Source organism: Bos taurus, chromosome 8 (assembly GCF_002263795.3).
Source record: "Bos taurus isolate L1 Dominette 01449 registration number 42190680 breed Hereford chromosome 8, ARS-UCD2.0, whole genome shotgun sequence".
Lineage (NCBI taxonomy): Eukaryota > Metazoa > Chordata > Mammalia > Artiodactyla > Bovidae > Bos > Bos taurus.
The window spans coordinates 31991674-32135852 of NC_037335.1; the positions used below are offsets into that span (position 1 = coordinate 31991674).

The 144179-nt window shown below is 36.5% G+C and overlaps 1 non-coding gene and 2 pseudogenes across 1 annotated transcript; 1 reads left to right on the forward strand and 2 right to left on the reverse strand.

Moving 5' to 3' along the window:
• Positions 1-1313: 1313 nt before the first annotated feature.
• LOC782372 (large ribosomal subunit protein eL32-like) lies at positions 1314-93931 on the reverse strand (annotated as a pseudogene).
• A 2021-nt stretch (positions 93932-95952) lies between these two features.
• LOC782336 (lys-63-specific deubiquitinase BRCC36-like) lies at positions 95953-96824 on the reverse strand (annotated as a pseudogene).
• A 14308-nt stretch (positions 96825-111132) lies between these two features.
• On the forward strand, positions 111133-111239 carry LOC112447953 (U6 spliceosomal RNA). Its single transcript, XR_003036206.1, has one exon. It is a non-coding gene; the product is annotated as a U6 spliceosomal RNA (small nuclear RNA).
• Positions 111240-144179: the final 32940 nt, after the last annotated feature.

A 144179-nucleotide genomic window follows, 5' to 3' on the forward strand; every position in this document is an offset into this window, starting at 1 on the left:
TATTGGGTCTTTTCCAATGAGTTGTACTCAATGAACATGAATCTGAGCAAATTCCTTGAGATAGTGGAGGACAGGGGAGCCTGGGGTGCTGCAGTCCATGGGATCACAGAGTTGGACATGACTTAGTGAGTGAACAACAATATTCAATTGATTTTGTCTTTAAAGTTCAAGAATTTAGCATTTTCATAAGTTATAGAAATTTAGAGGAATTACATCTTCAGACAAGATAGCATTAGCAACCTTTCTTTATACATTTTTTGTTAAGTATATAGTCAGGTAGGCTACTAGGAAGATAGTGTAGTATTATGAAAATACTTTGGTTGTTCTTGCCTTCTCTTACATTGTATGTTAGTAACTATTGTTTGATTTCTGTAGATGATGAAAGCATGCATTACACAAAATCTCATTATTTTTCTGTGTGAATAGTTCTCATTTTAAATACATTAGATACTTGATGTCATAATTTCTACAACAGGGAGACATTTGCTAGTAGTCATAATATTTTACATTAGTAATCATTATTAACACTGAGGCTCAGGGAATATCTGTTACATATTTTGCAAATTTGGATAATCTCCATCTCACCCCCAACTGAATAATCATGTGTTCTCTGATACATATTTAAAAGTCAACATGTAATATATTAAATGATAGCCATGCTTCTAAAGGGTCAGAAAACCAGCGCTGTACCAGTGACAGTGGAAAGGGGTTAACACAAAATAGAAATCAATCAGAAGAGTTGATTAATGAAGACTAAAAAAAAAAGAGAGAGAGATGCTAACAAATAAATGCTCATGCAAATATATGTATGTATGTATGTATATATATAAAACAAGAAAGCTGCATCTACAGACATGAGATATTACTACTTGTTTAATGATTCCATCCTAATTGTACAAGGTAGGTTTATGCATTTATCCATAGCATTTGAATTTTATGGACTCAATATCAAGAGACACCCAATTACGAATATGTATTTATGCTTTTATGTACATTAGGTACTTTAACCCTGTTGCTAGTAAATATCTGTTTATGTTATGACTCTTATACTGATTCTCATCAAACCATCTGCTAATTATGTACTTGCCTTTCCTTGTCACAGTGCATGCAGGAAGAGAATGCACTGGTTCTATAAATGCAAATATTTTGATTCACATGATAGTTCTCTTGCCCACATAAATCTATGCATTTTCATGATGTTTTTAGTTATCAGTGTTGGAAACATCATAGTTGACCTTTGAAGGAATCACTGAAATGTGTTTACCAGTCAAGTTTGTGAGCATGGAAAGGTGAGGCTAGCATTTGGGCTACACTTAATCTATCAAAATTAATCCTTTTGGTTTGTATTTGGAAAGTTTTCTGCTGGTAGTTCCACAGCCTTGCTGATTGTTGTCTACCAAGTATCTATATTAAAAATGAAAAACAAAACAAACACGTAGACTCAGTAGAGTAAGATAATTTGTCATTGGCCAAAAATTATTTTAATAAAAAACAAATCTATGATGCCTGTGAGAACAGTACCCCCATAGATATGCCATCAATGTGCAGAATACAACTTTAAAATCTTTGTAGTGGTCATGTGATTCTCTCCTGCCCTCCCTACTTGATGGACTTAATTCCTAGATATAAGAAACTTACACTGATCTGTTGTATGCTTGCAGCAATTAAGAGTGCTTTCACATAGAATTACTTAATATATAAATAAATTCATTAAGGCAAATTAAAAGTGAAAAGCACTATGGGTATGTGAATTCAAGAAGAAAATCTAACTTCAAAGGTGAATATTTCTTTTGCATACTTTGATCCTCACTAAAAGAACATCTAAAATGAATAACACTGTTTTTAACTTACTAGTATCTCTCTTAAACTACAAGATAGGTTTGTTTCAATGAAGGTTATTCTTTATTTCTTTCATGTTATACCTGCAGAACTTGGATTTTTTTTTCCATATCTGTACTTCTTTCTTCTTTCCTATAACTTCAAACCGGGAGTGATGGAGAAACTTTATTAATTAATTCCCTTTAGACACAGCAATAAACTGGCAAACTTCTGTTGCTTTTGAAAGGTAGAGATTTGTTTTGCGTTTTTCTCTTCTTGCACTTAAAGTGATCCTCTGTTTGCTAAGGTACAACTGAAGAGTACTGTTTGAAAATCGTTTAGGGGTACTTGTATAATTGGATCATAGCCAATTCTATCTTTTGTGCTTATTAATAGATTTTTTCAAGTTGTTTTCCTTTGAAATTTCTATGAAAATCTTTTTTCTTCTTAATCTTACATTTTAAAAGTTTTCTTTATGTATCATGATACTTAACTGAACCCTTGAAATAAAATAGTGTTTTTAAATCTGGTTTGAAAAGAAAGCTTGGGTTGTGATGCCTTAATGAGGGTGCTTAGTAACGCTTTAGCTTTAGCTGTTACAAAAGGCTTTGTTCAGTGTCCTTGTGCTGACGTTTCTTCATATTTTACTGATGATTCAAAATAATGCATTATTTCTGTGCTGTAGTTTTACAAGAGCAAGATTTTACTGCATCATTCAAATGCAGTGTTCAGCCTCATTCAGGTGCAGAAAAACTGCTCTGAGTACCACTGCTGTCTCAACAATGTAGTCACAACCCACTCAAATACTGCATGATCTGTAGTTCTCTTTTATGTTTGGCCTAGTGTGATATATCATTCTTATAAGGTTTCCCTTATCAAGAAAAGTTTTAATTTAAGTTTTATCTATTTAAAATTCATTTTTATTTAAAATTCTGAATTAATCCCTTATTTACATTACATTTGCATTATAGTTTCATGTATTTGAAAGTGCCTTGATGAGAATTTTATGGCATGTTAGATGCAAGTCATGCTACTAGAGAGAGGGAAGAATTTGAAACTTCAGAATATGAAAATCAGATGTAAGGTTAGTCATCCAGGAGAAGGAGGAACTAAACTGTCTGATATGAAGTATGCAAAATCCTGTCTTTGGCTTTAGTTCAGCCCATCTTGACATCGAGGAGTCTTGCTAGTGAAAGATGAAAACGGAATTTGTTTGATATAATGAAAATGATAAAAATTGGATGGATACCAGTGTCATGTTTCCAAACAATTAACCTAAATAATTTTTCCCTACAGAAATACTCTTGAGGCAAAGGAGAAAAGAACAAAATAAATGTAAATAATTCTTTAAATGTTTTCTTTTTGCATTTACAGAGAGAATCTTGCCCTCTTTCTAGGGACTTTGCATGGGTGTTAAATGTTGCTATGTATGGCTGTTGAAATAGTAGCACCAAGAAATTTGGTTAAGCTCATGAATGACTGTTTAGAGATATCCTTTCAGAACTGCACATTTTGTGCCAGACTGTGTTCCAATCTATGACACTAGTCAAAACAAAAATTGAAGTCATGATAAAAATACTCTTGAAGGGCTTATGTCTAGCCCAAACAACAGTTTCTTGCTTTAGCTCCTATAATAAAGATGTCTTACCACACCACCACAACAGCTTTGCAATGCACAGCTATGATTCCCAAGTAGATATTTCTTCAAGACTTCTTGCATGAATAGACTTTCAATTCTTTACTCATGTTATAAGGTTTGAATGGATGGAATTCCCTTCAGATCCTTCCACCCACATATGGCAAAACCATAGTCATTCTTCAAGATATGTGTTAAAATAAACTAATGAGATGTAAATTTGAACCTATACTTTCCAAGACTGAATACGTTATACAATCTTGAATTTATCCATCTTGTGTGTCTATACATTTTAATATAAATACATAATGACTTAAAAACCATTTAGTTAACTTGGGGTACTTTCACAGCCTGAATTCAAAGGCAACTGGATATAAGGAAAGCTCCTGCCAATAGAAATCTTAAAAACACATAAATTGGATAGGGCGTGGGATCAAGATGGTGAACTAAGAAGACCTTCAACTCATTTCCTCCTATAAATAACATCAGATCTTCAACTACACAGAGCCACTGTCATTGAGAAGGCCTGTACACTAGCAGAACAGCTCTTCTATAACCAAGACTTTAAGGAAAGAACAACAAGGAACCTGGCAGAAAGAGAGGTGATCTAATTGGGAACTACATCCCTAATGGGTGACCCAGAAGAGCAGGGGAATATCATTGGCTTGGGCAACCTCACTAAGGAGTGAGGGGTACAAGCCCCATATAAGTCACCCCATCTCTGGGGTCTGACACTAGAAAGATAAGTCCTCTTAGATGGTTTGAAAACCAGTAGGGCTTACAGAGGGCTGTAAGAAACAGACTTCACTGTTGAACAGCACACACACAGACTTGATTGCTCCCAGTTCCAGCGCCAAGACACCAAATTGAAAACTACTGATGTTTTGACCACCCTGCCAGGACCACCCCGGCATGCATCCCATTTCACACTGGACTCCTGTTCCAGCCTTTTCTGTTTCAGAATTACTCCCAGCTAAGGTGAAAACCACTATTGCCAATGCACAAAGAAAATGAAAATGTCAATTTGAAAACATATATGCACCTCAGTGTTTATAGGGGCATCATTTACAATTGCCAAAATATAAAAATAACCTGTCTCCATCAACAAATTAATGGGTAAAGAAGGTGTGGTATATATAAATACACAATAGAATATGATAAAACCATAAAATAATGAAATATTGTCATTTTTGACGTGATGGAAGAATCTAGTGTGTATTATGCTTAGTGAAATAAGTCGGAAAAAGACAAATGCTGGTATATTTTCAATTATATGTGGAATATAGAAAATAAATGAATGAATATAACAAAAAAGAAACATATGCAGAGAACAAACTGGTGATAACTAATGAGGAGTGGGCAAGAAAGGTTAAGGGCATTAAGGCATACAGACAACTAAGTATAAAATAAACAATATTCAAGGATGTAACGGAGAGCTGAGAGAATGTAGACAATATTTTATAGTAACTTTATATGGAGTATAATCCATAAAATGTCGATACTATGTTGTACAGCAGACACAATAGAATAATGTACATTACAATACAACATTACAAACATAAAAAACCCACATAATTTCAAATTAACTAATTTAACTCTATAGAGTAAAATCTACTCTGGTATGCCCTAACAGCGCTTAAAAGTAAGCATCAAAAATCAAGCTTAACTGCAAAGAAATCAACTTACTGTTGTAGGGAAAAAAATGTCTATTAAGAAAACATCAGAAAAATTTAGGTGCTCAAGAACTTAGCATCACAAGTACAAGAATACAATGAAAACATTATTAAATATGTGAAGAATCCAGAAAATGTCACCAATAACTAGGAATAGAGTGAGTCAACAGAAACGGATTGAGAAATGACAAAGACAATAGAGTCAGCAGAAAAGAATGTCAACCAATTATTAGAATCTTGTTCATTAAAAACTCTAAACCTCACTGGAAGGCAATTCTTAGAAATATCTCAGTGCCTAGCTTAATCGTGGTTGTTAGGGACTTCCTGTTCTTTTTCTGTGTTTATACCCTGCAAGCATGAATTGTGGGAAAACTGGAGTATGTCTGTAAATACTGTGCGTAGTAGACGTCAGGATAAAGAATATTTATATATACCAGGGATAGAGAGACATTTGGTAATGATAATGGAGTCAGCTCATAGTTGGAGATGTGAACACTTCTCATTCTGCAATTGACAAAACAATTAGACAATCAGAAGAAGACTTGAAAATATTATACCAACAGCTTGTGAACCTAATCAACAGAAATAAATCACTATTAAGCAACAAACTGATAATACACATATTTTTCAAGTTCACAAAAAGGTACCATATATTATTTCATAAAATGAGATAATACATTTAAAAGAGTTAAATCATCCACAATACATTCTCTGGCCATAACAGAATTAAATTAGTCATCAATTTTAAAGCAGACACTTGAAAAATCCCCAATTATCTGAGGATTAAGTAACATACTTCCTAATAACTGAGAGGAGAAATCAAATAATATTTCGAGATTAATTATAATGAAAACATAACATTAAAATACCTATAAAAATGTTAGCAAGTTAAATCTTAAGTAATAAGTATACGGATGAAAATATTAAGGAGCAGAAATCAATGGAATAGAAAATGGAAAAACAGAGATGAACAATAAAACCAAAGGACATGTCTTTTAAAATATTTAAAGTTGATAACCCTGTATTGTCAAAATACAGACCAAGAAAAAAAAAAAAAAGAAAACATGAAATACCAATATAAGGAAATACAGAGGAACACGATAGTAAAACCATCAAACAATAAGCCACATACACAACAGAACTAGGTAGTAAGTCCTAATGCACTCTAACATATAAGCAGATGGAGACAAACCAGTAAGAATTAAAGTTCCACATTGTATTAATTCTGTGTGGGGAGAAGAAGGAATGAACTGAAAGAATATCTGAGATCCAAGAACAGAAGAACCATGATAGTCAGGAAGTATTTCCCAGAGAGTAGGTTTCTCCAACCTGAGTAAAACAGCTGAAACCTGGAGGGGTTTTGCCCTTTTTAATACTGGGTAATTGTAAGTGACCTCATGTTAGAAAGACTGAGTAAGCCCTCCTGCCAAAAAATTTCATGTGTTGAAGTCTTAATCCTTAATATCTGAGGATGTGACTGTATCAGGAGAGAAGAGCTTTAGAGGGGTAATTAAGTTAGAATAAAGTTATATGAGTGAGCCCTAATACAGTCTGATTGTTGTCCTCATAAGAAGAGAAGAAACCAAACCTACTGAAATGTTGATCTTGGACTTGTAGCCTTCAAACTGAGAAATAAACTTCTGTTATTTAAGCCACTTGTATTCATGGTATTTTGTTATAAGTAACAGATAAGAATGCTCAGGGATGTTAAGAAGCCTTCCTGAAACTCATGTGATTCCAAAAGTTCAGGAAAACAAATTTTACCTAAGAATCAGCAATAGAAATAGGTCAAAATTAAGTCCTATACAAAATCATAAAGGAAAAGAGAACAAGTTGCAGAGTAACATTCTTATTGATGGTGAAAACAGGCCAGAAACATGTCCTTAGAAAACTGGCCCATAACAATTAAACTACAAAGAACACAAGAGCAAATGAAGATAACAGGTGATACCTCAAGATAAACAGAAGATTAAAAATGTGGAGGACAGAAACTTAAAAATCAGAAGTAAAGTGTAAAATATATAGCAATCCTGGAAGAAGAACCAAAGTAAGGACACAGAATAAAAGTGAAAGGGATAGTCGCTCAGTCATGTTTGAACCTATGGACTATAGCCCTCCAGGTTCCTCTGTCCATGGACTTCTCCAGGCAAGAATACTGAAATGGGTTATTATTTCCTTCTCCTGGGGATCTTCCCAACCCAAGGATTGAACCTGGGTCTCCCACATTGCAGGCAGATTCTTTACCATCTAAGCCATCAGGGAAGCCTCATGGAAACAGAATAAATATATTAAAATTCTGCAATTCAAGAAAATTTTCCTAAAATTAAAATTATACAGTCACACACATACACACAGGACTATCTATTGAAATGTCATTTGCCTGAGAAATTGATCAAGAGGTACCACAATCAGGACATATTCTAGAAAAGTTACTGTATTATATTTAAGGATGCTGCTCTGGGAATATATACCTACTTTTTCCTATTCCTGTTCAAAAGAAAACACCATACAAGTTCAAATTGAGAGACATTTTATAAAATACCTGACTAATATTTTTCAAATGTGTTAAGGATATGAAAAAGAAAACCAGGGATCTCTCATAGATTGGAAGAGACTAAAAAGACATGATGACTAACTGTAATGTATTGTCTTGTAATACATTCTAGAATAGTAAGAATATTAGTGGAAAAAGGTAAAATCTACGTAAAACCTATAGTTTAGTTACTAGTATTGAAGCAGTGTTTATGTCTTAGTCTTCATGGATGTGCCATGGCTAAGTAAGACATCAATAGGGAAAACTGGTTGGAATTTATATGAGAATGTTCTGTCCTGTATTTGCTACTCTTCTGTATATCTAAAATTATTTCAAAATAAATACTTAAAAAACTTAAGATAAATTTTTAATAGTGAAAGTCTAAATTCTTCCCAACATGAGGAAATAACCACTTATATTTAACTTTGTGCTATAGATTCTATCACAAGCAAAGAAACAGAAATACAAGGTATCCAAATTCGGTAGGAAAAAGTAAAACTCACTTTATTCACCAGCACATCTACAACATTTAGAAAATATAAAGGAAGCTAAAAACCAAAACCAACAAAAGAAAATCCCAACCCTGCTGGAACTTTAAAGATCTCAAAAGGTCAGATATAGTCAAGGATCACAAAATTCCACAGAGTTTCTTCCTGTTAGGCTTTTACTAAAATGCAAATATTTTAGGGCAGAGAAAGTGTGTAAGCAAGTACAAGAAACACCCAGGGGCAAGCCTCCCTAGGTCTTTATTCACACACAGATAGGCTTTGTCTCCGATTGACCCGTCTACAGCTGTTTGAAGTTGAGGCAGATGATCTCAGTGGTGATTTTTATGCATCTCTGTTGTGGAGATCAGCTGTCTAGCCAGCTATGTCCATTTAAAACTGTTGATAAACAAAGTGATATCCTACCAGTGTGCTGGTGGTGTTATTCAGTTGCCCAGTTGGGTCCAACTCTTTGTAACTCCATGGACTGCAGCACACCAGGCCTCCCTGTCTTTTACCCTGGTGGCTCAGATGGTAAAGAATCCTACCAGTAGACAGAGACAATTAAAAATTTATAATATGAAACTTAGAGATGTATTTGACAAAAGATGTATGAAATGATTCCAAACATGTTTTAGTGTAAGCATATCTAATCTATGAATAAGTAGAGCAGTTATTGCCTCTATGAGTATGGGTAGTCATTGACTGGGAAGAAGCACAAGGGATCTTTCTGGGTTGATGAAAATACTCTGTTTCTTGATTTGGGTGTGGGTTACCTGAGTCTTAACATTTGGTGAAAATCATCCAACCTTACAGTTTGGATCTGTGTGTTTCACTGTGTGAATTATACCTCAACCAAAAGAGAAGGCAAAAAATATTGTGAACAGAGATGCTAAGGCAATGATTTAAAGTTTTTTTTAACTACAATGAACCTAGTTTTGTGCTTAGTTTTGTTGTTTCAAATTTCAGATCAGTGAAAACAAAAACAATTCATTATTAAAAATTGCAGGACTTCATCCAGCTAGGTGAACTGCTCAGAGGTAGAAAATACAGTGTGAAAGGATACTTGGGACATGTGTTGTAGGCAGAATTCTAAGATGCTCTTAAAAATCCTTGTTACCTGTTGTATACACTCCATAGAAGTCCCTCCCCTTGAGTGGAGTGGGACTTAAGAACATATTCACATTGTATGATGAAAGTGAGGAAATTTGGCAAGTTTAATTCAGGTCTCTGTCAGTTCCTTCTAAGTTAAATAAAAGGAAGTGATTAATCTGGTATGTCTGATCTAATTATGTGATTTTTCTAAAAGACGGTCAGGCAATCTTTGAAGTTAGAGACGTGAAGAGACAAAGATTCCCTTTGTTGTTGACTTTCAAGGAGCAAGTTGCCTGAATCACAGCTACTAGGAAATTATTCTTAACAGCCTGGAAGAGTTTAGGGGGAATACTTCTCTAGTCCAGCTTCCATATTAGAATGCAGTCTAACACTTTGATTTCTTCCTTGTGGGACCCTGAATGGAGAATCCAGTTAAGACATGCCTAGATCTCTGACATCTAGAAACTGTAATATAAATCATTTACTTCTAGCCACTAAAATTGTAGTAATCTGTGACACAGCAATAGAAAACAAATAGAACAAAAATTGGAAAAGATCCTGACGCTGGGCAAGATTGAAGGCAGGAGGAGAATGGGACGACAGAGGATGAGATGGTTGGGTGGCATCACCGACTTGATAGACATGAGTTTGAGCAAGCTCTGGGAATTGGTATTGGACTGGGAAGCCTGACATGCTGCAGTCTATGGGGTCGAAAAGAGTCAGACACGACTGCACAACTGAACTGAAAACCACTTGGTACATTTGTGGAAAACATGATCAGTTATTCAAAATTCACTTCCAAATTTTTAAATAATTTATACAGTAATAATAATTTTGTTCTCCTATTTTCTTATTTTTTGGTTAAATACTTTTCTTAATATTTAAACTGATGTCATGAAGCAGTGATATTTTGGGAAAAGTAGAGCAATATATGTCATTTGACAGTTAGTTCTGGACACTTCAGCAATCTGTTCTTAGAATGATATGCACATTTTAGTTGACCATTTATCTAAACTATAGCCTTACCATATGACAAGGATACTTCAGAATATAGACACAAGACTGACTAAAGTCCTCCCAGAGTTTTATGAAGTATTATTTAGATGGGTCAACATTTCATATATGATTTTCACGTCTCTATTGCCGCATATAGTGATAAAGTTTGTAATTATACATTTTAAAACAGTCCCCATGTGGTATGATGCCTTAATAATCGATTTTGAAAAAATATTTTTTCTCAATCCTTGCTAATTTTTCACCATTGATTTTATTTAGCTATGATGTATTTTACTTTTATGATTTTTATGAAGAATTATATATTTAGAATTACAAGTATAAAATTTCAGATATTAGGAGTGTCATCTACAATGAAAATTTTGCTCTTAAGTATCCACTAGATACTGATACACAAGAATCAGACAACATTATTTTTTTCTTTCTGTGCTAAATAGTTATTAATATATTTAAAGTCCCAGTTTTAATTTTCACTCTATACCATGTGTCTAGCTCATAGATCTTAGAAGTCAAGCAAGGAAACTTTATTTATGGAAGGGAATCCAAACTACACTAAGCCTTTCCCTGTGATTACAGAGGAAAATTTAGAGCAGTAAAAGTCCCACACCATTTCCTTAACACAATTGGCTAATTTATTGGTTGGCCTCCTGTATTAATTACCTCTTTTTTCATTTATGCCAGAACTGTATTGATCTAATCTTCGATACTCTTTCAGGGGCTGCTGAACTCATCCTTGATTCTGTCAAGCTATTCCTCAATCTGTATAATTGGTCCCCGTGTGGTTGTAGGTAGGGAAACCGACTGCAGGGTGTTACAGGTATTTTTCACCCTTCTTCAGGGACCTGTAGTCATGTAAGCCTATATTACATTCTGTCATTTTCATGCTGCATGAAATAGCTCATATTTTTTCAGGTCAGTTTTGAAATGAGACACTTTATAATGAAGCAAATGAAAATATTCACCTGCATTATTGTTATCACTTTACAGAGAAAGGGAGAAATCAGGAGAATGAATGAATATACTAGTAATATTTGAAATATGTTGTGAAAACACAATAATAAAAAATCTCTAAGAAATCTATGTAAAATATAACAAATCAGTTATGTAGTTCACTAAATGTGGTACTAGAAGCGTAATCCATATGACTATATAATAGTCATGTTACTGATATTTGTTTGAGAAGCTATATTAGAAAATGACTCTTGCTCCTGACTCCAAATGACTAATATTTTGGGCAAATTAATTTTTCTCACTGAGAATGTCTGAACTTACAGGCCAAATCATCTGTTTACACAAAGGAAAATTAAATTTGATTGTCAGAATGAGGAACACACTTTAGTGATTTGACCAGTGGCTTTATTCACAAAAGTACCAAATTAGCTAAATGATATTCATTGGCTAATAAATAATCACCTCCAACAAAGAAGGGTTTTGTTCCTGCCACTGTTGCTGTGCCGAATCTTATTCAAGTTCAATTTTGTCCTTGAGCTTCAGAGCCAAAAATCATGTAATAAGGTGCAATGAATTTAAACATAGTTAGAACCTTTGGGGGGAAAAATGTCAGTACAGAATGTGCAAATAGTATATACATAGTCAATACAGAAATAGTTTAAAGATTAACCTAAATAAACAACTTTTGGTGGAAAATTATAACTTTACTTCAGTGTATTGTACCTCACCCTTTGGCAGTACAGAACAAAACAGAAAGAAAATCAGACCCTCACTTTACTCACACGAGTTCACATTTAAAACTTATCCTTTGACTTTACTAAATCCTGTCTTGAGGCATAAACTTAACGGATACACAGTGAGCCCCTATAGCCAAGAATATTTTTAAACCTATTTCCTGAGAAACTTCAAGTATTGCATTTTCTATTATTTTCTAGAGAGAGGTATTTATGAAATGTTCCATCTAAAAATATTAATTCATATATACATAAAGTACATGAGTCAATAAGAATAAAAATATAGGGGCAATGGGCCAATGGACAGAGGTTGAATGTTTCACTGACTACCATCCAGTGTCCCTCGCCTCCATGCCTGCAGCTGATCCTACACATACTCGCATGATACAGAGGTACCAACCAGAGCTTGTCATAATGGCTTTTTTTTATTTTGTGCACTAATCACTTGCTAACATAGTTAAAGACATAATTTTCATCCTCTTGATTGTGTCTGGCTAAAAGACCATTTAGTGAATTGAGTGAAAAATCAGTTCATTAAAGCAAACCTGAATATTCTACTTTACTCAGAAGTGACCCATTCCGAGGTTAGTGAAGCTGGAGACTTATGTTTGGAAACAGTCCACAAATTTGATTTTCAGAATTCTGAAATAAAAAGCCCAAGCATCTTATTTTAGATTTTTTGCTGACTTGAGTACTCTCAATTATAGACCTCCAGGGACCAGCCAGGTGCTGGTCAGCAAAAGTGCTAATCTGTGTGAGAATGTACATGTATGGAGACGAGCTATGTGTATGTAAATTATTTTGGTTTGGTTCTGTTTGATGAGGGTGGTAGTGGTATTGCAGTGAAAAGACGGTAAACAATCCATTCTTTCTCTTCATTTCCTTTCTTGTATACCAAAAAAATGCTGTTTTTGTTTTTTCACATGTTGTCTTTCTGAAAACAGTATTGTTTTCTAATACAGTGTTTCTTTCTCGCTTTGGAAAACTTAAAAATGATTGTTGTGGAATAGATCGATTTGTATCTCAATGTTGAGGACAGTAGTATTCTTATTGACATTCCTATCTGTTACCTAAAATATCTAATTGTAAATTACTTATTAGGCCTATTTTTATTATATTTTATAAAGTAAAATGGTCACTGTACATAAACGAATAAAAATACCCCTACTGTAGTAGCTGGTCTCAGATTGGTGGGTGCTCAACAAGGGAAATAGCTTACGATTTGCAGTGAGCCAAATTTGAGTTGAATGTATGTTCATACAAACACTATAACATAACTTTGGGAAAGTTATTTATTCTGTGATCCTGAGGGTTTTCATCTGAAAAATTGAGATAATAATAGTAATACCACATTAATCTTCACAATATTTTAAACATAGCAAGGAAACGGAAGGTATTCCTTTAAAATAAGATATGCAAATGCATTGCCTAAAACATGATCAGATTAACTATGTACTTGCCATGTGTTGATATAACCTACTTGAAAAAAATGGAGAAATGTTCTTAATACCAACACCCTTTTAAGACAAAAAGGTATCAAAATGTAGAAAGGAGGTCTTTCAGCAATATTATCTATAGTACAACTTTCATGTTTTCAAATTGTTAACCGAATTAAATCAGACTGTTTCAAATGCAAGCACTCTGAAATTCTTATAGTCATTGTGCTAACTTAGGTTACTTTCATTAGCATTATTATTTGCAAAATTGTGTGACCACATCTTCTGTGATTTATATATAAAACTAATTAATTTTTTACCTCAAAATTAAAAAAAATAATTTGTATCCTCCAATTATTATAAAGCAGTGAAAGTTTCACACAATCCTCTCTAGTTTAACTCATTGCAGTTATTTATCTGAACCCCAAGAATCCTGAAATGCTAAATTTATTCGTAATCGAACTAGAAATTATTTAGCACTTGATACTGGACAAGAAGCCTTGACCTTTGCTTCAGTTTTACTGAAAACTAGATAGGCTGCTTCTTGCCTGTGGGCTCCTAACTTCCCTCTCACCCTGACCCTTAAGGAGTCAAGATGGTCTAGTCAGACAGATTCCCTCCCCTCCATTTTGCTAGAACATTTGCTTTAGAAACCTTGTAATTGTGAATTCTTTCTCTGTCCCTTTGAGAATTTAAATATTTCGAGAAGCTTCTTGTATGAGCTAGCAACTTCACTTCTGGGATTTACCTGAAGGAAACAAAAACACTCATTCAAAAAGATCCTTGCACCCTCATGTTGATTGTAACATTACTTAGAATAGCCAAGACATGGAAACAATCTAAATATCCATTAATGGATAAATGGATAATAAATGTGATATATAAATATATATACATATATACACACACAAAATAAAATTCAGCCTATAAAAATATAATGAAATCTTGCCATTTGAGACAACACGGATGGACCTTGAAGGCATTACCTAAGTAGAATGTCAGACCGAAAAAGATAACTGCCATGTGAACTCACTTATATTTAGAATCTTAAACAAATAAACAAAGCCAACCTCATGCACAGAGAGGACAGACTGGTGATTGCCTGAGGCAGAGGGTTGTGTGTAGATAAAATGAGGGAAGGGGGTCAAAAGATGCCTATTTCCACTTATAAAATGAGTAAATAATATAATGTACAGCATAGTGACTGTGACTATAGTTAATAATAATGTATTTGATACTTAATAGTAACTGTGAGAATGGATCTTAAAAATTCTCATCACAATAAAAAAAGTATGGTGATAGATGTTAAGTGGATGTAGGGTATACAACATACACAAATATAAAACCATTTCATCATACACCTGGAATAAATATACTGTTATGTCCTTTATATCTGAAATACACACATACATACATGAATTCCTCTTGCTAGTTTGACCACCAGAGGCTGTCTTTCTCAAGGACCTGGGAGCCATTTCTTTGCAATGTATTAATAAGCATCAAGGAAGAGACTGTTGCCCAGTCTCTGTGGGAGGGTAGGAGCCTGACTGCGATGGGAGACTTGCTCTAAGTTGTAAAACTACCACCTGTCATGAAGATACAAAAAATGTTTACTCTTCCTTTGGCTAAAGCCTGTAGGCAAACACTGAAGAACTACAGTGCCCATCACACAGCCCTTACAAACTCTTCTCTTTTGTTTCCGTGGAGCTAAACAAACTTTGTTCTGGTCTCTTGGCCTTGTTGCCCCGAATGAATTTGATGTTGTCTGTTCAATACTGCCCAGTGTAATTTTTGCTTTGAGAATACTCAAATAATCTGGCTTAAAATTTTTTATTATAAAATATGTGCATAGTAACACATGCCCAGAGTGAAAATCACTTGGATAAACTTTTGCATAAATAATTATACTTGTATTGCCATACTTATAAGGAAAAACAAAAGAAAAAGCATGGTGAGTATAAAATAGCAAGGATTTTCCAAGAAAGGTTGGAAATAATAAAATAACAAGCATATAAAAGTTAAAAAATATTCACAAAAATAAATTTTGTATGTGTGTTCATAAGACTTTTTTTTCTAATAATTAAAATCTAGAAACCATTTAAAGATCTGGTATTGAGCATTCGGGTCTTCCCTGATAGCTCAGTTGGTAAAGAATCTGCCTGCAATGTAGGAGACCCAGTTTGATTCCTGGGTCGGGAAGATCCCCTGGAGAAGGGATAGGCTACCCACTCCAGTCTTCTTGGGCTTCCCTTGTGGCTCAGCTGGTAAAGAATCTGCCTGCAATGAGGGAGACCTGGGTTCGATTCCTGAGTTGGGAAGATCCCATGCAGAAGGGAACGGCTACCCATTCCAGTACTCTGGCCTAGAGGATTCCATGGACAGCCCATGGAATTGCAAAGAGGTTTATTTTGGTTTGTTTTCAAACCAAAAGTGGGGCTTACAACTAAAATTAGGATCTAATAATGCTATGAGGGAGAATGTGGAACTTTCTCTTTTATCTCCCAGAAGCTGACTCTGAGGTCCAAAATTTAGACCACTTAGAATAAGTAACTATATCATGTATCTACATTATTCTCCACTTATTTTAGATATAGTAGTTTTAACACTAGGCCCCTTTGCTTGTATTTCCTGGGTATAAGCTGGGATACATTAGAATATAATTTGTACAAAAATTACACAAATAAGCAACGCTAGAGTTGACACAACAAAATAGGATAATTGTTATCTAATGCAAATTTTCATTCTGTACTTGGTGCCTATAGTATTAAACAAAATTTCATTCCCATGAATTTGATGGAATAAAAAATCTTTATATAATTGTTATTTATTCTGTTTTTTTCCCAGCTTTGTTGAGATATAATTGACATATAATCTTGTGTAAGTTTAAGGTGTACAAATTGTTGATTTGATACATTTATATATTGCAAAATGATTACCAACATAGTAATCATAGTGTTAGCACTTTAATACCCCCATCCTGTCACATAACTACCATTTCCTTTTTGGGTGAGAACATTTAAGATTTACTCTTACCAGTTTTCAAGTACACAGTTGACCCTTTGGAGAAACACAGGTTTGAACTACATGGGTCTACTTGTATGTGGTTTTTTTTTTTTTTTTTTCAGTAGTGATTATTGTAGCACTATAGCATCCGAGATTGATTAAATCTGAGGAAGTGGATTTGTGAATATGGAGGAAACACCTATATGAAGGAACCGAGTATATGGAGGGCCACCTATAAATTACATGCAGTTTTTGGATGCATGGAGGGCTTATGATCCTAATCTCTGTGTTGTTTGAAGGTCAACTGTGTAATACAGTGTTATTAGCTACCATCACCATGCTGAACTATAGCTCCCAGAACTTGTTCATCTTATAACTGGAAGTTTGTACTGTTTGACCAATATTTTCCCATTTCCCCTCTGTCCTGGTTGTTAATACACTATATGATTTTATATCTATTTACATTTTATTGAGTTGTTTATAATCCTGCATGTTGTATATCTAATTGACTGTAGCATATAAACTTAAAAATAATGTGTATTCTTCATTTGTAGTTTGTAGTGTCCTATAACGGAGAAGGCAATGGCGCCCCACTCCAGTACTCTTGCCTGGAAAATCCCATGGACGGAGGAGCGTGGTAGGCTGCAGTCCATGGGGTCGCTAATAGTCGGACACGACTAAGCGACTTCCCTTTAACTTTTCACTTTCATGCACTGGAGAAGGCAATGGCAACCCACTCCAGTGTTCTTGCCTGGAGAATCCCAGGGATGGGGGGGAGCCTGGTGGGCTTCCGTCTATGGGGTCACACAGAGTCAGACACGACTGAAGTGACTTATCAGTAGCAGTAGTGTCCTGTAAATGCAAATTAGATTCAGCTGGTGGATTCAAAGCATCTGTGTCTTTACTGATATTTTATCTAGGTGTTAAACCAGCTACTGAGACACAGGTCTTAATAACTTACATTGTATTTGTGGAATCGTCTATTTCTTCCCTTAATGTTTTCAGTTTTCCTCATGTATTTTTGAGGCACTGTTTCTAGATGTGTATATATTTATGATTGTTATGTCTTCCTAATGAATTGTCCCTTTAATACTTATGTAAGATCGGTATTTATCCCTGGTAATAAGCTTTGTCATGAACTCATCTGATACTGAAACTGTTAGCTCAGTCTCCTTATCCTGTTTTCATGGCATTTATTTGTCCATCCATTTACTTTCATCCTGCTTGTGCCTTATTAAATTTTTTCTTCTAAGGGCAGCATTTGATTGGTCATGATTTTTATCCATTCTTTCAATTATCTCTTTATAATTGTATTATTCAGGCTATTAACATTTAACGTAATGTTCCATATGGTTGGATTGGTCTACCAATTTATTATTTGTTTTATGCTTGTTACTTTTCCTTTTATTCTTCTGTTCCCTCCTTGGATGCCCTCTTATGCATTATCTGTTGTTAACCCATTTAAATTTATCTTCACTTTTGGCTGTTTGTAACATGTTTCTGTGGGAGCATTGCACATCAGTGTGTATGTATTTGCTCTAGGAAGTATACTATAACAAATAAACTTTCATGATTAGAATTAATACTGTTACACTGGATATAAAATATAGAAATCTTTCAAGTTAAATGTACCTTTAACAACTTCTCCAATGATCTTTATGCTACAGGAGTGATATACATTACATTCCTATATATTCAAGAATCATACCAGACACTGTTATGATATTTGATTTAAGCAGTCACATGTATTTTACAGAACTTAAGAGGAAAATAGTTTTTTAATGGGTTTACTCAGGTATTTACCAGTGTTATTAGTATTATTACTGCATCCTTAAAGATCCATATTTCATCTGTTGTCATCTCTCTTCAGAGTGAAGGAATTTCTTTAGCAATGCCTATGGAGCAGTTAGGCTATTGCTGAATTCTTTATTTTCCTTCATTTGGAAATGTTTTTATTCTTGAAGGGTATTTTCACTGGTTATTTTTTATGTCTTAATCTCTTTCTTCTTTTGTTCTAGTATTCCAGTACATTCTTTTGGTAACATTTTACTCCACTAGCTGTGTTCATTTTATGGAAATTGTATCTCTGTTTTATTCAGATTGTGTAATTTCTATTGACCTATTTTCGAGGTCACTAGTTATTTTTTTGTGATACCTATATTCTACTATTGATATCATCTTGTATTTTATTTAAATTTTAGAAACTATAGTTTTCAGTTATAGAATTTCCATTTGGTTCATTTCTATAGTTTCTATTTCTCTCCTGAATATTACAGTAATTTTAAGCGCTTCATGTAATTCCCTTTGGTTTATATTAGTGAGTTATAATAACTGATTTAAATGTTTATCTGATAATTCCAACATTTAGATGATCTTGGAGATCACATCGTAGTTCAAGATGCTATATAACAAATATCATAGATTGGATTGTTTAAGCAATAAAAATTTCTTGTAATTCTGGAAGCTAAGAGTTCAAAGATCAAGGCACTAGAATACTTGGTGTCTGGTGAGAGCCCACTTCCTTGTTTGTAGAAGCCCATCTTACACTGCAGCTTCACATGGTGAAGAAAGAGAGGAAACAAACTCACCTGTGACTCTTATAAGGGCACTAATCCCATTCATGGGGGCTCCATCCTCAAACTCTCATCTAAGTCTAATTACCTCCCAAAGAGCTGACTTTACAACCATCACATTGGGAATAGGGTTTCAACATGTGAATTTTGAAGGAACACATTAGCAATATATCTTAATTTTCTTTCTACTTGAGAAATGGCCACATTTTTTGTGGATTATTGTACATTGTGTAATTTGGGGTTGTATCCTGGAAATTTTGAACCCTTTCTTGTGTAAACTCTGGTTCCAGTTATAATCTTCTGGAGAATCTTGTTTTTGTTTTAGCAGTTTATCAATCCAGGTAGTTTTGGACTATAAGTTTTGTCTCACCTCTTGTAGGCAGCAGTTCAAATAGTACATCAACTCTCTAAGTCTTTAGTACATTGGTTGAAATATGGCAAAACATTCTATCTGAGCATACATGGTTCACAGGCTAGTCTGAAGTTTGAGCAGTGCTTCAAGTTGCTGTATAGCAGTCATTGCCTTTACGCTGCTGACTTGGATTTATTCCGTCTATATGTAGTTGAAGGGTGAATAAAGCTGCTATAAACATCTGTTTGTAGGTTTTTGTGTGGACAAAACCTCATTTTAAACTCATTTAGGTAAATACTAAGGACTGTGATTATTGGATCATATGGTAAGAGTATTTTTATTTATCTAAGAAACTGCCAAACTATCTTCCAAAATGGCTAAGGGTGGTGCATTCTCACCATCTGTGAATGAGAATTCCTTTTGCTCCACAGCTTTGTCAGCATTTGGTGTTGTCAGTGCCCTGGATTTTGGCCATTTTAATACTTGTGTTGTGGTTTCATGTTGTTTCAATTAACAATTCCTTAATGGAGAAGGCAATGGCACCCCACTCCAGTACTCTTGCCTGGAAAATCCCATGGACGGAGGAGCCTGGTGGGCTGCAGTCCATGGGGTCGCTAAGAGTCCGACATGACTGAGCAACTTCACTTTCACTTTTCACTTTCATGCATTGGAGAAGGAAATGGCAACTCACTCCAGTGTTCTTGCCTGGAGAATCCCAGGGACGGGGGAGCCTGGTGGGCTGCTGTCTATAGGATCTCACAGAGTGGGACACGACTGAAGCGACTTAGCAGCAGCAGCAGCAATGACATATGAAATTGAATATCTTTTCATACATTCATTTGCAGGTTGTGTATCTTTTCTGGTGAGGTATATGTCCAGGACTTTTGTTTATGTTTAAATTGGGTTTGTCATTCTCCTATTGTTGGATTTATGTGTTTTTTTTTTTAATATTTTCTTCCTGAATTCCTTCTTACTCTCCTTAAAAATGAAACACAATATTTCATTTTATAATAATTTCTGAAAACTATTTACAGACTAAAGTTAGAAGTATGAGTAATTAAAACCAAAAGAAAAATAGTCTTCAAATCATTGTATATAATGCAACTATTCTGTTTATGCAATTCTGAAATGAGTGAAAAATAACATTTCATTTGCTTTAGATGCCTGCCAGCCCCAGAATAGTCATTGTTTTAAAAGTTAAAGGCAAGCATAATGCATTCTTATTGGTAACAGAAATGTTTTCCTTTTTTATTCTCTGTTCTAACCCAATAGATTGTTGAGTGACACAGTAAAGCAATAAGAGAGAAAATAATTCATTTATTTTTATTTATACATTTGGGATTAATGAGATAATGTGGTTATGGAGATTGAAAAACAAAATCACCACCATTAAAATCACAGGAATGTATGGGAAAGAAAATCTAGGTACAATATGTCATGAATACCCAGTGAGTCCCATGAGAGACTGGGAGAGTCAAGAAAGATTTAATAAAAAGAGGATCATCGAACCATTTATTAAAAGCAGGCATAGGCAAAAAGGTAAAGAGGAACAGAAGAATATTGTTCTGGTAAGAATGAAAAAATAATAAAACAGAGGTACAAAAATCCAGGGATGTTTAAGAACCTGTCAAATTAGGGGATGTTAGGAATGAGCTACCATGTAAAGTAGTGAGAATGAAAAAGTTGTGAACTGTGGAAGGTCTAAAAATGAGAGGTCTGAGTCTCCTGTTAAAACATAACTTCACATATATACACAACATTAGAGTTATCAAAGGCTTTCTGAAAATGGCAAAGTATCTAAGAGTTTAATTGGATAATTTTTTACTTAATTTTTATCTCTGTTGCTTAAAATCTATAAGCTTCAGTTTGTTCTTTTCTAACAACGGAGAAAATAAGAACTACCATTCCTCTAAATTCTTGTGTAAGTTAAAATGGAGTAATTTTTTTTATTTCTCATTTTTTTAAATTGAGGTAGAATTGATATAAAACATTGTACTAGTTTTAGGTATAAAACATAATGATTTGATATTTGTATATATGGCAAATAATAGAGGAAAATGATAGAATGGGAAAGACTAGAGATCTCTTAAAGAAAAGAGAGATACCAAGGAAACATTTCATGCAAAGTTGGGCACAATAGAGGACAGAAATGGTATGGACCTAACAGAAGCAGAAAATATTAAGAAGAGGTGGCAAGAATACACAGAACTATACAGAAAAGACAATGACCCAGATAACCATGATGGTATGATCACTTAACTACAGCCAGATAGCCTGGAATGCGAAGTCAAGTGGGCCTTAGGATGCATCACTGCGAACAAAGCTAATGGAGGTGATGGAATTCCAGTTGAGCTATTTCAAATCCTAAAAGATGATGTGGTGATAGTGCTTCACTCAGTATGCCAGCAAATTTGGAACACTCAGCAGTGGCCACAGGACTGAAAAGGTCAGTTTTCATTCCAATCCCAAAGAAGGGCAATGCCAAAGAATGCTCAAACTACTACACAAGTGTGCTCGTCTCACATGATAGAAAAGTAATGCTCAAAATCCTCTGAGCAAGGCTTCAATAGTACATGAACTATGAACTTTCAGATGTTCAAGCTGGATTTAGAAAAGGCAGAGGAACCAGAGATCAAATTGGTAACATCTGATGGATCATTGAAAAAAGCAGAGAGTTCCAGAAAAACATCTACTCTGCTTTATTGACTACACCAAAGCCTTTGACTGTGTACGTCACAACAAACTGTGGAAAATTCTGAAAGAGATGGGAATACCAGGCCACCTTACCTGCTTCCTGAGAAATCTATATGTAGGTCAAGAAGCAACAATTAGAATCAGACATGGAACACCAGACTGGTTTCAAATCAGGAAAGAAGTACATCAAGGCTGTATATTGTCACCCTGCTTATTTAACTTCTATGCAGAGTACATCATGCGAAATGCCGAGCTGGATGAAGCATAAGCTGGAACCAAGATTGCTGGGAGAAATATCAATAACCTCAGATATGCAGATGACACCACCCTTATGGCAGAAAGCGAAGAACTAAAGAGCCTCTTGATGAAAGTGAAAGAGGAGAGCTTAAGACTCAACATTCAGAAAACTAAGATATTGGCATTCAGTCCCATCACTTCATGCAAATAGATGGATAAACAATGGAAACGCTGACAGACTTCATTTTTTTGTGCTCCAAAGGCACTTCAGATGATTTCTGCAGCCATGAAATTAAAAGATGCTTGCTCCTTGGAAGAAAAGCTATGACCAACTTAGATGGAATATTAAAAAGCAGAGACTTTGTTGATAATGGTCCGTCTAGTCAAAGCTGTGGTTTTTCCAGTAGTCATGTATGGATGTGAGAGTTGGATCATAAAGAAAGCTGAACACTGAATAATTGATGGTTTTGAATTGTTGTTGGAGAAAGACTCTTGAGAGTCCCTTGAACTGCAAGGTGATCCAACCAGTTAATCGTAAAGGAAATCAGTCCTGTACATTCATTGGAAGGGCTGATGGTGAAGCTAAAACTCCAATACCTTGGCCTCCTGATGCGAAGAACTGACTCATTGGAAAAGACCCTGATGCTGGGCAAAATTGAAGGTGGGAGGAGATGGGGACAGCAGAAGATGAGATGGTTGGATGGCATCACCGACTTGATGGACATGAGTTTGAATAGGATCTGGGAGTTGGTGATGGACAGAGAAGTCTGGCATGCTGCAGTCCATGGGGACACAAAGAGCTGGACATGACTGAGCGGCTGAACAAAGCTGAACTGGTATATGGCAAAGTGATCGCTTCAATAATTTATCCTAACATCTGTCACTATACATAGTTATAATTTTTTTTTCTTATTTGTGTTAAGATGAGGCCCTTTACAATCTACTGTCTTAGCAACTTTCAAATATGCAATATGGCATTATTAACTATAGTCACCATGCTGTAGATTGCATCACAATGGGGTAACATTTCTAATGTTATTCCTGCCATTTGGCAAACATAAAAAATGATAATTGTTATCATAACCATTACAGCAATTATAAATGTTATTTGAATAAAAACTTTGAAAACAATTTTACCATGGTTCATTCACATCCAGATGCTTAAACATATTTTGTTTTCCTTTAGAACACTAAAAAGACTCTCTTGTGTATCTCTGAAACATTTATTTCTAAAAATCTTTTCCTCAGGTGAAAGTGACATTTATTTGATGTGTTCAGAGAATCTCTGAATATATTTGAGGCTTCAACTACTTTTACATTTTCCTTCCCTTTATTTCTCTTTGGGAGGAGATAAATTGATCATCTTCCCTTGAACAAATTGGACCGGGGACACTTTCATTTGGTTCAGAGATTACATTATATTTTGGAATTGGAGAGGACCCAGAGGTTTTTCTGATTGTTGTTTTTGGAGTTCATTACATTATGCTCATCAGACCTCTCTTAGCACATGTGCACATTGATTAAAACAGCAAAATGATTAAAGCAATGTATCAAGTGACAATCTCCAAACAACTTGAAAACCCCAAAGAGCTTCCTTCCCCAAGCAAGACAGGCACAGATGATTAGTATTCATTTTATACCATTGGCAAGACTAAAACATCTAGGAAACATAGTTTCAAATGGCCAAGGCTGATGTACAATGGGCTATTTGAAAAATAGCTAACTTGTCCCTTTACCTCAAGGAGGATGTTGATGCAAACTGGGTACAAGTCCCAGTATGATTTGTAAAATTTAAACGCTCTACTTGTTCCCCCATCATATTTGGTGGTGACTGCAGTGTGTAGTTAGGGGCTCATAGGCTAAAATATATATATATATATACACACAAAATATTTAATTGTTATAACAATATATATGAATTTCATTCATTATTATTATTATAGATATATAAAATATACTAAATAAAATTTTAAAATATAGTTAGTGTTTAATGAGTATTGAGTTTCAGTATGGGATGATGAAAAAGTTCTGGAGATGGATGGTGATAATGGTTGCACAAAATGTGAATGTGAATTCACAAAAAATGTGAATGTACTTAATGTCACTGAACTGTACACTTAAAAATGGTTAAAATGGCAAACTTTATGTTTATCATAATAAAAATATCTGTCAATTCAAAAAAAAATAAAAGAAAATATAGTTTTATGTTGATATTATTATATAGTATGTATTCTAAAAATATTTAATGCCCCAGGATAAAAGGAAAAGAAGTAAAAATGAGTGCATGCATCAAGGTATTGATAAATATCAGTAGCAATCAAACTGAGATAAAATCATATTGAAGACAGCAAATCCAATTTTTGACACAGAATAAAAGGTGGATTTTGATGGCAAATCTGATTTAATAGTCATTTTTCAAGGAAAAACTAATCCTGAAAACAAACTCTATCTGGTCTTGATGTATCGTGTTTGAGTGTAATACTTCCAGAATTCTTGAACCCTTCAGTTCAGTTCAGTTCAGTCGCTCGGTTGTGTCTGACTCTTTGCGACCCCATGAATCGCAGCACGCCAGGCCTCCCTGTCCATCACAAACTCCCGGAGTTCACTCAGACTCACGTCCATCGAGTCAGTGATGCCATCCAGCCATCTCATCCTCTGTCGTCCCCTTCTCCTCTTGCCCTCAATCCCTCCCAGCATCAGAGTCTTTTCCAATGAGTCAACTCTTCGCGTGAGGTTTACATTGCCTTAATAAGGCAGAGCTGGGGTGTGAGGCTAGATTGGAAAGGCAGAATGAAGAGAGACAATAGTTTTTGATTAGTGGGTATCTCTGGATAGGATGGAGAAGGAAATGGCAACCCACTCCAGTATTCTTGCCTAGAAAATCCTTTGGACAGAGGAGTCTGGTGGGCTGCTGTCCATAGGGTCACATATAGTCGGACACGACTGAAGTGACTTAGCATGCATGCATGCATTGGAGAAGGAAATGGCAACCCACCCCAATATTCTTGCCTGGAGAATCCCAGGGACAGAGGAGCCTGGTGGGCTGCCCGTCTATGGGGTCGCACAGAGTCGGACACGACTGAAGCGACTAAGCAGCAGCAGCTGGATAAGAAAGATGATATTTAAAGATTGGGAAAGAATTCTAGTAACTCCTTAGAGTATGTGAATAAAAAATGAAATGATACTTTTTTTCTATTTGCTTACACACTCCCTGAGCAAACCAAAACTAAAAATGAATGAAGAGGTATCAAATAATCATGCAAAAGAGGTTAATGGTGAGGCTAATTTAGACTAATAGTCTAAAGGTAGCAATGATCACTGTCAAAATACCTAGCCTTCTCCTTTGGTGACAATTACCTCCTGACCACAGATTCTTTCTAATCTTTTTGCAATATGCTACCCAGATCTTTGCCTGGCTGATTGCCTCTTACCTATCTCAACTTCTGGTTTTATTATTTAACTCTTGCTACTAATATGTTTCTTTTCACTTTCATGCATTGGAGAAGGAAATGGCACCCCACTCCAGTGTTCTTGCCTGGAGAATCCCAGGGATGGGGGGCCTTGTGGGCTACTGCCTCTGGGGTCACACAGAGTCAGACACGACTGAAGTGACTTAGCAGCAGCAGCAGCAGCAGCAGCAGCTGCAATATGTTTGACACATATGCTTTTTTTTTTTTTCCTCTCTCACCCCTGGAATAAGCCTCCTGAAAGAGGGGTCTGAAGGTCACCCTTTTGCCAGTGTGTAGCACAGGAGAAGGCAATGGCACCCCACTCCAGTACTCTTGCCTGGAAAATCCCATGGGCGGAGGAGCCTGGTAGGCTGCAGCCCATGGGGTCTCAAAGAGTTGGACATGACTGAGCGGCTTGACTTTCACTTTTCACTTTCATGCATGGGAGAAGGAAATGGCAACCCACTCCAGTGTTCTTGCCTGGAGAATCCCAGGGACAGAGGAGCCTGGTTGGCTGCTGTCTATGGGGTTGCACAGAGTCGGACACGACTGAAGCGACTTAGCAGCAGCAGCAGCAGCAGCAGCAGCACAGTGGTGAGCACAAAGAAAGTAATTAATATACTTTCTTTTTAAAGACTGACTTTTTTTTGAGTTTGTGAAACAAATTAATTAGTGGAAACACCTGGTCCTCTTGGGGGCAGTGTTGATTAGAAAGCTGATAAAACACTTTATTTACATAAATAGATGATACAATATGTATTTATAGCTGGAAAAATCAAGTCCACCTCCCACTAAATGCCCTCAGTTCATAATGTAAAACAGAAAACCGTATCCAGTTTTATTTTTCTGTGACTTGCTTCATCATGTTCGCTGGCTCAGGTATGTCCTTCAGACTTCTGTACATCTACCCTAGTGTTCTGTCTCATTAGGTCTCAACTCTAAAGGTAACTCTACAGTGAAGGCTTCTGGACCACTTCAATGAGAGCTAATGGCATATTTTTATCCACCCCTCTGTACAAAAAACTCAGCTTGTATTGTAATTAACAAAATCTTTACTCTGCCTTATTCATTAGCAGTTTATGTGGGATAACTTCCCCTTACATAGCAAGCTAATTAATGAAACAAACAGGATTATTTATCTTTTGCGTTATTGACTGCATCTAGCAGAGTAGCCTGCTATATGCCTACTATGTTCTGAATTAATAAAATTAGTATAATTAAACTAAGATATATTTAAGATTTCATTTCAAAGTGCTAGGAAAAATAACTAGAAAATTATATCTGTGAAAATGTTTCTATATAGCATCTTCTTACTAAAATAAATTAATGTAGCTTATATTTTCAATAGGTGTTGTCTTGGTCTACATTGTCAGATACCGTGGGAGGGGGGGTAGAGTAGAAAACAGTCTATTGTGAGAAGGCAACAATGAAGTGACTCTTTCTTACCATAAAAATGGAATAACATTGGTAATAATTATTGAGGGAAATTTGAGAAATTTGTATCAGTTTCTAAAATAAGTATGCTCTTTGACTAAAATAAATCTTCAACAAATTTATCTCAGGGTGATAAGTGGAAAAGTATAGAAAAATGTGTAAGAAATTCACCATTAAATTCTATATAATAGTGAAAACTTTGGCAAACCATATTAATTTTCAAAGTAAGAGTTTGGTAATAGACATTATAATGTATGAAAACATGGGCCATTAAACCATATTGACTAACTATTGATACAATCAGGCTTGATAACTTACTAACTCTCTGAACTTGAGCAAATCACTTAACCTTTCTGTGCCTGTTTTCCTTGGTGGTAAAACCTGGTTAAAAATAGTGCCCTCTTTATAGGGCTATTCTGAGTATTAAATATGATAATATTGGTATAGTAGTTACAATAATCCCCAGTTTATAGTATGAGCTAAAATGTTAAACTATACTAAATATTCTATACATACATGGAAGTAAAATTTGCTGAGATGTTTATAAGTTGCTATCACTAAATTGTGGGTGTAAAGATGATTTTCGGAGAAGGCAATAGCACCCCACTCCAGTACTCTTGTCTGGAAAATCCCATGGATGGCAGAGCCTGGTAGGCTGTAGTCCATGGGGTCACTAGAAGTCGGACACAACTGAACGACTTCACTTTCACTTTTCACTTTCATGCATTGGAGAAGGCAATGGCAACCCACTCCAGTGTTCTTGCCTGGAGAATCCCAGGGACGGGGAAGCCTGGTTGGCTTCCGTCTATGGGGTCACACAGAGTCGGACACAACTGAAGCGACTTAACAACAGCAGCAGCAGCAGCAGAGATGACTTTAGATTCCTCCTTTTCGTTCTTTTTCTGTTACATATAAGCATTAATTTTACAATAATTATAGCCAAACTTGTTTTTAATAAGCTTCTTAATGTCAGTTTCTCAAACAGTGCCAATGTTTGGGAAGCAGGACATAATTATACATATGAATATTTATAGTGAGAAGATTCTTCTTAGTCAGCCTTCTTTCAAGCTGCAATAACTTTGTAGCATGACTTAAAAGTAACTACCCTTTCCAGAGGTTATTAATTCTTGGCATCCTCTGTATAATTCTTCAGCTTGCTTGACTTTGCTGAAAATAGGTAACTGAGTATGGGGACCATCATAATGTTAATTTATCACTAGAAATATGAAGGAGTCCCTCCAATTCTTTACACAGTATTTTTAGTGTGTTTTGACAGAAGAAATGATGATTCTGCCTGGGTTAGACAGCAAGGCACAATAACACTCAGGAAGGTGGCTATATTTTTTGATATTTGTACAATTTGGGGGGGAATAGTACCTCCTTTTCATTATTTATTTTTCTAAATATGTCTGGAGAAAAAATATGACCATTGGAATTGTATGTATTCTCAATCTAAGCTTTTAGAAAAACATTGAGGTTTCCTGAGATACTATAATTTCTGAGAGTGCTTTCACCTCTCCATCTCTGTAACTTCATGGGTAACAGCTAGTATTTAATGAAAACATTTTTCAATGAGTTTCTACCTGCTTTTAAGGCTGCCATTTGATTCTTCCACTACATACTTTATCCTTCTAATTTTTTTCCATACACATATTAAAACATTTCAGAAAGGACAACTTTTGGAAATAAACTTTAGTTCTCACTGTCAAAGTACAATGTTTTACCAGCCAAGGTTAAACCGGGAAGGAATACTTTATTCAGGGCTATTTGAATAGGAGAGAGAGGCCACACATTGGTCTTAATGGAACAACATAGAAAGCCCAGAGATAAACCCACACACCTATGGACACCTTATCTTTGAAAAGGAGGCAAGAATATACAGTGGAGAAAAGTCTCTTTAACAAGTGGTGCTGGGAAAACTGGTCAACCACTTTTAAAAGAATGAAACTAGAACACTTTCTAACACCATACACAAAAATAAACTCAAAATGGATTAAAGATCTAAACATAAGGCCAGAAACTATAAAACTCCTGGAGGAGAACACGCAAAACACTCTCTGACATACATCACAGCAGGATCCTCTATGACCCACCTCCCAGAATATTGGAAATAAAAGCAAAAATAAACAAATGGGATATAATTAAACTTAAAAGCTTCTGCACAACAAAGGAAACTATAAGCAAGGTGAAAATACAGCCTTCAGAATGGGAGAAAATAATAGCAAATGAAGCAACTGACAAACAACTAATCTCAAAAATATACAAGCAACTCCTACAGCTCAATTCCAGAAAAATAAACGACCCAATCAAAAAAAGGGGCCAAAGAACTAAATAGACATTTCTCTAAAGAAGACATACAGATGGCTAACAAACACATGAAAAGATGCTCAACATCACTCATTATCAGAGAAATGCAAATCAAAACCACAATGAGGTACCATTTCACGCCAGTCAGAATGGCTGTGATCCAAAAGTCTACAAGCAATAAATGCTGGAAAGGGTATGGAGAAAAGGGAACCCTCTTACACTGTTGGTGGGAATGCAAACTAGTACAGCCAGTTATGGAGAGCAGTGTGGAGATACCTTAAAAAATTGGAAATAGAACTGCCATATGACCCAGAAATCACACTGAGGAAACCAGAATTGAAAGAGACACGTGTACCCCAATGTTCATCTCAGCACTGTTAATAATAGCCAGGACATGGAAGCAACCTAGATGTCCATCAGCAGATGAATGGATAAGAAAGCTGTGGTACATATACACAATGGAGTATTACTCAGCCATTAAAAAGAATACATTTGAATCAGTTCTAATGAGGTGGATGAAACTGGAGCCTATTATACAGAGTGAAGTAAGCCAGAATGAAAAACACCAATACAGTATACTAAAGCATATATATGTAATTTAGAAAGATGGTAACCATAACCCTGTATACGAGACAGCAAAAGAGACACAGATGTATAGAACAGTCTTTTGGACTCTGTGTGGGGGGGCGGATGATTTGGGAGAATGACATTAAAACATGTATAATATCATATAAGAAACAAATTGCAAGTCCAGGTTCAATTCAGGATACAGGAAGCTTGGGGCTTGTGCACTGGGATGACCCAGAGTTATGGTATGGGGAGGGAGGTGGGAGGGGGGTTCAGGTAGAGGAACACGTGTACACCTGTGGTGGATGCATGTTGATGTATGGCAAAACCAATACAATATTGTAAAGTAAAATAAATAAATAAATAAAATAAATTAAAAAAAACCAAAGCTGTGAAACTTTTTAAACAGTGGGGTGAGACAGAGGTCAAGGGACATCTGTGTTTACTATTGACTTTCAAAAGGAAAACTAATCTTGCTCATATCTTCATAACAGGAGGTAGTACTTCCACTTGGAGTAAGGCACCCAACTCAGGCTCCTACCCTCCCACAGAGACTAGGGGATAGGAGCCCTATATTCCTTGATGACATTTCAATGAAATGGTTCCTTTACACTTGAAAATGATAGCCCTGGAGCACAAAACTGGCAAGAGAAATGTTTGAAAGATTTATATCTTAAAGAGGATGAAAAAGAGTTTACAAGATTTTCTTAAGTAAATTTCCTAAGAAAAGGGAGGAAAGGGGCCTAGAGTCAGGAAGAAGCCTATTTATAATATAGTCCAGCTGAGGGGAACATTAAGATCATCTTGATAAACATTAAATAATGAGCAGTTTAGGCTTATTGGTGGCTCAGTGGTAAAGAATCCACCTGCCATTCTTTGATGCAGGTTCAATCCCTGAGTGAGGAAGATCCCCTGGAGAAGGAAAAGGCAACCTACTCCAGTATTCTTGCCTAGGAAATCCCATAGGCAGAGGAGCCCGGCGGGCTGAAGTTCATAGGGTTGCAAAAAAGGCAGACATGACTTTGAGACTAAACAACAATGACATGTGCAATTTAGTATTTTACTTTACATCAGATGAATAAGATAAGAATGGATAAAGAATTTGTATTGTTTCTTATTATTTATATCCTTTTGTGCATAAACTATTTCACTGAAATCTCATGACACATGTTGTGATATAGCTATTACTATTTTCAGTCTTAATTTACAGCTAAGCATCCTTCAGAACAGAAAGGTTAAGAGAAATTTCCACAACTCCTACACATGACAGAACTGGCAATTAAGTTCAGATGTCATGTTCCCAGGTGCTGTCATTACTCACTTATAAATGAAAAAATAGTTTTCAACAGCTTGAATGATCTTTGAGGCACCAGATTAACTCTTGGGGATTGACAATCATGAACAAAAACAGTGTTAAGTGCAGGGCCCAGCACAAGTAAGATCTTCAAACAACCTTTGTAACAAGATGAAAAATAACCCTTTCTTTTAAAAAAAACTCAAAGTAACTTTGGTGTATACTTTTGACAATGCCAGTGAAATAACTTTGGAATTTATTAAAATATTATAAAGTATAAGATAGCTTATTAATATAACTATTGTCCTATGTTTTATTTTAAAATCCACATTTCTGTTTTATTTTTCTTGAACAGAATTTAGTTGATTTTTATTGTCTTAGATTTTTTTTTTTTTCTGGAGAAATCACTCTATGAAACTGTAGCCAAATTTCCCAGAAGAATTCTTGTGTTTACTACTTGGGAGGGCCATTGACTTCCTTAAAATTTTGCTAAAATAAAAGTTAATCATGACCGACTAAAAATGATTTTATTTTGAAAACATGCCTCCATTACTGTGAGGGGAATAAATATGTACTTCCTTAATCTGTCTGATTCATTAATGCTTTTAGCATTGCTACAAAAAGTATTAGTTACTCTTTCATGTGAGGTGTCCTAGGGTGCTCTTGGGAAGGCAAAGAAAGGGAATCAGATTCAGCAGAGTGATAAGCTGAGAAGGAGAAGCTCTGAAGCTGCACTGGCTCTTAAAGTCACCCTGCACTGTGTCCAGGGAATTGACATTTATACATAAGAGTGGATCAGTCACTGGATGCAAGCTTTCCTGGGGGCAGAGGGTATGACACTGGGCTCTCTCCAATCAAGGGCCATTTTTGAAGAAGGATGACAGCTGGAAGCTGTCAGTTTGAAACAGTCAGCAGTTTGAAGAACATATATTTTAATCATGAATAGGGACTAGAGTGATGTATCACAGCATCCAGTACAGTTGAATTTCTTAGATATAGAGATACTGATACATATATATGAAAAGAAATTCTCCTGAAATAGGAGAGATATATTGTTTCAACTCTTGGATTCATTTTAGAATTCATCACAAATTTTTGAAATATTATGCCCAGTTTTATAGTCATGTAATTGTTTATGAATTTCAATTGTATAAATATTAACATGGATACTAGTAAACATATTAATCTTAATTGTTGTAGTTTTACTTAGTGAATATATATGGGAAATGTACATTTTAGGAAAAATTAGGGAAAATATAATTTAAGTAAATTCTTTGTTTTTCCTAGAAATCTAAGTCTGGGTATTTTCCTTGTAATGAATGTTCTACTATTTAAAAGATTATTAATTTGGATTAACAGGATATGACAGTGTTATGGACTAAATTGCATGTCTCTAAAACGTATATGTTAAGGCCATAATCACCTATGTCATTGTATTTGTATTAATTACCTCTTTTAATTAAAGGGTAATTAATGTTAAATGAGGTCATAATGCTAGGGTTCTAATTTAAAAAACTGATGTTTTTATACGACAAAGAATAGACAACAAAAGCACAGGCGCAAGAAGTGGCCACGTGAGAACACGGTGAGAAGGTGGCCATCTGCAAGCTGAGGACAAGCCTCAAGGTAAACCCGCTTAGCACCATGATCTTGGACTTTCAACCTCTAGAGCTGTGAAAAAATCAATGTCTGTTGTTTACACTACCTGTGCTGCTGTGCTGTGCTCAATTAGGTCCAACTCTTTGTGATCCCACGGATGGTAGCCTTCCAGGCTCCACTGTCCATGGAATTTCCAGGGCAGGAATACTGGAGTGGGTTGCCATTTCCTTTCCTAAGGGATCTTCTCAAGCTAGAGATGGAACTCGTGTCTTTTGCGTCTCCGGATCTGGCAGGCAGATTCTTTACCACTTAGGGAAGGTGGGAAGCCCTTAAACCACCTAGCCTGTGATACTCTATTGTGACAACTCAAATAGAATAGTAGAGACAATGTATCAATGCTATGTTGATATCATAATATTACTTGTCAGCTTGTATCACTGGAATTTTAAGAACTTCTGCTTCAGAGATAGCCCTCAATTTAGGTCAAGTACAGATATATACAGATGTATCTGTATATACCTGTATATATACAGATGCATATGTATATAATTTGTAGAGTTTTGTAGTCCACTTTATACTTTAGATTTATGTATATAGAAGGTTAAAGCAAACCAGAAGGCATAAGTGATCATATATTTCTAGAACCTTCCATTATTTCCTAAAGAATCTAAAAATTGTTTTGCCATCTTAGCTTTTCATGTAGAAAATAGAAATCAAGAAGTGGCTTTAAAGCTTATTATCTCTGTCTGTCTGTATCCTTCTTTGGCTAGCAGTTATAAATAATAGGGGGAAATAATCAACATGGAAAATAATAGGATTTGAAATCACAAGGGCTAGGATTAAATCTGGACTTTGCCATGCTATTCCTGAGCTAGTCATCAAAGATTAGAAAGCTATATTTTTTTTTCTCACAAACCTGGAGGACTTTTGAGGGCTTATGTTAAATGCAATGAGCAAATTGAGGTAAATGAGTTAGACTTAGTATGTTTATAAAATGAACAAGGTACTCTGAAGATTCCCTAATATGTGTCTTCATTCGATTATTAAAATTCTGTGTTGTAAATTTTTTTAGAGAAGAAATTAATTGAGACTTAGAAAGTTTAAATAACATTATTAATATTATATAGCAAATACCTGATGGAGCCAGTCTTAAATTCTAGGAAGTTTATTTCTTTACACTGTGCTGTTAACCTTTCTTCCATGCTATGTAGCTGACAACAATCATGATAGTAAAGTTAACAATAGCAAAAGTGAGTGAAGTCACTCAGTTGTGTATGACCCTTTGCAACCCCATGGACTGTAGCTTACCAGGCTCTTCCATCCATGGGGTTTTCCAGGCAATAATTCTGGAGTAGTTTGCCATTTCCTTCTCCAGGAGATATTCCCGATCCAGGGGTTGAACCCTGGTCTCCCACATTGTAGGCAGATGCTTTACTGTCTGAGCCACCAGGGAATTCAATAGCAAATTTTACTCTTATTACAGTGATCATTTGCAAAGGCAATTTTAAATTATCTAAATAAAGTAGGAAGGATAATTAAAGAGGTGAGACCAATCTGGTTTGACCAGATAGATAAAGTATTCTAGAAGTATGACAATTACAGGTACAAAGAAAGGATCCTGGAACATGAGTCACAGGTATCTGAGAAAGTGGCTTAAGGTCAAAGATGTCTACTTCCAATGTAGAGTAGTCAAGAGGAGCAGACAGAGCTGTGAAGAAGAGGTTTTGGTTATGTGAGTTTCCATGGTACCAGAAAGATGACAAGGTCACTGACAATGGTGTTGGCCCTGTAGGGAGTTGGGCATCATTATTTGCATTCAGTAAAAGTGTCCCTCACAAATGCACAACTCACCTTCTCAGGTTCAAGAGGGATATTCTTTACAATTGAAACTTGGTAGGTTTTTTGCATATAAATCAAAGATGTTGTTTTAGGGTTCATGTTATAGTTTATTGCAGGATGTGAACTGGAAACACATGGCTAAACTCACTAAAAGAGCAAAGCTAGAAAAAGAGCTTCTTTAAAATTAAATTAAAACAAAAACCCCAGTTGGTGTTTTATCATTTCACAATGGATTTATTAAGATATCATTGTTCAGTCACTCACCGGTGTCCGATTCTGTGACCCCATGGACTGCAACACTCCAGGCCTCCCTATCCTTTACCACCCCCTGGAGTTTTCTCAAACTCATATCTTTGAGTTGGTGATGTCATCCAACCATCTTGTCCTCGGTTGTCCCCTTTGCCTCCTACTTTCAATCTTTCCTAGCACTAGGGTCTTTTCTAATGAGTCAGGTCTTTGCATCAGATAGCCAAAGTATTGGAGTTTCAGCATCAGTCCTTCCAACAAATATTTAGGACCGATTTCCTTTAGGATTGACTGGTTTGATCTCCTCACTGTCCAAGGGACTCTAAAGAGTCTTTTCCAACACCACAGTTCAAAAGCATCAATTCTTTGGCGTTCAGCTTTCGTTTTGGTCCAGCTCTCACATCCGTACATGACTACTGTGAAATCTATAGCTCTCACTAGATGGACTTTTGTCTGCAAAGTAATGTCTCTACTTTTTATTATGCTGTCTCAGTTGGTCAAAGTTTTTCTTACAAGGAGCAAGTGTCTTTTAATTTCATGGCTGCAGTCACCATCTGCAGTGATTTTGGGGCCCAGGAAAATAAAGTCTCTCACTGTTTCCACTGTTTCCCCATCTATTTGCCATGAAGTGATGGGACCAGATGCCATGATCTTGGATTTTTGAATGTTGAGTTTTAAGCCAGCTTTTTCACTCTCCACTTTCACCTTCATCAAGAGGCTCTTTAGTTCCTCTTTGCTAAGGTGGTGTCATTTGCATATCTGAGGTTATTGATATTTCTCCCAGCAATATTGATTCCAGCTTGTGCGTCAACAAGCCTGGCATTTCACATGATGTACTCTGCATATAAGTTAAATAAGCAAGGTGACAATATACACACTTGCCATACTCCTTTCCCAATTTTGAAACAGTCCATTATTTAGGTATATTTGATCAATACTATAAGATAATTCAGAGCTTGCTGAAGAGGCTTGATCAAACTGTACATGGCTTTTAGTGGATATATACCTATTTAAATGGATAGCACAGTATGGTAACATTGAATTTGGAAGAATACTTTTCTGGTAAAGAATAAAAACTTAATTCCATATAGTAAATTATTTTAGTATATGTCCTGCTGAAGTGAGTATATCCATATAGGAAATTAAAACACAACAATGAATGTTGATGTGAGATGGCATCATATTTTTTGATTAGAAACCTCTGGTACTTATATTAACCTACAGTTATTTTTGGCTCTTTGGACACAACATTCTGCATTCACAAAATGTATTTAGTCTGAGGAGTTGAAAGTTCTTAGCACTGAGAAATTCAACAGTACAACATCAAACAATATGCATAGCTACACTCTTATTTGTCCTCACTACAAAGCATTGAAAGGTCAAGAGTCTTGTTAAAAGTCACTTAAAGCTTCTTTGTTTTAAATTGTATTAGAGAAGAAGCAGCTTCACAGAAAAGCCACAAGTGGAAGCTTGAAGTTGTGATCAGATACTGGACAATTAAGGCCACATTATGAAAGGATCTAAATGATAATCTAATTTAAGTAGACTATAATAGTAAATGAGAATCCCTTGAAAATTTAAACATGTTGCCCTTGAGAGTGACATGTTTAAAATGGTGCTTTAGGAAGGGTATGATCATACAAATGCACAGTAGGACAAAGTGTCCAGAAAACCTGTCAGTGGAATAGCATAATATTCCTGGTGAATTAGGGAACCTGGAGTAGGAAAATGAGAATGGAAAAAAGCAATACATTGCTAATTAAACATATTTCTACAAATGTTATAAAATAATATATAATTTACAAATATAATATATATCATATGTAAGGTATATATTTTAATGAATATAGTTATAAATCATTAGTTCCAGGCATCATGATATCTTTAAAGGTATGAGACATGTATGTGAATGAAAGCAGATCATTGAGACTGTAATGGAAATTTGGTGGAGTAATGGAGAAGCTCTTTTGTTCTGGAATTGCTGTGAAGATAAAGCATGAGAGAGGAGCTGCTGCTAGACAAATGACCACTACAAGGGAATATCTTGCTTGAATGAAACCAATGTAAAGAGCAAAAGAGACACTGATGTATAGAACAGTCTTATGGACTCTGTGGGAGAGGGAAAGGGTGGGAAGATTTGGGAGAATGACATTGAAACATGTAAAATATCATGTAAGAAACGAGAGTTGCCAGTCCAGGTTCGATACATGATACTGGATGCTTGGGGCTAGTGCACTGGGACGACCCAGAGGGATGGTATGGGGAGGGAGGAGGGAGGAGGGTTCAGGATGGGGAACACATGTATACCTGTGGCGGATTCATTTTGATATTTGGCAAAACTAATACAATTATGTAAAGTTTAAAAAAAAAAAAAAGAGTGAGAAGAAGTTTCCTGTTAACTCGAGTACTGTGTTCAGCAGTACCTAAAGCTATATAATATAGACATTTACATTATGTGAACAGATTCTTGTCACATTTTAGTCTTCATTGGAGACTACACAGTCTTCAGTGGAGTTTTCAGTCACTGATAAGTGAAAAAAAAATTATTTTTTTTAAAAGTTATAAAATACTAGGGAATGGAATTTTGAGAGAGACGTCAGTTCGGTTCAGTTCAGTCACTCAGTCGTGTCCGACTCTTTGCGACCCCATGAATTGCAGCACGCCAGGCCTCCCCGTCCATCACCAACTCCCTGAGTTCACTCAGACTCATGTCCATCAAGTCAGTGATGCCATCCAGCCATCTCATCCTCTGCCATCCCCTTCTCCTCCTGCCCCCAATCCCTCCCAGCATCAGAGTCTTTTCCAATGAGTCAACTCTTCGCATGAGGTGGCCAAAGTACTGGAGTTTCAGCTTTAGCATCATTCCTTCCAAAGAAATCCCAGGGCTGATCTCCTTCAGAATGGACTGGTTGGATCTCCTTGCAGTCCAAGGGACTCTCAAGAGTCTTCTCCAACACCACAGTTCAAAAGCATCAATTCTTCAGCGCTCAGCCTTCTTCACAGTCCAACTCTCACATCCATACATGACCACAGGAAAAACCATAGCCTTGACTAGACGGACCTTTGTTGGCAAAGCATTGTCTCTGTTTTTGAATATGCTATTTAGGTTGGTCATAACTTTCCTTCCAAGGAGTAAGTGTCTTTTAATTTCATGGCTGCAGGCACCATCTATAGTAGTGGGGTTTTAATTAGCAATTTTATATGCTACTGAGTTGAAAATTTCATCAGTTTGTTATTTACAATGTTTTACAGCACAGTTTCAGTAAAATAGCAGTGGTTATAATAAAATTTTAGTTTGTTAGAGTCTGTGAAGCAGGTAAGTGATGAAGAAGAAAAAGCAGCATTCAAGCATAGGCAATCTTGTTGCAATATTATTAGATGAAGATCAAAATAAAAAGTAGCCAGAAAAGTAACCATGGCTGAAAAAAGGTTTACTCAGGAAGCAGGGCAGTTGGAGGCATTTGGAATTGAAGACAGTGCTGAAGCCAGAATCAGACAAAATAGAGAAAGGCCTTTGGGCAAAAAAAGAAGGCATACACTTATATCATAAGGACATTTAATATTGCATTATTTATGATAGAAAAATCTCATAAGAAGCAAGGTACTATTAAATAATTAATACAAAATAAATTAGAAATATTTAATAGTACACAAAATGCTCATATTAAAAGGTCAAGTGAAAAGTCATGTGTATCATCATGTATAAAATGGAAAAGTCTTATAACAGTAAGAATATATTTTCTGAATTTTTATGATAATTTATAGTAAAATGCTTTTTAAAAGCTTAAGGATGTGTAGAATGCATAAAAGGGCAATGAGATAAAAATTTATAAAAGAGTTAACATTCAAGAGGGAAAAAGCCACTTGTCATTTGTGAAAACTATGTAGTGGTTAAAATGATCCCAAAACTGTTCTGTTTTATAAACATTAATTCTAATGTTTATTCAATAAGGTAGACAACATATTATCTATTTGAAGAAGAGGAAACTAAACAGAAAGTAGAATTAACTTAGTTAACATCATGTCTGAGATATGAATTAAGACCAATCTGACTTCAGAATCTACAAAGCTAAAAACTCTTCTATGTGGCTGCCATGTTTTGTTTTGTCTGTCTTTTGAATGGTGCAGGCTATCAATATAAAACCATGCATCGCTGTCATAATATTTGCTTGTCACTTACACTCTTTTATAGGAAAAAATCCTATAGATTTCTTTAATTCATTATCATTTTTCACATAAAGCTACCAACCTAGACTCTTAACTTTTTCTAAATATTATTTTATTGAAATATGGTTGTTTTATAGTATTGTATTAGTTTGTAGTTACAGCAAGGTAATTCAATCCTGTGTGTGTGTGTGTGTGTGTGTGTGTGTGTATATATATATATATATATATATATTTATTTACATCTGCTAATCCTAAACTTCCAATCCATTCTTCCCTCACACCCCTTTCCCCTTACAACCACAAGTCTGTTCTCTATGTATGTGAGTTTGTATCTGTTCTGTAGATACGTTCATTTGTATCATATTTTAGATTCTACATATAAGTGATATCATATTGTATTTTTCTTTCTTTTTCTGACTTATTTCACTTAGTATGATAATCTCTTGGGCTATCCATATTGCTGCAAAGGCATTATATCATTCTTTTTATGGCTGATTAATATTACACACACACACACACACACAGCCATATGCACACGCATATAGATAGATATATAGATATCACATCTTCTTTATGCATTTTGTCTGTCAGTGGATATTTAGGTTTTTTCCCTGGCTTAGCTATTGTAAATAGTGCTGCTGTGAACATAAGGGTACATGTATTCTTTCTAATAATAGTTTTATCTGGGTATATGCCCAGATATGGGACACCAGGTCATGTGGTAACTCTATCTTTAGTTTTTTGAACTTCCGTACTGTCATTTATAATGCTTACATCAGTTTGCATTTCCACCTACACGATGCGAGAGGGTTCCCTTTTCTCCACACCCTCTCCAGTATTTGTTATTCATGGGCTATTAATGATGGCTATTCTGACCAATGTGGGTGTGAAGTGGTACTGCATTATAATTTTGATTTACATTTATCAAGTAATGAAAAATCTTCAGCATTTTTTCATATGCCTATTGGCCATTTGAAATATACTCTTTATGTTTAAATTAGGAAGATGAAGTAAAAAATATACAAGGTTTAAATGTCTCATAATTCCATGAATCACAATACTACTATTAAAGAATAGGTGATATGGTGTGACGGAAATTCCCTGGATTAGTAGACATGTTTCTGAATTTTATCCTTTATATACTACTGACCATAAGTGACATTAATCAATGAGTCTCTTAATATCTTCAAACCTCCAAAAGAAGGGGTTTAATCTTTTCTCAGTTCAATTTAGTTGCTCAGTTGTGTCTGACTCTTTGCGACCCCATGGACTGCAGCAGCGAGGCCTCCCTATCCATCACCAACTCCTAGAGTTTACTCAAACTTATATCCATTGAGTCAGTGAAGCCATCCAACCATCTCATCCTCTGTTGTATCCTTCTCCCACCTTCAATCTTTCCCAGCATCAGAGTCTTTTCTAGAGTCAGTTCTTCACATCAGGTGGCCAAAGTATTGGACTTTCAGCTTTGGCATCAGTCCTTCCATTGAACACCCAGGACTGATCTCCTTTAGGATGGACTGGTTGGATCTCCTTGCAGTCCAAGGGACTCTCAAGAGTCTACTCCAACATCACAGTTCAAAAGCATCAATTCTTTGGTGCTTAGCTTTCTTTATAGTCTAACTCTCACATACATGACCACTGGAAAAACCATAGCCTTGATTAGACGGACCTTTGTTGGCAAAGTACCGTCTCTGCTTTTTAATATTCTCTCTAGGTTGGTCATAACTTTTCATCCAAGGAGCAAGCGTCTTTTAATTTCATGGCTGCAGTAACCTTCTGCAGTGATATTGGAGGCACCCAAAATAAAATCTGTCACTGTCTCATCTCCACTGTTTCCCCATCTATTTGCATGAAGTGTTGGGAACGGATGCCATGATCTTAGTTTTCTGAATGTTGAGCTTTTATTTTTTATTTTTTAATTTTATTTTATTTTTAAACTTTACAATATTGTATTAGTTTTGCCAAACATCGAAATGAATCCACCACAGGTATACCCGTGCTCCCCATTCTGAACCCTCCTCCCTCCTCCCTCCCCATTCCCTCCCTCTGGGTCGTCCCAGAATGTTGAGTTTTTACCTAACTTTTTCACTCTCCTCTTTCACTTTCGTCGAGAGGCTCTTTAGTTCTTCACTTTCTGCCATAAGGGTGGTGTCATCTGCATGTCTGAGGTTATTGATATTTCTTCTGGCAATCTTAATTCCAGCTTGTGCTTCATCCAGCACAGCATTTCTCATGATATACTCTGCATATAGGTTAAATAAGCAGGGTGACAGTATACAGCCTTGATGTATTCCTTTCCCTATTTGGAACCAGTCATTGTTCCATGTCCAGTTCTAACTGTTGCTTCCTGACCTGCATACAGATTTCTTAAGAGGAAAATCAAATAGTCTGGTATTCCCATCTCGTTAAGTAGTTTCCTCAGTTTGTTGTGATCCACATGGTCAAAGGCTTTGGCATATTCAATAAAGCAGAAATAGATGTTTTTCTGGAACTCTCTTGCTTTTTCAATGATCCAACGGATGTTGAATTTCTGGTCAAACATCCAATTTGATCTCTGGTTCCAACATTCTAATTTGATCTCTGGTTCCTCTGTCTTTTCTAAAACCAGCTTGAACATCTAGGAGTTCATTGCTCACATACTGTTGAAGCCTGGCTTGGAGAATTTTGAACATTACTAGCGTGTGAGATGAGCGCAACTGTGCGGTAGTTTCAGCATTCTTTGGCATTGCTTTTCTTTGGGATTGGAATGAAAACTGACCTTTTCCAGTCCTGTGGCCACTGCTAAGTTTTCCAAATTTGATGGCATATTGAGTGAAGCACTTTCATAGCATCTTCTTTTAGGATTTGAAATAGCTCAACTGGAATTCCATCACCTCCACTAACTTTGTTCCTAGTGATACTTCCTAAGGCCCACTTGACTTCACAATCCAGGATGTCTGGCTCTAGGTGAGTGATCACACCATGGTGATTATTTGGGTCATGAACATCTTTTTTTATACAGTTCTTATGTGTATTCTTGCCTCCTCTTCTTAATATCTTCTGCTTCTGTTATGTCCATACCATTTCTGTCCTTTATTGTGCCTATCTTTGCATGAAATGGTCCTTTGGTATCTCTAATTTTCTTGAAGAGAAAGTCTTTCCCATTCTATTGTTTTCCTCTATTTTTTTTTTTTGCATTAATCACTGATGAAGTTATGACCAACCTAGATTGCATATTAAAAAGGAGAGACATTACTTTGCCAACAAAGGTCCCACTAATCAAAGCTATAGTTTTTCCAGTAGTCACGTATGGATGTGAGAGTTGGACTGTGAAGAAAGCTGAGTGGTGAAGAATTGATGCTTTTGAACTGTGGAGTTGGAGAAGACTCTTGAGAATCCTTTAGACAGCAAGGTGATCCAACCAGTCCATCCTAAAGGAAATCAGTCCTGAGTGTTCATTGGAAGGACTGATATTGAAGCTGAAACTCCAATACTTTGGCTACCTGATGTGAAGAACTGACTCATTAGAAAAGACCCTAATGCTGGGAAAGTCTGAAGGCTGGAGGAGAAGGAATGACAGAGGATGAGATGGCTGGATGGCATCACTGACTCGATGGACATGAGTCTGAGTGAACTCCGGGAGTTGGTGATGGACGGGAAGGCCTGGTGTGCTGCAGTCCATGGGGTTTCAAAGAGTCGGACAAGACTGAGTGACTGAACTGACTGATGATTTAAAAATATAAAATGTGATTATAAAGCTATTGATTATAAAAAAAAATTTCATTATTTTGCAATAGTACAATCATCACCTATTTTTTCAATAGCACATACCTACATTTTCATATCCAGACATTGAATTAATTTTGTTTTCCTTCTGAATTGTTTTCTTTCCCCTTGGTGACAAAGTTTGATAGAATAATTTTTGTTTCAAATATATATACGTAAGTTTAGTGGGACTAAAATTCTAGCTTCACTTTTTATTACAGTAAGCTCTTAAAACAGAAACTTGACACATGAAGTTTTGTCAGGTTTTCTGGGATTGAGTTTAGAGTTAGCTTTGATGTCTTATACTGTGCTTTTCTTCCTTTACCATTTTCTGGTGAGTTTCTATATTTTCTGTCTTGTTATATAGCCTATTTTCATGTATACTTGTCAGCTGCTTTTTTTTCTGAGCACATATCAATATGAAGGACATAGCAAAGTGAAAGAGAGTTTCCATAAAGACATAAAGGTATATTATGAAAATGTAATTGGAAATTTCAATGCTGTTTTTAAAATAACTATTAAAAGTTAATATTTCTTAAATATACCCTTCACTCCATTGCCTATTGCATTTATTTTTTCCTCAAATGGAAAGTAAAAGCCCACTGTTATAAATGGCAGACTAAACTCTTATTTTTATAGGAAAAGAAAACTGAAAAACTCTTTTTTTTTTTTTATGACTTCCACTTCAAGTAATTCACTAGTCCCAGAAATGCTTTGACAAAATGTTGAATTCTGCTCAGAAATGGAAACTCGTATAATGAATGAACACTTTATGTAAAAGGAAGAAGGACAGGAAACAAATTCTGATAGAAAAGAAATTCAAAATATAGATATTTATGATATTAAATCACCTACTGAAAACAAATTACAGACTGTAGAAGGTTAGTGTTCCTCCTCTGAGAAAGATTGGAAGAAGGTGTCAAATGTCTATCCTATCTTTACTTATGGAATAAAGCTATTCAAAATTTTCTTAATTTACTTTTGTCTATGTGGCCTTAAACTTGGGGAAAAGACATAAGATTAATCCATTAATTTCAAGCATGATGCTTTTAAAATATACAAGGTAGACAATTGAATAAGAGCATTTCAAGTGATCTGCTATAGTTTCAAACCTGCATAAAACAAAACAGAATAGGAAAATAAAATACTAGTGTAAGGATTATGGTTCATAACCACACTCCTGTGTCTGGCCTTTCTTAAGAGGAAATACAGTTTACTGTGTAGAGAACAAGGGAAAACATCTGGAGAGAACAACCAGAATGATATTAAAAAAAAAAAAAGAAAAAGAAAAACACACCTCAGAGCCATATTTTTTTTTTTTTTTTTTGTTTTAATTTTATTTTAAAAAAATAGATTAGTATGATATTTGTCAAAATTTTCTGGTATATATGTATTCACCCATATTAAGAGAAAAAATATTTTAATTATTTTAGTTAAACTTTAAACTTTTATTTATTTAAACTTTTATTTCCACTATGTTACCTGAATAAAGTGTAAACCTATGATTTATCATTTACATGTAGCTGAATCCTCAGGATTGGCAGGAAAATAATATATTTATTATCCTGAAACAACCTTTTTTAATTTAAATCTCAAACATTTGTTTCTGAGAAATAACTGAAAACTTAATTTAGCCAATTCAGAAATAACTTGATCAATTTATTTATTAACCAATAATCTCATGCTTAAACATAACCTGAAATTCTTGTTCCCCTACTATATTCCAGAGAAGACTTCAGGTCAGAATTTTCATGTCTTTTAGTGGTAATGTTTCTATCCCAAGATTCTGACAATTAAAGAATTTTTGCCTTATTGCATTGTTATTCTCAAATTCTAAGAACCATCACTAGCAGGATAGTCGGCAGGTTTGGGGTGGGAAAAGAGGCATGTTAAAAATATTACCCAATTTTCTTTGATATAGAACTCGTATTTACTCTACTACACAGCTGCTTCAGAAAAGATACTTATCGATCACTCACTATCATCATCTGTTTATCAATGAATCTGTCTATGTATCTATATCTGTGCATGCTTTATAAGTGGTATTTGGAAGAAATCCAATGTTTCAAAAGATTTATTTGGTGTTTAAAATTATGCTAATGGATTCTTTGAATTTTATGGCTATACTTAAGCTTTCTATCTTTATACATTATTTTCCAGACAATTCAATAACTTCTGTTAATAAACTATCATATTTTTTATTATTTATACTAATATATTATTATTGTGTAATATATATATCAGTAGAAAATTCCATTTTTTAAAGTTTAAACAGGTTCTTTTTTTAAAAGTGCTTTTCAGAATTTTAGAAAAGATTTATTTATGTTATTTTTGGTTGCTCTGGCAACCCACTCCAGTACTCTAGCCTCGAAAATCCCATGGACGGAGGGTCCTGGTGGGCTGCAGTCCATGGGGTCGCTAGGAGTTGGACACGACTGAGCGACTTCACTTTATTTTTTCACTTTCATGCATTGGAGAAGGAAATGGCAACCCACTCCAGGGTTCTTGCCTGGAGAATCCCAGGGACGGGGGAACCTGGTAGGCTGCTATCTATGGGGTTGCACAGCGTTGGACACGACTGAAGCGATTTAACAGCAGCAGCAGGTCACCATTGCTGTGTGGGCTTTCTCTATTTGTGAAAAGTGGGGGATTAGTCTTCTTTGCAGGGCACAGACTTTTCATTGCAGTGGCTTCTTTCTGCAGAGCATGGGTTCTAGGTGCGTGGGCTTCCCGTAGTTGCAGTGTGTGGGCTCAGTAGTCGTGATATGCGGATTTAGTTGTTCTGTGGCATGTGGGATCTCTCTAGATCACATATTGAAGTAGTCGTGGTATGTGGATTTAGTTGTTCTGTGACATGTGGGATCTCTCTAGATCACATATTGAAGTAGTCGTGATATGCGGATTTAGTTGTTCTGTGACATGTGGGATCTCTCTAGATCACATATTGAAGTAGTCGTGATATGCGGATTTAGTTGTTCTGTGACATGTGGGATCTCTCTAGATCACATATTGAAGTAGTCGTGATATGCGGATTTAGTTGTTCTGTGACATGTGGGATCTCTCTAGATCACATATTGAAACCATCTCCCTCTCATTGGCAGGTGGATCTCTTACCACTAGACCACCAGAGAAGCCCCCAAATTCCACTTCTATTTTATATTCAACCATGAATATCAACACCTGGGCTTGCCTTGTGGCTTAGCTGGTAAAGAATACCACTGCGATACGGGAGACCTGGGTTTGACCCCTGGATTGGAAAGATCTGCTGGAGAAGGGAATGGCTACCTGCTCCAGTACTCTAGCCTGGAGAATCCCATAGAGTCCATGGGGTCACAAAGAGTTGGACACAACTGAGCAGCTTTCACTTTCACTTTCATTTATATCAACAGCTATTTAGATTTAACTCAGATGTTTAACTGAAACATTTCTAACCACAGTCCTGTTTAGTTGATTCCCAAATGTCCTTGATATTCCCTTATGGTGTGTATGAATACAACCTCAGTTTTCGGCACACAAGTTGGTCTAGGGTCATCTTGTATATTTACTGTTACAGTCCTAGAATTAGCCACACTCCCAGAAACCCCAATTCCTCTTATTTGAGAAGAGTGTTTGAAAACAAGTTATGCACACTAGGTTGCTCATTATTACTGAGATACTCTTGCTGCTAGGCATTCTCTGCTGATGGAACAAGGAAATAGATGGCCCATAAAGAAGGCTGAGCACAGAAGAATTGATGCTTTTGAACTGTGGTGTTGGAGAAGACTCTTGAGAGTCCCTTGGAATGCAAGGAGATCTAACCAGCCAATCTTAAAGGAAAACAATCCTGAATATTCACTGGAAGGACTGATGCTGAAGCTCCAGTACCTTGGCTCACTTGTGAAGAACTGACTCATGGGAAGAAAAGATGCTGATGCTGGCAAAGATTGATGGCTGGAAGAGAAGAGAATGACAGAGGACAAGATGGTTGGATGGCATCACCGACTCAATGGACATGAGTTTGAGTATGCTCCAGGAGATGATGAAGGACAGGGAAGCCTGGCATGCTGCAGTCCATGCGGTCACAAAGAGTCAGACATGACTGAGCAACTGAACAACAATGAATATTTATATGTATGCCCATCTGTAAGTTAATCATGAGTTCATACGGATGTCTCAGATTATAATCCATTATCATGTGGATAATTCTGTCTTCCTCTTGGTAGAACCTTCTACTCCAATAGTACAAAATCTGACTCCAAACATCTGGCATTTATTTACCTAATTGTTCACTTCTGCTATGCATCTATATTGGTTTCAGAATTGTCAACCCTTACCTCCAAGAGAAACAACTCAGCGAGAATACAGTGCTTATATACTGTTCTTTTTGCTTTTAATATTATAGGCTCCACTCATTTCTGTAGTTACTTAGGTAAGCTTCTTTCCCCTTACATCATTCACTGAGGCTGTGTCTCACATTTGTAATACAGTTAAATATTTTGCCACATCCTGCATTCCATCCTGTGACCCACTGACCTCTAACAAAAGTAAATCTTCCAATAAATGAGTATAAATTATCTCCCCATTTATCCTTAGAAAATGTTTGATTTCTTTCACCAGTATTGTATAGTTTTCTGCAGGTGTATTCTGAACATATTTTGTTAGATTTGTATCTGACTGTTTCATTATTTTGTTTCTAAGTAGTATTTTAAAATTTCAAATCTCAAAGTTTCATTATTGATTGTTACAAACTGAGTGTTTATGTCTTCCAAAATGTGTATGTTAAAGCACCAAATCCCATGAAGACTTTATTCGGAGATAGAACTTCTATGGAGACAAATAAGGTCAAATGATAGATCCTTTGGGATTTTCTATGTATTCAAGCATGGCTTTTGGAAATAAATACAATTTCATTTCTCTATTTCCAAACTGTATGCTCAATTTCTTTAATTGCACTAGAATTTCAGTATATTGTCAACATAAAAATGAGAGCAGACATTCTTATCTTGTTCCTAATCTCAGAGGAAAGCATCCAGTTTCTCACCACTGAGTATGATGTTAGCTATAGGGTTTTCTGGTACATGTTCACTATCAAGTTGAGGAAGTTCTTTTACATCCAAGTTGGCTGAAGGTTTTTATCATGAAAGCTGTTGGGTTTTGTCAGGTGGTTACTGTCTCAAGTAATATAGTTAAAGAGTTCTTTTTAGCCTGTTGATGTGCTGGAAAACACTGGGTGATTCTCATGTGAAACCAGCATTGCATGCATATGATAAACATGCTTGTGATGTGGAATTCTTCTTATATATTGTTGGTTTGAATTTTATAATATTCTGCTGATATTTGCATATGTTATTCCCAAGAGATACCGGTCTGTAGTTTCTTTTCTTGTAATTTCTTTATTGGCTTTAATATTAGGGTAATGCTGCCCTAGAATCTCCTTGGAGAACTGATATATTTATCACTATGTAATGTCCTTCTCTGACTGATAATCTTCTTATTCTGGTCTGCTTTGTGTGAACTTAAAGCCATACCAGCTTTCTTTTGAAGAGTTAGTATGTATTCCTTCTGTTTCTAATTTCTGAAAGAAATCGCAGAAAATTGCTATTATTTTTGCCTATAATATTTGGTAGAATTCATCAAGGAAACCATCTGTACTTGCTGCCTTTTATTAGGAAGGTTATTCATTGTTAGTATCATTTATTTATTAAATTATGCGTATGGTTATCTATTTTTTTGGTGTGACTTTTTGGTAGTTTCTGGCTTCCTAGTAATTGGTCCACTTCATATAAATTATCAAATTGGTGGGCATTTAGTTAATAATTTTCCAAAGTTCTGTTAAAGATATATAGCTTTTATTCCATTGTGGGCAAAAACTGATTTCCCTGAATATTCCATGGAAGCTTGGGAAGGATGGATACTTCGATGTTGGATGAATATATAAATATCAGTTCACTCATTTTTTATAAACCTGTTCAGGCCATCTATATCTTTGATTTCTTTCTGCTTGATTCATCAGTTACTCACAAAGGGATGCAATTAAGTATAATAGGGTGTTTGTTTTATTTTTTCCCTGCTTTCTTTCGGTTTTTGGGTCACATGTTTAGATGCTCTGTTGTTAGATGCATACACATTTAAGATTGCTATGTTTTCTTGGGGAACTGACACTTTTATCATTAACTATGCTCCTTTTATCTCTGTCAGGCTTCCTGTTTCTGAAGTCACCTTTATGCAAACTTAATATAGCCACTCCAGCTTTCTTTTGGTTAGTATTGGCCTGGTATAACTTTCTCTATCTCTTCTCTGTAACTTACTTGGCCATTTATATTTAAAACTGATTATTTTAATTAATATAGAGTTGATAACTTAAAAATATTTTTTAGAATATCAGGCTTTAGTAGCTGTATTTATGTTATTCACATTTAAATTGATTATTGGTATAGTTAATGTCTACCATGTCTTTCTGTTGTCTACTTATTTCATTTGTTTTCTTGGTATCTTTTTTCGCACTCTTTTTCTGCCAAACTGGTTTTAATTGAAACTTTGATATGATTCAATTCTGTCTCACTCTTAATATATAAATTTTTACTTATTTTTAATTTGTTCAGAAGTTAACTTAGAGTTATCAATACATATTTTAAACTACTGGAAATCTGTCTTCAAATATAATAATATTATATGTGTAATGCAGATGACTTATAACACTATTTCAATTTTCTACCTCATACCATTTGTGACATTACTTCACTATTTTCACTTATAAATATATGTGTGTATATATATATATATATATATATATATATAATTCAACTATTATTATTTTTTCCAATTAATTGTTATTTTAATTCCGTAAGAATGATAAATATATTTTCCTTGTTTATTTTTTTTTCTGGTGCTCTCTCATTCTCTGATTTCCAGGTAGTTGTATGTTTCTGACCTGTATCATTTTCTCCTGCCTGAAGAACTTTGTTTAACATAGCTCACATCAGCTGACAATGAATTCCCTCAGTATTTTTTGGGGGCAGAGGGGGTCTGAGAATATCTTTAATTCTCCTTTACTTTTGAAGGATAATTTTCCTGGAAATAGAATTCAAATTTTGTAGTTTTTCTTTCAGTAATTTAAATGTTTTGCTTTATTTTCTTTGTCCTTGAATGATTTTTGAGTAGAAGTCTACTGAACTTATAATATTTGCTCCTCCATAGATATGGTGTTTTTCTCGCTCTCTTCTTTCAATAATTTTTGCTGTGTCTTTGATATCTTGTAGTTTGACTATCGGAGAAGGCAATGGCACCCCACTCCAGTACTCTTGCCTGGAAAATCCCATGGATGGAGGAGCCTGGTAGGCTGCCGTCCATGGGATCACTGGAGTCGGACACGACTGAGAGACTTCACTTTCACTTTTCACTTTCATGCACTGGAAGGAAATGGCAACCCACTCCAGTGTTCTTGCCTGGAGAATCCCAGGGACGGGGGAGTCTGGTGGGCTGCCATCTATGGGGTCGCACAGAGTCAGACACGACTAAAGTGACTTAGCAGCAGCAGCAGCAGTTTGACTATATTATACATATGTGTAAGATTAGAAAAAAATTAGTATTCATCCTGAAGGGTGTTCTCTGAGCTCCTAAATCTGTGGTTTGAGGCCCTTAATTTTAGGCTCTTGGATATTTCATGATGATTCTTCTTCCTCTTCCCCTGCCAGAGATATGAGGGAATTTTAAAAAATTTGTTATAATCTTCAGTGAAGATTATATTCAGGAAACTGGTAGGTTTCCTAAGGTGAATCCCATCAGAGTGTAGTGGCCTTTCTGATATTTTGATCCATGGGCATTTCTCACTTTCATTCTAATTTGTATTCAACTTCAATAATTCATTGAACATAATGTATAAATGTTCCTTCCTCTTTTGGTGTATTGGTTTCTTCTCCAGGCTTACATATTTTGGCTGTGATTCTCTGAATACACTTATGTCACTAGATTTTAGTTGGCAGTTTGGCCTGAAACCTTAGTACCTCAATGGATCTCAAAACATCATTGTATTACAGTTTGTCCACTTGAATGGCTGTAGGTGATAACTTCCAAGGTCTGAACTGAACCGGAAGTCCTCTGCTCATAATTGTCCATATTTACTTTGCAAAAAGATATTGGTAGACCACTTTGCAATTGTAGCTATCAGGCTTAATGACCCAAAAGACTTTAAAAAAAATAAATAATAATACATTAAAAAATTTGAAGTTGCACAAGTATGTATTTAGTATCTATCAATTCAAAAAGTCCACTTTAAGGTAGAATGTTCTATGTATCTTTCATTTTGTCTATAACAGTTCTTATATAAAAACAATAATTTGCAATCATTATTTATTGTGATGAGCAGATTGATAGAAGATGTTGAAGCTATAGAGGGAAACATTCATGGATTGAGGGAAATATACATGGATTGGGGCCATATTAAGAAAATTTAACATTTAAGATATCTTAATTGTCAATTAATATCTAGATTTCAAATATTTTCATATAAAACTTATTTCTTATCAAATTAATTTCCATCGTTTATAGTAACTTTGAAATCAATGGAATTTCTACTAAAGAAATTTGAAACAGCAGCCAAACATTCTGTAATTTAGCTATTCATTTAAAGAGGATTATCTTGAACTGATAGAATCTTCAAGTTTTAATGTTTATTTAAAAAGTGTTAGAGGAGAAGATAGGAAAGAACTGTTTGGGTTACCTTCCTCTGTTCTTTTCAAGCAGTTTCTTAATTAAAGATCTCCATTTTTACTTAGATTTGAAAGAAAAAGTAGAGCTGTGGAAGTTTAAGTTTATTACATCCCAAGGGAATTTGGAATAACTTAAATAATAAGTTCATCTCTTTCCCAATTCCTAAGGACATGTATAATGGACTTTCAGTAGAAGATTCGTAACACTTCACAGTGGGGTATCAGTTTTCATCTGAATTCAAAGAAGAAAATGACGCTTTGATCCCAAAGAGGTTAAAGTGCCCTTCGCTTTACCATTACAGAGAGAAAAGAAATCTATAAATGAGTGAAAAGTGATTGTGGAAGAGAAAATAAATTTGTAAAACCACATAGAACTACATAGAAGTAAACTGCATGAAAGCCTGAAGTTGAGAGACCATATGATTAATTTCTAACATATAAGAATTTACTGTTTGTATAATTGTATCACTATCAAAGTGGCTCTACTTCAGTTAATTTTATTATGGCTCCTATATTAAACACACAAACTGAGCAAAGATATGAACTTGTTAGTAAGTAGTCCTGTAATCTATTATTAGCTTATGAGGAAAAGGTGCCCATTTGAGAGACACATTTTTAAAAACCTTACCTTGTTAAATAATGAAAAAGTCCATTTTCTATGAATATGACTATAATCAACAAAGATAAAATTACTTTGCGTGTATGCTAGATCTCTTCAGTCATGTCCAACTCTTTGCGACCATATGGACTGTAGCCTGCCAGGCTCCTTTGTCTATGGAATTCTCCAGGCAAGAATATTGGAGTGGGTTGCCATGCCCTCCTTCAAGGGATCTTCCCAATCCATGAATCGAACCCATGTCTCCTGTGGCTCCTGCATTGCAGGGAGATTCTTTACCACTGAGCCACCAGGGAAGCCCCAAATTAACTAAGCACAGCAAGCAGATGAATTATCAAACAGACCAAAATTTAGAAACATCAGAAATGGGTCAATCAAAGTAGAAAAAGTGTTCTCTAAAACAAATGCAAACATTAAAACTGCTGAGATTTGGAGGGAAAACAATGAGTCGTCTCCTGAGTTATCAAGTCCCTATTTCCTCTGAAGTACAGAATTTGAGACAAACTTCGAGAAAATGGCACAATCCAGTTAGCCATATTAAGTTTAAAATCATTTTACAAAAAAATTCTTAAATATTTCAATGATAACTGAGATGTATCTGTGATGTTCCATAGAATAAATTGATACTCTTAAGTAAATTGTGTTCAGAAGTCTTACTTTGGTGTGTGCTATATATGATCATTATAAAACTCTGGCACTTTAAATTACTGTTTCAGAATAATAAGCATTGTGTACCCAAAAGGCAACAGTTAAATAGTGGGTGTTTGAAAACAATTATTTGCTGTACATGCTCAACTACCCAATTTAAAGTGACATTTTTGAGAAGCTGAGTAACGTTTCAATGTTATTGAGTTAGCTGTAGTATCATTCAGTCAGTTCAGTCGCTCAGTCGTGTCTGACTCTTTGGGACCCCATGAATTGCAGCATGCCAGGCTATCCAGTCATAAATATAGTATTAGTAGTTTATGTGATACTGATATTAAACACTATACAAACTCAGACTATACTAGCAGCTAAAAAGATTATGGCCCTTATGCCATTTAGATTGATATTTAGTTTATATATAGGTTTTCAATTAAATCAAAACAGATGATAAGCAGTTTACATTAAGTAAATTTTTATTTATTTATGAATATCTAATTAGGCAATAACTAACTGACATTAAGAGGAGACCAATAATTTGCATTTTGAATCTTTACAAATATTAATAAACATTTGACTGCATTCATTGGGGTTAAACTTTTCTAGGCTAACTTAGCATATACTTTCCCTGGTGGCTCAAATAGTAAAGAATCCACCTGCAATGCCCGAGACCTGAATTTGATCCCTGGGTTGGGAAGATCCCTGGAAGAAGTCATGGCAACCCACTCTAGTATTCTTGCCTGGAGAATCCCCTTGGACAGAGGAGCCTGTTGAGTACTGTCCATGGGGTTGCAAAGAGTCAGAAATGCCTGAGTGATCAACACTTCCGCTTTCACTTCTTTCATTTTATAAGACTAGATGACTGAATAAGGATTAAGGTAGAGGAAATTCTAGAATGTGATCAGTGATGTGACAGAGGCACAAGACTGTTAGCTGTTTTCATATAAACTAAAATGCAGAGCACACGCTTCATAATAACATTTTTAGTTTAGGCCTCATCTACACCAAAATTTTGTTTCCAAAGTGTCTGCTCGTCCGTGTCCAGAGAGGAACACTCAGGAGAGAAATACTTGATTTATGTTTCCATCTGCCAATCACTACCCAGGTGTCTTTTTTAATAAATAAAAATTATATGTGTTTCAGGTGATCAATATGATGTTTTGACAAATATGCAGAGTGATATGATTACTGTTGTTCAGTCACCCTGTTGTATCTGACTAGGCAACCCTGTGGACTGCAGCACACCAGGCCTCCTGTCCCTCACCATATCCCAAACTTTGCCCAAGTTCATGTCTTTGCATTGGTAATGCCATCCAGCCATCTCATCCTCTGACGCCCTCTTTTCCTTCTGTCCTCAGTCTTTCCCAGCCTAAGGGACTTTTCCAATGAGCTGGCAATTTCCATCAGATGACCAAAATACTGGAGCTTCAGCTTCAGCATCGGTCCTTCCACTGAATATTCAGGGTTGATTTCCCTTTAGATTGACTGGTTTGATATCCTTGCTGTCCAAGGGACTCTCAGGAGTCTTCTCCAGCACCACAGTTTGAAAGCATCAGTTCTTTGGTGTTCTGCCTTCTTTGTGATCCAGCTCTCACAACCGTATGTGACCACTGGGAAGACCACAGACTTTACTATATGGACCTTTGCCAGCAGAGTAATGCCTCTGCTTTTCAACACACTGTCTAGGTTTGTTATAGCTTTCTTGCCAAGAAGCAATTGTTTTCTGATTTCATGGCTGCAGTCACTGTCTGCAGTGATTTTAGAGCCCAAGAAGAGGAAATCTGCCACTACTTCTACCTTTTCCCCTTCTATTTGCCGTGAAGTGATGGGGCTGGAATCCATGATCTTAGTTTTTGTTAATATTTAGTATTAAGCCATCTCTTTCACTCAACTGCTTCACCCTCATCAAGAGGCTCTTTAGTTCCTCTTCACTTGCTGCCATTAGGGTGGTATAATATGCATATCTACAGAGAAGGCAATGGCACCCCACTCCAGTACTCTTGCCTGGAAAATCCCATGGACAGAGGAGCCTGGTGGGCTGTGGTCCATGGGGTTGCTAGGAGTAGGACACAACTGAGCAACTTCACTTTCACTTTTTGCTTTCATGCATTGGAGAAGGAAATGGCAACCCACTCCAGTGTTCTTGCCTGGAGAGTCCCGGGGATGGCTGAGCCAGGTGAGCTGCTCTCTCTGGGGTCGCACAGAATCGGACACGACTGAAGCGACTTAGCAATCTGCATATCTAAGATTTTTGATGTTTCTCCTGCCTATCTTGATTCCAGCTTGTAATTCATCCAGCCTGGCATTTCTCATGATGTGCTCAGTGTATAGATTAGCAAACAAGGTAACAGCAGACAGCCCTATCATACTCCTTTCTCAATCTTGAACCAATCAGTTGTTCCATACAGGGTTCTGTTGTTTCTTGACCCAAATACAGGTTTCTCAGGAGACAGATAAGATGGTCTGATATTCCCATATCTTTCCACAGTTTGTTATGATCCACAGAGGCTTTGGCATAGTCAATGAAACAGAAGTAGATGTTTTTCTAGAATTCCTTAGCTTTCTCTATGATCCAGAGAATGTTGACAATTTGATCTCTGGTTCCTCTTCCTTTTCTAAATCCAACTTGGACATCTGGAAACTTTTGGTTCACATAATGCTGAAGCCTAGCATGAAGATTTTAAGCTTGTCCTTAGTAGCATGGGAAATGGTTACTGTTGCTGCTGCTGCTGCTGCTGCTAAGTCACTTCAGTCGTGTCTGACTCTGTGTGACCCCATAGACGGCAGCCCACCAGGCTCCCCCATCCCTGGGATTCTCCAGGCAAGAACACTGGAGTAGGTTATCATTGCCTTCTCCAGTGTATGAAAGTGAAAAGTGAAAATGAAGTTGCTCAGTCATTCCAACTCGGGACCCCATGGACTGCAGCCCGCCAGGCTCCTCCGTCCATGGGGTTTTCCAGGCAAGAGTACTGGAGTGGGGTGCCATTGCACTTACCTTTTTTGTGTGTACATGGCAAGAACACCTGAAATCCACTCTCTCAGCCAGTTTCCAGGATATAATACACTAGTACTAACTGAAGTCACCATCCTGCACATTAGATCTCTAGAATTAATTCATCCTTTATAGCTACAGCTTGAAGCTGCCTTGCCTAACATCTTTCTACTTCCTCCTCGGTACTTCCTTCCTCTGGTACAGGACTCGTAAACTAACAAATACTGTCTTCAAAGTGTACTATACTGCCTTTCGTTGAGCTAAAGATGCCACTGATTATAAAGGTACATTTTTATCTGTGTTCTACTTAATATGGAAAAAAAGCACTGGCCATGAAACTATGATGCAATATTTTCATCTCATTCTTTTGGTCAGAGCCCAAGACATACATTTATATTATTTATCATTTTTGTATACAGATAAAACAGAATGTGTAAATTAAGGAATTAGTTAAGGTCTTTATAAAGCTTCCTAGCAATCATATCAAGCATTTGTTTTCTGCTCAGGGTTGTTCATATTCATGTTTTTCCACATAGTATTATCTTCTCAAAAATGAAAGTTTTTGAAGCAACAATTTTAAGGTAGTTCTCTCTCTTGTCTCCAGGGTTTTATTCTAAGCCATCAATATTTTAATACTGGCACTTTTCTTTTTAATTGTGCATCACATAAATTGGCTATTTAAAGTGAGCAATTCCATGTTTGACATCTTGGCAATGTTGCATAACCACTACCCCTATCTAATTCCAAGATATTTTAATCACGCCCAAACAAAACTTGAACCCACTAAGCAGTTGCTCCCCATTTTTCCTCTGGCTTCTCTAGTCCCTGGTACTGCAACCTGCTTTCTGTTTCCATCGATTTAGCTAGTTTGGATATATGATATAAATTGAATCAGTGGAATAATATAATATGTGACCTTTTGTGTCTGTTGTCTTTAATTTCACATAGTGTTTTTGAGTTTTATCAAGATTGTAATATGTATCCAGACTTCATTCTTTTTCATGGCTGATATTATATTGTATGCATATCCCCTAGTTTGCTTATCTATTTATCAGTTAGATACTTAGGTTGTTTCTACCTTTGACTTTTTAGAGTGATCCTGCTATTATCATGCATTGTCAAGCTTTTTAAAAATCTCTTTTTATGTCCTGTGGATATATGTCTAGAATTCAGATAACTGGGTCATTTGATAATTCTTTGAGTAACTTTGTAAAGGAACCACTTAACTATTTTCCACATATATAAACACAACATTTAAAAATTATGCCAGAATATATTATGGAAGATTTTAAAAGAATACCTTGGAATTATAATCCTTCTTCAAATGATTCTTAAAACATCCATATACTGAAAACTCAAAGAGTTATTGGAGACAGCAATGGCAATCTACTCCAGTACTCTTGCCTGGGAAATCCCATGGACTGAGCAGCCTGGTAGGCTACAGTCCATGGGGTCGTGAAGAGCTGGACACGTCTGAGTGACTTCACTTTCACTTTTCACTTTCATGCAGTGGAGAAGAAAATGGCAACCCACTCAATATTCTTGCCTGGAGAATCCCAGGGATGGGAGCCTGGTGGGCTGCCGTCTATGGGGTCACACAGAGTCGGACACGACTGAAGTGACTCAGCCGCAGCAGCAAAGAGTTATACTTGTCTGTTCTGACATCTGATGTACTTGTCAAGTATTCACATGTATAAGTAAAGACAACTACATCGTTACTGCCAACTCACCATCAATTAGGAAATGTTAAATTGAGTGTAAAAACATGTCTCTTAGAATTAGTGAAATTAGAACTAAGCATCATCCTACTTTCAAATAGATTTAAGAGATGCTTTTGTTTACTTAGCAATTGAAAATAAACAATGTTTAATGATTACTATGGTAAAAAAGTTTTTAAAGATAAAATGTTATCTCAAACAAGACAAATCTCACCCTATCCTCTACAACTTAATGCAAAAATAGTTTAGTTTGTATATACAATATGTTTATTTCATTTTCTCTTAAATTTTAGTGTATATTTTAAGATAACTTAAACATATATGTATGGGATTTTATCTTCTATACTTATTTAATTTTCTAATGGGACATTTCAAGAAGGAATGTCAAGTTGCTAGGCAATAACAAGACAGGGCAAATCCAAATTCTGACGGTTCTCGATCTTTTAAATTTTGGATGGTTCTTTTAAAGAATAGTAAGAAATTATAATTAAAATTAGGTACATATGTTAATGTTTATCTAGAATTAAGAAGAAAACACACAATGAATTCCAAATTTTAATCTGTTGATTTCCACAAGCATTAAAATCTCCTAGGAACTTGGGAGGTATCCACATAAGTGAGAGATCTTGAAGTTTGAGCTTCTTTCACTTCTCAGAAAATCCACCTGTATATTATGCACCGTGTGTAAACTCATAATTTTTGTCTGTATATTTGCATGCAAGAAAAAAATGGACTGAATCTCAGAAACATGATAAATGATTTGATAAGGGCTTTGGACTGAAAGAGGCTCCATGTGTTTCATAATGAAATCATTTTGCTTGTGAGAAATACCTGTGAGGATGACATAGCATGCTGCTGCTTGAAGATGTAAAGGTATCTAATCTAATATTCTTTATTTATAGATGAAGATGAGTCATAGAGATAAGAACTGACTCAAACAATGTCATAATTCTAGCTAAAAGAAGACCAGATTGCAGCTTTTATCCAATTTCAGTATACTTATTTTTCTAATGTTGAAAAAATTACTCTAGAGTTATCCAAACTTTAGTAATACTAAATTCTGTAAATTGATGCAGGTACAGAGACATAGTTAGGGAGGAAGGTAATGGGGAAAACAAAGGAAACTAGGAGCCCATGGGAGTTACTATGCATTAGTATTAATAACTGTGCTGTTTTCTTTATAATATTGCCTCCTACTTAGCAATCACAAAATTGCTGTCTTCATTTTATACATGAGGACACTGAAACTCAAAGATGATATCTGACTTCATTCGGTTTTTCTTTCTACTGCAAGTTGCCTTGTAAAAACAAGGGGGTCCCACGTATTGCTGCATGTATGTGCCTTGTCATTTCTACCTCTACATCTTTCCTTGATCTTTTTCACCTGTCAAATGATTGACTGTCCTTTGAACACAAGATTAACTGTCATAGATTCTTCCCAAATAATCCACGGGAATGTATCACTGTATTCACACGCAGAGCTCCCAGAGAGCAAGCCCCCCAGAATCAGCGGAAGGCTGACTCACCTCTGAAAGAATGCCCACCTTTGGGTTCAAAAGAGCATAGACTATATAGGCTGAACCTGGATCAAATTTCTTTTCCTTCCCTTTCCGGCAGTGTGTCCTTGGCTTGTACCCCTCATCTGTGGATTGTGGATGACAGCATTTACTGTGAAATGTTGTTTACTGTGAAATGTTGCTGGGACGATTGTCCATCACCTTTGTTTTTCCTTGGACTGTTGGGCAACATCTGGAGCTTCTTTTTTTTCTTTTTTTCAATTTATTTCATGGAAGGATAGTTGATTTACAGTGTTGTGTTAATTTCTGCTATACAGAAAATTGTTTAAGTTGTATGATACATATATCAATATATACAATACACTTTTTCATATTATTTTCCATTATGGTTTGTCACAGGAAATTGCTATAGAGTAGGACCTTGTTATTTATCCATTTTATAATATATATAACAGTTTCCATCTGATAATCAACTCCTAATCCTTGGGACTTCCTGATTGCTCCTGGTGCTCAAAGTTATGGGCTTACTGGAATTCTACAGATTATGGCTTAAAGCAGACCTATATCATTTGGCTACAGTTTTCTTAAAGATTCATCACTGCTTGTCTATTCCAACTACTGTGAAAGTCTATTTGCTTTTGCAGAAATGATTTTACTTTGTGTTTGCCTTTTATAATCCCCATTTTCATTTAAAGTATTATTAGACCAGGGGAGGGAGAGGGTTGATTATATATTGATTATATATCTTAGATCAATTAAACTCAGGTTTTGTTTACAAAATTTCTGCTTATAAATATTTCCCTGAGAACATCAGTGTTGAGAAAACTAAATTGCCTTGTAGATTTTAAAATACTTTAAGACTGCATAGTATTTTAACTCTACTTTTTGATCTCCAACTTACAGTTCATGCTTTTCAAACGCAGTGTAGTCATTATATCATTGGGTCCTCAGGACAATGGGATATTATTTTATTTTCTCCCAGATTAGGGATATTTAGTTCAGGAGTATGTGATTCAGCAGCCACAGAATGACATTAGAATTTGGACTGCTCATTCCAAATGCTGTGTTCCCAGTACTTCAACTTTACCATATTCAGTTCAGTTCAGTTCAGTTGCTCAGTAGTGTCTGACTCTGCGACCCCATGAAAGGCAGCACGCCAGGCCTCCCTGTCCATAACCAACATCTGAAGCTTACCCCAACTCATGTCCATCGAGTCAGTGATGCTATCCAGCCATCTCATCCTCTGTCATCCCTTTCTCCTCCTGCCCCCAATCCCTCCCAGCATCAGGGTCTTTTCCAATGAGTCAACTCTTTGCATGAGGTGGCCAAAGTACTGGAGTTTCAGCCTCAGCATCAGTCCTTCCAATGAACACCCAGGACTGATGTCCTTCAGAATGGACTGGTTGGATCTCCTTGCAGTCCAAGGGACTCTCAAGAGTCTTCTCCAACACCACAGTTCAAAAGCATCAATTCTTTGGCACTCAGCATTCTTCACAGTCCAACTCTCACATCCATACATGACCACAGGAAAAACCATAGCCTTGACTAGACAAACCTTTGTTGGCAAAGTAATGTCTCTGCTTTTGAATATGCTATCTAGGTTGGTCATAACTTTTCTTCCAAGGAGTAAGCATCTTTTAATTTCATGGCAGCAATCACCATTTGCAGTGATTTTGGAGCCCCCAAAAGTAAAATCTGACACTGTATCCACTGTTTCCCCATCCATTTCCCATGAAGTGATGGGACCAGATGCCATGATCTTAGTTTTCTTAATGTTGAGCTTTAAGCCAACTTTTTCACTTTCCTCTCTCACTTTCATCAAGAGGCTTTTCAGTTCCTCTTCACTTTCTGCCATAAGGGTGGTGTCATCTGCATATCTGAGGTTATTGATATTTCTCCTGACAATCTTGATTCCAACTTGTGCTTCTTCCAGCCCAGGGTTTCTCATGATGTACTCTGCATTAAAGTTAAATAAGCAGGGTGACAATATATAGCCTTGACGTACTCCTTTTCCTGTTTGGAATCATATTATGTTCTATTAAAGATTATTCATGTGTGTATTAATAATAATATTGGCAAACATTATAATAAAATACTTTCCAAATACTTTGTACACTCCTCAAAAAAAGAGCTCCCATAAAGATGCCATGTGCCAAGTTATCAGTGTTAGAAAAAGTTTGCTTAAGATATTATCAAAGGGGTAAGTCTTTTCAGGATGGTCTGACCTAGAAAGCATCAGAAAAGCCATTGTGCTGAACTACATTTTGAGGAATTGGTGATAAAAAGACACAGTACTCCAAGTAAACCATGTGAAGTTTGACAGGTATATCCCAACTTGGCTAAAGCAGAAGGCTTTCCTTGAAAAGTGGTGCAAAGAAATACTGATTAACTGGTTAGAACCTATATAAGGAGAGGTCTCTTTTGTTGACTATGAGGGCTATTCCATTTCTTCTAAGGGATTCTTCCCCACATTAGTAGATATAATGGTCATCTGAACTATGAGGGATATTCCATTTCTTCTAAGGGATTCTTCCCCACATTAGTAGATATAATGGTCATCTGAATTAAATTCACCCATTACAGTCTTAGTTCACTGAATCCTAAAATGTTGATGTTGAATCTTGCCATCTTGTTTGATCACTTCCAGTTTACCTTGATTCGTGGACCTAACATTCCAGGTTCCTATGCAGTATTGTTCTTTACAGCATCGGACTTCACTTCCATCACCAGTCACATCCACGACTGGGTGTTGTTTACACTTTGGCTCAGTCTCTTCATTCTTTCTGGAGCTGTTTCTCCAATGATGTCCAGTAGCATATTGGGTACCTACTGACCTGGGGAGATTCATCTTTCAGTGTCACATCTTTTTACCTTTTCACACTGTTTATGGGGTTCTCAAGGAAAGAATACTGAAGTGGTTTGCCATTCCCTTTTCCAGGGGGCCACATTGTGTCAGAACTCTCCACCATGACCCATCCACTTTGGGAGGCCCTGCATGGCATGGCTCATAGTTTCATTGAGTTACACAAGGCTGTAATCCATGTGATCAGTTTGCTTAGTTTTCTGTGACTGTGATTTTCATTCTGTCTGCCCTCTGATGAATAAGGATAAGAGGCTTGTGGAAGCTTCCTGATGTGATTAAGTATTACTATTAAACACATTTTTTTAAAAACTGGTTAAAAAAGAGCAACACTCAGGAAAACTAAGCAACCTTCCTAAGTGACAGATCAGGAGTAGGATTTGAACTCTGCAGTCAGAATCTCAGTGATTAGAATCTTGAACTCACACTAGGACACAGAGTCACCTTGACACTGAACCTACTGCCTTCTTTTTTTTTTTTAATTATCTCACTTCTTACAATAATGTAGCCTTTTTAGTAGACTAACTCCTGAAGGGGTCAGACTCTGAGTTACCCACAAGTTTCAGGCCTGGTTCTGAAGATAAAGGGCCCCAGAGGGCTATCAGTATCAGAGTAATAAGTGTATGCCCCAACCACTAATGCCAGAGAAGCTGAAGTTGAATGGTTCTATGAAGACCTAAAAGACCTTCTAGAACTAACACGAAAAAAAGATGTCCTTTGCATCATAGGGCACTGGAATGCAAAAGTAGAAAGTCAAGACATGCCTGAAGTAACAGGCAAATTTGGCCTTGGAGTACAGAATAAAGCAGGGCAAAGGCTAACAGAGTTTTGGCAAAAGAATGCACTGGTCATAGCAAACACCCTCTTCCAACAAAAAAAGAGAAGATTCTACACATGGACATCACCAGATGGTCAATAGCAAAATCAGATTGATTATATTCTTTGCAGCCAAAGATGGAGAAGTTCGATACAGTCAGCAAAAACAAGACTGGAAGCTGACAGTGGCTCAGATCACAAACTCCTTATTGCAAAATTAAGATTTAAATTGAAGAAAATAGGGAAAATCATGAGAGCACTCAGGTGTGACCAAAATCAAATCCCTTATGATTATACAGTGGGAGTGACAAATAGTTCAAAGGATTAGATGTTATAGACAGAGTGCTGAAGAACTATGATCAGAGGTTCATGACTGACATTGTACAGGAGAAAAAGCATCACTACGAACAAAGCTAGTGGAGGTGATGATTTTCTAGCTGAGCTATTTCAAATCCTAAAAGATGATGCTGTAAAAGTGCTGCATTCAATATGCCAGCAAATTTGGAAAACTCACCAGTGACCACAGGACTGGAAAAGGTCAGTTTTCATTCCAATCCCAAAGCAGGGCAATGCCAAAGAATGTTCAAACTAATGCACAATTTCACTCATCTCACAGGCGCACACAGTAATGCACAAAATTCTCCAAGTGAGGCTTCAAAGTACCTGAACCATGAACTTCCAGATGTTCAAGCTAGTTTTAGAAAAGGCAGAGGAATCTGAGATGAAATTGCCAACATCCACTGGATCATTGAAAAAGCAACAGAGTTCCAGAAGATCACCTACTTCTGATTTATTGATTATGCCAAAGCCTTTGATTGTGTGGATCACTACACACTGTGGAAAATTCTAAAAGTAATGGGAATACCAGACCACCTAACCTGCCTCTTGAGAAATTTGTATACAGGTTAAAAAGCAAGTTAGAACCAGACATGGAACAATGGACCAGTTCCCATTAGAGGAAGGAGTACATCAGGGCTGTATATTGTCACCCTGCTTATTTAATTTATATGCAGAATACATCATGTGAAATGCTGGACTGGATGAAGCACAGGCTGGAATCAAGATTGCTGGGAGAAATATCAGTAACCTCAGATATGCAGATGACACCACCCTTATAGCAGAAAGTGAAGAGCCTCTTGATGAAAGTGAAAGAGGAGAGTGAAAAAGCTGGCTTGAAACTCAACATTCAAAAAAACAAAGATCATGACATCTGGTCCCATCACTACATGGCAAATAGATGGGGAAACAATGGAAACAGTGGCAGACTTTATTCTCTTGGGCTCCAAAATCACTGCAGACAGTGACTGCAGCCATGAAATTAAAAGATGCTTTCTCCTTGGAAGAAAAGCTATGACCAACCTAGACAACAACTAAAAAGAAGAGACATTACTTTGCCAGCAAAGGTCCATCTAGTCAAAGCTATGGTTTTTCCTGGTAGTCATGTATGGATGTGAGATTTGGACTATAAAGAAAGTTGAGCACTGAAGAATTGATGCTGTTGAACTGTGGTGTTGGAGAAGACACTTGACAGTCCCTTAGACTGCAAGAAGATCCAACTGATTTCCTAAAGGAAATCAGTCCTGAATCTTGGAAGAACTGTTGCTGAAGCTAAAACTTCACTATTTGATGAAGATCTGACTCACTGGAAAAGACCCTGAAACTGGGAAAGATTGAAGGCAGGAGGAGAAGGGGACAACAGAGGATGAAATGGTTGAATAGCATCACTGACTCAATGGTCATGAGTTTGGGCATGCTCTGAGAATTGGTGATGAACAGGGAATCCTTGCATGCTGCATTCCATGGGGTTGCAAACAGTTGGACACAGCTGAGTGACTGAACTGAACTGAACTGAAGGAGAGCTCTTACTTATTAGTGCAAGCAATTTAGTTTCAATTAATAGCTAGATGGAAACATGTTAGACATTTTTACTGTGTTGACACTAACAAAGAAATAGCTTTAAGAAGGTTGTCCTCAACAAGAAGGTTGTCTCTTCTCAGTGAATATGAGGAGAGAATAATAAGATGGCAGAAGGCAAATGAGAAAGTAATTAAAAGCAAGATAGCAATTAGAAATGGTGTGTGTATATATATATATATATATATATATATATATATATAATTTATAATGTTAACCCTACCATTAGCTTTTTTGAGCATGGAGTCATGCTTCTTTCTTCATGTTATGTACCCTATTTTTTGTGGCAGTTCTACAAATACAGAAACTGCTCCATTAGAATTCATGAGTGACAGTTTATTTTCTAAATCTCTTTCTTCTCACCAGTACATCACTCTCCCCTTCTGATCTGACCTCTAATCCTGAGTCAATAGACCATGAGACAGTGACATGTTCCTTTGACTCTTCAATCAATATGTAGGTGGCTTAGCAAAGATTAATAATGATCATCATCATTCTCAGTAAGTCTGACATTGTCATTCAGACATCCAAGAAGATGGATAATTAGACCACACTCTTATTTGAAATAGTGAAACCTGAGGAGTTTCATAAAAATAAGAACTTTTTGATTGTGCTCCAATAGTTGTATTTTATGGTCTATAACATACAGCTTGGAAACTATGAATTCAGTTGTACATTTATTTATCTGCTTATAAGCAAAACCCAAAAAAGACAAATGTAATTATTTTCTAGATATGATAATGTTAAATAATGTGAAAATAAGTGATTCATGTTTTGGTACATTATGAAGATTTATAGGAATTTCAGCTTGTTTTACAATGTTTAATAAAAATAATCTATATTTTTAATAGTTGGATTAATACATGTTTAGGTTCTCTAAGTATCCATCATTAAGAAGAATTCTATTGTAGAAATTATGAAGGAAGCAATTATTCAACCACATCCTGAAATTTTAGGAACAGATTAGATAAACCGAGTATATTAAAGCCAGCAGAAAGTTATATATTTGGCATCCTAACCTAGACTCCTAGGTCTCTGGGAATGGTTCTCAGGGTTTTGAAGATTTGAGCTGGGACACCTGTTGTATGGTTTCCTGGGCTTGTGTTCTATATGTTGCAAGAAGTAGTTTGAGAGGGCAATACTGATACTTAGAAAAGAATTTCTTTCTCAAAATTTGGTTAAAAGATCATGAACTTTACAATCTATTCAGGAGACTCCTAAAGGGATAGCATCAGAGAAGACATCTTGTTGATTGCATTTTGAGAACTGATGATATAAAGACATACCATTCCAAGTAAACTCTGAGCAGAGGCCCATTGAATTAGAATTGGTGGTAGGAGAATGTCAAATCTATGTGATTAACAATAGTATTCATGCACTTGGGTACTTGAACTGCTGTCTCCAAAGTTTTGCTCACGTTACTCCTAAAAGAAATTTGAAGAGACTGCATTCCTGCACATTTAATGTTTTTCTTCAAACCATTTAACTATTTTTTGTTGTTGTTGTTGTTATGTGACTAAGATCTACTCAGAAAATTTCAAGTCATGATGCAATAACTAACTATAGTGAGTCAGTGGAAGTCAGCAGATGTGCAAATTAATTTGATTGTGTTTATCATTTCATAATATATGCATCTATCAAATCATCACATCATACACTTCACATCATATTGTACACGTCCAGTAATTACCAGTAATTATTTTTAAAAGTGCCTCAAAACACTCCCAATTAGTTTTCCCAATTGTATTAATTTTAAAGCAGACCCAAAATATCAAACAATTTCATATATACACGAGTGTATTCATCTCTAAAAAGAAAATACTTTTTAAAAACATACCACAATTCATTTCAAAACATTGAAAATAACAGTAATTCCTTAATATAATTAAATATCAGGTTGTGGTAAAAAATTTCCTGCTTGTCACATAAATGTTATGTGGGTTTTAAGTTTATAGAAATAGGATCCTAATGACATCTATGCATTATATTTAGTTGATAAAGCTCTGAATTTCTTTCAGTTGGTAGCATTGATGAATAGAACTTTTTATTATGATGGAAAAGTTCTGTATTGATGATCTCCTTTTGTGGCTACTTGTGCCCTTAAAATGTGCTAGTGTGAATGAGGAAGGGAATTATTTATTTATTTATTTTTTAATGAATTTAAACTTAAACAGCCACATATAGCAAGTGGCTATAGTATTACATAGTGAAAATCAAATAAATTATCCTCCATCCCTCTTTTTTCTTTTACTTACAATGTATCTGTTAAAAACAATCAGATTTTTTTTGTCAAATCAGTATCCCAAATCTGGATTCTATTGACTCTAGCCTTGAGATTGTATTGAACATCTTCCTCTACTCAGATATTTCCTGTACATTAGTACTCAGACCTTGAAGTTTGATCAATTTAAGATTGAATTTTGGCAAGAATATGCTGTAGTTACTTGCTGTTGTATTTCTCCATCAGGAGGTCTCTACGTCTAATTGCTTCCTTTTAGTGATCTTTGCCTAAATCCATGATTTCACCAGCAGTTGCAGATGTGACTTTCTAATTCTGTTCTTTCTTTTCTTTAAGACCAGGATGCTCTTCTAAAAAGAAATTCTTTCTTTTTAGTTATCCAGAAATACAATTTGCACAGTAGGACAAAATAAACTTGTGTTTCATACCATTTCTTTCCAGTTTTCAAAATAATGACTAGTTTCTCTAGAATCGTATGTTAGCCAATTATTATTATTCTCTTTAACAACCTTTTGAACTCATGAATTTACATAAATGTGATTTATCTCAATCCATTGAGATATTCTTCTTCTTGATAACCAAGATTTTCTATCTTTGAATTGGTAAGATCGTCTTCAAATTGGCTCCTGATATTTTATATGATGCTAGGAGTCTGTGAAAACTTAGTATCTCTTCATGGTAAGATACTACAGGCTTATCTAGTGTATTTCCTGTCTTAGATCCAGAATCAGCCATATCTGAGAAACAAGGAATTATTTTAGTTGAAAACAATTTTAGAGACTACAACATGGTCACTAGGCTGGCTACTTTCTTTCCTCTTAAAAGCTAACAAAAAAGATTTTTAAAATGCCATTATGAGTTCACAACAATACTTCCCCCCAAATTCAATATTCTAAGATTGTTCCTTAACATCTTTGAATTTATGTCTCTCTACCCCTTGTCCAACATAGAAAATCCTAATTTTTAAAGTATATCAACATAAACTAGTCCAATTCTTTACCTCATGATACATTCATAATCTTTTCTGGATGAAAAATGAAATAGTCTGTAAAGTACTAGATTTTCAATAAAATAAAGGAAATCTTTACAGTAATATTGACAATGTTAAGCAAAATTCAACTGAGTAAATTAAATGAAAAACTTTTGTAGGCAGAAGGGAGTGGGAGCAAGGAAGGAATACGAGGCAAAAATGTGAATTGGTTATGGCAAGGTCACTTTCCTTTAGGGAATGGGAAGGGTTTATCTGGTGGCTTACCTACCTGTTTCTAATCAGGTGATTCCTTATTGACTGTTTTAATATTACTTTTATGGATGGGCCAAAATTGTAATTAAGTCTTGATTTGGTTATGTGGAGCTTAGCATAAGTGACTCCATTTTGAGACTGTTGTCTTGTTTATAACAACTGTAAAAAGCATTATCTTTTGATACCACTTCTTACAATGAAATGCATATTTCTTTTTGTAGTTGAGATATGTATCTGCAGTTAACTTGGAGAAGGCAATGGCACCCCAATCCTGTACTCTTGCCTGGAAAATCCCATGGATGGAGGAGCCTGGTGGGCTGCCATCTATGGGGTCGCACAGAGTCGGAAACGACTGAGTGACTTCACTTTCACTTTCACTCATTGGAGAAAGAAATGGCAACCCACTCCAGTGTTCTTGCCTGGAGAATCCCAGGGACAGGGGAGCCTGGTGAGCTGCCATCTATGGGGTCGCACAGAGTCGGACACGACTGACATGACTTAGCAGCTGCAGTAAACCCATTAGAATAATCTAGACCTTTCAACCAAGTATAGGAAAGAACATAGTTTTCCTTCTTCCCTTCTATATTCTTTGGTTGGCCTAGTAATAACACTGACATAAGACAGATTGATGGGATAAAAAACATTAAATTGCATTTTTACAGAAGCCCCACAAAAACATGAGACTCTAAATTAGTCAGGCAGTTAGGGCTTAAATACTTGAGTGAAACAGAAGGTGGTGGGGATCTGATTTCTCAAAGGAGAGGGAAACCACAAGCCTCTTATCCTCATCCATCAGAAAGTAGACAGAATGAAAACCACAAAATAAGAAAAATAAAATAAGAGTAAATATTTGGTAAACAAACATTCGATAGGTTGATCTCAGGTGACCTCCACCTGCAGTGGCTTGATGCAGGAATTTGGTTCCTGGCCAGAGACTGGAGTCAGGCTGCTGCATTGAGAGTGATGAATCCTATCCACCAGACCACCAGGGACCAGTGGCAAGGCCCTGGCCCATCAGCTGTGTAGAAAGGAATTTCCACATAGAGATGGAAAATAGTGAAGCTAACTGCTTATTAGGGAAAAGTACATGTGCACACAGACACATGAGCATGCTCAGAGAGTTGTGGCCTCCTAGTTTGAATCATTTTTATGGGGTGTGTTTTCCAGGTTTCCTTTGGCCAGTCATCTTGCTTTGCCTGGCCCTAAGTCTGTATTTGTTTTATCTTAGAGTCTTCCTTTGTGTGTGCAGTCATTTCTTAGCAAAGATGGATTCTAGCTAAGAGGCCTATGGGCAGGTTGGCATCACTTCCCATGGAGTGGAGTGCTCTACCTTTGACCTTCAAGGAGCCGTTCTGTGCATATATAGGTGGGAAGGTCTCCTTCACTTTGAGAATGAGGAATATGTGGTCTTTTATCTGGGCAGAACTCCGTTCCTCTCTCACTCCTGCTGCTTTGGGGTATCTATCCACAGGGGACTAGCTCTGGCTGTTCAGCCTGGGGACCATCTATCTCCTGTTTCAAGGTCATGCAGATAAATCTTTCCAGTATAAAAAAGGTATCTCTGGAATAGCTCTCTTCCTTGTACAGATCTTCCTGGTACAGGTTTCCCTCTATCTAAATTCTTTGAGGCTGTTAAGGGAAAGGTTCAAAGATTTTCCTGAGTCTTATGGTCCTTAATTGTGTCACTTCATTATAATCTACATTTGGTACATTATATGTACCAAAAAGGTATATATGAGCACGGTGTATTCTGCTTATCCCTCAATAGGATGGAAACCTTTTGTGATAAAGCATGAGTCTTTGAAGTTGGATTTTATATTCGTGAAAATAAAAACTATAGAGCGTAATTTATCAACACAAAAGGCCTGTGGTTTTAATCTAGGAAATTTAGAAAGAAAGTTCATATCTTTGCTCAGATCATGGATGTTTTTTGAGCTGAGATATTTAAAATATATTTTTAAGGTAAATAGTATAAATATTTACAAAATAGAATGTGAGATTTAAGTTTGCTTGTTTACAAATATTTATACACAATAAATCAGAATTCAGGTCTTTGTATATATTTGTTCATTGACTCAGAATCAGAGGAGTATTGCTATAAATACATTGAAAAGCAATTTTCAATCTCCCTTATAATAGAGATAGAATTAATAAGAGCAGAACTGGGGTGGCTCTGTTCTATTATACCTTTATTTTTGTCCATAGCACAACATGCTATTTCTGAATTAGATTTTAAAGAATAATATTAGATTTAAAAATTGTGTTTCTAGCTATCAGTGATTCCCAAGCCTCAAAAAGGTATGTTAGTACCACTGATAGAGGTGTAGGGGAGGAAAAATACTTTTCTTTCTACCCTTCTAAATTTTGGCTTAGAAACCCTGTAATAAGGGACAGATTAACAGGAGAAAAACAGAAATTTAATAACATGTATATATTGCCTATCTGTATGAAAGGTACTAAGGAAAACTAATTCCCCTTAATGGCTCAAGCCATTATTGTAAGTGCCTTCATAAACTAAAGACAAAGAAAACTGTTGGAGTGTTTGCAACCAGTTGTGGGAAATTATCAGGCAAAACACAGTAAATAAGGGAATGGTTGTTATGTAGATTCAAGTCTTGCCTACTCCACTGGTAAGAGTTTCTAGTGATTTAGAAGTTCTCCTCAGGGTACAGAAAGAAATTTGTTGTTCAGTCACTAAGTCATGTCTAGTTCTTTACGACCCCATGAGTTGCAAACCTGGCTTCCCTGTCCTTCACTATCTCCCGGAGGTTGCTCAAACTCATGTTCATTGAATTGGTGATGCCATCCAACCATCTCATCCTCTGTCACCTGTTTCTCCTCCTGGCCTCAAACTTTCCCAGCAGGGTCTTTTCCAATGAGTTGGCTCTTCACATTAGGTGGCCAAAGTATTGGAGATTCGGCTTCAGCATCAGTCCTTCCAATGAAAATTCAGAATTGATTCCCTTGAGGATTGACTGGTTTGATCTCCTCACTGACCAAGGGACTCTCAAGAGTCTTCTCCAACACAATTCAAAAGCATCAATTCTTCAGCGCTCAGCCTCCTCGATGGTACAACTCTCACATCTGTACATGACTACTGGAAAAACCGTAGGTTTGAGTAGATGGACTTTTGTAAGCAAAGTGATATCTCTGATTTTTAATATTCAGCCTAAGTTTATCATAGCTTTATTCCAAGGAGCAAGCATAGGTTAATTTCATTGCTGCAGTCACTGTTTGATTTAGGAGCTCAAGAAAATAAAGTCTCACTGTTTCCGCGTTTCCCCCATCTATTTGCATGAGGTAATAGGACCAGATGCCATGAATTTATTTTTTTGAGTGTTGAGTTTTAAGCCACCTTTTTCACTCTCCTCTTTCACCCTCTTGAAGAGACTGTTTAGTTCCTCTTCACTTTCTGCCATAAGAGTGGTATCATCTGCATATCTGAGGTTGTTGATAATTCTCCCAGCAATCTTGATTCCAGGTTGTGAGTCATCCAGCCCATCATTCCACATGTGTACACTGCATGTAAGTTAAATAAACAGGGTGACAATAAACAGCCTTCATGTACTCTTTTCCCATTTTGCACCAGTCCATTGTTCCACATACAGTTCTAACTGTTGTTTCTTGTCCTGCATACAGATTTCTCAAAAGACAGGTAAAATGGTCTGGTATTGCCATATCTTTAAAAATTTATCAAAATTTGTCGTGGTCTACGAAGATGGAGAAGCTCTATACAGTCAGAAAAAAAAAAAAAAAAACAAGACCAGGAACTGATTGTGGCTCAGATCATGAATACCTTATTGCCAAGTTCAGACTTAAACTGGGAAAATGACTGGACCTTTCAGGTATGACCTAAATCAAATTCCTTATGATTATACAGTAGAAGTGAGAAATAGATTTAAGGGACTAGATCTGATAGAGTGCCTGATGAACTATGGACAGAGGTTTGTGATATTGTACAGGAGACAGGGATCAAGACCATCCCCAAGAAAAATAAATGCAAAAAGGCAAAATGACATTGAGGAGGCCTTACAAATAGCTGTGAAAATAAGAGAAGCAAAAAGCAAAGGAGAAAAGGAAACATATAGCCATTTGAATGCAGAGTTCCAAAGAATAGCAAGGAGAGAAAAGAAAGCTTTCCTCAGTGATCAATGCAAAGAAATAGAGGAACACAACAGAATGGGAAAGACTACAGATCTCTTCAATAAAATTAGAGATACCAAGGGAACATTTCATGCAAAGATGGGCTTGATAAAGGACAGAAATGGGATGGACCTAACAGAAGCAGAAGATATTAAGAGGTGGCAAGAATGCACAGAAGAACGGTATAAAAAAGATCTTCACAACCCAGATAATCACGATGGTATGATCACTCACCTAGAGCCAGACATCCTGGAATGCAAAATCAAGTGGGCCTTAGGAAGCATCACTACGAACAAAGCTAGTGAAGGTTATGGAATTCCAGTTGAGCTATTTCAAATCCTGAAACATGATGCTGTGAAAGTGCTGCACTCAATATGCCAGCAAATTTGGAGAACTCAGCAGTGGCCACAATACTGAAAAGGTCAGTTTCATTCCAATGCCAAAGAACACTCAAACTACCACATAAGTGCACTCATCTCACACACTGGTAAGGTAATACTCAAAATTCTCCAAACCAGTCTTCAACAATACGTGAACCATGAACTTCCAGATGTTTAAGCTGGTTTTAGAAAAAGTAGAGGAACCAGAGATCAAATTGCCAACATCCGCTGGATCATGGAAAAAGCAAGAGAGTTCCAGAAAAACATCTATTTCTGTTTTATTGACTATGCCAAAGCCTTTGACTGTGAGGATCACAATAAACTATGGAAAATTCTGACAGAGTGGGACCTGCCTCTTGAGAAACCTGTATGCAGGTCAGGAAGCAACAGTTAGAACTGGATATGGAACAACAAACTGGTTCCAAATAGGAAAAGGAGTACGTCAAGGCTGTATATTGTCACCCTGCTTATTGAACTTATATGCAGAGTACATTATAAGAAATGCTGGGCTGGAGGAAGCACAAGCTGGAATCAAGATTGCTGTGAGAAATATCAATAACCTCGGATATGCAGATGACACCACCCTTATAGCAGAAACTGAAGAAGGACTAAAGAGCCTCTTGATGAAAGTGAAAGTGGAGAGTGAAAAAGTTCGCTTAAAGCTCAACATTCGGAAAACAAAGATCATGGCATCCGGTCCCATCACTTCATTGGAAATAGATGGGGAAACAGTGGCTGACTTTATTTTTTTAGGCTCCAAAATCACTGCAGGTGGTGATTGCAGCCATGAAATTAAAAGACGCTTACTCCTTGGAAGGAAAGTTATGACCAACCTAGACAGCATATTACAAAGCAGAGGCATTACTTTGTCAACAAAGTCCACCTAGTAAAGGCTATGGTTTTTCCAGTAGTCATGTATGGATGTGAGAACTGGACTATAAAGAAAGCTGAGCACGGAAGAATTGATGTTTTTGAACTGTGGTGTTGGAGAAGCCTCTTGAGAGTCTTTCGGACTGCAAGGAGATCCAATCACTCCCTTCCAAAGGAAATCAGTCCTGGGTGTTCATTGGAAGGACTGATGTTGAAGCTGAAACTCCAGTACTTTGGCCACCTGATGCAAAGAGCTGACTCATTTGAAAAGACCCTGATGCTGGGAAAGATTGAGGGCAGGAGGAGAAGGGGAAGACACAATATGAGATGGTTGGATGGCATCACAGACTAAATGGACGTTAGTTTGGGTAAACTCCAGGAGTTGGTGATGAACAGGGAGGCCTGGTGTGCTGCGGTTCATGGAGTAACAAAGAGTCGGACACACAGTCAAAGGCTTTACATACTGAATGAAGCATTTAAAATTTTTAATTCCCTTGCTTTTCCTATGATTCAACAGAACTTGGCGATTTGATCTCTGGCTCCTCTGCCTTTTCTGAATTGAGCTTGTACATCTGGACGTTCTTGGTTCACATACTGTTGTAGTCTAGCTTGAAGAAAGGAAGACACAAATGGAGATACACCTTACAAATGTGTATGTATCTTGCAAAAGAATACTGCCTACTAGGTTTTCAGAGCATGTCCTGTGTCTGCTGTTTCTTAAAAAAAAAATTTTTTTAATGATATGACCTGCCTTGAAGAGGTTTTTTTGGGGGTAGTAGATTCTGCTTGCCATCAAAGGTCCCATGTGTGATAATTCATATTACTCTGATTAAAAATATATGGAGTCCCACTTAGCCTTTTAAACTACAGGCTATCTGATGTCTAACCTAAATTTAGAATTCCAAAAGTAATTTTACACTGTTTTGGAATGTGAGGTTTTCTTGTTACTATACTTTTAAAAGAAAAAATATATATTTAGATTATATAATGGCATAGACGGGAGGAGTGTGGAGGAAACTTGTCCTAATGAGCTAGTTCAAATCTGTCTGCTGAAAAACATTAATTCATGGCGATTCCAAATACTCTAAAATGGAAATAATGAATATAGATTGCATTTGAGGTAAGAGATAAGCTCTTTTTAGGAAATTTGATTTCCTTTTGATGCTGAAAACTCCATTTCTCTGCACTGGTGCCAGATTGAATCTTTGAGACAGTTTTGGAAGAAGTAGAAAAGGATAGCTTTATTTGCCAGACAAAAGGGTGTACAACAGAAAAATAATTCTGTCCATATCCCAGAGGATTTGATGAGAGATTTTTATTAATAGTGGTTCTGAGAAATGGAGTATTTCCTGTCATGTCAGTAAATAAGGATGTCACAGTCATCAGAGATTGCATTCCTCCAATGTGAACTCCCGAGCCCTTAAGGGCACTCAGGAAGGAGATCTGGCAGCCATCAGACTCAGCCACCCCCTATGATGAACCTCAAAGAAACTTAAGGTGTGAAAAACACAAGACACTTTAAGAGGATTGCTGATATACACATGAAAGGAATGATTTCAGTGAGCCCAGACTCTTGTATCTTCCCATAAATAGAAACGTCCTAAATTGTTTTACTTGGGATATATGATTTTCTTCAATTAGCAGTAATCTTTTGATGTTCAGACTATGTGTCCTTTGTTACAAAGCTTCTATATAACTCATCTCCTCCCTTTGCTTCCTCTCTTCGGTTACTTGAGATGCTGTCTCCCGTTCTTAACGTTCTAAAAATTCCCACCAAATAAAACGTCAGTTCAGTTCAGTCACTCAGTCATGTCCGACTCTTTGCAACCCCATGAATCGCAGCACGCCAGGCCTCCCTGTCCTTCACCAACTCCCGGAGTTCACTCAGACTCACATCCATCAAGTCAGTGATGCCATCCAGCCATCTCATCCTCTGTCGTCCCCTTCTCCTCCTGCCCCCAATCCCTCCCAATATCAGAGTCTTTTCGAATAAGTCAACTCTACGCACGAGGTGGCCAAAGTACTGGAGTTTCAGCCTCAGCATCAGTCCTTCCAAAGAAATCCCAGGGCTGATCCCCTTCAGAATGGACTGGTTGGATCTCCTTGCAGTCCAAGGGACTCTCCAGAGTCTTCTCCAACACCACAGTTCAAAACAATCAATTCTTCGGCGCTCAGCTTTCTTCACAGTCCAACTCTCACATCCATACATGACCAAAGGAAAAACCATAGCCTTGACTAGATGGACCTTTGTTGGCAAAGTAATGTCTCTGCTTTTGAATATGCTATCTAGGTTGGTCATAACTTTCCTTCCAAGGAGTAAGCGTCTTTTAATTTCATGGCTATAGTCACCATCTGCGGTGATTTTGGAGCCCCCCCAAATAATGTCTGCCACTGTTTCCACTGTTTCCCCATCTATTTCCCATGAAGTGATGGGACCAGATGCCATGATCTTCATTTTCTGAAGGTTGAGCTTTAAGCCAACTTTTTCACTCTCCACTTTCACTTTCATCAAGAGGCTTTTCAGTTCCTCTTCATTTTCTGCCATAAGGGTGTCATCTGCATATCTGAGGTTATTGATATTTCTCCTGACAATCTTGATTCCAGCTTGTGCTTCTTCCAGCCCAGCGTTTCTCATGATGTACTCTGCATATAAGTTAAATAAGCAGGATGACAATATACAGCCTTGACGTACTCCTTTTCCTATTTGGAACCAGTTTGTTGTTACATGTCCAGTTCTAACTGATGCTTCCTGACCTGCATTTAGGTTTCTCAAGAGGCAGGTCAGGTGGTCCGGTATTCCCATCTGTGGAATTTTCCACAGTTTATTATGATCCACACAGTCAAAGGCTTTGGCATAGTCAATAAAGCAGAAATAGATGATTTTCTGGAACTCTCTTGCTTTTTCCATGATCCAGCGGATGTTGGCAATTTGATCTCTGGTTCCTCTGCCTTTTCTAAAACCAGCTTGAACATCTGGAAGTTCATGGTTCACATATTGCTGAGGCCGGGTTTGGAGAATTTTGAGCATTACTTTACTAGCATGTGAGATGAGTGCAATTGTGTGGTTTTGAGCATTCTTTGGCATTACCTTTCTTTGGGATTGGAATGAAAACGGACCTTTTCCAGTCCTGTGGCCACTGCTGAGTTTTCCAAATTTGCTGGCATATTGAGTGCAGCACTTTCACAGCATCATCTTTCAGGATTTGAAATAGCTTGACTGGAATTCCATCACCTCCACTAGCTTTGTTCCTAGTGATACTTTCTAAGGCCAACTTGACTTCACATTCCAGGATGTCTGTCTCTACGTGAGTGATCCCACCATTGTGATTATCTTGGTCGTAAAGATCTTCTTTATACAGTTCTTCTGTGTATTCCTGCCACCTCTTAATATCTTCTGCTTCTGTTAGGTCCATACCATTTCTGTCCTTTATCAAGCCCATCTTTGCATGAAATGTTCCCTTGGTATCTCTAATTTTCTTGAAGAGATCTCTAGTCTTTCCCATTCTGTTTTTTCCTCTATTTCTTTGCATTGATCACTGAGGAAGACTTTCTTAGTCTTCTTGCTATTCTTTGGAACTCTGCATTCAGATGCTTATATCTTTCCTTTTCTCCTTTGCTTATCACTTCTCTTCTTTTCACAGCTATTTGTAAGGCCTCCTCAGTCAGCCATTTTGCTTTTTTTGCATTTATTTTACTTGAGGATGGTCTTGATCCCTGTCTCCTGTACAATGTCATGAAACTCTGTCCATGCTTCATCAGGCACTCTGTCTATCAGATCTAGTCCCTTAAATCTATTTGTCACTTCCACTGTATAATCATAAGGAATTTGATTTAGGTCATACCTGAATGGGCTCAATAAAGGACAGAAATGGTATGGACCTAACAGAAGCAGAAGATATTAAGAAGAGGTGGCAAGAATACACAGAAGAACTGTACAAAAAAGATCTTCATGACCCAGATAATCACGATGGTGTGATCACTGACCTAGAGCCAGACATCCTGGAATGTGAAGTCAAGTGGGCCTTAGAAAGCATCACTACAAAAAAAGCTAGAGGAGGTGATGGAATTCCAGTCGAGCTATATCAAATCCTGAAATATGATGCTGTGAAAGTGTTGCACTCAATATGCCAGCAAATTTGGAAAACTAAGCAGTGGGCACAGAACTGGAAAATGTCAGCTTTCATTCCAATCCCAAAGAAAGGCAATGCCACGGAATGCTCAAACTACCACACAATTGCACTCATCTCACATGCTAGTAAAATAATGCTCAAAATTCTCCAAGCCAGGCTTCAGCAATACATGAACCGTGAACTTCCAGATGTTCAAGCTGGTTTTAGAAAAGGCAGAGGAACCAGAGATCAAATTGCCAACATCCGCTAGATCATCAAAAAGCAAGAGAGTTTCAGAAAATCATCTATTTCTGCTTTATTGACTACGCCAAAGCCTTTGTCTGTGTGGATCACAATAAACTGTGGAAAATTCTGAAAGAGATGGGAATACCAGACCACCTCACCTGCCTCTTGAGAAATCTGTATGCAGGTCAGGAAGCAACAGTTAGAACTGGACATGTAACAACAAACTGGTTCCAAATAGGAAACGGAGTATGTCAAGGCTGTATATTGTTACCCTGCTAATTTAACTTATATGCAGAGTACATCATGAGAAACGCTGGGCTGGAAGAAGCACAAGCTGGAATCAAGATTGCAGGTAGAAATACCAATAACCTCAGATATGCAGATGACACCACCCTTATGGCAGAAAATGAAGAGGAACTGAAAAGCCTCTTGATGAAAGTGAAAGTGGAGAGTGAAAAAGTTGGTTTAAAGTTCAACATTCAGAAAACAAAGATCATGGCATCTGGTCCCATCACTTCATGGGAAATAGATGGGGAAACAGTGGAAACAGTGGCAGACTTTATTTTTTGGGGGGCTCCAAAATCACCACAGATGGTGTCTGCAGCCAGGAAATTAAAAGACGCTTACTCCTTGGAAGGAAAGCTATGACCAACCTAGACAGCATATTGAAAAGCAGAGACATTACTTTGCCAACAAAGGTCCATCTAGTCAAGGCTATGGTTTTTCCTTTCGTCATGTATGGATGTGAGAGTTAGACTGTGAAGAAGGCTGAGCACCGAAGAATTGATGCTTTTGAACTGTGGTGTTGGAGAAGACTCTTGAGAGTCCCTTGGACTGCAAGGAGATCCAACCAGTCCATTCTGAAGGGGATCAGCCCTGGGATTTCTTTGGAAGGAATGATGCTAAAGCTGAAACTCCAGTACTTTGGCCACCTCATGCAAAGAGTTGACTCATTGGAAAAGACTCTGATGCTGAGAGGGATTGGGGGCAGGAGGAGAAGGGGATGACAGAGGATGAGATGGCTGGATGGCATCACTGACTCGATGGACGTGAGTCTGAGTGAACTCCGGTAGTTGGTGATGAACAGGGAGGCCTGGCGTGCTGCGATTCATGGGGTCGCAAAGAGTCGGACACGACTGAGTGAATGAACTGAACTGAACTGAGTGGTCAGTGGTTTTTCCTACTTTCTTCATTTTAAGTCTGAATTTAGCAATAAGGAGTTCATGATCTGAGCCACAGTCAGCTCCTGGTCTTATTTTTGTTGACTGTATAGAGTTTCCCCATCTTTGGCTGCAAAGAATATAATCAATCTGATTTTGCTATTGACCATCTGGCGATGCCCATGTGTAGAGTCTTCTCTGGTGTTGTTATAAGAGGGTGTTTGCTATGACCAGTGCGTTCTCTTGGCAAAACTCTATTAGTCTTCGCCCTGCTTCATTCCGTATTCCAAGGCCAAATTTGTGTGTTACTCCAGGTTTTCTTGACTTCCTACTTTTGCATTCCAGTCCCCTATAATGAAAAGGGCATCTTTTTTGGGTGTTAATTCTAAAGGGTCTTGTAGGTCTTCATAGAACCGTTCAACTTCAGCTTCTTCAGCGTTACTGGTTGGAGCACACACTTGGATTACTGTGATATTGAATGGTTTGCCTTGGAAACGAACAGAGATCATTCTGTCATTTTTGAGATTGCATCCAAGTACTGCATTTTGGACTCTTTTGTTGACCATGATGGCTACTCCATTTCTTCTAAGGGATTCCTGCCCACAGTTGTAGATATAATGGTCATCTGAGTTAAATTCACCCATTCCAGTCCATTTTAGTTTGCTGATTCCTAGAATGTCGACATTCACCCTTGCCATCTCCTGTTTGACCACTTCCAATTTGCCTTGATTCATTTATAGCTGTCAACTTAAAGGTTGGTAGTATTTTTTTAAAGTTAACTGTTCAGATGTGATGACTCTGACAAGTTTAGGATGTGTGAAGTGCTTTCAATCCCTTTACTTGTTTGAGGTATTTCTTGGCTGCTCCTCCCTTGATTAACAACTGTTGGAATCTGCCCTTTGGAACTCAGAGAAAGTCATAGATGCTGGAGACTTGCCTCCTAAAAATGGGGGACAAGAAAAAGGCCACCATTCCTGGGACTCCACAGGACCTAACTCAGTTTGACTCTTTAGATCAGATCAGATCAGATCAGTCACTCAGTCGTGTCCGACTCTTTGTGACCCCATGAATCGCAGCATGCCAGGCCTCCCTGTCCATCACCAACTCCCAGAGTTCACTCAGACTCACGTCCATTGAGTCAGTGATGCCATCCAGCCATCTCATCCTCTGTCATCCCCTTTTCCTCCTGCTGCCAATCCCTCCCAGCATCAGAGTCTTTTCCAATGAGTCAACTCTTTGCATGAGGTGGCCAAAGTACTGGAGTTTCAGCTTTAGCATCATTCCTTCCAAAGAAATCCCAGGGCTGATCTCCTTCAGAATGGACTGGTTGGATCTCCTTGCAGTCCAAGGGACTCTCAAGAGTCTTCTCCAACATTACAGTTCAAAAGCATCAATTCTTGGAGCTCAGCTTTCTTCCAAGTCCAACTCTCGCATCCATACATGACCACTGGAAAAACCATAGCCTTACTTTTTCCATTTTGGTTATCCATTACTATTATTTGGATTTGGCTTTTGAAAGCATTGTTAATTTACTATAAATATCAGCATAGATTGATTTAAGTGTACCTCCTCACTACTTATGTTCTGTTGTCTTATATGTTTTTTGTTGATGGTATTCTCAGTGTTGCCAGAGTACCATTGATGGGGCCAGCAACACTGGAGGCAAAAGAATTTACCCATGACTTATTCATGTCAGTGTATGGCAAAAACCACTACAATATTGTAAAGTATTTAGCCTCCAATTAAAATAAATAAATTAAAAAAAAAAAAAGAATTTGTGAGTTGGAAGAGTAGAAAGCAAGTTATATTGAGTACATTGTAAGGGAGCAGGGAGTGAGACCAAGAGGGAGTCTGTGCAGGGGGAGAGAAATTGGGCTTCTTTTCTTGTTCCCTCTGGTTACTGTTGGGTTAATGTTCCACCCATGTGGTGATTAGGGCAGGGCTCAGTCTTCCTGGGGAGAAGGCAATGGTACCCCACTCCAGTGCTCTTGTCTGGAAAATCCCATGGACAGAGAAGCCTGGTGGGATGCAGTCCATGAGGTTGCTAAAAGTCAGACAAGACTGAGCAACTTCACTTTCACTGTTCACTTTCATGCATTGGAGAAGTAAATGGCAACCCACTCCAGTGTTCTTGCCTGGAGAATCCCAGGGACAGGGGAGCCTGGTGGGCTGCCATCTATGGGGTCGCACAGAGTCGGACACGACTGAAGCAACACAGCAGCAGCAGCAGCAGCAGCAGTCTTCCTGGAATGCCAACTACTTATGATTGCTTTTAATGTTCCATGGGCAGAGGGTGTGATGGTCTTATCTTGAAGTGACCTCCCCTAAGATAGCTGTTCAGTTGTTCATCTCCACAACTTTCCTGCCTTCTCTTGAATAGAACATACTTTAATATGCTATTTCATCTTAACTATTTATCCTAATATTCTAATTCATCATCTCTCTTTAATTTTCTTTTTGGCACTTGTATTCATGTATATATCTTGCAAATTGATCTAGATTTTCCATAGGCAAACTGATTTTAAGGGTACAAAGAAAAAAAGGGCTCCAAATATCATGAAATAAATGATTAGGAAATAAAAACATTATGTCTAAATCTATTTCTGTAAACTTTCTATGATATATTTTTAAAAAATTATCCTAATTTAGAAATTTACTTATTTGGCACAGCTTTTAAATAGGGTAAAATATGATTTTATTAAAACAAGTACAACTATATGATAGCTTATTCTAATGTCATCATATTTTATCCAATAGAATCCATATGTTTTATTGAATAGTTTTATGTACCCTAACTCAAGAGTAAGAAAAAAGCTTTAGATTGTGAAAAGATTCACATACAAAAAATATGTAGCAATCAGAACAATCCTATATCTAGACAGAGCTAAGATAATCAGTTTCTTCTGTGAAACATATTCAAGAAGTTTTATACTGAACATGTAAGATGTATGAACCTGACAAAGACATAATAAGAAAATTTAACAAAGTAAAAACATAATACCAAATTTATGAAGCAAATATGAATTACACTTTAACACTCAAAGGCAAGAAATATTGTATTTCTTTAATACTCAAAATCATGTCAAATGTGGCCTAAATACCAATCAATAAGCCATGATTATATATATATATATATAAATGTCAGACATTATGGTGGCTCTTCTGACACACAAAGGACATTCAACACTCCCAGGCTCTTAGGGTTCTAGAAAAATTGGGAAGGGACCAGGGTTGTCAGTAGTTTTGCTTCTTCTGCAATAGTTATATGGCTATATGAATACTGTGTATTTCAACCTGTACTGGATGCAAATTCTCACCATGGTTTGGACATGTCTGTTCACCTCTTCCACCACACTGAGCCATGGAGATGTTCACTGTGAGTGGAAGGTTGTGTGTTTAGATGGCAGTTTTACCAGGTATCACAAGCCTAGTCCTATTCATCATATTCAGAGCATCCCATCTAAACTGACTTCCATCTTCTACCACTCAGAGGAACTTGCAGCTCCATTCTCATTCCCATTTTCAAAGAAAATACCTGAAATTAAAATCCTCTCCTTTTATTTCTCAAAGCGCACACCTTTTTTCCTTCCCTTCTCACACAATCCAGTTAATTATTCTAAGAGCCTAATCTTTGGCAAATAAAGTCCACTTTTCTCTCTTCTAGAAGTTAGTAAAATCTCTGTCTTCAAAATGAAAAGCCTCATGTCCCCTCTTCAGGTGGTATCTGACATTCTTTCATGACTAGACTACAGTTGAGAAAACAGTTAATTTCATAACTGGTAATTCTGCTGCATTAACTTTTAAAATATACTTCTTTCCTTTACATACTTATTTCTGTAGTGAAGGCTGTGTTTTTGTCTATGTAGGTGAAATGTTACATTACCATGCAATATTACATAACTATAGACACCATAAGGATTCAGAGTGAAAGGTACAATACTACTCCAGGTGGAGAATCTCCAAACCACATGTTTGTAAAGTGTTAAGCCTAGTGATCTTCAAAATTCACACAAAAAATATTAAAAGAAGGTAGTCATGAGGTTAATTTCCATGAAAAATAAATGTGCAAGCGTACATGCCTATCCTAATGCCTCTCAGCCAGTACAATTCTGCTCTTTAATACACCATGAGATAAAATGAAGGCTCCCCAAAATGATGAAGCAAAATAAACTCAGATAAATTTATTTTCAAATCAGATAGTTTCTGATATTTGCTGATTATAGTTATCACTAGTTACATTAAGCAATTAACTTGTAAGCTAAATATTTAATCAGCAAATGAAGTTGATTGGAGGAGAAAGAAATTTAGCTTTGATGTTAGTAAAAATTTGAATTTTAGGCAAGATGGAGGACTAGGGAGATGATTACAAAAGTCTAGAAAATAAATAATATTTTGAATAAAAGTGAAGAGGAAACTGAGAGACTGGAGAAAAAATACGGAGTGGAATGCAGTCATGGAATGTTATAAGGAAGTGTTGGTAAAGGTTAGAGAGGTACCTGGGCTGATGGCCCTATTATCTCAGAGAGCTTTTAATCCTTTTCAGATATCTAAGATTTTATATCATTGCTTATTTTTAGGTTTGAAAAATCAAAGCCCACACAAATATTGTGGCAGGACCAGTATCACACCTCAGTCTAATTCCAAGGTACATGTTCCTGATAATATGGCACCTGTTGGCCACATGTTTTGGGAGAGGCAGGGTGAGTGGGAAGAATCTATTTTGTATTTTTTGGTATTTTGATCTTAGGAAACAGATGTTAGGCTGTATTATTAAATGAACATTTTAAAATGATTCCAACATGGTGAATTTGTCTACCTTAATTATGTCAGTAAATGCAAGCTGAACGGTTGAAAATAATCATTTGAGGCCTAAGAAAATGTGAAATAAAATTAGCTTTAATGTCAAATGGTAACTGTTGCATAAGCATGGAGAATTCCAAACTAACAACATCAACAGGGTAAACCTACTAATAGCCAATTAAGCTGGTTATGACTATTGGCCTTTCAGTTAAATCTTTTGGTCTGCTCTTAAGTAAAACTATACCCTCATTAGAGTGCAACCTAGCTCCCATATTCAGAAGATGGTTTAGTCATTGCTCTAATACAGATTTATGTAGACTGTATCTGCTTAATTAGTGAAAAAAGAGAAACTCAAGGAAACCCTAACTGAATCTGTTATGAAATTTAAAAATGAAAACTGAAGAAAAAAAATTAATGTCTCTTAATTCTATCTTATTTTATGTAACTCTCAAGATTTTGAGAACTTTCAAAAGTTGAGGAGAAATCTTTTTAGAAATCCATTATCTCCTATGTATACATATGTATATATAAGTTCATTATATATATGTATACATTTATGAGTATTTGCTACAATATGTATATACACATATGTATTTAATCAAATACTTGTAAGTATGCATATATGTATAAGGTATGTATCTACATATATAATAGTAGTAGTGTTCAGTTGACATTAGTCATGTTCTACTCTTTGCCACCCCATGGACTACAGCCCGCCAGGCTTCTCTATCCATGGAATTTTCCAGAATTTTCCTAACCCAGGGATCAAACCCACATATGTATCTGCTGTACTGGCAGACAGATTCTTCACCACATGAGCCATCTGGGAAGCCCATCATCTACATACATACTTACGCATATATGCATACATATATTCACAAGCTTTATATATATATATATGGATATTAAATAATTTTGTGATTTGTTCTAGACATTCTTTTCAATAAACTTTAAATTTTAGAATCGTTTTATGTTTGCAAGAACACTGCAAAGATAGTTCAACGAGTTTCCATACTCTACACCCAGTTTGCTCTATTTAAGAAATCTTAAATTAGAAATCTTAAAGTAAATTGTTAAAATTCATTTGCCTATATTGGTATATCATTATTAACTAAAGTCTAACTTCTATTCAGATTTCCTTACTTTTTACCTAATGTCCTTCAACTGTTCCAGGATTCCATATGGGACTATATGACATTTTGTTGTCATATTTCCATGAGCTCCTACTGCTTGGCTCTGACTTCTTCTAAGCACTCTTTTTGTGGCTTAACCTTCACTGTAACTCCACAAGTTTGAGGCCCAATTTACAGATGAGAAAATCATGACTTTTAGGTATCCTAGCAAAGTAATGCTCAAAATGCTCCTAGCTAGGCTTCAACAGTATGTGAACCAAGAGCTTCCAGATGTTCAAGATGGATTTAGAAAAGGCAAAGGAACCAGAGATCAAATTGCCAACATCCGTTGGATCCTAGAAAAAGCAAAAGAATTCCAGAAAAGCATCTACTTCTGCTTCATTGACTATGCTAAATCCTTTGATTGTGTGAATCACAACAAACTGTGGAAAATTCTTAAAGAGATGGGCATATCAGACCACCTTACCTGTCTCCTGAGAAATCTGTATGTAAGTCAAGAACAAACAGAACCAGACATGTGACAGCAGACTGGTTCCAAATTGGGAAAGGAGTACGTCAGGGCTGAATATTGTCACCTTGCTAATTTAACTTATATGCAGAGTACATCATGCCAAATGCCAGACTGGATGAAGCACAAGCTGGAATCAAGATTGCTGGGAAAAATATCAGTGACCTCAGATATGCAGATGACACCAGTCTAATGGCAGAAAGTGAAGAGGAACTAAAGAGCCTCTTGATGAAAGTGAAAGAGGAGAGTGATACTGCTGGGTTAAAATTCAGCATTCAAAAAACTAAGATCATGGCATCTAGTTCCATCACTCCCTGGCAAATAGATGGGGAAATGCTGGAAACAGTGACAGACTATTTTCTTGGGTTCCCAAATCACTGCAGATGGTGACTGTAGTCTTGAAATTAAAAGACACTTGCTCCTTGGAAGAAAAGCTATGATAAAACTAGACAGCATATTAAAAAGCAGAGACATTACTTTGCCAACAAAGGTCCATCTAGTCAAGGCTGTGGTTTTGATGCTTTTGAACTGTAGTTTTGGAGAAGACTCTTTAAGAGTCCCTGGGACTACAAGGAGATCAAACCAGTCAATCCTAAAGGAAATCAGTCCTGAATATTCATTGGAAGGACTGATGCTGAAACTTCAATCCTTTGGCCACCTGATGCAAAGAACTGACTCATTGGAAAAAAATTTGATGATGGGAAAGATTGAGAGCAGGAGGAGAAAGGGAGGACAGAGGATAAGATGGTTGGATGACATCACTGATGCAAAGGACATGAGTTTGAGTAGGCTCTGGGAGTTGGTGATGGACAGGGAATACTGGCATGCTACAGTCCATGGGGTCGCAAAGAGTCGGACATGACTGAGAAACTGGACTGAACTGAACTGATGCATTTATTTATTATATAGCTCCCCTAATTATTAATAATATCTATGATAACAGGATTTATGTCTCTTGTTTACTATCTCAGTATTAATCATAGTACCTTACACATGCTGGGTGGTTTGTAAATGTTTGTTGAATGAATAGTGTCTGAATTGTTCCCTCACATACCCTTCAGATACATCTCAGTATTCTCTGGTGATGTGTCCACTGGCATCATCATATGTGTTTTTCTGTAGCAATTATGATGCACCTCTTTTCTTTTCTGAAGTTCTAATACTTTGGCCACCTGATGTGAAGAACTGACTCATTGGAAAAGACCCTGATGCTGGGAAAGATTGAAGGCAGGATGGGAAGGGGATGATAAAGGATGAGATGGTTGGATGGCAGCACCAACTCGATGGACATGAGTTTGAGCAAGCTCCAGGTGTTGGTGATGGACAGGGAAGAGTGGCATGCTGCAGTCAATGGGGTCACAAAGAGTCGGACATGGCTGAGCTACTGAACTGAACTGAGGTACGTTAAGGAAGAATACATGGGGATTTAAATCAGGACTCTCCCATTTTTGATATCAACTTTTTATACTATACCTCCGCCACTTTTATTTATATAATTTTACCCAAACTGGCTTAGAGTAAATAGAGTGAAGACATGTTGGACCACATGTAACACTTCAAAAAGCACACTGTAAAGTTATATATGAAAAACAGAGTAATGGGTTGACGCATTTCTCCATATTTCTCTACGATTTTATTTTGATTATACTTTTACTGTAATATACAAATTAGAGTTAGTAGCCAATATTGTGATGGTCAGTATTAAGTGAAAGTGAAAATGATAGTCGCTCAGTCATGTCAGACTTTTTGTGACTACATGGACTGTAGCCCACCAGACTCTTCTGTCCATGGAATTCTCCAGGTAAGAATACTGGGGTGGGTAGCTGTGCCCTTCTCCAGGCCAGTGATAATCGTTCCACAAAGTACTGAGATCTTCAGCTTTTCTTGTGAGTGGAGCTAGACACACAGACCTATGACCATGAACACTGAAATCAAAGACCCATTGTTTATTTTCAGTTTAGAGTTCATGGGGCTGCTCAGCTTAAGAGGACCCACAGGATCTTGGGCAATGAGCACTGCAACAGTGCCCCTGACACTGGTGACTGGGGTTCTTCCCTTGCCTTTCTCAATTTCTGGATGCTATGATCTAAATTTTTGTGTTGTCCCAACTTTATATATCAAAATCCTCATCCCCAAATATGATGATAAGTAGGTGGGCCTTTGGGGGATGCTCATGAGAATGGAGCTCTCAGGAATGTAAATAGCACTTTATAAAACACAAAGATATCCCTTGCCCCTCACATCATATGAGGACACATGGAGAAGTTGCTGGTTACAAATCAGGAAGGGGGCGTTCAGTGAAATGTGACCAGACTGCTGCCTTTATCTTTGACTTTCCAGCTTCTAGAACAGTGAGGTATAAATTCTGATGTTTATAAGCTAACCAACTTTATAATAGCAGCCTAAATGGACTAAGACACAATCCCATGGACAGAGGAGCCTGGCGGGCTATAGTCCATGGGGTTGCAAAAGAGTTGGAAGAAACTTAGTGACTGAACCATAAGACTTTTACTATATAACTGGGAAGAAATCTCTTCTCAGCTATATGAGTCATTTATAAGTCAGATTTAGTTTATCCAAGCAATAGATGTGTGAAGGTTCCCCTACGCCCAGTCATTTTGTTGTGTACTAATGTTTTATTTTAGTACAATTATAAGATTGAAAGAGATTTAAGGGGACATTTATTTATGGTTTTCAAAGTGTGCATTGTAAAACATTAATGACATGCAAAAATTAATCTTCAGGGTCATACACTAGTTTTTATTTTGAACATAGAGTAGAAAATTAGAATATATCAGGTATCAATCACATACATTCAATGCCTGTATAGTCTAGAAAATATTGAAATATATTAGTATCAGAGGTAAATATTGTTTCCTAAAGCCTGCATGTATTTGTTAAGGATCGTGTCAAAGGTATTTTTAACAGGGGGCATATTCAAAGCAAGATTGAAAAGCACTACTTGAACCCCATATGCTTCGCTTAAATATTTCCAGAGATTCACTACCTACTCTAACTAATTCAGTGTTGAACTAATTCTATATAACCATAAAAAACATTCCAATTTTTTAGTTGGAATAAAAATTACCATCATTTCTATCCTTCCTTTTATTTCCCTTTTAAGCACTATGTCCATTATGAAGGAGATCAGCCCTGGGATTTCTTTGGAAGGAATGATGCTGAAGCTGAAACTCCAGTACTTTGGCCACCTCATGCGAAGAGTTGACTCATTGGAAAAGACTCTGATGCTGGGAGGGATTGGGGGCAGGAGGAGAAGGGGACGACAGAGGATGAGATGGTGATGGCATCGCTGACTCGATGGACATGAGTCTGAGTGAACTCTGGGAGTTGGTGATGGACAGGGAGGCCTGGCGTGCTGCGATTCATGGGGTCGCAAAGAGTCGGACACGACTGAGCGACTGATCTGATCTGAAGCACTATGTGTGTGCGTGTGGTAAGTCGCTTCATTTGTGTCCAGCTCTTTGCTACCCCAAGGGCTGTAGCCCATTAGACTCCTCTGTCCATGGGATTCTCCAGGTAAGAATACTGGAGTGGGTTGCCACGCCCTCCTCCAAGGGATCTTACCAACCAAGGGGTTGAACACTTGTCTCTTCTATCTCCTGCACTGAGAGGCAGGTTCTTTACCACTAGCGCCACCTGGGCAGCCCTTTAAGCACTATGCAGTACGCCTAATCTTTCTATTGCATTTTAGCTTTTTAAGCCTTTTTATTTATTTGAAACATTATTTTCAGTATTATCTTACCTTGGCAAAGTGTTTGTATTCCTTTTGACACTTATAACAAAATATTCTCATTCTTCATGTTTCTAACTTGTCTTAGTTTCTTTGTAGTCCATTAATAAGTAATTGTAGAAAAAGTTACCATGATTCATAAACTAAAGGCTTTGTGATATCTATCAAAATCTTCTAGAATTGCAGATGCATGTACACAGTATTATAATGTGAGCTATTATCAAATTATTTGTAGCCAGTAATCTGTCCTGATCATTGAAGGAAAAATACATATCCTCTGGAAAGTGGCATGAATGTAGTGACCTGGGGAGATCACATTTGTCAGCATTTGCATTTGCTGTCTAGGCCAGGCATTTAGCCCTACAGAATTTGCAGCTTCTAGTGCTTTTTAATGAATTCACTGTAGATGGCTAAAGGCTGAGTAAAAAGAAAAACTGGTGCAAATAGAGAATTACCATACAAAACCTGACTGTCAGTTCTAATTTAGATCCTTCTACTCCTGTGACTTCAGGTTAAGCAGGCACACCTCTGAGCTGCTGCTACAGGCAAGCAATTCCAGGAGTGGTTAGTAGCTTGGCCACTTGATACCCCAAATATCTTTCTTTAACTGCTTAGAGGGCTTGGCCCGCTTTCCACAGCCAAGTTTATCTCTTTGGTAAGACATCAGTACCATTTAATGTCATGGGCAATTTGTATTGGATCAGTTACATGCTGGCTTAATGCAGCAGAAGTTTTGACATTATTATGAAACATTTACATCATAAAAGTTATGAAAAATCCTGTTTGCCTAAAATACTTTGACATTTCACTCTGCTTACAGAAAGAGGCCAAATTATGGATTTTCTTTTTAATGTTGAAGGGTTGATTCACTTCTCATTAATTAAATCTCCAAAGTATTTGGAATTAAGCTGTCAGGTTTTATAAATGAAGCAAAAGTCATTCTAATTTCTCATTTGGAGTATCTCAGAATTTAAATTACACCTCTAAGAGAAGAAGAAAGCACTGCAATTGTGCCTTGACTATTTGTATATCCCTGCCGAAAAATGAGAATAATTCATTTTTATTACTCTGACATAAATAATAATGAAGTGGTTGTTTGCAGCAAAGCATCTTTCAGCTAAAGCAGCATAGTAAACCTGTTTCAGTACCTAGTCAAAAGACTGCAGGGAGGATCTGGGCATATCCATTAGAAGGTGCTATGTTATAAATCTATGAGCTAACCTAGAGCACAGTAATCTTCATAAATTATTCTTAAAATTAAGACCTCTTTTGTTTCCAAAACCTCATGGTTACACTGCAGATATACTAGAATTGCATAAATGATTTAAACAAGTTAATAAGCATTTAGCCATATAACATATACTGAACACAGAGCAGAGATAGAAGAAATAGCAATGTGTCACTATCCAGGAGAAATTTAAAATCTACTATGGGTTCAGGAATATGATGTATGTCAAGGTCCATTAAAGACCCCATAAACCAAAAGAATTAGAGGATATAATAAAATCTATATTATGGAAAACATAACATATTAAATGGGCCTCAAGGAAAAATTGGGTTCATATATTTAGAAATATAGGAGAAGGATTTTGGAATGGGATTGTTAAATATTGGTGGGTTTCCCTAAATACCTTAATCATAAGAATTACTTGGGCCACATCTTAGGACATTGCAGCTGCTAGGACAGACTATCACAGTCCGAGCAGCTTGTAAAATAGAACTTTATACCTAGTACCACAGTTCTAGATGCCAGGGAATTCAAGATTGATACGCTGGCATATTCAGTGTCCAGTGAGATGCAGATCCTTTTTTAAAGAAGACTCTCTTTGTACTGAGTCCCCACAAGCAGGAAAGGAGCTCCCTTAGATGTCTTATAAGGGCACTGATTCTCCACAGGAACTCTACCCTCTCGATCTAATCAACTGCTAAGACTCCAAATCCAAATACCATCACACTGGGGACAGGATTTAACATAAGAATTTTTAGGGGAAGCAGACATTCAGTCTACAGCAGAAAGAATGTTATAGGGTAGTATACATATCATGCCTGATGAATTAAGAAAGTCATTATATGGACAGAGTTGAGTGGAGATACAAATTTTTAACTAAAAGAAAATAAATCAAAGCCCTTGATCTACTGTCCCATTTTCCATTTCCTTTTATAGAAAAACTCTGAAAGATATGTGTATTCTTTATGAACCTGATCCTGGTATTTCCTCTTATATTATCTTGAACACATAAGAAAATCAGCCTTTTTCCCATTATTAGGCTCTTTTCAAGGTCAAAAAAGGTTTCCATCTGGTCAATTCTAATGTCAGTTTTCAGTGTTCATCAGTTAGTATCCAATGTCCTGGTTTCTCGGGGACTGAATGTTTCCCTGTACATGGGGTGTTAGTGATAAAGTCAGGAGCATCCTGAGTAAAATGGGATGATTGGTCACCTCCTCCTTTTGGAATCAGTCTCCTTACTTGACCTGAGGGACCACATTTTGATGTTCCTTGTTCTGTTGCTACTTTCCTGGCTTCTACCTCTCTCACCTCATTTTCTTTCATCTCCATCACTCAGCTTATACCACACTGGCTTCCATGGTGTCTCTGGACCATTGGATTAATGCTGTCAAGAGTATTTGTGCTTTTTCTTTGCTTTGTCTCTAATGCTCTCATGTTGTGCCTAGAGATATCTGCTTGACCCACTCTGTCACTTCATTTAGGTCTCTGCAGTAATGTCACCTTCACAAAGGTACCACTTATGAGTGCCATATATGTCACACTTGTCTCTATTGCTTTAGGCTTTTTTATCCTTCATGAAATTTATCAACATCTGATTATTTTATACTTGTATACTATGCATAAATATATTTAACATATCAATATGTATTTACTATATAATAATGTAAATATAACATAAAACACATTCTCCAACTAATATTTTTTATTTGATTTATACTACATATTTCATTTTCAATTGAATTTATTTATTTTTAATTGAAGGATAATTGCTTTACAGTATTGTGTTTGTTTCTGCCAAGCTTCAACAAGAATCAGCAATATCTATACCTATGTGGGAAATCGTGAAAGAGATGGGAATACCAGACCACCTGATCTGCCTCTTGAGGAATCTGTATGCAGGTCAGGAAACAACAGTTAGAACTGGACATGGAACAACAGACTGATTCCAAATAGGAAAAGGAATATATCAAGGCTGTATATTGTCACCCTGTTTATTTAACTTATATGAAGAGTACATCATGAGAAACACTGGACTGGAAGAAGCACAAGCTGGAATCAAGATTGTCAGGAGAAATATCAATAACCTCAGATATGCAGATGACACCACCCTTATGGCATAAAGTGAAGAGGAACTCAAAAGCCTCTTAATGAAAGTCAAAGTGGAGAGTGAAAAAGTTGGCTTAAAGCTCAACATTCAGAAAACGAAGATCATGGCATCCCGTCCCATTACTTCATGGGAAATAGATGGGGAAACAGTGGAAACAGTGCAGACCTTATTTTTTGGGGCTCCAAAATCACTGCAGATGGTGACTGCAGCCATGAAATTAAAAGACGCTTACTCCTTGGAAGGAAAGTTATGACCAACCTAGATAGCATATTCAAAAGCAGAGACATTAGTTTGCCAACAAAGGTCCGTCTAGTCAAGGCTATGGTTTTTCCTGTGGTCATGTATGGATGTGAGAGTTGGACTGTGAAGAAAGCTGAGTGCCGAAGAATTGATGCTTTTGCACTGTGGTGTTGGAGAAGACTCTTGAGATTTCCTTGGATTGCCAGGAGATCCAACCAGTCCATTCTGAAGGAGATCAGCCCTGGGATTTCTTTGGAAGGAATGATGCTAAAGCTGAAACGCCAGTACTTTGGCCACCTCGTGCGTAGAGTTGACTCATTGGAAAAGACTCTGATGCTGGGAGGGATTGGGGGCAGGAGGAGAAGGGGACGACAGAGGATGAGATGGCTGGATCACATCACTGACTCGATGGACGTGAGTCTGAGTGAACTCCGGGAGTTGGTGATGGACAGGGAGGCCTGGCGTGCTGCGATTCATGGGGTCGCAAAGAGTCGGACATGACTGAGCGACTGAACTGAACTGATACCTATGTCGCTTCCCTCATGAACATCCCTTCCACCTCTCTCCCCATCCCGTTCTTCTAAACTGTTACATTTTTAAACAGTAATAACTTAAATCAGATTTTTTTTTTGGTCAGGTTTTATGCTTTTATTATCACAAACAAAATGTCCACACGAGCTATCTTCATTTTCCTCACTGTGCAGTCTGGCATTGGGATTGGTGATTCTGATGGCCAGCTGGGCTGCTTTTTCTACAGTGGCCTTATGGTTCTTGGAGGAGACGTTGTGAGCAATCTTAGCACAGTAAGATTTGTTGCACATCAGCAGCGCCTCAAGCTCCTTGACGTTGTGGACCAGGAACTTCCAGAAGCTGCTGGGCAGCATGTGCTTGGTTTTCTTGTTGCTCCCTTAACCGATGTTGGGCATCAAGATCTGGCCCTTGAATCTTCCGTGCACCCTGTTGTCAACGCCTCTGGGCTTCTGCCAGTTCCGCTTGATTTTGACATATCGGTCTGACTGATGCCTAATGAACTTCTTGGTCCTCTTTTTGACGATCTTAGGCTTCACGAGGGGTCTGAGGGCAGCCATGATGCCAAGTCAGAGATGGCTCCAGATTTTTTTTTTAAATTAATTTTGTTTATATTTTGTTAAAATATTTTTTACCTTTTTTTTTTTCAAGAAAAATTTTAACATTCTTTACCTCTATATCCTCTTAATGTCTAATTTTGGTATTTAATGCATTTTCTTAGTTTTTTCAAAGATCAAGCTTTCATTCTTCTTCATATTTCATATTGTTTTTGTTTTCCATTTTGCAAATCTCTATTACTATAAGTAACTCTACTACTTCCTTCCACCCACTTTCTTTAAGATTATTTTGCTCTTTTCCAACTTCTAGATTTAGAAGCCACCTTCTTACTTTTCAATTTTTAAATGTTTTTTCCTTATTTAATATTTACAACTTTTTATTTGCCAATAACCACAGATTAACAGGAAGTTGCAAAAATAGTACACAGAGTCCCAGTTTTCCCCAGCAGTAAGATCTTACACATAACTACAGTGCAACTTCAAAATCAACATATTGACAGTGGTATCATACTACTAACGAGAGTATAGACCTTATTTGGTTTCACCAGGTTTTACATGCATTCATTTGTGGGTGTTTGTAGCTCTGTATAGTTTTAGTGCATTTTAGACATTCATGTAATCAACACCACAATCAAGATACGGAACTGTTCCATCAGCAAAAAGGAACTTCTTGTGTTACCCTTTATAATCACCTATATCTCATACCCCCTCCAGTCCCTATCCCTGGCAACCATCAATATGTTCTTCACTTCTATAATTTTGTCATTTTAAAAACTGGAAATGTTATACAAATACAGTCATACAGTAGGAGACCTTTTAATACTGGCCTTTTTCGTTCCTCATAATGCGCTTGAGGTTCATCCAAGTTGTGTGTATCAAAAGTCTCTTTCTTTACATTGCAGGGTAGTTCCCATGGTGTGCGTGGTTGGTTTAACCACATGCTCATCTGCTGGACATCTAGGTTGTCCTGTTTGGTGTTATTACAAATGAAAGTGCTAAGAAGATCTTGTGCCAAAATAGGTTTTCATTTCTGTGGGATACATGTCCAGGAAAACAATTGCTGAGGTATTAAAGTATGTGTGTGTTTATTAGAAGTTTTCAGACTTTTTTTTTTTTTTTTCCAGAGTGACTTACCGTTTTGCATTCCATCCAGCTCATATGCTCAGCAGCATCTGGTATTTTCACTATTTTTTCAAAAAATTTTGGCCACACACTGAGGCATGTGGCATCTTAGTTCCCCAGCTAGGGATCAAACCCATGCCCCCAGCATTGAGAGGCAGAGTCTCAACCACTGAACTGCCAGGGAAGTCCCCATTTTCAGTATTTTTTCTTTAGCTGTTCTCATAGTCAAAATTCCTTGTGGTTTTAATTTGCATCCCCCGATTACTAGTAAGATTCAACATCTTTTCTTGTGCTTGCTTGCCGTCCACATTTCCTCTTTAGTGCTATGTCTATTCATGTCTTCTGCTCATTTACTAATTGGATTGTTTATATTTCACTCTTGACTTCATACAGTATATTCTATATTGGTCTAGATAAATGGTTTGCAAGTAATTTCTCCCAATAATTTCTTCCTCTTAAATTCTTTGCAGGGCAAAAGTTTTTAATTTTGATGAAGTCCAATATATCAATTTTTTCCTTTTAGGATTGTGCTTTTGGGGTGAAGGCCAAGAATTTATTGCCTAGCCCAGGTTTTTTTTTTTCCCAAGATTTTTTTTCCCTAAAAGTTTTATAGTTTTACATCTGTTTACATCTTACATCTAAGCTTATGATATATTTTCAATTAATTTTTGTATAAGGTATGCAGTTTAGGGCAAACTTCATTTTCTTTGCAAATTGCACCAACTTCATTTATTGAAAAGACTATTACCCTTCCTCCATTGAATTGCTTGTGTACCTTTATCAAAATCATTTGGCCATATATACCATGCTGTCTTGATCCCTGTAGCTTCATAGTAAGTCTGCAGTCAGGTAATGTGAGTCCTCCAAATGTCTCTTCTTCAGAACTGATTTAGCTTAATTAATTTTACACCTGGATATTTTCATCCTTTCCCATTTGTCTCCTGCTTTATTCTAGAGAAGAAAGTTCTTGCATAAACTGTTTCTTTTCTTGTTGCAACTCCTGTAAATGCTTTTGGTTTCTCTCCAGTCTGTCCTCCAACCACTGTAGTAGAGGTCTGCTGACTGCTGACCTACACAGATTCTTAGTAAACACTGAGCCATTATGGATCTTGGTTACTGAATCCAGATGTGGAAGGCTGTGGATCCTCCTATGTGCATCTTGCCCCTCTTGATACAGGATCTTGGGCAACTCAATTGCTGACTCAAGGCACACTTTCCCAGTGGTTTGATGGGGGTACAATATGAATTGGGATTTCAATTCTCTTATACTCTGAGCTCTTTTGGGCCTTAATGGATTGAAAGCAAGTATAGAGTACCTGTCCAATCTTTGTATTTTTATCTTAGAGGAAACAAAAAAATACAAGCCCTACAAAGCTTTGCTCCATAATCTGTTACATGGCTTGTGTGTGAACATCAACATGGGAAGGCCTAACCGTTATATGGGGATGGGAATGATACCAGCCCACAACTCTCAGGGTACCACCGGTTAGTTTAGCCAACCTCTCTATCTCAGTTAAAGCCACAGACAGCTGCTCTGGAGAAATTTCCACTCCACTCTTCCTCTTATCAGAACGCCGCAAGACAATGACAAAATGAATGTGAACAATTCTGACAGTGTCAAACTTTTCAGCAACTGTGTGGATTTCAGTTCTAGTATATGTAAACTTGGGGTCACTCCTTAAGTCATCATTCAATTCTATGCACAGCCCCATCACCTCTTCTTTCTCTGTGTTCAGAGTGTGGTTGAGACATAGTAGGAAAGCATCTGGACTCCAGATGAACTATTTGTATCAAGTGCAACCGCCATCTTGGCTCCATCCTGCTCACGTCTGCCTCCAGCCAGCTCCAGCCTGGCCAACCAGCTGCTCAGGCACGAGGTTCTGTGGTGACTGGCCCTGGGGTGCCCAATATTTAAAGTTTCCAATAAAATATCTGCAACTATAAATCTTAATGTAATTCAAATTTTAGATATATTTTAATAATCTCTCAAATTTAGATGTATTCTAATAATCCCATTCCTCATTCTTAAACATATTTGGTGAAAGTGAAAGTTGCTCGGTCCTGTCCAACTCTTTGTGACCCCATGGACTATATAGTCCGTGGAATTCTTCAGGACAGAATACTGGAATGGGTAGCTGTCCTCTTCTCCAGGGGATCTTCCCAACCCAGGGATTGAACCCAGGTCTCCGGCATTGCAGGTGGATTCTTTACTAACTGAGCTAATATATCTGGTATTTTTTATAATTGCTCATTTACCTAAAATTGCATAATAGTTTGTGTTATGGAATATATATGAAGTATTTTTTATTCTGTACTTGTTATTCATTCCTGAGTTTATTCCTTGATAGGCAAAAATTATGTTATCAGCTCTTCAGTGTTTGTTGACAGCAACCTAGTGAGATAGACACTATAATTATTGCCACTTTTCAGATTGGAAAACTGAAGAGCATAACTGGTAAGAAACGCATAAATGATGAAATTGGTAAGCAAACCCAGAAATTTTGTCTCTAGATTCATCTCTTAGAGTCTGTTACTTTAATATAATTTGGATTCCTTCTTAGATTTTGGGGGGATTTTTTACTGCCTGTTTTTCAGGTTTTACAGAACCTTTTATTATCTCAACTTCTTGTAGAGCTGTTTCTGCTTTACCTTGGGTGTGACACCACCATTATTGATCTTCTCTTATGGGCTTCAAATTTATTACTGTAACAATTTTATGTTAATCTATAGCTAGATTTTTTGTACAGGGGAAACATCAATTGTTTTTCATACCCAGATTGTCAGCAAGAAGACAGGATGTCCCGTTCTGGCAGAGGAGTGAGGTATAGAGATTTTCCAATCTTTTAAAATAGAGGGGCAGCCCAATCTGTACCTCAGTTTACTGAATTTTGAGGAAGAAATGCTTAAGTGCAGGAAGAAATAGTACTTTATTTTATCTAAAGGCCAATAGCATAAAAAGTAAAATATTTTAACTTTTTAGAGAGTATAGACAGAGTTAGTTTAAAAAAATCTCTTTTATCTTTATGAAGTTTGGACTTACAAAAGCATTTATGTACAGTTAAATAGAGTTATTTGAAATAAATGGGCCCAATCTGCCTACCAGAATCAAGGTTCTATTTCCCAGAGAAGATAAGCTTTGAGTATTTGATGAAATGATGATAGACAGGCAGCAACATTTATTAAGATGCATCTGTGTACAAGACAGGATGCTAGTGGAAGAAATCTGTCCTTTGTGACATGATTCATAATAAAAGCAGAGCTGCTATTTTATCTAAAATCTTTTATTTCTAAACATAATATTGTACTTTAGCAGCATCCCCTTCCTTTTGAATCCTCCTTAACCCAGGTTAGATGGAATTACAAAATACACTACTTATTTTCAAAGTCACACTTAGGTAGTGATAAGGAAACCATTTAGGCAACCAGTGAGGGGCAAAAACAATATAATCATAGGATGTATCCAAATTCTTTATTTGACAAACAGCTTCATTCCAACGCTCTAACATTCCTTCTGTGCCAAAAGGTCTGAAAGACTGGAAATTACTTTTCCTAGTTTGTCTGCATGTAGGGTTTCAGTTTGAATTAGCTGATGAGAAAAATTTGCTTGAGATGGAAAGTAGAATTTAAAAAAATATTAGCTAGTATTTTTGGTGACCGCTTAAAGTAGGCATGCAGTATATATGTAAGTGATAAATGTAACGTTTTGCCTGGGACTGTTCAAGCCTGTCAAGGAATCATGTCCTTTGGTGCTTTTCAGAAGCTTCCATCTCCTGTGGTGCCTCCCTTAAGATTCTTGAATTTTCAAATTTCCTGAAACACAGATCCATCCTCTCTAGCCTTTGTTTTCCCTGTCCTTCTAATTGTAGTTTAAGATTCAAACTCTTACTTGAAGTACATAGGGTGGCTCATATGTAAATGAAAAATTTTAAGTGAGGCAGAAGAAATTATAAATAACATAATGTCAAAAATTCTTTGTTGAATTAAAAGCAAGTTAGCACATAAGGAAACATTGATGTGAAGAACAATCAAGGGAAAAAATGATCTTGGAGAGACACATGCAGAAGCTTCAGATAATGGAAGTCCCTATCATAGATTTTAAAATTATACTTAAAATGATAGTATGTAAAAAGAGGTAAAAGACACGATTGAGAATACTGGCCTAAGAACTGACACATCTAGCAAGTTCCTTGGGTATTGCTGATACTACTTGTCTGGGTATCATTTTTTTAAATAACTACTGCTTTAGAGGATACTATCAGTGTATGGAACCCTTTTCTGTTATAGAGGATGCAGTCACAACTTGGATATCAGTTTAATTCACCTCTGTGTGCACATTCTCCAATTTGTACTTCAATCCTATAATTTATATTGTAGCTTCTTCAGATGACTTGATTTTGCCCAGATATGGAAAGAAGGAGAATTACTTGGTAATCTTTGTCCCCCTAGAACAACCTGTATTCAGTGACAGACATATTTGTAAAAATAAAAATAAAAGCACAGCCTTTTCTTTGAGATAAGACAGCTTCTTAAGTGCAACTTACATGCCAGTTTCCTGTGTCATTATGTTGACATGTGGATTCCACTTGACACTATGTCCCTTGTTTTTTCTTTCCTGCTTTCATGATCTTCCATATTTCTCTTTGGCTAATTCCCTTAATACATCAGGTGTACAAGTATATGAAAACTCCAGAAATAGTATCGTCTGTATACTGTATTACCTGCTTTTCACCTCTTAACTATTATTATTCTTATCTCTTGTTATATCTAATAAATTTTGATTGAGTGCTAGACATTTTGGACAAAACAAAAACAATGGACTGTTTATTAAAGTGTCCATTCATTGTACGCAGCTATTGAAATTAAAATTTTAAATAATTAAGATGAAATAGAATTAAAATTGTGTTCCTAGGTCATGTAGCCACCTTTCAAGTGTTCAGTAATCACGTGTGGTTACTGGATATAATTTTGGACATTGCTGCTTCTGAATAAGGAATTCATAGGGCCTGGACTCCATCTTAGGCCTGTTCACGCTGATCATGCTCGGCCACCTTTCCAATGGACTCTGAACTCTGTGTTTAGTGCCTATGAAAACAATAGAAGGATAAGACCCCCTCCAGACAAGGGAACCTTGAAGATCGTATCTAGGTTACTCATCGCCTAAGAGAAAACGTACACTAATCACCCCTTCCTCCAGACAGGCCAAAAATTTTTCCGTATCATTCGGAGTGTAACCTCGGGTTTAGTGATTATTGGCTAATTGTTTGCCTGTTTGAGCACATGAGCACATAGCACGTGAATGATGGGGTTCTTGGGATTGTATTTTCCTTGGTTTATTTCAGTCTCAAGGAATTTGGAGTGGTGGGTTCAGACACGTACACTTAGGGTATAAAAGATTTTCACAAATGCTGGTCGGGGTCCTTGGCTAAGAGGAGACTCTGCCTTGGGCCCGCCGGTGTGATAAACTGCACTCCACTATCTGCATTGTCCTTCTGAGTGAGTTTGTTTCCCAGAACGCGTGGCTACAACACTTCCACAGTAACAGAAAGTTTTGTTGGAAAGTTCCAGTTTAGAGACTTTGACTGATACTGTTTTCCTACAATAAGAGCTTATATATAATCTGATCACATTATTCCAGTTAGAGGCAGCAGCAATTAAATTTGCCTTTAGTTTTCTTAAGGTGTATCATTTTGGGTTTGCCTTTGCTCCTAGAATGTATGCCTTGTGAGTTCTCAAATGACAAACCTGGTGGTCTGTAAATGCTATTCTTTGTATTCCCAATACAATGGAATTGGTAAAGGCTCTTTTTAGTTTAGTTGCTCCCTTCTTTGTAGATTTTAAAAGTCTCATACAGTCTAAGGAAACAGAAACATCCTTTGTGTGAGGTGGGGTGCTAGGACAGATTTCTCTGTAGTTCTTTTTTGTATCAGATCTTGTCCCCTCAAGTTTGACTGTCTTAGCAGTTCTGAAATTTAACTTTCAATCCATAGTCTCACTACTTTCACAATAACTCTGGCTTTTAAGAGTTCTGGTTGTTCGTTCAGCCAATTTAAGAATTAATGAAAATTTAGAGGAACAAAGCATCACACAAGATTGAGCTCACTTCAGGACATTTTTCTTCTCTCTGGCAACTTGGCCTTTCAATTCCCAACTGACTTATATGTCCTTCTATGCCTTTATTTAGTAACTTAAACTTTTTTTTTTTTATCTTTGCCCCTCCTTCTTATGTGGATTATTAAATCTGTAGCTGGATATTTTTCATCATTTTTGAAAATTTCTTAGTCATTTTTTCTTCAGATATTGCTTTGGGCTTATTTATTACTGCTATCTTTCCAAATCTCCAGCTATCCATGTTAGACTACATTACTGTTCTCTATGTTACTCTCTCCTCTGTATTTATATCTATTTTTATTTTCTGCTTCCATTCTGAATATTTTCTTTAAACCTGTCTTCTAACTCATTCTCTTTTCATCTGTCTATCTTGTCAAACCCATCTATTTTTACTGAATTTTATAAATTTATATTCCAGTCCTCTGCCAATTTTCTATCTTGTTTTCTATCATTTTATCATATTAAGCATTATTGGGATTATTACATCATACAGATTTTGTCTGAGTCTGTTTTTACTCTTGTTTGTATGTGTCTTTGCTTTGTATTAATGGTGTAATTTTTTTTATTTTGTCAGTTATTGAGTAACATAGTATTGATTATCAAATATAAAAATTGTAGAAATGATTAAAGGATTTTCACTAGTTTATATCCTCCTAAAGAAGATTTTTATTCATTGTTGTCATGTGTTAAGGGCAAGGGCAACCCAAATAACCTTAACCTCTTCATAGGAATTTAGATTATTTGAAGTGGTGCTGCTTTTCTAGAACTGACAGTATTTTTCTGATTCACTTTTATCTCTGGAGATTAGGACTTTATGTCCTCAAGACAAAGTGGAGGAGATTTAAAAGCTCTTTCAGCTTGTCTGCTCCTGGACTTCATTTTTATATATATATATATATATATATATATATATATATTTCCAAGAGAAGTAAGTTATACAGTCAGTTAGCTCTCTTCACTGATATTAGTGGGAAATTAAATTCACTTAGCATTACAAAAAATATGGTAAAGTAAAATATGTGTCTAAAAATTTTTCTTGGCATTCACAGTTAATTAGAAAAAATATAAGTGCTTATTTCTGATATTAAATATATTCAGAAGAAAGGAACATTAAATACAGTCACAAACATTTGTTACTTTTACATGGTTATCCATCAGTATATTAAGATGCATATTTCACTATATTTTGCTTATTCCTCTAAAATAGGTCGTTACTGCTGGGAAAAAAAAAAAAAAAGGATGTAATGAGTAGAGGAATATGATACCCATGTATAGGGTAGGGTACAATAGAGTATGAGGGGAAAATAACTGTTAAAAATGTATTTTAAATGTAAAAGCATATATAGTTAAATATGCATGTTTTCTGGTAATTGTCCATGGTCCTTTATATTTAAAATACATTTCAATGAAATTTTTATACAAGTGTACATTGATAGAATTATTTTTTTCTTTACTGCTATGGGGCCTGACACTTAGAGAAATACTAGTAAGTACCTCTGAGCCTCAGACCTACATCTGAATAAACTACAATTCCTGTTTTCTAGATGCTGTTTCTTACGATTATATACACATGAATCTTTTAATAGTTCTTTCTTAGCATGCTTACTTCAGTAAAATGTTGTTGCGTTGTTTTTAAATTTTTGTTTCACTGTCTTACTTAGTTTCTTCATTGTATTGTAAATATTTCAGCCCCATTCTCCCTCCCCATATAATTTTTTCACTGATAATGTTTAAATAATTGCTTTTGATTGACTAGAAAAAAAATTCTTAAATATTAAACTAGTTTTTTCTTATTTAGTAAGCTAGAAAAACAACTTATTTCCCAATAAAATACCACATAATTAGAAAATGTAACACTGTAAAATAATATAAAGTTGTTTTGTTTTTTATGTTGAACCATGCTCCTTTGTATTTTCATCTTCAGAATTGGTGTTTGAAAGTTTTGTCATCAACCTGACTCTTGTAACTTAAACATATGTTTATCTTTTCTCTCATTGTCTTTCTTCTTACTCTATAGGCTTTTATAACTTTAATATTTATTCTGGGATATTTGAAATTTTATCAGGGTAGGTGTATTCATGGATATGTTTTTTAATTCATTGTGGTATTCAAAAAGCTGTTCATTTTCTTAGATAAGTGTATCATCTCCTCTGGGAATTAGGTAGTGGAGTAAATAAGGATTTCAATTTCTAATTTTAATGTTGATGGTTAGCTCTATAACTCTAAATATTATGATTATATATTTAGTTTTTGATTTGCTGACTATAAACAAAGTATATTTGCCACTATGAAACATGAAACATTTATCTCACTGACACTTTCTTCATCTCCATGTGTCATCCTTTTAATAAATTGTATTATATATTTATCACCATATGGCACAAGCTGCTGGTTTCAGACAGTACCCCAGCTTTCTTTTAGTAGGAAGAGGTCAATACCCACCTCCAAACACTATTTTACCATTACCTATTCCCCATATCTACCCACTTTGCTATTTATTCTATACCACAAAATTCACTGAATTTGTATTCTGGTAATTAAAAGAAAATCTTTCAAGATATGTTCATAGTTTGATTCTAATTTTCAAAGATAACATTGTGGCCATAAATATCATTTACTCTAGAAATTAAATAGTGAGTTTGGGCTTATAGAGATGGATATGTGATCCTACGTTATGATAATTCTACATCACAAAGGAAAAGATATATAATGGAAATTTGGAGAGAAAGCATGCAAAGCATTTTTAAAATTTAGATTTTATTTAATAGTCAACTTCTCACTAACATCATCTTACATTTTTATCATATCATAAATAGCTGAAATTTAAGTTTCCTTTTGAAATTACTACATTTGAAATCTTCTCTTATTTATACTAATTTAGACTGATATCTAGGCTTGATATATAACTCACATCTTAAAATTAAAAAGTCTATATCAAGAATGTTTTATTTGAAGTTTTGTCAGTTATTTTAGATTTTATTTGATCTTGATCAGAGAATATGTAGAATCCTTACTTTTTATTTATTTATTTATTTTTTAATTTTATTTTATTTTTAAACTTTACAATATTGTATTAGTTTTGCCAAACATCGAAATGAATCCGCCACAGGTATATCTTGTTATTTCCTTCATTTTAGTATGTACCAGATTATGTACAAACAAAATTATTTTTAGCCTTTCTCTTTTTACAAGGCCAAAGAACAAATTCTTTATAATTTCCTAGAAGCCCTGGAAGATCTCAAAGACAGTTTTAGGTGCAAAATATACCATTTTGGATTTGACTTGGGGATGGAAAAAGTCAAAAGTTGTCATGAAGTTTGAATATGGGATTAAATAGAATCATGAGTTAGTAACAATACTCAGCTATTTAACAGGACATGATAAAAGTCACCATAATGTAGACTTACTTATTCTGAGACACAATATCTTTGCCTTAAAAGATTACCCAGAATGTAAAGAGAAACCCCTTTTTAAACTTAAGAAAATTTTGTCATTTTTACAGAGAAAAACTTAAATTCTAATTTTGAATCAGTGTAATTTTTAAACCAAAGTTCTTTTTAAACAATCTTAATACATCCACTGAACTTTAGCCAGCTTTCACCCAAGCAAATAAAAATCCCTTTTCATGAATGTTATACAAGTTTATATATTCAATTAGGTCTTGTCATACATTTTCCTCTAATTCTAGGAAAAAAATCTTAGTTTGGAATAAAACTATTTTGCTTTTCTTTAACAAAAATTGATCCTGTACATCCTATATATAAAATTGTTCTTCTCTTGCTCCTAATAGAGTCTCTGACATTTATTGAGTATAATTTTTAACCACAATAACATCAATTTCCCACAGTAACTATGAGATAGATAATGATACACTTCTTTCATACAGTAGAATTTTGTAGCTGACCAGGCATCTGGTCCCATCACTTCATGGCAAATAGATGGGGAAACAGTGGAAACAGTGTCAGACTTTACTTTTCTGGGCTCCAAAATCACTGCAGATGGTGACTGCAGCCATGAAATTAAAAGACACTTACTCCTTGGAAGGAAAGTTATGACCAACCTAGACAGCATATTGAAAAGCAGAGACATTACTTTGCCAACAAAGGTCCGTCTAATCAAGGCTATGGTTTTTCCAGTAGTCATGTATGGATGTGAGAGTTGGACTTTGAAGAAAGCTGAGCACCGAAGAATTAATGCTTTTGAACTGTGGTGTTGAAGAAGACTCTTGAGAGTCCCTTGGATTGCCAGGAGATCCAACCAGTCCATTCTAAAGGAGATCAGTCCTGGGTGGTCTTTGGATGGAATGATGCTAAAGCTGAAACTCCAGTACTTTGGCCACCTCATGCAAAGAGTTGACTCATTGGAAAAGACTCTGATGCTGGGAGGGATTGGGGGCAGGAGGAGAAGAGGACGACAGAGAATGAGATGGCTGGATGCCATCACCGACTCGATGGACGTGAGTCTGAGTGAACTCCAGGAGTTGGTGATGGACAGGGAGGCCTGGCGTGCTGCAATTCATGGGGTCGCAAAGAGTCGGACATGACTGAGTGACTGAACTGAACTGAGGAGAACGCATGAGTATACATCTCACAATTTTCATGGCTATATACTACCACACAGTTGCATTCGTCTTAGATGCTAGCAAAGTAATTCTCAAAATTCTCCAAACCAGGCTATCAATAGTACATGAACTGTGAACTTCCAGATGTTCAAGCTGGATTTAGAAAAGGCAGAGGAACCAGAGATCAAATTGCCAACATCCACTGGATCATCAAAAAGGCAAGAGAGTTCCAGAAACACATCTACCTCTGCTTTATTCACTATGCTAAAGCTTTTGACTGTGTGGATCACAACAAACTCTGGAAACTTCTTGAAGAGATGGGAATACTAGACCACCTGACCTGCCTCTTGAGAAATCTGTATGCAGGTCAAGAAGCAACAACATGGAACAACAGATGGGTTCCAAATTAGCCAAGGAGTATGTCAAGGCTGTATATTGTCACCCTGCTTATTTAATTTATATTCAGAGTACATTATGTAGAATGCTGGGCTGGATGAAGCACAAGCTGGAATCAAGATTGCCGGGAGAAATATCAATAACCTCAGATAATGCAGATGACACCACCCTTATGGCAGAAAGTGAAGAGGAACTAAAGAGCCTCTTATGAAAGTGAAAAAGAAGAGTGAAAATGTTGGCTTAAAGCTCAACATTCAGAAAACTAAGATCATGGCATCCGGTCCCATCACTTCATGGCAAATACATGAGGAAACAATGGAAACTGAGAGACTTTATTTTTTGGACTCCAAAATCACTGCAGATGGTGACTGTAGCCATGAAATTAAAAGATACTCGCTCCTTGGAAGGAAAGCTATGAGAAACCTAGATAGCATATTGAAAAGCAAAGACATTAGTTTACCAACAAAGGTCCATCTAGTCAAAGCTATGATTTTCCCAGTAGTCATGTATGGATCTGAGATTTGGACTATAAAGAAAACTGAGTGCTGAAAAATCAATGCTTTTGAACTGTGGTTTTGGAGAGTCCCTTGAGAGTCCCTTGGACAGCAAGGAGATCCAACCAGTCCATCCTAAAGGAAATTGGTCCTGAATATTTATTGGAAGGACTGATGCTGAAGCTGACACTCCAATATTTTGGGCACCTGATGTGAAGAACCAACTCATTGGAAAAGACCCTGATGCTGGGAAAGATTGAAGGCAGGAGGAGAAGGTGAGGACAGAGGATGAGATGGTTGGATGGCATCACTGTCACAATGGACATGAGTTTGAGTAGGCTTTGGGAGTTGGTGATGGGCAGGGAAGCCTGGCATGCTGCTGTCCATGGGGTTGCAAAGAGTCAGACACAACTGAGCAACTGAACTTAACTTAATACTTATTTCAGATATAATATTCATAGCTGCTCTGTACTGTAAAAATTGGAAAAAATGTATATAAACTTAAAATTACACTTCAGTATCCTATCTTACTGGCTTCCCAGGTAGCTCAGTGGTAAAGAATCCTCCTGTCATTGCAGCAGACTTAGGTTTGATAGCTGAGTCAAGAAGATCCCCTGGAGCAGGAAATGGCAACTTACTCCAGTATTCTTGGGCTTCCCTTGTGTCTCAGCTGGTAAAGAATCCGCTTGCAATGTGGAGACCTGGATTCAATCCCTGGGTTGGGAAGATCCCCTGGAGAAGGGAACAGCTACCCACTCCAGTATTTGGGCCTGGAGAATTCCATGTACTGTATAGTCCATGGGATCGCCAAGATTCAGACATGACTGAGCAACTTTCATGTTTCATTAATTAACTTAATATAGCGTAAGTCTAAGGCTTTAAGTTACCGAGTGATCTTGAAAAATGTCTTCCAGGTGTCATACTATAAAACATAAGTGTTAGTCACTCAATCATGTCTGACTCTCTGTGACCCCATGGACGTAGCCCACCAGACTCCTCTGTGTGGAATTCTTCAGGCAAGAATACTGGAGTGGGTTACCATTTCCTTCTTCAGGAGATCTTCCCAACCCAGGGATCGAACCCAGGTCGCCTGCATTGCAGGCAGATTTTTACTGTCTGAGCCACCAGGGAAGCCCCTACTATAAAACATAGTTACTGTTAAATTAACATTTTTCAGAGTAATGATTCAATTTGCTTAAACGCAAATTTTTTTATCATTGTAAACATCTAGTATGTGTAATCCTAGCCTATTTGATTAGTAAACATGTACAAATGTACTTGCTTTTCTTGAGAGAATATGCTAGAGTAGAATAAAAATGTATGTTTATATTGTACCTAACACTGATAATTGAGAAGACATTCTTATGAAAAAAAAAATGCTAAATAAGTCTTGTTTGCCAAAGACATATCTAAAATTATGTTTACTTGAACTCTTAGAATGTCTTGGTGATTTCTATAATAAAAAATAAAATAATATTTAGTAAACACATACTAAAATAATATAAAACTGTTGTATGTAATAAATAGTAATTTATATAAATTAGTATTTTAGTAATAGTATTACAGTAATATAATATTTAATAACATGCAATAAAATATAATCATATTATATATAATATAAATAATAAAAAGCTATTATAAAATACATTTTTGTGCATATTGGAAATATTAATTTAATTTACTTAATTTCTAAAAATTTTAAGAATACTCAATTTATATAAATGCTTATTTATTTCTAAACCAATCAGAATAGATCTTTAAATAATTTTATAATCTGATTTGCTCATATCATTGTCAGTAAGATAGTATTATGCTTACATAACATATATACACATATGTATAGCTATAGACACAATAGTTCATAGCTTAAATTTTAAATTCACTGATTCATGTGAAAAAGCTGACTCTTGTTCTTGCCTCCTCTTTATATTTTTACCAGATGCTGTGTTTTGCAGCTCTGTGTCTGTATACTCAGTCACTTCAGTCATGTCTGACTCAGTGACCCTATGGACTTTCTACAGGTAAAGCAAATTGAAATTATTGTTTCAAAATGACAGCTAAAACGTTTAGCTAAAGCATCTCCAGTGACATTTGTGAAGGAGACCTTCCAAGAATTTCTGTACCATGATGTATAATATTAAGTAGACTATAGACTATATTTTAGATGAGAGAGCAAAGAGAGTTCAGGGAGGTGTATAGGCCAAATCTACAATGATTATCTGAATAGAAATTAAAGAAAAAAAAATCCAGCCTGTTTCCAATTATGTTTGTTAGCCTCAAGTTCTATAATTATTGCATCTTCAATCCCTTAAATTTTGACTGTAAAAGAATAAAGGGATATATGCTGGTGATTGAAGAATGCTTTCTTACTAATTGGTTATCTTAGTTCATTTGCCACCAAAGAGTTTCCTTTAGCTTTTGGGAATGGTTGCTAATTCCTTGGGTATAACACCCCCTACCCACCCCCGCCGCCAATAGATTAGTGATTCAGGTTTCTTTTTGATAGATATTCCTGCAGCTGCCATTGGCTTCATTTATGTCCATATAAGGCTTATGGGGGAGGAGCGAACATTATCAGGAGCAAGAATTGTCTAATAGTGAGATACATTAAAAGGCAAAGTTACGTACATGTAGAGTTAGAGACATTGTGAAAGTGAAGAATACAGAGAATCTAATTGGAATGTACATATTTTTTCCAAAAGGTTAAAAGCAGTGGAGTTAAACAGAAGGCTCTGTAGAGTAGTGAGATGTCCTAGTGAAATAAAAGGATATTTAAAAAAGTCAAGTCACAAGGTAGATGGGACTGTCAAGTCCCATCACAGATATGGTTTACTTACTCCAAGGGAGGGTGGTAGGAGAATAAGAGAAATGTGTTTCTCTTGTGTCCACTGTAAAGACAGAGGTGTATACATTTATGGGGATGATTATTGTCCCTTGCCCATTGATATTTATTTGTGTAAAAAAGAGATGTAGTCGCTCAAAGAAAAATCATTGGGGAAGTGGATTTTTGGATTCTTGTTCCCTTTTGTACTCTGAGTCCAAGACATATGACATTTTTTCCCGTCTTTTATAACATTTGCAATTGTCCCTACCTATAGTGTTTCCCTAGGGGCTCAGATGGTAAAGAATCTGCTTGTAATGCAGGAGACTTGGGTTTGATCCCTGGGTTGGGAAGATCCCCTGGAGGAGGCAATGGCAACCCACCCTGGTATTCTTGCCTGGAGAATCCTATGGACAGAGGAACCTGGTGGGCTACAGTCCACGGGTCGTACAGAGTCGTACACAACTGAGTAACTAACATTTTCACTTTCTATCTGTAGAGTTTTTGTAGGGAGCAGACTTCCCTGGCTTGTTTCCTTCACATTGTTTAAGTTGTAAAGCCATGAGTTTACATCGTGTTGAGTTAGTTTTTTCAGCAATGAAGTCCTCATGGTATTGAGCTAGTGTGTGTGTTTCAGAGATAGGAATATTACAGTAATCTACTTAAAAATCTCTAATTTTGTTTTGTAAGCTCTTAACAAAGCTAATGCCAGTGGTGGAACACAATGATGATGAGCAGAAACACAATAGTTCTTTCAAACTAATCTATACCTATAATGGAGTCAAATTTTTCTCTTTATTGTCTGCAATCTTGAATCTCTGTTCAATACATTATTGTTTGTATTGGACAAATTGAAAGTTTTATGATTTTATCCTGTATGTGAGCTTCAGAGGTATTCTCATTTCCTTGATGATGCTTCTTCCAGGCCCACCAGCGGCTGTACAAGTATATATAATGCAGGGAGCCCAGAAAAATATGTCCTGAAGACTAATCTGAATGGGTTACTATTTTTTTTCCTATTCTTACAGGATTCTGGAATATCTTTAATAATATCATGCAAATCTGAACGAGACCAAGGCTTAAAGTGTTTAGGTGGGCTCTAAGGTGATTTACCTTTCATCACAGGAAGGAAAGTCAATAATAGCTGTTAGGGTGAACAGTTGGGAAGCGTGGGCATTTAATGGAGCCAGGAGAAAATAATGAGGAGTAATAGGGGCTAAAAGCAAACAGGGCAAACTGTAGATGAAGGAGGAATATTTGGCAAGAAAAAGAGCTGGGAAAGATACGTGTGGAGAGCTTTAAGTGAGGAAAGGGTGTGAGTTTGCTGGAGGTGAAGGAAGAACAAGAGTAGTCCAGTGGTGGTGAGAGACATAATCTTGAGTTAAATTCTGCCAAACACAGGTAAACTACTGAATTGTTTCTGCAGCGGTGAAATATTTAATTCAGGGATTTGAAGGGTATTTGGAAGTGAATTGGAATTTCTTTTATAGCCAAGATAAACACTGGCAACCAAATCAAGCTAAAAGAGCTCGGAAAAAGTGAATTGAAATTAAATCTTTACTGTGCTGCCATCAAGTGTCTGGAACACAGGAGTCAGGGGTGGACTCACTGTGGCTTCTTCAAACTATGGAGTATGGGTGTCCCAGACGCCTCAGGACCTGAGTACAGGAGATAGGGGTAAAGGGGATGTTTTGGCCTGGTGAAAATTATGGCGCCTAATCATCAAAGACAAAAAACAAATAGCTTGTGCTTGCTTCAGCAACACATATACTAAAATTGGAACAATTCAGAGAAGCTTAGCATGGCCCCTGCACAAGGGTGACACATAAATTCATGAAGCGTTCCATATTTTTCAAAAGTGTATTTGATAAATCTGTAATCAGAGAGAAATGTTAATATCCTTCTCTCAGAAATTAACATGCATTTTAATAAGTCATAGTTTGACTTAAAAAAAAAAAAAAAAGCTTGGGATTTTTTTCTTATTCTGGTTCCTGCAGTAGAAATACAACCACAGATCTGAATATTCTTGTGTCCTAATGGGTGTTTTTTTCCTTAGACGTCCTTGAGGAGGTGTAGAAAACCTAATGTGGGCTGATTTTATAGCTGGGATTGTTTTGTAATCAGGGAATCTCAGTCCACCAGTAAATATTTATCCCTTTGTTTGGTTAGTCTGGTGGTGGTGGGATGCACCAATATTTCAGCTAATCATGTGTAAGACAGAGAATGAGAATTTGAAGGTTGTGTTCTTGGCCTTGTCATAAGTAAACAATGAGTCTCACACAAAGGTTATCTAAATCATGTGGGGAAAAGTGGTTCTTCATTGTAGAGCATTTTCTGGAACATAAAGTTTAGAAGAATTTCTTAACTGTTGCTATTTTTTGAGAGTACAGGGCTGAGATAAAATTCAACATTGTCAATTCATGTATATTGTTTAATATTTAAAAATTGTTTGGCAATCTGCTTATTCATTTTACCCTATTTTTTGTGATTTTCTTTACAGGAGCTTTGCTTTGTTTTCTTGTGTTTCCTTTGGGGAAGTAGTAGATGTTATTTTGGAAATAGCTATCTCAGCTGCCTTTGAATATACAAAATGCAAACATATCTGTATCTCTCTAATAAATAAAGACAATGTAAGGTTATACCTTCCCAAATAATGGACCTAACCTACTGTCTCTGCCTGTACTTTGCTTATATCTAAGCGTATGTTAACAATATATTGAGTCAAAGGCCTAGATTGTAAACATTGTATTGTACTCAAATTTGTTTACTATGAAGTCTTTAAGATTAAATTTCAGTTTAAAATCCACATATACAATAGCATTTGCATAAAATAACTATAGAATAATTTTAATATTTAAATTAAGTGCGCTTTTCAGTCTTTTTGTACCATTTGCTTTCTCTGTTGTAAGTTCCTGTCACCCATATCCAATGTCAAACCATTCATAACTACATAATAGTCATGATTGTCTTCTGCATTCTAGTAAATGATGGAAGAACAGAGATCTAGAGAATCTTAGAAATAGATTATATAAAAATGAGAACAGCTAGCGAATCTTAGGAAATTTCAGTGTTTTTATGGTGTCTGTCACTGTCTATCACTGACATGGAGCCATTATAGCACTCATGCTCAATACAAGGAGCACAGTCCACATACACAGTGTAATATACAGTGTAAGGAAAAAATTACAGGTTCTTCTCAGGTGACGCTAGTGGTCAAGAACCCTCCTGCCAGTGCAGGAGACAAGAGATGGGTGTTCGATCCCTGGGTCAGGAAGATCCCCTGGAGAAGGAAATGGCAACCCACTCTAGTATTCCTGCCTGGAGAATCCCATGGACATAGGAGCATGGAAGGCTACAGTCCATGAGGTTGCAAAGAGCCAGACACTACTGAAGCAACTTAGTGTGCACACACCAGGTTAAGGTCTCAGAGGTATGCTAGCCTCTGCACTCTGCCTGGAGAGGCAACTGACTATATGTGTATGTGTGTGTATATATATATATGTATATTGCTCAGTCCTCATTCATTTCATCCTTTCCTCCAACTACCACTCCTCTCATAACAACAGCATTCATCTCCTGGGAAGTGTGGTGAACATGATCAGGAAAGACTATTGGAGAATACCTATAACTTCTGAAACTTCCAAATAAAACATGATTATTTCAAGGAGGGTGGTTTTCAGAGATTTCACTCAGTGATTTTATGAGACCCTAATATGTACCAACCAACAGCATTGAAAAGACTCCGTGTGAACCAAGGCATCCTGATAATTTGAAACCGTTGTTAGTCAATGACGCATACATACATAGGAGTATTCCAGAGTTTTCCTTACAGTCACTTAAAGGAAGAAGGGAATTCACATTGTTATTTGAGAGCCTTATAGTCAAATATGGAAGTGTAACACATTACTGTTAATCTATGAAACATATATTTATTGAACTTCTACTTTGAACCTGTGGCTGAACAAACACAGTAGAACAAGAGGAAACTGAAAATACTAATGTGGGAGAACCAAAGACAGGCCTTACAAACCAGAGCAGGTTCCTTACATGGTATTGACTGTTTTTGGCTGTACTGGGTCTTACTTGAGGATTCTTCATTGTTGCATATGGGACTTTTAAACTGGAGAGGTAACTCTCCTTAATTCATGTTCTCACTGTATTGTTTTAAGTCTCCTCTGTCACTATAGCTTTTCCACTCAGATACTTTATTTTAACTGATTTTTTTTTTTTTTTGGTTAGTTTAGATCTTTAAATAATTTTTCTTACAAAAGCAAGAGTATTTCTGGACTCTGTGGGAAACTGAGCACTTTTTTCTGAGGTTTTTACATGTAAAAGACAATTAGATCCTAAACTTTCCCCATCAAAATTCCAGTGTCATCTCCATTATCAGAAAATAGAATTCTGAAAGAAGTTGTTGAATTTTTTTAACTTTTAAGTGTTATTTTTAAGCTAAAGCATTTTTTTCCTTAATAGATGCCTTCAGGATTTGTTTTTAACTTGTTCAAATTCAAACATTTTTCTTCCTCAGGATATATCTAGAGAAGGAAGTGCTTTTGTAACTTTTTTAGCCTGTAAAACACCAAACACTTTCAAATTTTAGAACCAGAGTTTTCTTCAATTCCATGGAAGCTGATGTAAAGTACATCACCTCTAGAAGTGGAAAGGCTGGCTTTGCAACATCTGCTCCTTATTAACTCAAAGGCTGGTTATTTAAATTCTCTGCAAACCTCTCTCATCAGTTGTTAAATAGATGTAAAACTATATTGTATAGAAATAAGATTGTCTTGTATAGAGGTTTCCTGCAGGTTAAATGAGCTGATAGTAGATATAAAGCATTAATGATTCATACATGTTAGTTATTAGTTGTGGTTGCTGGCTATATTTCTATTATTTATGATTTCTTTGAAATTTGTAATTTTTAGAATTTCTATAATCTTCTTAAATAGAATGTCTGTTACTTTCTTAATCATTCATTTATCATTGTCTTCTCATTTTAAACTTTCCTATGCATTCCAAATAAAATTACTGAATGTGTTCTCCAAAATAAAAATCTTTTTTTTTTTTAACCTCAGACTTTCATTGCTTCCAGAGAAGATTTTAATGCCAATTCTATGCTTTAAGTTTTTCTTCTCTCACTTCTTTTCTCCCTTCACTCCCCTTTTCTTCCAATAGCCAGCTCTCATTGCATCTCTGTCTTTATTTCACGGTGTTCTTTCTTTAGTTCCCTAATCATATTTATAGAGATTTTTTCAGAGATATGAACATCCTCAAACTTATCAAGGCATTTTCCCCTTTTCAGTAGCTTCTGTTCATAGGCCTGTTGATGTTTCTCTTTTCATTTTTGAGTTCATAATATTAGTGCAAGAATGTACTACCTGTGCATAGACATTACTATCCATGTTTGAGCAACTTCCTCCTTCCAAATTTCAGCAAGATGGTTACACTGAAGTATAAAGCTGACCTGTTGGTGCAGCCACTATGGAGAATAGTATGGGGATTCCTTAACAAACTAGGTAAAAAACTACCATACGACCCAGCAGTCCTATTAGTGGGCATATACCCTGAGAAAAACCACAGTTCTAAAAGACACATGGACCCCAGTGCAACACTATTTAAAATAGCTAGGACATGGAAGCAACCTAGATGTCCATCGACGGATAAATGGGTAATGAAGATATGGTGCGTGTATATATATATATATATATATATATATATATATATAATGGAATATTACTCAGCCATAAAAACTAATGAATTTTTCAGTTGTAGTGAGGTGGATGAACCTAGAGCTTGTTTTACAGAGTGAAGTCAGAAAGAGAAAAACAAATGTATTCATGCACATATGGAATTTAGAAAATACTATCTGTGCTATAGTTATTAGTATCCTAGTGTTCTAAAGTACTGAACCTATTTACAGAGAAGAAATGGAGATGCAGATGTAGAGAATGGACTTGTGGCTACAGTGGGGGAAACAGAGGCTGAGACAAATTGAGAAGGTAGCACTGGCATATATACACCATCATGTGTAAAACAGATAACTAGTGGGAAGCTAATATATAACACAGGGAGCTCAGCCTGGCTCTGTGATAACCTAGAGGAGTGGAATGGAGGGAGAGGGAGGCTATACATATATATATGTATGTGTGTGTGTGTGTATATATATATATGTATATATATGTTTGTATATATAATTATGATTGCTCTGTGTTGCTATACAGCAGAGACAGCCACAACACTGGAAAATAATTATCCTCCAATTAAAAACAATAGAAATAAAAAGTAATTTCTTGCAGGTCAATAGGTCAATTTTGTTCAGAGTCATTTGATGCATTTTACTGGTCTGAAATCTCCTTTTCTCCTCTCTATATTTTTTAATTAAACTAGGGAGTAGGATGTAGTTTGAAATTGTCATCTCAACACTATAGTTCATGAGCCCCTCTACTCTTAGCATGTTAAGCATAGTTTCAGCACTTTTCACAGTGCTTTCCCTAAGATATGTAAACATTCCAGGGAATAAAGAATCACTGCTTATGCCTACTTCTTGCAGTCATGTATGTTGGCAGTCTCCCAGTGTCAGTGAGATAGAGCTGTTCACAAAGGTTGAGGTCAGAACTCATAGCTCTGATGAGGTAAAATTATAATTTCCTTGCACTTGAGGGAAAGCCACCTATTTTTCCCCTTTAGTTTAGCATCTAGTTCTCACAGCTTGGCAAAGTCATACATATTGTCCTAGTATTTTCTTATTTTCTTTTTGACAACTGTTGTTGAAGATTTACAGTTGAATGTTGTATATTAAGGGTATCAGAATATTTTCCTGTTTTATTTTTGGATGTCTGTTCTGTAGTTGGATGTGATATATGGTTGGGGGATATACTTTTAATTCATCTGCTTCAACAGCACCGTTTGTTTAAATTCCTAATGAAATTGTACATATGTTCTTTATTTTTCTCTAATTACATTAGCACAAACCTGCTAATGTAAGTAGCAGTGTGTATAAGAGGAAATGTGGTAAGAAGCATATCAAGTCCATGTTATCTGTCAGCCCACTAATCCAAAAGTTTGCCTTTTCAACATTCCAGAGTATTACAACTTGATATTTTGCAACTAAATATTCCTAAGATAGCGGTTATATTTCCTAGAAGAAATTCTCTGACCATATCACAGGGAAGATGTTTAAATCTCCCCATTCCATTTTCATGTTTTTCATTTCAGTTATACAACACTTCCTCCTCATTCTCTGATCAATGTTTAGCTGAGAATGTGGCTGTCCATTGGAGCCTTAACTGTTCCGGCTCTTTTATCTTGCTGGGGAAAAGTGAGTAAGTTAGAGCTAGTGGGATGTGGGAGAGAGTGATAAAGGTGTCAGGGAGGAAGACATTTTCCCCTACCATTCTGGTTATTCTGGCTGGTCTAAAACTAAATTGATATGAGATAGATTAAGAAGATAAAAATCAAATGAAAGTTTCAGTTCAGTTCAGTAATTCAGTTCAGTCACTCAGTCGTGTCCGACTCTTTGCGACCCCATGAAGCACAGCACACCAGGCCTCCCTGTCCATCAGCAGCTCTGGGAGTTCACCCAAACTCATGTCCATTGAATCGGTGATGCCATCCAGCCATCTCATACTCTGTCGTCCCCTTCTCCTCCTGCCCCCAATTCCTCCCAGCATCAGAGTCTTTTCCAATAAGTCAACTCTTCGCATGAGGTGGCCAAAGTATTGGAGTTTCAGCTTTATCATCAGTCCTTCCAAAGAAATCCCAGGGCTGATCTCCTTTAGAATGGACTGGTTGGATCTCCTTGCAGTCCAAGGAACTCTCAAGAGTCTTCTCCAACACCACAGTTCAAAAGCATCAATTCTTAGGCACTCTGCTTTCTTCACAGTCCAACTCTCACATCCATACATGACCACTGGAAAAACCATAGCCTTGACTAGATGGACCTTTGTTGGCAAATTAATGTCTCTGCTTTTGAATTTGCTATCTAGGTTGGTCATAACTTTTCTTCTCAAGAGTAAGCATCTTTTAATTTCATGGCTGCAATCACCATCTGCAGTGATTTTGGAGCCCTAAAAGATAAAGTCTGACACTGTTTCCACTGATTCCCCATCTATTTCCCATGAAGTGATGGGACCAGATGCCATGATCTTCGTTTTCTGAATGTTGAGCTTGAAGCCAACTTTTTCACTCTCCACTTTCACTTTCATCAAGAGGCTTTTTAGTTCCTCTTCACTTTCTGCCATAAGGGTGGTGTCATCTGTATATCTGAGGTTATTGATATTTCTCCCAGAAATCTTGATTCCAGCTTGTGTTTCTTCCAATCCAGCATTTCTCATGATGTACTCTGCCTAGAAGTTAAATAAGCAGGGTGACAGTTTACAGCCTTGACATACTCCTTTTCATATTTGGAACCAGTCTGTTGTTCCATGTCCAGTTCTAACTGTTGCTTCCTGAGCTGCATATAGGTTTACTCAAGAGGCAGGTGAGGTGGTCTGGTATTCCCATCTCTTTCAGAATTCCCCACAGTTTCTTGTGATCCACACAGTCAAAGGCTTTGACATAGTCAATAAGGCAGAAATAGATGTTTTTCTCAAACTCTCATGCTTTTTTGATTTAGTTACAGGTAAATATTGGAGAGATCCAGGAAATCTGAATAACTTTTCAAAATGACTGAACCTCCTATCACATTAAGTATCATCTTCAGCTAAAGCCAAATAGGATGTTGGAGAAGTGGTTTGGGACTTCAAAGTGGGGGAAGGTACTTCACATGAATATGGAAAAGCAAATGTTTGATAAACAAATCTTTGCTGGGACATGCAGAGTTAGTGGGACCCAGAGAGAGATTTTTAACAGATTTTCTAGGTTCCTGCCTTTCTATACACCAGGGTCCTACTATAGTTACCTATGGTGGTAACTCCTTTCTTACAATAGGTTCTCTATTTACAGTCTTTTAGAAAGTTAGGGGGAAGGTTAGATTTTCTAGGTCTTTCATGTTTTGTTTGTTATCAATATGAGATAATCCACATGCCAAAGAGACATTTTGGAGTGGCAAGTTTTGCACCCCCAAAAAGATATTCTTTGTGTATATATACATGTTTGATCTCATTACTTTTCCTTACCCTTTGTTGTGGGAATCAGTCCTACAGGCTTTCAGCTTCAACCCTACAGACACATCCAACACCCTGGGCAAAGGCAGAGGAGAAATGATTAGGGCTGAGGGTCCCTGCTTGGCTGCATGCTTCCAAGCCCCTCGGCCACTGTAGCCTACTAACCATATACTCTTTCAGGACAGAGAGACAAATTTCCATCTCATTTAAAACTCAGCATTTTGGGGATATTTTGATTGTAGCAGCTCTTCTTGTAAACTATTGTAAAGTATTAATACATCCACAGAGTACCGTTAATTGGAGGAATATGGCCACAGTAAACAGTCCATCAACTTTTACGTTCTGCTTTCATAAGAGCTGACTTATGAGTACTAAAATTTCTCACAGTAAAGCTCTAATGATTTCCAGAGTTTGTGTAGCTTTCCAGGCTATTATAAGTGGAGTATCAAAAACGAGTGTGTTTCTAGTTGTGTTTTTTGTCTGTTTGTTTGTTTTAAAACAGAAGCCCCTTCACTGTTTTTTTTCTTGCAGTTGGGATGGTTGATGGGAAACCATTAAATGAAATTCACACCCTGCCAGAAGATCTCACAACAGCATGATATTATGCTTCAGGAAAAGTATAAAGGGATTAGAAAACTAAGAAAAAACTACTAACCTTTCTTCAATGGCATTTTTCATTCTCTCACAGAGCTACCATACCCAGAGGGATATTTTAAAAGCTGAATTCTCAGCCCTTTGTAATAGCATAAGCATAACTTTTTAAGACTGGCCTGACATTCTGTAACATTTTTTTTTCCTCCAGTGGAGATGTGAAGTCAATGGCAGCTTCATAGCTTTTTATTGAATGTCTTTTGAGCATGGACTACATCAGTTTCCTATGGAGCTTGACAAAGGAGAAATTTTAGCATTGAGAAGAACCTTTGGTGTTTTAGAAACAGAAAGCAACATGTATGCTTTAAAAATAGCAAATGTCTCGCCTGCCAAACCAACCCTGTGGTGCACATATTTCTGTACTACAGACCTGTCTTCTTGAAACTCAAAGAAGAGAAACCAGTGGAGTCCTTTCTGGCTAAGAGATGATTACCCTGAATCTCTGTTAAAAGAAAAACCCATGACACTCCTCTCTCAGTGAAAACTGTATGCCTCACTGATTCTCATGTTAATGCAGAGTTCTGTATCCTTGCATATAAAAGCAATATTTGAAGGCTTTGAGAAATACACTAGACCTTGCGATGAAATATAAGTATGAATGGTTATTTATTACAAGATGACAATTGATTTTACTGAGCACTATATGGTATATACTATGCTAAGCAGTGCTATGTTGTCATTAATCTTCAAGATTAGAGGATACAGAATATTAACTCTGTTTTACAAATGAGAAAACTTGAAGTTAAGTAATGGTTCCCAAGTTCCCTCAATATAACTGGTATATTTTAGCTATAGGTGCTAATTCAGGTCCGCCTAATTCCCAAATTCATGTTGTCTCCACTGTATATTTCATCTAGATAAAGCAATAACAATCATTTGGCATCTGTGATATATATGGAATAAGTATTTGCCATTCAGATGACCAAATATATACTTCTCATGTGTATTTGGTCTTCACTCACAGCCGCTGGCTCACAGCTCCTGAAACACCTGAGATTTCCTAAGTTAGAGAGTGGTAATGTAACTGAACCCAGGTTCCGTGTTCTCAGCTCATAAGCTAATAATTCAAGAGACAGGTGTCAGTTCAGTTCAGTCACTCATTCATGTCCGACCCTTTTTGAACCCACAGACTACAGTATGCCAGGCCTCCCTGTCCATCACCAATGCCTGGAGTTTACTCAAACTCATGTCCATTGAGTCGGTGATGTCATCCAACCATCTCATCCTCTCTTGTCTCCTTCTCCTCCTGCCCTCAATCTTTCCCAGCATCAGGATCTTTTCCAATGAGTCAGTTCTTTGCATCAGGTGGCCAAAGGATTGGAGTTTCAGCTTCAGCATTAGTCCTTCCAAAGAATATTCAGGACTGATTTCCTTTAGGATGGACTTGTTGGATCTCCTTGCAGTCCAAGGGACTCTCAAGAGTCTTCTCCAACACACAGTTCAAAAGCATCAATTCTTCGGTGCTCAGCTTTCTTTATAGTCCAGCTCTCACATCCATACATGACCACTGGAAAAACCGTAGCTTTGCCTAGATGAAACTTTGTTGGCAAAGTAATGTCTCTGCTTTTTAAAATGCTGTCTAGGTTGGTCATAACTTTTCTTCCAAGGAGCAAGCATCTTTTAATTTCATGGCTACAGTCACCATCTGCAGTGATTTTGGAGCCCCCCAAAATAGTCTGTCATTGGTTCCACTGTTTCCTCATCTATTTTCCATGTTGTGTGGGACCAGATGCCATGATCTTAGTTTTCTGAATGTTGAGTTTTTAGCCAACTTTTTCACTCTCCTCTTTCACTTTAATCAAAAGGCTTTTTAGTTCTTCTTTACTTTCTGCCATAAGGATGGTGTCATCTGAGGTTATTGATATTTCTCCTGGCAATCTTAATTCCAGTTTGTGCTTCATCCAGCCCAGAAAAGTGTAGGTAGAGAGTAAAGGTGCTTTAATCAGAAAACTCAGTGATCTGGGGAGAAGGTGGGCTCATATCCAGATAACAACTCTGAAGATTATGCTTAGCCGTGACAGTTTTTAAAAGGAAAAATGGAGCAGGATGAAGAATCTCAGTGACTCATCAAGGCAGGAGGTTGGGTTATGCATCATTCTCCATTGAGTGCAGACTGACTCTTCTTCAGATGATACCTTGCCTGCATGATCTGCCTGCAGGATTGGTTAAGGGTCTGTTGAAGGTAGAGAGCCGGTTAATTTTTAACTGCTTACTTTGTCATTCTTCTTTTATCTAGGAAAAGAATCGGAAGGTTAAACAGAGCATGGTGTGCATTCAGGAGTACATAAAGCAGGAGTTGGTTTCAATTATTTAGTGATCTCATTTCTATAATTAGGTTCTTTAAAGTTAGAAGGGAACACAAATGGGCCCACAGGAAGGGACAAAAAAGCTGCTTTCAATAACAGTGTCATTTGATTCCACTTAAATGAGAACTGGTTGCCAAGGAAACCAATCATGTGATCAGAGGTTGGAACTTTAAGTCCCATCCTAAGACCTCCTTGCATGAAGGAAGAGGAGCTGGAGGTTGAGGGGCCAATGATTTCCTCAATCATGCCTTTGTAATGAAGCCTCCACAGAAAATCCAAAAGCAGAAATTTTAGAGAGCTTCTGTGTTTGAAATGGAGATACAGGGAGACTGGCTTGTCTGGAGAGAACATGGGAACTGATTGCTCTTCCCCATAACTTTGCCATAAATATTTCTTCCTTCTGGCTGCTCCAGAGTTATGTATAGGCTTCTGGAAGCTTCTAGGCTGGGGAAACAGAATAGTTCCAGATGCCATCTTCCTGGGCCCCATGTTCCATGAAGACAGAAGCTCTTTTGTTCAGGACCTCAGCCTGTGTTTCTCTCTGTCTGGCTGTTGATTCATGTTCTTTAATATCTTTTATGTGTGTATGTGTGTATTAGTTGCTCAGTTATGTCTTACTCTTTGCGACTCCTCTGTCCATGAAATTCTCCAGGCCAGAATACTGGAGTGGGTTGCCATTCCCTTCTTCAAGAGATCTTCCCAACCCAGGGATCAAACCTGGGTCTCCTGCACTGGAGGCAGATTCTTTACCATCTGAGCCTCCAGGGAAGCCTTGATATCTTTCATAATAAACCAATAATTTGTGAGTAAACAGATTTTATGACATTTGTGAGCCACAAAGAGGGGAACCTAAGGAGGGATTCATGGCAATCTGTGATTTATAGTCAGTCAGTCAGAAGTATAGGCAACAACCTAGGCTTGCAGTTGAAGTTTGGAGTGAAGTGTGGTCTTTTTGGATGGAACCCTTTATAAGTGGGATACAGTGCTGCCTCAGGGTCAATAGTTCCAGGATTGTGTTGAATTTTGGGAAACCTAGCTGGTGTCTGAGCATTACTCGATGTGGTGAAACTAATGACTTCACACACATTTTAATTAGTAGTAGAATAACTTTTTAGCATCTTAAGTACTAGTTACCAATTTCACTAAAGAGAACTAAGAACTTTGTATTAAAGGAATGTAATGATCAAGAACTGTACAATCATAGACTTTTCCCCATCTCTTTAAGCCTTACCTAACAGTTTTGAACTGATGTTCACAATAACCATGGTATCTTAAAAGCTTACAGCGGGCCATAAACCTCTTAAGAAACAATTACAATAAGAATTATCCTTGATAATTTTTTTTTTATCCTTGGTAACGCAATTTTATAGTTATTTTGCTTCTCTACTAGAATCCCCAGAATACCAAAAAGCAAAAAGCACGGTAAGGAAAAAATAATGGCAAAATAAACATGATATAAAACAGCAGAAACAAAGCTAAAGTAATACTTTCAAGAATAACATTTTCAAAAGAAAGAAGAGTTCCCTAAACATAAGAACACAATGCTGACTGAACAAAAAACAGTAACAACAAACAGATGAGCATTTTGTTTTCATAAAGGAATTATAAGAGACAGAACCTTGGAAGCATCTTGCATCACTTTTTGTTTCTCCTGATTTTCCTAGCAACAGAGTGAATACAGTTACAACTGTAGAGCCAGAGCTTCGGATTTTTTGAGTCAAAGCCCAGCTCTCAGCAAATGAATTTTGCTTTCAACTAATAGCCTGGCATCAGAGGCACTTGCAGGTAAAGAGCCAGAAATTAAGCTAAGAGATAAAGAAGCCTTGAAAGTAAAAGTAAAACCATGAGAAGCTGCATAATTGAATCAAAAATCAAATAACAAATAGAGTGTGTATATATATATATAGATATATTTTTTTTTTTTTTAAGTCCAGAGGTTCTACTCCATGCTGGACATTCTTTCTGTAAACAGACAACTATTTCATTAGTTAAATATATAACCTCAGTGACATGTGATAAACTGATACAATATCACCTGTAAATAGCAAGGATTGGCATAGCTTAGGACTTAGAAAAACATATTTACTCTCCATACCCCATTCTAGGCTGCCTTTTCTTAACAGTCTGTTTTCCCCTTTCAGTAGACTGTGTCCCCCCAGAATTCATATATTGAATCCTAATACCCATTGTGGTGATGTTTGGAGGTGGGACCTTTGGGAAGCCGTCAGATCAGGAGGGCAAAGCCCTCATAAATTGCTCTTAGTGTCTTTATAAAACAGATTCTGGAGAGCTACCTCATTCTCCACTCCTATTTAAGGACATGCCTAGAAGATGGCTGCCCATGATAGCAGGCCCCCATGGGAAGTTAAACTGCTGGTGACTCGATCTTGAACTTCCCAGGCTCCAGAACTGTGAAAAATAAATTTCTGTTATTTATTTATTAATTCCACATGCCACATGGCATGTGGAATCTAGTTCCCCAACTAGGGACCAAACCTGAACCCTCTGCATTGGAAACATGGAATCTTAACAACCGTACCGCCAGGGAGGTCCCAATTTCTGTTACTTATAAGCTACCTAGTCAATGGTATTCTTGCTGTGCTTAGGTCACTCAGTCATGTCTGACAAGAGTTGCAAGGTTGCAAAGATGCAACCCCATGGACTGTAGCCCACCAGGCTCTTCTGTCCATGGAATTCCTCAGGCAAGAATACTAGAATGGGTTGCCTCGCCCTCCTTGAGGGGATCTTCCCAACCCAGGGATTGAACCCAGATCTCCCGCATTGCAGCTGGGTTCTTTACCATCTGAGCCACCAGGGAACCCCAGTATTCTTGCTATATGGACTTGCTGTCCATATAGCAATTTTGATACAATTATGCAGCTTCTCATGGTTTTACTTTCACTTTCATGCCCTTCTTGCTAAATGGACTAAGATGTTGCCCTTAGAAAAATTGCCCATAGCAATGCATTAAATCTCCATCTCTGTAAACTGCATAAATATGCAAAGCCTAGACTTTACTCTTGAGAAGAGATATTCTCTGAGACACTTTTTTTCCAATTATATACTACAGTATTATTAGCTGTACATACACCTCAAAACAATCTTATAAGTGAAAGTTTGTACCCTTTGAACAACATCTTCCCATTTTCCCTCACATTTAGTCCTGGGAACCACCACTCTGCTCTCTGTTTCCCTGAGTCTGGCTTTTTTGGATTCCATATATGTATATAGTATTTGTCTTTCTCTGATTCTTTTCACTTAGCATAATGCCTTCTATTTTCATTCAGGTTGTCATAAATAGCAGGATTTCCTTTTCTCAGGGCTCGATAATATTCTATTGTATAAATATACCATATCTACTTTATTCATTCATTCATTGACAGACACACTGTTTTATATCTTTGCTATTGTAAATAATGTGCAGAGAATATGGGGCTGTGAATATCTCTGAGATCCTGCTTTCAATTCCTTTGGAATTTTTTTTAATCATGAAAAGATGTAATGTTTTGTCAAATGATTTGTCTACATCTATTAAGATGATCATATTATTTTTATCTCTTATTCTATACATGTGGTGTATACCATTTATTGATTTGTGGATATTAAGCCAGTCTTGAATCTCAGGGTTACATCCCACTTTATTATGATTAATGGTCCTTTAATGTGCTGTTGAAATCAATTAGATAATACTTTGTTAAGAAGTTTTACATTGATTTTCATCAGGCATATTGGTCAGTAATTTTCTTGTAATGTCCTTATCAGTCTTTAGTATCAGGGTAATATAGGGCTTAGACTTCCCACATGGTACAGTGGTAAAGAATCCACCTGCTAAAGCAGGAGACACAAGAGACATGAGTTTGATTCCTGGATTGGGAAGATCCCCTGGAGGAGGAAATGGCAACCCACTCCAGTATCCTTGCTTGGAAAATCCCATGACTGAGTAACTGAGTACACACATATGTCTCATAAAATGACCTTGGAGTTGTTGTTTACTCTTCAGTTTTTTTGAAGGATTTTAAATGAATTAGCATTACTTCTCGGAGAAGGCGATGGCACCCCACTCCAGTACTCTTGCTTGGAAAATCCCATGGACGGAGGAGCCTGGTGCACTGCAGTCCATGGGGTCGCTAGGAGTCGGGCACGACTGAGCGACTTCACTTTCACTTTTCACTTTCATGCAATGGAGAAGGAAATGGCAACCCACTCCAGTGTTCTTGCCTGGAGAATCCCAGGGACGGGGGAGCCTGGTGGGCTGCCGTCTATGGGGTCGCACAGAGTCGGACACGACTGAAGTGACTTAGCAGCAGCAGCAGCAGCAGCATTACTTCTTTAAATATTTGGTAACATTCACCAGTGCAATCACCTAGTTTTCTTTCCTATGTAGGGAAGTTTTTTCATTACTGATTTATCTCCTCTTACATCATTTGTCATGTTTTCTATTTCTTCATGATTTAATCATCATAGGTTTATGTTTCTAGTAATATATTGATTTCTTCTTTGTTATCAAGTTCGTGGTTATATATTTATAATAGTTTCTCATGATCCTTTGTATTTCTGTCTTATATATTGCAGTATGTCCTTTTTCATTTCTGATTTTATTTTTTCTGAGTTACTTTAGTTAAAGTTTTGTCAATTTTCTGTTAAAAATACAGCTTTTTAATTGTCTTGATCTTTTCTATTGTTTCTATGGTCTCTATTTCATGTATTTATACTCAGATCTTTGTTACATCTTTCCTTCTGTGAGTTTTTTTCTTCTAGTTCTTTTTGGCATGAGATTTTTTATTTGTTATCTTTCTTGTTTCTACTAAAAACAGATATATCTACTAATACCATCTTATTGTTTTCTAGTTGTTTTGCAGTTCCATTTCTTTTTCTTCTTTATAAATTGATGACTTTCCATTATGATTCTTTTCTTCTTATCTTTGGGTTATCTATCATAGATTTATGCCTTGTGGTTCCCCTGAGGCTTCAATAAAACATTGAAGCCTCAGGGGAACCACAAGGTGAAGCCTCATTATATTTCTCAGTGTAACAGTTGAACTTCAGTTGCACTCAAAGCCTCTATTCTTCTGTTCCCCCTTTGACATTTTTGATGTCTCCATACCTCTTTTTATATTGTGTATTCATTAAAAAATTGTAGAAACTATAGCTACTATTACACTTTTGTTCTTTTAGCAAACTTAATTAGTTATCAAACCACCATTTTATAGTATTGGAGTATTTGACCATATGCTTATCAGTGTATTGTATATTTTCATATATCTGCAATTAATTAATTAGTGTGCTTTTGATTCAACTTGAAGAATTCCTCTCAGGATTCCTTGTAAGGCAGATTTAGTGGCATTGAACACCTTCAGCCTTCTTTTTTTTAACTAAAGGAATTCTTTATTTTGCCTTAAATTCTGAAAGACAGTTTTTCTGGGTAAGATATTCTTGGATGGTATTTTCTTTGTTTTAGCACTTTGATTATATCACCCCATATTCTCCTGGCCTTCTGAGAATCTGCTTCAAGGGCTCTGCTGAGAAATCTGCTAGTATTCTTAAGAGGGGTTATCTTTTATGAAAGACGTTTTTTTTTGTTATTTATTTATTTATTTTATTTTGCTGCTTTTAAATTCTTCTTGCAAATTGTTTTGGACTGAAATTTTGAGATTACCTGTTAGCTTCATGAGCCTGTATGTCTAGATCTATCCCCAGAATTGAAAAGTTCTCAGCCATTATTTCTTTAAATGGGCTTTCTACTGCTTTCTATTCTCGTTTCTTTCTGGGACTCCAGTGATGCATATATAATTTTTTTTTATAGTATTCAAGTAGTACATAGACTTTCTTCATTGCAGATTATTATTATTCACCCCTCTGATTACATAATTTCAGTTGCTCTGCCTTGAGTCTCACTAGTTCTTTCTTCTGCTTGTTCAGGTTCACTATTGAAACTTTCTGTTGAATTCTTCAGTTCACACATTGCATCTTTAGCTCCAAAATTTCTGTTTTGTTCTTTTTTGTTTTTTACCTGTTTGCTGAACTTTTCAATGTGTTCTTGCATTGTTTTTCTGTTATTGTTTATATGTATTCTCTGATCACTCTCTGATTCCTGTATAGCAGTTATTTTGAATTCTTTATTAGGCAGTTTCAGAATGTTCTTTTCTTTGTAGCCAGTTCCTGGATGATTACTGTATTACTTTGGTGGGGACATAGTTCCCTGAATCTTTTGGGTCCTTGTAGATTCACAAAGGCACCTGTGCATTTGAAGAAGCATTCACCTTTTCCAAGTTTTATGGACTGACTTTTGTAAGGGAAACTTTTCACCTATGGGTGGCAGAATGCTAGATGATGCTGTGACCCTGGGTCTAGTGGTGCAGAATGTCATGTGCAGGACTATATGGCAGCAATGGGTTGGGGTGGGCATGATGTTTTTCCAGCTCTGACCACTGTGGTTCACAGTATCAACAACTATGTGGTTCTTGTCACACAGAATTGCAGAGGATCCACAATAGTTGTAAGAGCTGTTTTGATTCTAGGTGGCACCTCTAGATCCAGTAACATTGGACCAAGTCAAGCAGTGATGGTAGCTGAAGCAAGTGGTGTGCACATTCTCAGCCGTGGGGGCCAGCTGCAAGTGCGTATGTGGCAGCAGGGGCTAGTTGTAGACATACAGAGATGGAGGTCTGTGCCAACTCTGGGCTCAGAGTTAGGGTGCTCTTCTGTGGCTACACCCATTCCCCTGTGTCCCAGTAGAGCCCAAGACGGGTATCAGTCTGGTGCCATGTGGATGCATATCTGGAGGGGCTGGTCTCAAGCACAGACCTGGTGATATAGGCGTCAGTCAGAAGGTAAAGCTTTTGGCTGGTATCTTGTACTCGCATACCTGCAGAAGCCTGAACTGGCTACAAAATGGCTTCTCGCTTAGATAGGTAGAGATATTGGGAGGAACTTAGCTGGCATCTTATACTTGCACAGCAGTAGGAAACTTGTATGGCTGCCAACGTGGGTCCTGGGTTCTGGCAGCAATGTGGTGGTGAGGGAGTATGCAGGCACTCAGGTAGCTCATACCAGCAAGGACAGATAACTTTGGGGGCACGTGGTGAGTTTTGCAGTGGGACCATGAGATCGTGCTGGCAACTGACTACCTCAGAGGCAAAATCTGCTGAGTTTATCTTCAGAGAAGGTTTTCATGAACTATAACTCCCATGCATGTCTGCTAACAGACTCTGATTTTCTTTCTTGTTCGTAGCTGGCTTAGTATGTCTCAGCTTTGCCAGTCTAAATGGAGTGAAACTGAAGCTGAATCTTCGTATTGTGCCCTACATTCAAAGCTGGAGAGGCTGATCACTCACCCACTTCTTTTTCTGGTAAGAGAAAAATCTTTCAAGCTGGAAAGTTCCTTATTGGCCGTGAAGGGAAATGGCTTGGGAGATGGGAGGATGTGGGTGAAATGAAGTTGCCTTCTTTCTCTTATGTCCTAAAATGTCCTAAGTGAATTTTAGACCTTGCCTGGAGTTTTTATTCATGGGTAGCTGTTCAGTCATTGGTCTTTGCGGGGAGACAATAAAGCTAGATTCTCCTGCATGACTGTTTTTAGGAGATGGTATTCTTGCTTGTAGTTTCTTATGTGAGGTTACTCAGATGTTAGCTGGGCCTGTACTCAATCAAAGGTTCATCTGGGCTGTATGCAGATGTCTCTTGGCTAAGCTGTTGTTGGCTATTCATTGGATGCTTATCTAAAACTTTCAAAGAAAGAGACTTATTATGTGTGGCTTATTCTTGGGTCGTGAACTAACTGTAAGTTGGGGCCTGGGTTTAAATGGAGTGTTCTAAGAACAGGAGTTTTAAAATCAAGTATTCCAAGAAGTAGGTGGAGGAAGCTGCCAAGTTAGGTAAGGACTATTTCTAGAACTGGTACAGCATCATTTCTTCCATAATCTTTTCGTCAAACCAGTCACTGACCATCTAGAGTCAAAGGGGTAGAGATAATGGATTTGCTTTCTTAGTGGAGAAGTGGCAATATTCCAAAGATCATATGGAATGGTTAATGTTGCAGCCATTTAATGGAAAACAAAATATGCCACAGTAGGGATATTGGGTTTTATTTGAAAGGTGCTTCTGAGGTACCAGAGTGTTTCTGAGTTGGGAAAAGATAGAAGAGGACTTGTTTTTATATTTTAGTTTTTTTGTTGTTGAGATACAGTTTAGTAGAGCACTGTAGAAAAATAGAGGTTAAGAAATTGTCAAGAAACTCACTCCTTTAAAGGAGATGAATTAGTGACTTGGATCATGGTGTTAAGAATGGAGATGGCAATGCAAGGTTAGATTGTGTTTTTATTGGATGGATTAGATGTGAATTTGGGAAATATCAGGATCAATTATTTTTAAACCATGAGCTGTAAGTGCATCTAGATTGTAAGCTTATATAAAGAAGAAAAGAGGCTACTGAGACCTGGGTCATTCAGTGTTGGAGAAATGAAGAAAAGGGTTTGAGTAATCAAGAGTGTCACTCTGCTATAACAGTCTCCTAAGCATTCTTACTGACGAAATAATAGACTATCCCTTCTCAACCCCAGCCTTCCTTATCCAATCCATTTAATTCTGCATTTATAATGATCTTCATAAAAGTAGCAGTAGTTAGTCACATAATTTTATGATTTTCCTTCCCATTTAAAACCATTTGTCAATTATTAGGTTATAGCTCAAAGATCTTAGCTTTTTTTGAACTATAAGTCCCTGTGGGATATCCCAGGCTCATCTGCAAATACTCTTCTCTTTTCTACCTATACCACCTACAGTAGGTTATACTGAGCATGTCCATCAGGCTCAGTCTGCTTGGCTGCTCGTCCTTCTGCTAAGTTCACCCCTTTTCATCCCCTTTATCAGTTTGACCTCTCACATAACATTTCCACTTACATGCCATGTGTCTTGAAACTAGATCATATCCCTTTGTTTTAGCTCTCATAGCTCCCTATATATTGCTTCAAAGAAATGGAAATACCTAGTTGTATTATTCTGTATTTATTGAATTAATAAATACCTGTTATGATCATTAAACTTCAACAAAACAGGCCCCATATTTCTTTGACTCAATTTTTGTCCAAAGTCTTATACATGTCTGACACTATATTTATAGATAAACTTTGTATAAAATCTCTTGACCTCTAAAATAGATGTGGGACTTAAGGATTAAATAACATAGGAACATGAAGCTACACTATAACTTGGTTAATAATCCTGGACTCACAGTGCTACTCCTATCTGTGAGGTTTTCTGAAAAGTAAACATAGCATCTCAAATAAATCTCAGCAGAATCATGCTTGGAATTCCACTTAATTGGCTACTAACTAATCTACTTTCTTATAAAGCTGGTTTGTTAGACAATGTTGGCAGGTCAGTGTTGCCAGGCACAAGGATACCTGGGCTCATTTTCAAGGACCTACAAGCTTTTTGTGCAGAGTTCATGCTTTTAATCAAACCACAACCCCTTTTTATTTTCCAACACATTATCCTAAACTCTTTTTCCTATTTCTATTTTAAGACAACCTGCCTTTTCCTCATCCCCCATCTGCATGAGTTACAAACATTTTCGCAGTACCTCCAGCAAGTAAAGACTTTTCCTTCAACCATAGCCACGTGTGGTAATATTTTCTCCTAAGGCAGTTAAGGCTTTTATCATTTCAGTTTGAGACAGAGGTAACTTGAAACACAGTCTCTGGGCATTGAAAATATGATGGATGTCTTGTTTGTCTCAATTATGCCTGCCTTGTATTTCAGGTATGCACCTAATAGCCTGCCTTGTTAAAAACTGTGAGTCAAGTGGAGTCGCTAAGGCTCAGCAGCAGAAGTTCAGCTGCAAACTGATCACTCGCCATTGCTCACACCCTTAATTCCCAAATGGCAGCTATATTTGTGTTGAATTGGTTTCTTTCAGTTCTTAAATATTTTCTAAACATTCTTCATATCAATTTTAATCAGAGTATGTCTTTCACCTTACAGTGATTCTATTTTCCGCATCCTCATTTTTTATTTTTTTTACTAAAATATTTAATCATAATTATTTGTTGCTTACTCATAAATATCACCTCATATTTTTCCACTTGCTAAAATATGAAATTAGAATTATTATCCTCATTTCACCTTTAGAAAAACTGTACTTTCAAGCAAACTGTTATATCCATTTTTACATATATTTGAAAGATTCTCAAGAACACTAGAATCTGGAAATAGGTATCAAAATATAGATCTAGTCTGATAACTGTTTATAGATAATGTATATATATTTATAAATTATTCGACATTTCATATGCTAAATCTGAATCAGCATAGGAATTTTAAAAGTATCTTTTGATGTTTAAAATCCACAGAAAAGATGCAGATTCACAATGTTTTTAAAAGAGATGTAAACTGCTATATGTTTAATATGTTTGAAGAATCTAGTCTATGAAATATTAATTGTGAAATCACAGTTTCTCACAAGTAAACATCATTGTAAATTTTTGGAGTAAATTTTTGGCAAGTAGAAATTCAATCCTGTAACTTAACATTACAACAGTGGAGTAAAGGAGGTAAGAATAGTTACAAAGCTGAAATTTGCAACCATGTACAGTCTGAAAAATCAGCAATTCTGAATTGTTCATTAAGTGTTGTCAGTACTTTATTTTTGAAAATTGACCCTCTGAAGTGACAAGAGTCAAAGTTTGTTATAAGTTTCAAGAGAGTTTCTGGGTATGTATATTTAAGTAGCTATTGCACAATGATGAATACTGATTGTAGAGTAATAAGAGATTTTATTATAGCAAAAAGCAGTATTTGAAAAAGGAAGTAATTCTGTCATAATAATCTGTGACTATGGGGTTGTGATTAGGACAAAGCTAGTTTTGTGACAGAAAGTGCTGAATTTTTTTGTGGACATAAGCTTCCATGCGAAAAAGTACTTATATAGAATATTTTATTTCTTTCAATTTAGTTTTTCCACTTTTTTATACACAATATAATTAACAAGTGAGAATCTGCCCACATCACACCAGCAGAGAACAGAATAACAGAGCTTTAAATGTATTTTAACACCTGACTTTTCAGTTAATAAAGCCATCCAAATGGTAAAATTCTGCACTCTTGCTTTGTGTTTCAGCCAATTAATTTACATAAGTTAAATTAACAGGTCTTAAAAAAGCATCTTTCTCCTAACACACAGTGCTGGTGGGTGCCAATCTCACAGCTAAGAAGAGCAACTGTTTTGGGTCACGAATTTTAAAAGTGATCATTCATTTTAGGAAAGTATGTCCCTAATAAATAGCCCACACTAATTTTTAAAAATGTTTATTTTTCACAACTGATGATTTTCCCTCTGGGTGGTAATTCTTGAAAATTATGGGTGTTGGTACATCATCTAGGAATCTATAAAATGTATAGTGTAGCTACAGTGATGCATTTATTCTTGATACAGATTAAAATTTAAAGTGCTTTTTCAGAAAGCCCTAACAAATGAAATAATTGAATGGAAGCCTATATTTTATTTTGTCTGTTTCTGTAAGCTAGTAATATAGGCAAGTCATCCCCAAGTGACTGGTTACTTTGCACCATAGTCAGTCATTTTTAATTCATGATATTTTCCAGTGATAGGATTTTCCTAGTGTTGTGAAGAAATTATTCAGTATCTTTAGATGCAGGGGAAGTTCACTTGAGCATCTGAGTTCTTTGCTGTCTTTTCTGTTGAGCATCTTCCTGTTTGGTCCCATTGGCTTGCTCATAGTCATACTGGTTCATTCCTCAGACCTAAATAAAGTCCCTTTATTGTAATGAATAATCATTACAGTGTAATAATCATTGTAGTATAATGATAATCATGCCCACCATTTTTACAGTTGCTTTTACTGTAACTTCAGAGACCACTCAGACTTTTTTTTCTTATTTAACTTAAAGGCAGGCTCTAACATAAACTTAAAATTCAGAGTATTTATGAGTTTCCTAATTCCCAATCTTGGAGGCTTCCAAAATTTCAAAACTAGAAGAAACATGCATAAATGGTCCCATTATTGACAATTGATTGTTTTCATTTTCTCTACCTTTCTTCTTTTTTCATAAAGCTAAGGGAATAGCTTGGCAAATCTTGTGATTGACGGAAATAAATATCACCCCCATGCTTGGGATCCTATTATTCTTTCTACTGAAGGGAGAGTTATCATTTCCTAACAATACTTACGAGGTCATGACTTCCTTTTTAGTCCCATTTTGAATCACCGTTGTAAATTCTCAATGACCCCCTCACAATGTTTTTCTTTTGGTCACCTTGATGTGTGCCATTTCATAAGTGTTTGATACTCTCTTCTCTGATATACCTACCTGATATCGAGTTCTTCTCCTTTGAGTGCTTCTCCTTTTCTGTATCTATTGCCATTTCTCCAGGCAAACAGCTACTTAAGCTGTTGGGAGCAACGTTTTTGTTACTAGGCTGCCTCCTCTGAGAGCTCTAAGCTACCTTTGCAGACCAGGCAGGCTTTCCCTGGACTCTCTGTGCCCTCTCCTTGATTCTACTCTAGCCGCCAGAGTCTATACTCATTAATGTTGGCTCTGTGTATTCTAGGCTTCAATGACAATCCCATTTTTTCTGGCTAGATAGAACTCCTTCAAGAATTTCACATTGATTAGCCAGGACATGGAAACAACCTAGATGTCCATCAGCAGATGAATGGATAAGAAAACTATGGTATATATACACAATGGAGTATTACTCAGCCATTAAAAAGAATACATTTGAATCAGTTCTAATGAGGTGGATGAAACTGGAGCCTATTATACAGAGTGAAGTAAGCCAGAAAGAAAAACACCAATACAGTATACTAACGCATATATATGGAATTAGAAAGATGGTAACAATAACCCTGTGTACGAGACAGCAAAAGAGACACTGATGTATAGAACAGTCTTATGGACTCTCTGGGAGAGGGAGAGGGTGGGAAGATTTGGGAGAATGCCATTGAAACATGTAAAATATCATGTATGAAACGAGTTGCCAGTCCAGGTTCGATGCACGATACTGGATGCTTGGGGCTAGTGCACTGGGACGACCCAGAGGGATGGTATGGGGAGGGAGGACGGAGGAGGGTTCAGGATGGGGAACACATGTATGCCTGTGGCGGATTCATTATGGTATTTGGCAAAACTAATACAATTATGTAAAGTTTAAAAATAAAATAAAATTAAAAAAAATAAAATTGGAAAAAAAAATAAAATTAAAAAAAAAAAAAGAATTTCACATTGACTAAATCTTGAATTGTAATCATTCTAGAAAGCATGGTACATTATTTGCTGCCTCCAATTGCTCACCAAATACTAATTTCTTAATCCTTTTAATCTGATTTTCTTTCTTATTTATCTATTTGACTTTCTTATTTATTTATTTTTATAATGCATGCAGCAGGATCTTAGTTCCCCAACCAGGGATCAAACCTTTGTATTGGAAGGCAGATTGTTAACCACTGGGCCACCAGGGAAGTCCCTAATCTGGTTTTCATCCCTACCTCTTGGAACTTAATCTTCTAACACAGTCTTTTCAGTTGTCAGTCCAATTTTCTCCTCTTTTTCCACCTTCATTAACTTCGTTATAGAAGGCAACACAATTGGCCATTTCATTCTTTTTAAAAATATTGCTTTATCTAAATCATAATAAATACCTTTCCTTGTTGCTTTTTCTTTACATTCTCAAGTATTGCTATTCCTCAGATTTCTCCTGGGGGATATTCTCTTTGCTAGCTTTCAGTTAGAGATTTCGTTCAAGTCTGTGGCCTCAGTTCTCTCATCAATGTGCTGGACCCTAAAATTACTCCTGCCAGTCTGAGTTTTCTTGAGTTTTAGTGTGCAATTCCCAATTTGCAGTGATTCCTCAGATAGTTCCATTTAAATGTTTTGCTTCTTTGAGTTTAACAGGCTTTTAAAATATTTCTCCCTGCTCACTAGATGAGTTCATCTTAAATTTCCAATTCTCAAAGCTGCCTGGAGTTAAAAGCTTTTCTATGTTGATAGCTAGTTCTTATTCGGTTTTAACTTTTCCATCCTTAAATCCTAATGACTATTTCTTCAGGATTTCTCATGTGCATATTGTCTTTCCTTTCTTCTAATATCACTATAGTTGGAATGTTAGTTATCTTTTCCCCATATTAAAAAAAAAAAAGAAAAAATCCCCAATTTAACTGACATTTCCATTTCTGCTTTTTCATTATTACTCTGATAAAAAATTATCTTCAGAAAGTTTAAATGAATTTCCATTTAGAGAAATGGAAAGCATCAAATTAAAATACCTAAATCTAGCATTACAAAGTCTAAACAATCTTGTCCCAAGCAACCTATTGTATATACCTCTCATCATTGCCTTTCTCAAAGTCATTGAATCAGTCTAACATCATTCTCAGTAAATCCTATGTGGGTTTGTTTTTGTTTTTCCTTTGAGATATGTTTATACTCTTCACTCCAATAGATAATGTGTTTATCATGGTCTCTGCATCTCTTTCTTAGGTATTGACTTGGTAATTTTCCTTTATAAAAACTTTCTTAGCTTATTTTCAGATTATAGTCCACACTCATATATTACCCTCTGAGGCAAGAATTCATAATTTATTTCTTTTATTTATCATCCTGGAAACATAGGGCATCTCATGTATAAACACTTATTAAATACTAGTTGATTTCATTTGGCTATGAATGGAATATGATATCTAATTTGATTAATATTTTAAATTGAAAAAGTATGTATGCTTGGGAATTTGGAATCATTATTAAGGGAGATAAAAAAAGAAACCAAATTTTAACCATTACCATATAGGATTTAAGACATAAAATACAGTCTAATGCTTTTATGAATACTATCAGAAGGCATGTCCAAATTAGCTAACTATTTCTAAAATGTTTTCTCACTTCAGTTTACTCAGTGTTGGAATGTAGGGAGATCATACTTTTCAAAAATACTTAATTGTCTAGGTGATGAGGGTCAGTTTTTGAAAGAGGATGTTGCACTATAATTTTGTCTTTGGAATGAGCTAATCAGTTGGCATATCTTGAAGATTCAAGTGAAGTTCCTAAAATGGTAATTATTCTCATCTAAAGCAGTACCTAATTACAACTTTATGCTTCATATGGATTAACTCTACTGAAAATATAATTAAACACTGAAAGCTTCTTTATTCTCTGCTGCTGTGTTCTTTTGTATTCTCTGTAATAGAATTATAATAGAATTCCTCTGAATATATAGAGTGTCCCTATATCTTTAAACTATGGGATTACCTAAAAAGTACCCTCTCAAAAAGGCGAAACAAATATTTTATTCATAATTGCATAAAATTATTACATTAATTGTCTCTGATCCTCTTAACAGCATTTGAAGGTTTACTATTATTCCTCCATGTTAAGGGAGGGCACTACATTTAGACAGATTCTGTGATTTGTCTAAGAGTACAAAGTGACTAAATAGCAGCCGTATTATGTACATATATGAATCTTGTGTCAAACTTTGCTTGTCTTTGTCAGTTGCATTACTCAGATGCTCTTTTCGTACCCTGTCCTGCCAATTTTTCATTACACAGTAGGCACTGAAATTATAACTAACACTCTGCATCCCATGGGACAAATAAGCAGACTGAACAACAAAACTGTTGTTACTTACCTATTGATGGTATTCCCATGATGCAAATTCAGTTGTAGGCATACAGTAGTAATGGTCAAAGGCTGATCCTACATACTTGTCATTTTTTCCTTGTTCTACAATGTCCTTTTGATTTGAATGAAGATAAAACACGATGGAAAAGTCAGTAGAATCAGAAATAACATTTTTTGTGTGTGAACATTTAAGTCAATTCCAGCAGCCAAGTATAATTTTGTATTACCAGCAGGAAGCCTAATAATCAAGTGACAAGTATTTTTATCCAATTAACTCTTAAGTAGATATTTCACATTAATGTTGCACAGATAAATTCATAGTCACATATAAAGTCACATTAATAGAGAATAAAATAATAGCACCTTAGGAAATTTGTCAGTTTTTAAATTGCTTTTAAAAAATTATATAATAATTTAAAAATTTTTATTGGAATATAGTTGATTTACAATGTTGTGGTAGTTTCAGGTGTACAGCAAAGTGAATCAGTTATATATACATATGCATTTAGTCTTTTTAGATTCTATTCCCATATAGGCCTTTACAGACTATTGAGTAAAATTCCCTGTGCTATACAGTAGGTCCTTATTATATATACAGTGGTTTGTATATGTTAGTCCCAGCTTTGCAATTTATCACTCCCTGCACTTCCCTGACTGGTAACTGTAAGTTTGTTATTTACATCTGTGACTCTGTTTCTCTTTTGTAAATACTTCAATTTGTACCATATTTTAGATTCCATCTATAAAGGATATCATATGATATTTCTGTTTCTCTGACTTCACTCAGTATGACAATCACTACGTCCATCCATGTTGCTGCATTATTTCATTCTTTTTTATAGCTGGGTAATATTTCATTGAATATATGTACTGCATCTTCTTTATCCATTCCTCTGTTGATGGACTTTTAGGTTGATTCCATATCCTGGCTATTGTAAATAGTGCTGCAATGAACATTGGGGTACATGTATCTTTTCAAATTAATTTTTTGACAAATTTTTTCACAGGAGCGGGATTGTTGGATCATATGATAGCTCTACCTTTAGTTTCTTAAGGAACCTCCATACTGTTCTCCATGCTGGCTATACCAATTTACATTCCCACCAACAGTATAGGAGGCTTCGCTTTTCTCCACACCCTCTTCAGCATTTGTTGTTTGTAGATATTTTTGATGATGGCCATTCAGACCAGTATGGTATGGGACCTCATTGCAGTTTTGATTTACATTTCTTTAATCATCAGTGATGTTGAGCATGTTTTCGTGTGCTTCCTTGACCATTTGTATGTCATCTAATTGTATTTTAGAAATGGTTGTAGAGTTCTTCTGTTTCTTTTTGGTTAGTTACATACTCATGGGGGTGAGGAGAAGAAGAAGAGGAAAATTTTAAAAATAATGGGGAATTCCCTACTGCTCAGGTCATGGATTCAATCCCTGGTTGGGGAAATTTAGATCCTGCGAGCCACATGGCCTAAATAAAATAAAGGGTGTCATAATTTTAAAAAATAACAAAATATATCTATAAAATTTGAAATATTAATTTTAACTAAATTTTTAAATTAGACCCAGGAACCTGGTGGTCTACACAGTCCATGCATCACAAAAGGGCTGCTTACGAATTAGCAACTAAACAACAAAAACAACAACATAGTTGATGTACAATATTGTGTTAGTTTCAGGTGTCTAGCATAGTGATTCAGTATTTTTGCAAATTATATCCCATTGTAGTTTATTACAAAATAATGATAATATCCTGAGCTATACAGTATGTCCTTTTTCTTATCTATTGTGTATACAATAGGTTGTATATGTTAATTCCATACCTCTAATTTTTTCCTCCCCCTTCCCTGTCCCTCTTAGTAACCCCAAGTTTGTTTTCTATATCTGTGAGTCTATTTTGTATGTACCTTCATGTATATTATTTTTTAGTTTCTACATTATAAGTGACATTGTGCAGTATTTGTCTTTCTCTGCCAGACTGACTTCACTATGCATAAATTCTCTAGGTTCATTGATATAGCGCAAATGACAGTATTTCATTCTTTTTGAGGACTGAGTAATATTACACTGTATATATGTACTATATGTTCTTAAACCAGTTGTCTTTTGATGGTCATATGGTTTGCTTCAAGTCTTGGCTATTGTACATGGTGATGCTGTGAACATTGGGATGCATATAACTTTTGAATTAGTATTTTAACTCTTCCAGATACACACCCAGGGGTGGAACTGCTTAGTCATACCATGTTTCATATCACTGGGACCCTTTTAGACTAGCTCCCTTTATTTAACATATAACACCTTGAAATTCATTCATGTTGTATATTTCCATATTTTGTTCCATTTTAATGCTGAGTAGTAGTGCACTGGGGAGAAGGCAATGGCACCCGACTCCAGTACTCTCACCTGGAAAATCCCATGGATGGAGGAGCCTGGCAGGCTGCAGTCCATGGGGTCGCTAAGAGTCGGACTTGACTGAACGACTTCACTTTCACTTTTCACTTTCATGCATTGGAAAAGGAAATGGCAACCCACTCCAGTGTTGTTGCCTGGAGAATCCCAGGGATGGGGGAGCCTGGTGAGCTGACGTCTATGGAGTCACACAGAGTAGGACACGACTGAAGTGACTTAGCAGCAGCAACAGCAGCAGCAATGCATTGTATGAAGTACAACTTTTTAAAATCTGTTTACTCAATTAAAAACACTTGAGTTAGTTCCCAGATAAAATCTAAATTTCCCAAATGAATAAAGGTACTATAAATGGCTGTATACAAGTATTTGTGTGAATATGACCTTTTATTTCTCTTGCATAAAAGCCTTGGTATGGGTTTTCTGTGTCAGTTTCAGATGTTAGTTTAACTTTCTGGGAACTGCCCCACTAGTATACAGGCTACAGTGCCCTTCTCTATTCCCAGCTACAATATATTGGAATTTTAATTGCTTTATATCATTGCCAGCATTTTTTATTGTCAGTGTATTTGTATGTATGTACATATTTTGTGTATTTGTGTGTTTCAATACATGTATCATATATAATTATACTTATAAATTGTAGTCTTTCTAGTATGCATATAATGACAATAATGTTTAAAAATAGGAATATCTTTTGACAATAATGAAATCTTTAAAATTTGCTTCTTATTTCTATAAAATGAAAGTTACTAGACTTTTTGTACATCTGGTAAAAATTTTTACTTCATAAAAGAATGGTAAAAAGTAGGAGAAATTTTAGTATTTATTCACAATTGAATACACAGAGTTGATAAATTGAGCTAGTTTTGCTGACAAAAGCCTGAGAAAGCAATATATTTGAACCAGATGATTAGATATAATTTGAAATATTTGTTTTCTGGAAACAGCATTCAATATAGTACTAGCTTCTATAATCAACAAAGCAATTCTTGTAAACCAAAAATAAATGTATCAACTTTGCTAAGAAACAACAAAGATGCAATAGAAATAGAAAAAACACTTAATGTCTTAAAACTCAAGAATGTAATTGGAGAACTAAGTACACTGCTGCTACTGCTAAGTCGCTTCGGTCGTGTCCGACTCTGTGCGACCCCATAGACGGCAGCCCACGAGGCTCCCCCATCCCTGGGGATTCTCCAGGCAAGAACACTGGAGTGGGTTGCCATTGCCTTCTCCAGTGCATGAAAGTGAAAAGTGAAAGTGAAGTAGCTGAGTCTTGTCCGACTCTTAGTGACCCCATGGACTGCGGCCCACCAGGTTCCTCCGTCCATGGGATTTTCCAGGCAAGAGTACTGGAGTGGGGTGCCATTGCTTTCTCTGACTAAGTACACTATGTATGTGCAAAATATTAGAGAATTATATATGCATATATGGAGTATAGTTGTTATTTTATTTTTTTAATATAAATTTATTTGTTTTTATTTAAGGCTAATTACTTTATAATATTGTATTGGTTTTGCCATACATCAACATGAATCCGCCACAGGTGTACATGTGTTCCCCATCCTGAACCCCCCTCCCACCTCCCTCCCTGTACCACCCCTCTGGGTCATCCCTGTGCACCAGCCCCGAGAATCCTGTATCATGCATCAAACCTGGACTGGCAATTTGTTTCACATATGATATTATACATGTTTCAATGCCATTCTCCCAAATCATCTCACCCTCGCCCTCTCCCACAGAGTCCAAAAAACTGTTCTATACATCTGTGTCTCTATTATGTGTATTTTTGGAGGCAGATCACTTTTCTGTGTGCTGAAAAAATCATGCATTTTTTTTTTTTTTTTACTTTTAACTGATATTACACTGTAAAGCAGTGCATCATATAATCCCAGTGAATAAAAGTATTTAGAGAATATGGTTTCAAGTCTTGAAGTGATATCAGAATTCATTTAAAATCAGAGCAACAGTCAAATGCAAAATTTGAAATAATTAAGATGATTTCCAGAAATTAAATACTTTCTTTCCAACACCCATCAATATTTTCATGATATTACCATTTTAAAGCTTTTATGCTGAAATATATTTAATACAGTATATTCCCACGAATGCCCAAGAAGTATGTTTAATTAACTAAACCATTTGGTAGTACATCCTCCAGTATGTAATATTTGGGGATATCCCATAAATATTGCCACCTTTTAATGGTAAACAGCAACAACAACAGAAAGACACAGTGGTCATACACTTTGGGTTTATTGACATAAACTAGAAACTATGTCAATAATAAATGGACACTAAAATCTAACTACAGCCAAAAAAGAAGTTCAGACTAATTTTTCTAAGTATACTTTTGGCACATACATTCTTACTGTACTTATTTACTTTATTTTTATTTGAAATAGTCTTAAAGATTATACTTTCTTTTTATTTTGAAGTAGTTTATCCTCATAGTTAAAGATTATACATAATTCATTTGTATCTTTACTATAATGATAGCACCTTACACTACCAAAGTAAATTATTGAAGTCAGAATATTTACATCAGCATACTGCTATTAACTCAACTAAAAACCTTGTATAGATTTCATAAGTTTCTACATGCACTCATTTTTTTAAGAGATGAGATTATAGTTACATGGAACTGTATCACATGTATTTATTCACATAACTATTCCCACAATCAGATACAGAATTTGTCACAAAATAATTCCTTCATGTTATTGTTCCATGCTCATAATCTTCCAACCTTAACCCCTGGCAGCCATCACTGTTAATTTTATAACCTAAAGAATTTTTATAAGTAAATAGAATAATACAATATGTAACCTTTTAGATGTCTTTTTACTCAGCATAATGATCTATCCTTATCCTTGGATAGATCCTTCATCTATCCAATTTGTTACATATAACCATAACTTGTTCCTTTTTTATTGCTGAGTAGTACTCCTTTGTGGCTTCCCTGGTGGGCTGGTGGTAAAGAATCCACCTGTCAGTGCAGGAGATGCAGGTTCTAAACCTGAGTAGGGAAGATCCCCTGGAGAAGGCAATGGCAACCCTCTGCATTATTCTTGCCTGTTTTTTATTGTTATAAATAAAACATGAACATTTATGTTTAGATTTTTATGTAAATATAAATTTTCATTTCTCTAGGAAAAATACCCACAAGTACAATTTCTGGATCTTTTGCAAATATACTGTTAATGTTGTAAGAAACTTCCTAACTATTTTCCAGCAGAGCTGTATGTCCCAATTTTTAAGTGGTTTATAACATATAGTTCTGTAAAGGAAAGCTGTCATTCACATAGGTGCACATGACCTGCACTTTACCTTGGATGGTAAATATGTTAGTTACAATGGCCATGATTTGATACCCAGTAGATATTTTGATCTATTACTTCAGGCCATTTGACCAAATATCCTTTAAAATTTTCTAAGCTAACATGAGGCTAGTTATATTGTGAGTGAAACTGACCATCAGTTCAAGTGCACGGCTAGTTGTATTGTAAGTAAAACTTGACCATCAGTTCAACAGTACATAATGAAAGAAGCAACAGTTGTACTTCTTTTGGCTCTGAGCCTGTAAGTGTTCAATTTCTTCCATTTGAAATGGGCTTAATTCAGAACTTTTTCTTCTTTGGGTCCCATAACTTTTATAAGACAAGTTTGCAGCATCATATTCAGTACTGAGAACTAATATATAGTACCAGATCAAGAGTTTGTCAGGTGATATAATGCCCATGATCAAATAATTTTCAGTGATTTTTTTTTTTTTTGTATTTGGATGCAGAACATATAATACTGTGGAGGTTATTTCAAGGTTATCCATCGAAAGTCTGAGGGAGGAAGAGAATCTCTGAATCCCTGAAATGTTATGCAAACCTGTGAGATTGAATTTTTGTATATGTGTAGTCTTCCCCTAGTATATTTTAACATTTTCTACTGAAATCATCATGTTGTCCTTTAGTCTTGAATGTCCGAATTAGTTCAGTTCAGTTGCTCAGTCGTGTCTGACTCCTTGTGACCCCATGAATCGCAGCACACCAGGCCTCTCTGTCCATCACCAACTCCCGGGAGTTTACCCAAACTCATGTCCATTGAGTCGGTGATTCCATCCAACCATCTCATCCTCTGTCATCTCCTTCTCTTCCGCTCTCAATCTTTCACAACATCAGGGTCTTTTCAAATGAGTCAGCTCTTCGTGTCAGGTGGCCAAAGTATTGGAGTTTCAGCTTCAGCATCAGTCCTTCCAATGAACACCCCAGACTGATTTCCTTTAGGATGGAGTGATTGGATCTCCTTGCAAGTCCAAGGGACTCTCAAGAGTCTTCTGCAACACCACAGTTCAAAAGCATCAATTCTTCTGCACTCAGCTTTCTTTACAGTCCAACTCGCACAGCCATACATGAATACTGGAAAATCATAGCCTTGACTAGATGGAACTTTGTTGACAAAGTGATGTCTCTGCTTTTTTTTTTTCTAACCTTTACTTTTTAAATTTATTATTTATTTATTTTATGGAAGTACAGTTGATTTATAATGTACTAATTTCTGCTGTACAGAAAAGTGAGTCAATTATACATATGTATATAATGCATTCTTTTTTTATTTTTAAAAATTTATTTATTTGAATTGGAGGCTAATTACTTTGTAATACTGTAGTGGTTTTGCCATACATTCATTTGCCATACA